The following is a 121,896-nucleotide window of genomic DNA, read 5'->3' as shown; positions in this document are numbered from 1 at the left end:
TGCAGGGAGAAATCAAAGCCAGCAACAGTTGTGTAGTTAGAGACAGCTGCAGCACTTCTGACCTCACAGCGCTGAAATGTTCATGTCAGACACACAGCAGGACTGCTGTGTAGCAGCGGTATATTCAGGACCCATGTGAAAAGGAGGTGATCCACGCAAAAAGAAGCAAGCTAGTAACCAGAGTCAAATACACTACTTATACTACCTTTTCCTAGGGTTTTATAATACTTGGAAAACAGTATGAATTGTAATAATACCACACTTAAGTTGCGGCAGCTCTAGGAACTTCAATCCAGAGAGCTAGTGTGGTTCTGCCAATGATGCAAAACAAACTGCGTAAGACTGTTCCTGTACTGAAGCATTCTTGTAATGCAAACTTTGCAGAAATGCCCAAATATGTCACTGTCATTCACACAGGGAAACAAGAACGCTTCAGTTCCCTAAACTTCCCTACACATCTGAAATGGTAACCTCTGCTTCTGGCATAAAACATGTAGCACCAAGGAGACAGGATGGATGTTGCAGTGTACATCTGATGGCAGACAGACTCACAGACACTACCAACATCAAGCTTAGGAGCTGAATGCTTGCATTTCATGTTGTCTGTTTGGATATGTCACTAAGTCAGGAAGTAACCTTAAAATATCACAGTTAAACCAACATGTTTTCCATTGTTTTACTGGAACTGAAAAAGTAGTTCTGTACCAAAATGTACACAATTTAGTAATAATACAAAATGTTAATTCTGCAAGACAGAATGTCAGTTAAATCCACCAAACTGAACACTGAACCACCATTTATTGCCAGGACCGTGTTATTTTAAATAAGGTCATTGAATGAACACAGAAACAAAGTAGTTCCAATTTTTCTTAAAATGGTAGCTATTAGCAACAATACTGCAGGAAGATAAGCATTTGTGATACTTGATATTTACATGCTATAGTAACACATGTAGCATGTAGTATGTCTTCATGCTTGCACATTTGCTTTATGAGCTCATTACAATGGTATGAATCTGCTGATGTACTACAAAACAACTAATAATGATTTATATCAAATTTGCACATTAGAAGAGCACCTCTGCTAGTCACCCCTGCAGGAATGCCATCGCATTCCAGCAAGAAACCCAGTCCAATCCACAAATCTGTCCCCAAAAAAGCAAACAAAAACCCCAAAACAAATAAAAGAACACCCCATCATCAAGCATATTAACAATTTCCTTCCTGTGATTAACTAGGCAGGGTGATACATTTAGCAATATTCCCAAAACTGAATCAAACCAGAATAAACTTGTGGTTTCTGTATTACATTAAGAACACCTGAGACTGCTTCACTGGTCCAAGTACAGTACTTTAATACAAAAACTGCTTGTTGCATTAACATAAAATTTAATTGAATTCCCTTAATTAGTACTCTTCATTGAAAAAAGGGTAAGATTTCTTCTTAAAATAAATACTCCCCGCTCAAAAAGAAAGTTTAAAAGGAATTAAAATACAAAATCCCCTAACGTGAGGAGGACAGTGTGATCTTCTGGCTTCATCTCAACTGAAATAGTGGATACTCACCTATTCCTGGGGAATAAGTGTCAAACACTTAAAAATAATAATTAGGAGCATACACACACACACACTGTACCTTGAGAGACTTCCTTTAAGAAGTGTAAACATCTGTTCATGACTCCTGTTATTTGAATGCACGCCTATCAAAAGGAGTTTGAGAAACTGCATTTGCTTCAACACCCGCCTGACTCTTAACAGTTTCTGGAGTTACCAGTTTCAAAATCTATTTCTTCTGTCTGCACAAAATAACAAAACAGTTGGATACGCTGTTTTTCCCTACTTCAGTACCAGTTATATTTAACAGTTCAGAACTTTACAGGTAACAAGTTTTCCATAATTCCAATAACCTAAACTGTGGATTTGAAACATTGAATGCTGCTTAGCTGAAGCAGCAGCAAATTCAGTACTATGTACATGGGGGTTCCTATAAAAACTACAGCAATTCAATAAAAATTCTTGTAGCCTAAAACTTAAGTTTTACATGTGAACAAAACTGGGATTTCATGGGAAGTGATCAGGCTTGCCATCACTTTAAAAAACATGCTTTTCTAACCAGAACATAAGGATGGCAACAACCAGCACATCCAAGCCAAGTGTAGACCAAACTATATTTTTTAATGTACAAAGTACATTATATCACTTTTCGGTAGTCACCAGGCGCTTACAAATCAAAATAATCTCAGCCAGTAAAAACATAAGACTGCCCCTTTAGAAAATCATGTGTAAGGTCAAGAATTCCAAACCCATGCTCAAGACATCTGACAGGACTTCCTTTATGAAGTCATCTCTAATCACTGAAGAAAGTCAAAGGCATAAGTAGTGTCACCCAAGTCCGCTGATCTCTCACTTCATCTTACACAGACATTATTATGTTAAAGGTGATTTGTATTTTAAACTTCACAGATTTTGGTTGGTTTTTTATCCCCATACATCTGGTCAGTTGCTAGAGCAACTCTTCATTTCAAAGCTTTTTTAGTATTCAAGCTGCCTTCTTAGTGCAGGTTCCTTGAAGATCTTGTAGATTTATTTTTGACCTAATAAAAACAGTAAGATAATTATATTACACAGTTAAAGTGCTCCACTGCTATTACATGTTTCTATTATTCACTTAATTATTATTGAATCTTGTGTACTTGGAAGAAGGTCAAACCAGCAAAAACAAGAATTTTTCTGTTTCTTACCTGTTGTGGATCATGTGGCTCCTGACAAGGTGCCCAGCTGCAAGAGCTGCCATCAGTGATAACTCCCCTGCCATCACTGTGGCACAAACAATTTTAGCAAGCTGACGGGCATTTTCACCAGGGTTATCCTGGCTTGCACCTTGAACACCTAACATCTGGGGAGAAAAATATGCAGTATTATGCTATGAAATCTAAGTCAACTTATGCTAAATTTAGTACTAAAGTCTTTGCAAATTATCTCATCAGCTATCTTTAAATAACTTAAATATCTTAAGCTTTAGAAACTCAATACATGAAAACAGTTTTAGATAATTCTAACATTTTAATGTCAAATCCTCCAAGTTTCAAGAAGCTCCTTCCCACAACTTTACTAAGACACAGTGTATACAACATGAAAGTGAGATTTGACTGAAATAGCTAAGTTGCTTTAAACTTTCCGATTTATACCTGCAAACAGGCTTGCTGTGGGAGCAAGTTGGTTCCTCCGCCAACAGTTCCTATTTCAATAGAAGGCATTGTGCAGCTGATGTACAGGTCTTCGTTGGTGGAACCAGTTTTCTCCATCAGAGTGATGCAGTTAGAACTGCCCACATTCTGCGCAGCATCCTTCATATCAGGAAGGAGAAGCAAAACAAAACCAAAACACTCAATTAAGCATTTGGATAAGATTTACTATGAAAGAAAACCTAAGTTAATCAGAGTAAAACAAACCTACCTGACCACAGGCAATGTAGATAGCCGTCACAATGTTTGCTGCATGTGCATTGTAGCCACCTATGCTACCAGCCATAGCAGAACCCACCAAATTCTTGTTGATATTGACTTCAACTATATCATCTGTAGTTGTTTTCAATACCTAGACAAAGTGGTACATTTTTACTACACCATTCCTTAGGCAGGAGTAGAAATGCATTATTTACGATTAGTAAGCCCTTGCCCCTTGTTTACTTCCACACGGAATTCAACTCAGTCCTTTGTCCTAGACACCTGCTTTTAGTTTTGCTCACAAGGAGTTCTTTCAAATGCAGACTGCATTGTCCAAGTAACAATGGAAAGGGCAGTTCAAAGGGTTTGGACTTGCACAGGCCTTTAAAAGCTCATACACTCTAGGAATACTGTGTCCACCTCTGTACTCAGCATTTACAAATTACAGAACTGAAAAAGGTCTAGAGAAAAGTATGTTCAGAGACACATTGGAACAGTCTTTTTACTCATTCTTCAAAAGCACAAGGAGGTAGTCCTTACACCAGATGTAGCTACAGTGTGGAATCGCTTACATAGTTTTGCAAAAAGGAACTGGACAAACTACTGGGGAAAACAAACAAAAAACTAAATCCATCAGATCTGAAACCACAAATTCAGAAAATCTTGAACAAGTTGATGGAATACTATTCTGAGTACAGTGCAGTAAATTCTTCCCTGGCTACTGTCCCTCTTGGCCAGTGCTAGCCACCAGGTAACAGGCAACAGATTTGGTCTGATGCACACAGCCAGTAATCTGAGCTCAAGTGGAACTGAATCTAAGATAGTGCTTAAGATGCAGGACAAGGTTGCCAGGGGCTAGAAATGGCACTGCTTATAAAGATTACCCTTCATCATGCAAGACACTAAGGCAGCTTTGGAATTATGTGAAGCACCTGATTATCTGTTTTCATTGTAGTAGAGACATATAAACCTTAATAAGAATGCCAGGTTTGTGTGGGAGACAACAGTGAAATGATCAAAAACATGGGGTCTAATGATAGGCAAAGCCCTCTGTATAAGGATCTGATAACTGGCAATTTTTTTCAAAAGTAAGAAGTTAAAATCCTAATGCATTCAACTTTATCATTATGTGTATGCATGTTATATATACGCACATTATGTCAGAAAGGACAATGAAAGAAAAACACTTATTGTCTCAGGAAACATGGCTTATTTACAGCATTACCTGAAAATACATGTAGGAATCATTCTCACCTGGAAAACAACTTATAGTTAATATTTATGATCCAAGGCAGGTATCAGTTTTGTAGAATGAATGCATTTTTATTAAACAAGTAAAAGAAAGCGAACACTTACTTCTCTAACAACCTTGGCTGGAATGACTGCTTCACAGACAACAGACTTCCCTCTTCCTTCTATCCAGTTTATAGCGGCAGGTTTTTTGTCTGTACAATAGTTACCACTAATAGCTATAACCTGGAGATCAGGAAACTCTTCATTCAACCTTACCAGTGCTTTTTCAGTACCCTGTTAGAAAAGAAAGAGATAAAAGGCAACAATATCATTACAGTTGCAAAACAAGCTACTCAAGGACAGTGGGGCAGCAAGATTAGATTAGGTCTAATCAAATCATCAGTTACAGTTGAAGAAATGAACATAGTTTCAGGAAGGAACCTGGACCCAGAGAAGAAAAATCCAATTATCACTATGTTTTTTCTAACTACTTTGGGAATTATATAGGGAATAACTGTTTTTCCTTGTGCATATGGACTCTCTGGATACATTCTCGGTGCATGGTCATGTGTTTACCATGCTGAAGATACAACATGAACTAAGACAAAGACTTATGGGCATGACACAAATGCATTCTGCATGTAGTGGAAAGAGCTTCTCTACACTAGAAAATCAGAAAGAAGGTCTGCTATATTTGGTACCTGTGTATGATCAGATTCATTTATTACATAGTTGAAGTTCTGACAGACTTAAATTTAATATAGAATAGGCAAAGAGTATCAATCTCAAGCAGCACAAAGCATCCCAACAATCTATGGGTCATGTCTCAAGTTCTTCCACGTTTGCATAAAAACAAAAAAACCCTAGAGGACATCTCCACTGCCATGCACCAGATACCTAAACCTTTATTTACAAGGAAGTGATAAACACGTCACTTAACAGAAACAGATTAATTACTGTGGGATACAATCTTTGCCCCAAAGCAACACAGCAACCAGCTTAATTTATGAAGAATACTTTCTCTAAATAATAATAAAAAACCCATAAAATATGAAGTTAACTTTTCATCATTCTCATCCTATTCTTGTTTATACTTGACAAGGTTTAACACTTTTAATATTTTTATAGCACTGCAAACAGCACTGTGTCTTAGCTTTCTGTCTTCACATGTCAAGTAGTCACACACTGGTAGGCTACAACTTATTTATTCTTAAAAGGCACATCTACTAAAGGGACTTCAGGGGACTGGTCCTTACTTTTGAAATCATATTCATTCCCATTGCATCCCCTGTTCCAGACTGAAAACGGATATAAAGGTTACGACCAGCCAAACTGATGAGAAGTTTTTGTAGGCGGGCAAACCTGCAAGAAAATTTAAGTATTACTTAAAGTCCTCAAGGGAAAAGATTAAATTAATTTTAAGTGGCAAAATGACAGTAAATCATTGCAGATAGCACTGATAACAACACGGTGTTCCTCCTCCCTCATAGGAGGCACAGGAAAAAGCCTTCAGCTACCATGTACACAGTCCTTTCAAGTAAATATTTTAAAATTTATCACTGCAAAAGTGTTTACTTCCTTTTTATGTTTTCTATCCCTGAACTTCATGAAATAAAATATCCTCAAGTGCTGATGTAAATTTAATTCATTCCCATTCCTTAAAACATCTGACTACCAGGTATAAACTGAGGCCTTAGGAAATTCTTACATCGGCTTTACAGCAAGGCAAAATGCATGCTGTCTTCAACTACAGTACAAGCCCCACAGGTGAAACAAGAACTGGGAAATACTGCATTTATCGACAGCACGACTTGATTCTGGCGAAAATACACATGTGAACTTGGCTGACACTTGTAATATTTGTAAGAAGCAAATCTGATAAGGAAATCTCTTTATGAGCATGTAATAATAAATCTCAGAAAAAACTGTAGGGCTTGAAACAGACTTGTTCGTAATACTGATTTACATTTTTCTGCATTTCAGTTCTAGCATTGTTTATCCTGTATTCTCTGGAATCTCACAAATTAATTCTTACCATTAGTAATATCATCTGAAAGGCTAGATTCCAAACTCTGAATTACTTTTTGCACAGTAACTACTAAAAATTCAAATAAGCTTTTATGTTTATTTTCAAATGCTTAAATAAAATCAATAACGTATTTCGTGATGCAAATGACTGTTGCCAAGATACAGTTGTTTACCATTTATCACTGGAAAATGTTTACTACTAGCCTTGGTCCATACACAGAGTGATTTTTATTTTCACAGACTCACATTACATGGGATAGCCAAAATAAAGATCTAATTTCCTGTATTGGAGTATGCCAAAAAAAAAAAAAAAAAAGCCAAAAAACCAAACCAAACAAAAAAAAAAAACAACAAAACAAACAAACAAACAAAAAAAACCAACCCAAAAAACCCAGTTAGCAGCTACAGAAGTCTTCTGTCAGGAAAAAAGTCTGGAACAGCTATTGTACTTACCTACTTGTGCTGTCAAAAGCTTCCTTCATTATTTTAAAGCCTTCAGGGCTTTCAAGCCAGACTTTCACTTCTGCAGCCTGGCAAGCACTGGGCAGTCTTACAACAGGTCCTCGAGTCATTCCATCTGCCAGAATGCGGCTACGTGCTCCTCCACCAAGCTAAAAAATTAAAGCAGAAGGGAAACGAAGATTACTGACAGTGAATTTTAGTTTTTAGGAAGCCAGACACATGCGTTATATAACCCCAAATATGCTTTATAACACATGAAGTTTTCAAGCTAGTCATGCAATACTTACACATATTGCTCTGCATCCTCTGTTAGTGCTTGCTACAAGACAACCTTCTGTTGTTGCCATTGGCACCTGAAACTCTTTGTTATCCAGAAACAGTGGTCCTGCTACGCCTACAGGAATAGGCATATATCCGATCACATTTTCACAGCAAGCTCCCATTACCTTACAAAAAGAATACAAACGGTATCACTAAGGTTTCATTACAGTGGTATGGAGCAACATGTTACATGCAATGCCTGTGGTACCTTAGCAAAAACCCACAACCCTATCCATAAAACAACCAATTCCCACCTCAAAAAATAAATAGTACAGCTATCAACAGCTAATACTGTTCAAGTCTAGTATTTCACGGATGTATTGAATTTTACTAAGTCTTAAACACTATTTAAAAGACTCTCATACTGTTAAACAAATTTTAAATAGACTTCCATTTTAACTTGAGCTCCAGGCAGTATTACTGTTAGCTGAACTCAGGCTCAGTATTAGTGGAATTCTGCATTTCTGAGATAAGGCAGCTGCACACTTCAGTCAGAAATATTTTGAGTAAGCTTCTGAGTGAGGAAAACTCACCCACCATCTCCCTTGGTTTAAAAACATGAAGAACAGTAAAAGGTACTGCCTTATGTATGCCTTTTTTATCTTCTGTATCAGTTTTCACAAAGCTCATCTTTTAATTTATGTACATAGAATCATAGAATAATAGAATAGTTTGGGTTGGAAAGGACCTTAAGATCATCTAGGTCCAACCCCTCCTGCCATGGGCAGGGACACCTCACACTAGACCATGTCACCCAAGGCTGTGTCCAACCTAGACTTGAACACCACCAGAGAGGGAACATTCACAACCTCCCTGGGCAACCCATTCCAGTGCCTCACCACCCTCACAGGAAAGAATTTCCTCCTTATATCCAGTCTAAACTTTCCTTGTTTAAGTTTTAACCCGTTACCCCTTGTCCTATCACTACAGTCCCTAATGAAGAGTCCCTTCCCTCTCCAGCATCCCTATAGGCCCCCTTCAGGTACTGGAAGGCTGCTATGAGGTCTCCACGCAGCCTTCTCTTCTCCAGGCTGAACAGCCCCAACTTCCTCAGCCTGTCTCCATACAAGAGGTGCTCCAGTCCCCTGATCATCCTCGTGGCCCTCCTCTGGACTTGTTCCAGCAGTTCCATGTCCTTTTTATGTTGAGGACACCAGAACTGCACACAATACTCCAGGTGAGGTCTCACAAGAGCAGAGTAGAGGGGCAGGATCACCTCCTTTAACCTGCTGGTCATGCTCCTTTCAATGTAGCCAAGTATGTATCTCATCTATTTGGAAAATGGGTTTAGAGTGAATTTTGCTCGTCTGCCTTTTACTTACCAAAGAATAATTATAATTCCTATATGGAAGATACTGCAAAGATGAAGGTTCAGGGAGTTTCTTAGATAACATCTGTCTGCGAATGGATACACCTCGCTCTTGAGTTTCCATAAGGGTTTCCAGTTTGTATGCAGGAATATGCTTAGCATTAACTAAACTGATGACCTCAGCATCAGTAAGGAATTTTGCTCCTTTCTGGAAACATGAAGTGGGAAAGAAAGAACAGTTTCTCGTGGTGAAAATCCTCTTAGGTATTTCCAAATGAAAACAAGTAACAAGTTTACATTGACATTATCAGAGTACAACTAAAAGAACCAATTGCCAGTATCAGATTTTGCAGTAGGCCAGGATATGATCAAGAACTTTTTACTCAGTCATCCACTTGCACATGTAAACGATGAAGCTTCAGTGACTTGGTATGTCGTGAATGATGAAGCTGCTCCCTGAACTACCCTGCCCCAACTGACTGGAGGAGAAGTGGCTTATAAAAGCGTTTTGTACTCTTGTAATACCTCACCCCAGTTATTAAAACCCCACAACCCTTATTTTTCCATACCTCTGCATTTCCAAGTATACTAACACATTCCTCAACAGAACGAGGCTCTTTTGGTAACTCGATTTCTTCCTCTTTCCCATGACGACATGAAGATGTTTCCACAGGATTGCAACTGCCAACTACAAATGTAGCCTTGGTTGATGACTCTGCTAATACAGGTTTTATGACTTCAGCTGCAAAAAAACAATTAAAATGACCTTTGGTTCACAAAATTCTCAGGTTTTGCTTCCAAATACAACACATAAACACAGATTTCAGTATTTGTTCCAAATACTCAGGAATAGGTTCAGACTTAAAAATGCTAAAAATTACCATTTCCATCTTTGGGAACTAAAGCTTCTTCTAATGTGTTAGATTTCTGATTGTTTTTCAGAAGTCCAGATTGTTGCTTCCTGCAACAATTCTCTGGGACTTTTTTCTGGACGATCACTGGAGATGTTATGGGATTCTTCAGTGAGAGTGTGGATTCAGTCTCTGCTTGCTCAAAGAAGATGTATTTGACAGCAAGAAGCAGGGCTAATCCAAGAGTGATTACTTGTTCAATATTCATACTAGCCATTCTGAAACAGACAAAAAGTACAAACAAAAAGTAAATACATGGTACATACAATCTGTAGCTTATAAACAGCATTCTGACATCCCTTTGCTTTAGAAAGCGCAAAAGTTTCATCATAATTTATACTGTTACAGAAATCCCAGTTAAAGGCATCTTCTACCAGGACATTCAAATATGCTAGATTAGGGTAGACAAATCATTCTGTGCATCATTAACAACCTCAGAATTTTAAGATGTCATTAAACAGTTACCAAGTCTTATCTAAAAAGCAATCCCAATAACAGAAAGGACTGTAAGATATTCACTAACAGCCCTTCTCCCAATGATAAATTGGAGTTTCAATCATCATCCTCTACCAAGAATGACTACTGACATGCAAGCTGAACTGCTATGAGGCCAGACAGTTCTGAACTTTCAGAAGTAAGATAGAACCACCAGTGCTGCTAATTTCAGCTGAGCTGAAGGAAAAGCAATGTGACACAGCTTCTGTGCTTTTTCCACTTGTGTGGAAAAGCTCCACATAAATAATTACCTTAGTGCAGTCACAAAATTTATTTTCCAGTGTGCTCTGAAAGGTGTCAGTACTAGTGGGAAAAGGTAGCATTTTGATGCATACAGGACAACTGGGTCCTGATCATTCCTTGATTACTTCCAGGAGATTGGAGAAACAGCATAATATTGAAATATTTCTTATGAAATGTCACCTATGGTTCCAAGAAATCCTGAATCTTCGTTTACAAGTGTAAAGCACTTGTAAAGCAAGTTTACAAAGCTTAGCAGCTGGAGAATACAGCTTAATGAAGAAAACACATCTCTTCTGTGAAGTCACCTACCGAGAAAGGTAGAACTGCCATAATGAAACATTAGGTTCAATTCTCTTCGGTGCATTCTCATCCAATTCCACTGAATTTTCTACAGTACTGTTTTGAGCAGCTGGTTCTGCTATCCAACGACTGTGGGCATGAACAAGAACCAAACCCAGTGACTGTAGTAAAAACGTAAAACAAGTATTAATTTTTCAAGAGTAACTAGGTATCTGACACACTAAGATTAAACAGTCTCTAGTTTTTGTTCATTTGGTTTTCTGGGAGGGTTTTTTGTGTTTTCCATTCCTCAAAAGTCTAAAGCTAAAGGCTGATTTTCCACACCTCTCATCCAACACCCATTTTGGCCTATCACAGTAACACTCAGCTTTGAACCTGTCCCTCCACATCCTTTCAGTTGCTCAATAAGCAAAGGAAGCTGAGGGTACTGTAGGGGTAAGAATCACAGAATCATTACTGTTGTAAATAAGCCTCTGGAGATCATCTAGTCCAACCCCTCTGCCAAGGCAGGGCCACCTATAGCAGGTTGCAGAGGAATGTATCCAGGTAGGTTTTGAACGTCTCCAGAGTGGGGGACTACACAACCCCTTCAAGCAACCTGTTTCAGTGCTCTGCAACCCTCAGTGTAATAAGGAGGGAATTAGTACACATGAAATGTGTACACAGAGATGGCATATGCAGGAAGACTTCAGGTGTACATACAGGGGGTGTTATTAAATTACCATGGTAAACTAGACTAATGGGATGCAGAATGCAAATCTACAGAAAGCAAAAGCTTGATTCATTGCACTAAGACACCTTACTGACTGTATAACCACAGGTGAAAAAGAGCCACAAACCATAATCATTTTGACTCTCTGTGTTACAGGATTTGGTTTGTTTTCTTCTTCTTCTAGAACACGAGCAAAATGGCTAAGCTGCCATATAGGACGCCCTTCACGACTCTCTCTCGAAAGCTGCAAAAATAACAAAATTTAAAATAGGTCATATTTAGTACATACTAGAAGAACCAGCAAGCAAGCTCTGACATTGTGTTTTTATTTGATCATTAACAAATTATAAACAAGGAGTTAGCCTACAATCTACTGTTTAGCCTACGTTAGACTGTAAATTGAGAAAAACCCTGCACAACCAATAGTTTACGATATAATTAATTTACTCTGCTTTACGTCAAAACTCACCACTGAGTGTGACCCATTTACAGTGGCATTAACAAGTTACCGTTATCAGCTGGGCCACCGTAACTCTTTTTATGCATTCCCTCTGTTTGCTTTGAAAAGATAAACATGCTGGTGTGTGATTCCATGGAGAAATGTAAAGCCTACAGGAAGCACAAGTTCTGAATATTAAGCTCAATCTTGTCTTGAAGCTGGTCCTACCTCTAATACCAAGGACACGCAAGCTGGAAAGAAGGTCATGAAGACAAAGTAGTTGGCAAGGACAGACATACAGCCAAAGCAGCACATAATTTCAAGTTGTCGTACACCTACATTAAAAAAAAAAAAAAAAAAAAAAGACATTTCATACATTTGTATATGCAACAAGCTTTCTGTATACTCAAAGAAGTGTTGCGGAAGTACAAAAGAAACCATTAAACTGATACTGCAAATTACAGGGTGAGCTATCTAGATTAATGAAAAATGAGCGCATTAAGCCCTAGCCATTGTGCATCAGCTTATTCTAAGCACAGTATGTATTTATGGTATAGTATTTACAGAAAACTTTTAAAGTCTAAGTACATACAAATGATTACAGTTCAAGATTTTAAAGCTTCACATTGAAAGCCTGGAACTCCTCACTTACCTAAGCAAAGAACAGTTAGATGTCATGTACCAAAAACCCTTCTGAAGGTAGCAAGAAACACTTTATACCTCACCTACTCTTCAAAAGTGTGGTATTCAGAAAAGTCAGTTAGCCATGTTGCACATGCATTATAGAACTTCCTTAGTAAAGATGAAACAGTTAACAGTATAAATAATTAAGAACACCCAAAAAAACAACTATATGCTATGCCAAAACAAGTTTTTTTTTTCCTAGATGTAAGCAGGACAACAGCTTATTAAGACACAATACCCTGAAAAGGTCCAAAACAGTCTGAAAAGCAAGTGCATTGGAAGATGCCTTTAAGGTATGCGAGACAGCTTGAGCACTAACCTTACCCTCAAGAAAAATCCCCAAGCAACAGACAAAAAACAAAATTGCAAACAAAAACCTTCTTTAGTCATAACTATGGCACTTGGATTGATTTTACAAAGAAATCAGTTATTTACACTTGCAACTCCTTCATTTATTACATTTAACTGTTCTCTTTTTAAGGAAATTCAAGTGCTACTGCACACAGAACTAATGAAGATCAGAAGACTGGAAAGGAAAAAAAATACACAACCATTTAAAAGATTAGTTATTTAGTTTTGCCTAGTGTAATTTTTAGAAATGCTCCATTTTTGCAAAAATATGAAATAGGTACACATGTGCTGGAAGTGTAACTCATTTTTAAGAATGCCCAAGAGAAAATGCCAGCAGGTCTTTTAAGATGTTAACAGGAATGACAGGAAGCCTCAGTTTCATAAGAACAACCGTAGGAATGGACTTCTCTGCAGCTATCTGTATTTCAAACTTCTCTTCAGCATATTATCCGTAAGTGCACAAAACTAGTAACATAGGCTAACCAGGAAGGCAAAGAAATAGATTAAGGCACTCCACCCTGGTGGGTAACAACTGTCATTTGAAACTCTCAATATCCCAAGGCCTTTCAAGATTTAGACTGAAAGATTGTTATCACCCTTAGATTGTACCACTCACCTGACATAGTACCAACACCAATCACAAGACACTCCACAAGTGCATCCAGTGTAAACGTAGGGCCTAAAATTGCCATTCCACGTGAAATATTTTCTCTAACTTCGTCCTAAAAAGAAAAATTTCTGTACATTAATATAAAGACAGAAATCAAATTAAGGGAGTACACATAACATAGTTAGTACCTGGTTAGTAAATTGAGTAGTAGTATGGTGATTAAGTCCTTAACAAAACATATATTGAAAATGAACTACTATGAGAGCATGTATTCTTTAATTGCTTTATTTCCCGTAAGTATGACAGTCTTTATTTACATAAAATTATTTAATTTTTATTAATTTCTCTACCTTAGGTTCACCATTATTCTAAGCTCCTAAAACACTAATAGGCACAAACTTTAATTACAGGACTTCTACACTTTAAGACATAAAATAAAAGCCACTTGTGTCATGGCATTTCAAAAGTTCTTGCAACCACTGCTGCCTATGGTTGCATACCCTAACTTTTATTATTCCATTATTTAACTCTCTAGACTTAGCTGACAAAAGAAGACACAAAAGACACCAAGCCTTTCCACTGGCGGCCAAGGTATTTCCTCCAGAAGCCAAGCATGGCAAACTCTAGGGTGTCTGCTGCAGCTGTTTCATTGGTGGAATCATAGAAGGGTTTTGGCTTAGAAGGAACCTTAAAGATCATCTAGTTTCACCCCCTCCACCGCAATGGGATTATGTACCTATTTGAACATTAAATTAAAGAGCTCCATTGCAAAATAAATAACCAACCCCAAATCCAGAAAAACCCAACCAAACAACTGGAAAAAAAAAACAACCCCCCCTAACCTGTGAGTTGGAACTGAGTGCAAATTTGGCTAATGCACTTGCTCTCGACAGATCAATCAGAAGCAGGAAGAAGGGTAAAGCTTCACTGAAAAAAGAGAGGCATATGTTAAAATTCAAGGTCCATTGTAGAGGAACAAAAATTCAAGCAAGAAATCAGGAAAAAAAATTCATTACTTACTTCAGACCTGTCAGCTCTTTATCCAAGAAGTGAATTACCACTGTACTAAAAACAAAACTTGAGAATATTGTGAAGAGGCCAGCAATACCTTAAAAAAAAAAAAAAGAGAGAGAATTGAAAGATTTTGTTTTACGTATAAGGAGGAAAACAGAAAATCCATGCCTTTAGATCAGTCCTGAAGCAAACAAATGACAATTCTCATCTCTCAGACTGCAGTAATAGCAGGTAAGATACAAACTGAAGTGGGTGCTATTTTTATGCAGACATTTAAATCTAAAATTTGTACTGTATTCAAAGTAAGACTCTAAGAAATAAAAGCCATAATCCTTCTCATTCATTATCAGCAAAACTGAAAACTGGCATATAAACAGCTCTGTATTTTTAAGTGTTTCACACAATAACTACTTCAAGAATTACATTTCCATTGTTCATATAACTACACAAAAATCCTTAAAAAAACTGTACTTTGATACATGCCAAAATTTTATTCTGCTATCAAGCAAGTAACTAAAATAACCCCCTTGTGTACGTAAGTATTTGAACTTGAATATGTGTTACCAGTTTACATTCAAACCCAATTAAAATACATACAGCAAATAGAAAATTCACATACAGTACCCAAAATATATTTTGATCCAAGCTGCCTTAGGTTCTGGAACTGGAAATATATATAAAGGATTGCTATACAGCGTGTGATTGTCAGGATGATGATGTCACTGCTCAGAACATCCTGTTTGAAATACAAAGCAATTTTGTTAGCTCGTAAAGCAGTAACTCCTTCAGTTTTAATAATAAAAAAAAAAAAAAAATCTGTTGTGAACCTGCACTAAAAAGGAAGTTTCACTGCTGGTATCACTGCTTGTCCGTCCTAAAAAATTAAAATATTGCAAACAGTGTAAACTCCTTGTTCACTAGATACTGTGCAACTGAAAGTCAGATTTCATGAAAACCACCTGTAACACATCACTGCTTGCATACAGCTTTAATATCCATAATAGGAAAAGAAGGCAATTAAATTTCTGCATAGCTACGTTCCTCCTAATACGTCACTATCTGATGTTGTTCTACTGAAAACCCCGGCTCTACTGATTGACAGTAAATACTATAACATGAATTTAAATCCTTACTTCTTCAAGTTTCGGGCACTCATAATTCCAGCCGCAGATCTTATCATTCCCAGTGAACATCTTCATGGACATCATACAGATGGTGAGAGTCACGGTCCCCACAATGACTTCCCAAGGATGGGAGGCCACAAAAAGCCCGTGCATTCGAAAGAGTCTGGACAGCATTTTCAAGAGTCTCTTTCTACCCTTAGCAAACCTGCAACAAAAGAGTATTTCATATAAGCAAGTATAGGATTCATGGAAAAAATACAGAGATCTAAAAATTTCTGAAAGTCATCCCTCAGAAGAGCCAAACCAAACCAAAACCAAACACAAATGAACACTCTCCCCCTCCCCAGTTTATTAACAGATGAGTAAGAATCTCTACCTTTGAACCTTTCATGTAAAACACATTTATATATAAACCTCTGAAATATAAGATTATCTGCTCCTGCCTTCTCAGTATCTTTTTTTTTTTTTTTTTAATACACATCTGTCTTGTTTCTTCAAGGTCTTGCTAATATGTCTCCACCACTCACAACATCTCTTTCTGTCATACAATTTGGATTCACTTTGGCTCAAACTTCTTGTTTTTACCACCTACATAAACACTTACTAAATTCTTTAACCATTTTGTACTCACTCTTCCTATCAAAAATACTAACTTCATTTTAACTATATAAAATTACCAACTAACCATTGTTGGTAATGCTCGACTTCAACAGCAGAACTGTAATTTTATCTCTCTGTGTCATCTTTATTTTCTGCTCAATACTCTGCAGTGATTCAAGTTAATCACATTGAAAATGGTTCCTTCTTCACCTCAAGCCTGAGTCCTTCTCACATACAGTATCCTTTGACACTGCTCTTTTACCCGTAACTAATTCCCAGGTTACTGCTCCATTTCATCATCCCAACAGGTAACAAACATTCCACAGAAATTCTCACACCTCTTTCACATAACTGAGAATGTGGATGGTACAACCTTCAGTTACAAAAACTGCATCCTAGTCAATTTGCTGTGTGACGTGCCTTTAGACAAGTTCATTGAGAATTTTTCCTTATGTTTTTTAACACAGGAACAAAATGCCAAAAAATTCTCTCAAATACATTAGTACTGGGACTTCTCATCACACACGATCAACAGCTTATAAAACTCTGCGATGAAAGATAATTATGTAACTATATAATGAAGTTCAAAAGATGCTTAAATAGTAGTGTGGCTAGCAGAGACAATCTGTAATTCACTATTTACATGTACAAACCTAGCACTGATATCCAACTAGATTACCATACAGGATTGAGGGCTCTACACACTGACATTTCAAAAACCTCATCATGTTGCCTTAAAAGTAACAACCCCTCCATCAGGCTTCTGGGAATGGAGTCTTCTAGTAACTTTTTTAATTTTTTTTTGCTTGGACATCAAAAATGAAGCTGTCATTCAATGGAGAAAATAAAAAGAGAGGGCAAATCTATCTGCTTAGTGTTTCCGAAGATACCAGAATCATATTGGTTTCCTACTGAAGCCAATCTCAATCATGGGAGCACTAACAGCACCAGCTTATTTTTCTCTACCGTTCACAGTGAAGGCATATCAGGACTTTTTGGCTCATGGAACCATTCACTGAGGACTGCTTTCATTGTAAATAGATTTTTTCCTGACAGAAAGCTTTTATTAAAAAACGAACACAGCATAACCACTCCTTTCAAAGTCAACATCGTAATTTTTCCCTGTGTAATATAATCTATGTATGGTTTTGTCAATTTATGTTCTTGCAAAGCTATTCCAAAGTGGCATTGTCGATTTTCTTCAGCAGAACACAAGGTATCTTTTAATTAGGAAAACTAAAATAAGACATAGCCAGAAGAATATATCTTAGTACCACAGATTTTGAAGCAATGCCAAGAATAAGAAAGGCACAGCAATGGCCTATGAAAATACAAATACTTCTTGAATAGCACACTGTTTCAGGACAAAGAGAATCAGTACTTACTACATGACTATGTAACATAGTGTCCTACCAGTCCTAAAGCTACAACTCTTAAATTCTAACAGTTGGAATTACTACCTTGTCAATTAAGAAGTTTTTAGTAGAGCTACAAAGATTTTAAAGTCTTTCTTCAGCTATTATTTTCCACATTTCTAAGTGAAATCAGTAAGTGTGAAATGGCTTTGCATAAATCAATTAGGAAAAGCTGCATTAATTTGATTATGAAAATAAGTATTCATAATACCTATCACTACACAACGGTTTATCAGTAACTGCTGCTACAAAATATGGGATGCCTCACTGCTGATCTTGGAGTTTAGTGAGTGTCAGTAACTCTCAACCTAGAAAGATTCTTTAAAGCCTTCATGTTTATTAAACCTGCTTGAAGTGCATGGGGTTTTTTGCTATGCAGTTACCATTCTAGAAAATATCCATGGAGATTTCATACATTGATCCTGCATTACTGAGTGCTGTAAAATGATCAGCTTATATTTCTAATTCTGTTTAAAATATTTCTATAGTTACATTGACTCATAGCTTGACATTAGCAAGACAATGTTAAATACCAATTAACTTTAACATTAATATAATTTTGTTAAATTTCAAATTGTGATTCAAAAAGTATGCTTCATAAATCCCTATCCACACACGGGGGGAGGGGAATGTAACTAGGTATCCTTAAGGTCCTTTCCAGTGCAAATAACACTATGATTCTATAATTTCCTATTTGCCTTTGTTTTCTACCAAAAATTTCCAGGAGACTATAATGCAAAGCAATCCATTCTGGGAATCAAAACAAAACAGAAGCAAAAAACAACTGCAACTCCTTTAAAAGGTACAAAAACGTAGCCAGAACCTAAAATGCAAACTAGACTGGTTGTATGTTTACACGAATAATTTACATAATTTATCTGCCACGTAACTGAATGAAATACCTTCGGTCTGACACACAGCTCTCACTAACCTCAGAGCAATCTGCAACACCATCCATTAGATCAGCAAAAATCTCCCACCTCTCCCTGATTCAGCAATAGCTACGGCGTTATAAAGGTAGCGAGTGGCAAAAACAGCTGAGCGAAAGCCTGCGCAGAGCTCACCTGCACAGCACATGACACCCCACAGACGCAGCGGCTTTTTTTCAGTGAGGGAAATCACCCTCCCGCACGCCCCCCACCGCCCCCCGCCAGCGCCGTGCCGGAGCACTGCTCTGCACTGTGACCGAGGCTCGGTCTGCACGGAAAACGACGGGTTTTCCCTGCAGCCGCGGAGGCTCCGCGCCAACAGCAGCGCTGCGACACCCGGTGCCACAGGAAGCCTTCCGGAGCCCACGCCGCGGGGCCGCACCCTCCGGCATCAAGGAGGCACTGCGACAGCAGCTCTGGCCTCCCTCGCCCGCCACCCGGAGCTGTGACGCCGGACGGCCACCGCTCCGGTGGGGCGCCGGTGACGCCAACGCCCTGCCCCGCGATTATCCGGACGGATGATCCCCGAGGGGCCGCCCGGAGCCGCGGCCCATCCCCAGACCACGAGGACCCCTGCCGCTGCCCCGCACCGTGCCTGACCGAAACGCTGCCCTCCTGCCACCCCTGCCGCTGCTCGCCGCTCGCTGCTCGCCGCCCCGGCGCCGCACCGCCGCACCCAGCAACACCGTCCTGGCTTCCGCCGCGCCGCGGACTGAGCCGGCTGCTCCTCCTCGAGCAAGGACACCCGGGGCGCGGCACGCCAGCCGCCGCCATCGCCCGATCGCGCAGCCAATGGCGTGCGCCCGGGCCGCCCACCCCGTGCCGCGTCACTCCCTGCGTCGCCGAGGCAACGGCCAGGCGAACGCGGCACAGCTCGAGACTCGATCAGGAGTGGGGAACACGCCATCTCGCCACGGGCTGCCCGCCAATGGGCCGCCGCGCTGCCCGCTCCGTGAGCCCTGATTGGGCGGCAGGAGGCGACTCGTTTACATATGGCGATCGACCGACGGCCTTGGCCCAACCCACCCCTCCTCCGGGGCCGCCCGCGGCAGCCCGGCGCGCGGGGCCGCGGCGCTGCCCGGCATTCAGAAGAAGACTCCATCTGTGCCCGCTGCTCCCTGGCTGCCCAAGCGGCTATAGCGGGTTTGGCTCACGAAGTACGGAAGGCCCCCCCATTACTCTCTTAGGGCACCTAGTTAGGTGTAATGCGCCCTCAGTAACAGCAATGTGTTGCTCCCCTTCGGCCCGTCCTCGTTGTGCTGCTGCGTCTGAGCTTGCAGGTTAATGTGCTCAAATACAACCCGAAATACAATCCACAATGATTTTGCTGTGGGTGATATACACCCCAGAGTCTACAAACCCACTTCTCACACAAGCTGTTTCATTTAGAAGTATTTTTGGTAGCTCCAGCATTAATGGGATCCTCAAAAAATCTCACACGCCAATGGAAAGGTTTCCTGGGAGCTCCACCCAAAGTAGCTGCTGTCAGCTCAGTCTTTCAATGAGTAAATACGCTTTTCAGTCTCATCTTCAATGTGACGCTTACAAAGCCTAACTTCCCGCAGTGTCCATTGTCCCTGCCAGCTTCTCTCTTAACACTTTTCTTGAGTACCTCACCTGTATTACCTGAAAAGAGTGAAGTATGACCAGTGAGATTTCTGGAGTCATTTGATAATATGCACAGCAACTGCTATAATGGCATGTGGATATGAATAACTCCAAGCAAAACAGAAACTTGTACACAGCTGCAATAATTACGAGCAATTGATACAAAGTTTAGATATCCTTCAGCATCTTGTTCTGTTTCCCCCAATTTTCCCATAGCAGCAGGTGATGAATATGATTTGGCAAGTACCAAAAGGCCAATTTAATCATCAAGCTCACCAGGAACAGGAGTCACTATGATAATTTGAAATTTGCATGATGAAACCAAATTTTCTACCACCAAGCTTTTATGCCTGCAGCTCCTGCAGTGGCCTGTCCACAGCTGGGCTCTGCACGGACCTTGGGCTCAGCTGCAGAAGGCAGAATCTGTCTGCTTGAGCATAAACATTGCTGTGGGTAACAGGTGACTGCCGGGTATGTGTAAGAACGCTACTGTGAATACTGTGACAGTATTGGCAAGATGTAATTTGGTTCTCTCAGGTACACCCCTACTCCTTAAAACACCAAATCACTGCATCAGCTAGGTTGGAAAAGACCTTTAAAACCTTCAAGCCCAACCACTGCCCACTCACGCTGCTCAGGACAGCAGATGAAGTTAGCTGCTTAAAATGTGGCCATGGAAGTACAAAAATTAGGAAAAGAGAGCAATTTTCGACGACACATGTATGAGAATGTTGAGCAGTTTGTGGCTTTGCTGGAAGATGTGTACATCAGGCCCCGGATCGGCGGCCCAACGCTAGCAAGGAGGTGCAAACCCCGCCAAAGGGCCGCCCCAGGCACGCCAGGGCTGGTCCTGCTGAAAGAGACTCAGATCCATCTCTCAGCAGGGAGCTCTGCTTCTGTCTCCTGGCGCCAGCCCCTCGGCTCCTATCCGCGCAGTAGGCAGCGCTGGTTGCGGCCAGGCTCTCCCCTCCAGCTCTGCCTCTCCCGACCCGCGCCCGGCTGCAACGCGGGGCTCAGGCTGCACAAGATGGAGGCCGCCTCCTGCGCTGAGGGGAGCCGCGCGGCACGCAGGGGCCGGAGACGGCAGTCACGGAGAGCAGCGGGAAGCGGAGCGGGCATGAGCGGCGGCGGCGAGGACAGCAGCAGCGACGAGACCCTCGTGGAGGCTTCCGTGCCGGAAAGCGATGTGGACGAAGAGGAGTTCCTCTGGAGGAGGAGGTAATGCGGTGCTGCTCTGAGCCGCTAGTACCTGTGGGAGCGGGACGGCAGGTGTGGCGCCGGGCTGAGGGGCAGCTCCCGCGGCGCCATGAGGAGAGGCGGACTGCTGACCGCCGGGTCCGCCGCGCCGGGCTTCACCCTGGCAAGGAACAGCTAGACGCGTGAACCCTCCCTCCTGAGCCTCGCAGGAGGCGCTTCCCAAGTGTTTCATATATTTAGTTTGGGTTTGGCTTTGTTTAGTTTTGGTTTTGGTTTGTTTTTTTTTCCTCTGTTTTTTATGCCCCTAGTCGCCGTAGTTCTCATCTCTGAAAATGGCCCAGTTCATTTTCCACAACACACCTTTGTGGGCCTCCGACTTTGTAACCTCCAGACCTCCCACATAACATTTTAGTTAGCAGACATGAAACGTATCAGAACCCAACTCAGAGCAAATAAAAAAACCACATTATTGAATATGTTTGATACTGATGGTAACTCCTCCACAACTTTAACTTGGTACCGTTTTCATGACATTATCTCTTACATCGTCTTAAGACATGGCAGAGTTGAAGTTACCAAGTGGTTGCACTTCTTTGTGCTGTCCTCGTGGCCCAGTATTGCTTGGAAATCTGTAAAGCAGTGATGTGCCTCCCTACCACAGGTTTTCTGTGCAGAGTGTCAGGTGTATCTTCACAGTCTGGGGGTTCTTTACTGTTGGTGTTAGCTTGAGAGATGCACTCAAGACAGTATATGGTTAGCAGTGTCCCCAGGGGAGGCCAAGATGGTGCCCTTGGTTGCCTCAACTCTCCTTGGAGTTTATAGGAGTGAAAAGCAGAGCATGCAACTCTTTAATGGCCTTTTATTTTATTTTGCACAGGTTGCCTTTCCTTAGTGAGGATGTGCATTTAAGAGCAGAAACAAGAATTCATAAAGGTAAGACAGGTTCTTCTTTCAGCCTGTGTTGTTTTTCCAATGAAGTGCTGCTGTGGGTGTTGCCCAAGTCCATGTTACTTCAACGTAAGCATTACATGAAGTTCATTTTTATGAACTGTATGTGCTCCCTAATTATATCAATGGATTTAGCTCTCATTCTAGAAGAACGTTCAGCACATTTTCAATATATGAAATATAGGCTTGCTCGTAATTTCTTCATTTTTCGTAGGTACTAGTAACTGAGAATATCTGGCTTGGGAAGTGCTTGAACTATGTGTAGGGATATCCTTTTTATTTGGGTATGTGTACTGTGTTTGAGCAGAATAAAATAAATGGAATCTAAACACATAAAAGGCTTATAAATGGAATCTATACATATAATAGTTGTAGTTACTGTAGTTGCACATAGTATTTTTTTAAAAAAGCTTTAATATTGTTAAGATATCCATTCTCTTTAACACAAACAAATTTGTGTAGGAATATTTAAGTGCATTATTTTAAATGTGTGCACACTCATTTAAAGTCTTAAAATTCTCCCTAGTAACTCCCTTAGAGCAGGTTGCATAAGCAATCATGTTATTGTTATGTAATAGTTTTATGGGTACCTCCTTAGCATTTTTATGTAATCCATTTGACTTGTGTCCTGTACATTTTATTGCAGCAATAGAGAGACTACCCATTCTCTAAGTGGCGCAAGGTGTTCTTAGTTGTTCCTCCGGATTTCCTTTTTTGGGTTGTCTTTTTGTCAGTTTGAAGACCTGGGCAGGCTATTGTGTTTTTTTAATCAGCCTGCTCTGAGTTAATATAAGTCTTACATACAGCCCATTGAAATCCACAGAAACTTTTCACATCACTGTGATTTCCTGATGCTGAACCTTTCACAGTTGCTCAGTAGTTGTGTCTGAGGAAAGACGCATCATCCCATTTTGAATTTGTCTGTGGTTATTCACTGGAATTAAAACCTTGCAACATTCAACATGCGTGGTTTAAGTCATGTTTATTTGACTCATTGTTCAATTTTTGGACTGGGGATTTGTCTGAGGGCTGGGTGGGGTTTTTTGGTATCTGTAAATGTAATGGATTATGATATTTTTAGCATTCTGCCTGTGGCAATTTACATTCAGTAAATTGGAATAAATATTCATTGCTCATATATTTGTGCATGCTCTTATAGTAACAATTGGGTAATGAGACACATAACAAAGATTAATTTTCTGTATATTTTGTTAATGTCAGTAGCAGCATTTTAGTTTGGAAACCTGGGGGTTTTCTTTTTTTTCTTTTTTTCATTTCCATAGAGAAGTTCTTCCTTTGCATAGTCATTAAAGTATTCCATATAGGACTACAAATATTTCTTAGTCAAGTGGATCAGGCAGCTCACCAAAATTACAGTTTTTCGTTTAAAAAAAAAAAAATTTAGGAAAGAGTTAATCTCCAATACACACTCGGGGAGGGTGCCAGAACACTGACTGAAATAAATTCCTCCTGAGCTGGTTTTATTAATTTCTGACCTCTCCTATGTTGTAGTTTTAAAATCTACTTGATCTACTTAAGTCCATTGCATATCAGAAGCTTTGATGCCTGTAACTCAATTACTGGGTTATGTAGAAATTTGTGGAGTTATGGAATGTTATGGAATGTTATATAGAAATTAAGGCAATCAAAACTTCCTTTAATTATAATCCCTTCACCACATATGGCACAGTCTACAATTCCTACAATTACTGTAATTTTCTTGTTTGTTTGTTTGTTTGTTTGTTTTCCTAGGAATTGCTTCTCCAGAAATCTGTTTTATACCGAAATTTTGTGATCACACGTATAGTCAGAAGCAACAACAGATAAATCCAGTAAGCACAGAAATTATGTGTACCCTGCTACACATACATAGCTAATAATTGTTAATGAACTCACTGGGGCTCACATTCTTTATGTGGAAAAGAACCTGGTGGTTTGCAGCTGAAATGAATGTTATGTCATGAGAGTTGTCACATGTGTAGCACATTCTCTTCAGGAATGTATCAAGGTCTCTTCCCTGATATTTCATGAGGGTGTATGTGAGGAACAAGACCATGACAAAGATAAAGAAGGTGTGGAGGACAGAGTTTTTAATATGTTCCCTTCAGAAGCTGAAGGACAACTACCTGGGTTAACCATGCGAGAATATACCCTTCAGTTACTCATTATGAGATTAGCTGTGATCCATTGATTGGACAATTGTTTCTTAAGAAAAGATAATAATCTGAAATGCAGAATACAATGCTTGCATAATGATGGGCTAATTATTCTACTCTATGGACAATTTTGCATTCCCTGTTCTGCTAATTAGCCTGTCTTTATGTTTGCCACATTTGGTATCTAGTCCATAAACTCTAGTTCAGTTGAGCAATCAGTTTTCCATCTGCATAGGACACACTTATGAAACAATTAGAAACAAACAGGTTTCTACTGTGTAACTAAGATTATTTTAAAACCTGTTAGACTGTCTTTAGTGTTGTGGATTCACCAGTCCAAAGACTGGTGTATGTATCCTTTTTCCAGTATGAGAAGAGTTTTTGGAAGAACTAACTGCTTTCTAGAGGATGGAAACTACATTGAAAAAAGGCACTCCTTCTACTGAAGTGAATGTTTTTACAGAGCATTATTGAATTACAAATAAATTTCTCTCAAGTGACAGCATGGGAAATAGTGAATAAATCAAAAAGAAGCTATTATTTGAAAGACTTTTTTCTGTAAGTCTGTTTTACTGCTTGCGTGTCCCAGGATTGTCTTGACTGAAGTTTATCATGGTTTTCTGAAGACAGAGGGAATGAGGGAAGTGCCCATCTATGCTCTCCCTTTCTCCTCTGGGAGGAGGGATGACTATCTGCTGCTTAGCCTAAGTCTTTGGCTTTATGTGTCTCACCGGAGTAGCCAGTTTGCAATCCCAGAAAGGGATTCTTCCAAGTCAAAGGATAAATCCCCTGTCCGCCAAAGGAAAAGTCATAAAAGCAAAGAAACCTAGTACTTTTCACTGAATAGTCTGGGAAACCCACAATTTTGTTTGTTTTGGTTTGTTGTTGGTTTTGTTTTTTTTTCCCCTGGGAGAACTATATAGCATGCACTGGCAGCTTGGTTGTGCTCAGCATGGGGACAATATAAAATTTAAATCTTCACTGAATGTTGTAAAGAACCATTTTAGCCTTTCATCCTTGATACTTGCATGCATAGATTGCACCAGTGTGGCTCTTCACAGAAAAGGACCTGGGGGTGCTGGCTGACAATTGCCTGAACATGAGCCAGCTTGTACCCAGGCAGCCAAGAAGACCAATGTCATCCTGGCCTGTATCAGAAATAGTGTGGCCAGCAGGGCCAGGGATGTGATTGTGGCTGCACCTGAAATCCTGTGTTCAGTTTTGGGACCCTCACTACATGAGAGACATTGAGTTGTTGGAGTGGGTCCAGAAAAGGGTAGTGAAGCTGATGAATGCTGAGCACAAGTCTGATGAGGAATGGCTTGGGGGAACTGTAGTGGTTTAGCCTGGAAAAAAGGAAGTTCGGGGGGAGCCTCACCCACTCTACAACTACCTGAAAGGAGGTTGTAGTGACGTGGGAGTCAGTCTCTTCCCCCAAGTAACAAGGAAAGGATAAGAGGAAATGGCCTCAAGTTGTGCCAGGGGAGGTAGATTGGATATTAGGAAAAATTTCTTCACTAAAGGGGTTGTCAAGCTCTGGAACAGGGTGCCCAGGGAAGTGGGTGAGTGACCATCCCTGAAGGTATTTAAAAGACATGTAGATGTGGCACTTAGGGACATGGTTCTGTGGTGGACTTGGCTGTGTTATGTTTATGGTTGAACTCAGTGATCACAGAGGTCTTTTCCGACCTAAATTATTCTGTGATTCTGTGTAAGAGATTGTAAGTAAGACTTCTCTTCCACCAGAGATGCAGTACATACACAGACAGATTTTGTAGGACTCAGGTTCTTTCCAACTGACAGATCATTGCTGTTATCTACTAACCCCCTGTTCCATGGCTTGTTCAGGCAGGCCCCATGATGCAGGTTTGTGCTTTTCATGTTTTTCAGGGTCTTTTTTTTTTCTTGCCCAGTTTGGCCAAGTGCACCTGAAGTTGTTTGGTGGCACTTAGAGCTTTTAGGCATCAGTCTTTTTTGGAGCGCATCTGGAGTCCCCTTAGATAGTTGGCTGTATTAGTAAGTGTTCAAATGAGAAAAATAGTTTGAGTTTTGCATGAATTTTCTTGCCAAAAGCAAGAGAACAGGACAAAAGGTTGTTCCAAATACTTGCAGTCCATGGCTACAAATACTGTTTGTGTAAGTTTCATGATGTGAGAAGGCCTCACGACCTATCAGCAATGCACTGATTTTGCTTAGAACCTAATTTTTTAGCAGACAAAATAGCTCCTCCTTCTTCTGAGGTACACCATTGAGCTTTAAGTGTCTGACTGAGCAATGTTAGCTAGTCAAAGAGATTTAGTAGTTCTGCTAACCTGCTGACCTTGCTTGGTCTCTGAATAATGTTCTGTGTAAATACCAGGGCTGATTTGTACAAAGGGTGTATTTAGCAAAGTCAGTAACTTTCTGCCAACTATACTATTGCAGTATTTTTGAACTAGGTCAGTCTGTAATTGTTGCACAGGCTGTTTCTACAGAATCTAGGGACCAGGTTAGGTCCGGCTAGGGACCAGGTTAGGAAGGCTAAGGCCCAGTTAGAATTAAACCTAGCCAGGGATGTTAAGGATAATAGGAAGGGATTCTACAGGTACGTAGCAAACAAAAAACAGACTAGGGACAACATAGGCCCCCTGAGGAAGCTTTCGGAAGAACTGGCTACGCAGGATTTGGAGAAGGCTGAGGTTCTGAATGACTTCTTTGCCTTGGTCTTCACTGGCAAAGGCTCTGACTGCACCACCCAGTTCTTAGAAAGTAGATGCAGGGGCTGTGAGAATGAAGACCTTGGGCCCACTGTAGGAGAGGATCTGGTTCGAGACCATCTTAAAAATCTGAACGCACACAAGTCCGTGGGACCTGATGGAATCCATCCGTGGGTCCTGAAGGAGCTGGCGAATGAAGTTGCTAAGCCACTGGCCATCGTATTTGAAAAATCATGGCAGTCAGGTGAAGTTCCCGACAACTGGAAAAAGGGAAATATAACCCCCATTTTCAAGAAGGGGAAAATGGAAGACACGGGGAATTACAGACCAGTCAGTCTCACCTTTGTGCCTGGTAAAATCTTGGAGCAGATTCTCCTGGAAGGCATGCTAAGGCACATGAAAAACAACAAGGCGCTTGGTGACAGCCAGCATGGCTTCACTAAGGGGAAATCCTGCCTGACCAATTTGGTGGCCTTCTATGATGGGGCTACAGAATTGATGGATAAGGGTAAAGCAGTTGACATCATCTACCTGGACTTGTGCAAAGCGTTTGACACTGTCCCACACCACGTCCTTCTGTCTAAATTGGAGAGACATCAATTTGATGGATGGACCACTCAGTGGATAAAGAACTGGCTGGATGGCCGCACACAAAGAGTTGTGGTCAATGGCTCGATGTCCGGCTGGAGACCAGTAACGAGTGGCGTTCCTCAGGGATCGGTGTTGGGACCGGTCTTGTTCAACATCTTTGTTGGTGACATGGACAGTGGGATTGAGTGTGCCCTCAGCAAGTTTGCAGATGACACCTAGCTGTGTGGTTCTGTTGATACGCTGGAGGGAAGGGATGCCATCCAGAGGGACCTCGATAGGCTTGTGAGGTGGGCTGATGCCAACCTTATGAAGTTCAACCACGACAAGTGCAAGGTCCTGCACTTGGGTCGGAGCAATCCCAGGCACAGCTACAGACTGGGCAAAGAAGAGATTCAGAGCAGCCCTGCAGAGAAGGACTTGGGGGTGCTGGTTGATGAGAAAATGAACATGAGCCGGCTGCAGTGTGCGCTCGCAGCCCAGAAAGCTAACCGTATCCTGGGCTGCATCAAAAGGAGCATGACCAACAGGTAGAAGGAGGTGATCCTGCCCCTCTACTCTGCTCTTGTGAGACCTCACCTGGAGTATTGTGTGCAGTTCTGGTGTCCTCAACATAAAAAGGACATGGAGCTGCTGGAACAAGTCCAGAGGAGGGCCACGAGGATGATCAGGGGACTGGAGTACCTCCCGTATAAAGACAGGCTGAGGAAGTTGGGGCTTTTCAGCCTGGAGAAGAGAAGGCTGCGTGGAGACCTAATAGCAGCCTTCCAGTACCTGCACGGGGCCTACAGGGATGCTGGGGAGGGACTCTTTGTCAGGGACTGTAGTGACAGGACAAGGGGTAATGGGTTAAAACTTAAACAGGGGAAGTTTAGATTGGATATAAGGAGGAAATTCTTTCCTGTTGGGGTGGTGAGACACTGGAATCGGTTGCCCAGGGAGGTTGTGAGTGCTCCATCCCTGGCGGTGTTCAAGGCCAGGTTGGATGAAGCCTTGTGTGGGATGGTTTAGTGAGAGGTGTCCCTGTCCATGGCAGGGTGGTTGGAACTAGATGATCTTGAGGTCCTTTCCAACCCTAACTATTCTATGATTCTATGAATCTGTTCTGTACCAGTGAGCCTTTTAGCAGTCCTTACTGGGCTAACTCCTGCTGTTGCTCTACATGTCATTGCTAAGGTAGTTGTACTTGCTATGTTGCCATTATCTTGTGCAAGCCAAAGAAGGCATCACTTTGTGTCCACACTAACATGTTCTTTCCCAGAGTTTTCCTGGTGCTGTGAATGTTCTCCACTGTATGTTTTCACTGATGTGTTTAAAATTGCAGCTGTTAAGCCGATAGTCCACTAGTAATACCCAGTCTTTGGCTCATCTGGATCAGAATTGTTCTGCAGTTCACTTGCCTGTCTTAATCGTTCCTTGGTTGCCTTAGACTTTACATAAAGGTTTCTTGTTCCAGGCTAGGGGAGATCTTGCCATTATGTACAGAGACTAAAAAGCAGATCCAAGTTCCTTTTACTAAAGAGTTCCAATTCGGTTCTTTCTGTGATATTAGCTCTCACCTTACCCACATGACCTTTCATGCCCCTCCATGTGGCAGCTCTGTCACTTACAGCTTGCTGATGGGACAAGTTGTCAGCTAAGTTCTTTAATTCTGCTTTTTCCATGGATACTGAGAGTTGTATACTGAACTCCACAGTCTCTGGACTAGCACCCTGTCTTAATGAAAAAAGGCAATTGTTACAAAAAGAAGATTAAAACTGGGAGTTGAAATAAAAATACAGGTTTTTTTGGTCTTTTGATGTATAAGCCACCTAACATTTAAAGCATTCATATCGTACTTGCATAGTTATATTTTCCTTCTGGGTGAGTGCTGGCTTTCATAGTCTTGATCTATTTTTCAGCATTTTTCTCAAACAGCACAAAGGAAATAAAAAAAAAAAGATTTAAGTGGAATGGGTTTTTATCTTATTAGTATGTGTGTAAAGACTGGATCAAAAATTTCCATTTTCCAGCTCAATTACAGAAGTATAAGCATGTAATAAAGCTGAGAAAATAAATAATGAAGTACTTTGTTTACTAACTTGCTGTTTTTTTTTCATTCAGGTATTTCAAGAGGCATACACATCTGACCAGTCTCAGTCTCTCCTGCAGTGAGTATTATAGGTCACACAGGAAGTCCAGTCAGGTGGACTATAATTAAACAATTAAATTCTAATTCCTTTTGTACGTTACTTTATTATAAATACTCTATTGTGAAGTAGTTTCCTTGTTTGCTTAGTGAAGCATCTATATTTATGTCAGTGGCAATTCTGTTGCCAGTATGGATCAACCTGTACTTGTTTTCATTGGTGATATTTCCTTCAATGATACAAGAGTGTAAGCAACAGGAATGACTGTGAAGTAATCAGGGATTAGACATTAGACAAATAAACAAAAAATTTGTAACGAATAAATTAGAACTTTCACTCTTAGAAGCTATGGAATGATTTCAGCAGCAGATAAATTTATAATAGAAATACAGGAAGAAGTAATAAAAATAGGAATGACCATTTTTTCAGTGATGTACAAACATAGTTAGCCCCTTTTAGGAAATCTGAAAGTCTTAGTTGCTATATGTGCTTGTAAAGAGAAGTATGCCTTTAAAATAATTGCAGTAGTTTCCAGATGTAAGTACAAAACTGCATAAATAAACTCTAAAGTATTGTAGAAATTGTCCTAAACTGAACAGATAACTATTATTTCTGAAGAAAAACTCTTTATTATATTATTTAATTCCAGGGGTTGGATAAAGTACCCATCACTTACTGAAAATATTTCTGAGTCTGTTTTTAAACTGAATGCTGCAGTAGAGGGACACCAGAATAATTCTGTAGGTATGTTGTGTTTTGCACAGAACTGAAAGTTGCTCTAGCTGTGGCAAAATAATTTGAGAAGCTGAAGACGAGTATCCCTGTAGGTTTGCTTAGGATCTGACTATATGTAGCCTTTACAGCAGTTGTTTAGTTTTCACACTTGTCTTGGACTACAAGTTACATACTCGTAAGTATTCTGTTGGGATTGTTTGAAGAAATAAATGTTTTTCCCAAGCCAGTGGTATATTTTCACCTTAAAACTATTTTGTTGCTTTTCTGACTAAAGTTACAAGCCACATGGTACTTAAATGCTCTATGGATATGTAAGGTAAACAGGGATGTAACAGTCGTTAAGGTTCTTACATGATTCTTACCAACATACCCGAAATCAAAGGCATCTGTAAGGAGAAGCAAAAAAGCTACTGGTGATTCCCCCAGATCTGTCACCTGCTGCTACTTCAGTTGTACTTCTGTTTGTTCTTCTATGCTCCCAGCAGTGCAAGATTGACCTATCTGTTTTGCTGTCTCCCTGTCTGAGCTAATTTTTGCAAACCCAGTAGAAAATCATTCACTTCATTTCTGATTAGGAAATTCCCAGGGAGTTACATGTATGTCAAAACATGGTGATTGAAGCACAGGAATTGGGATCATCCCTTTTCAGAGGCAGTAAATTATTGGGTTGTTTTAGTTGTATTGTCTAATTGCATTGTAATTACAGAGAGCAGGGAATAGGTCTCATCCTGGGGAATAGGTGGCAATCCCATCTGCTGATTGTCTTTGGAAACATGGGCCTCTAAGCCGCAGTGAAGATATGTGACAAAATAGCCCTAGAATATATTCTGATGGCTAACAGAGCCTAACTAGAAACCTTGTTGTTAATTTCAGTTAGGGAACCTGACTGTATTCATTTTTAAAGTTTGGAACTTCAGCCTCAGTCAGGAAATGAGGCTGTTTTATTAGAGATGATAACTTTCAGATGTGGAAAATACAACTGAAATATTTTACTCTCCTAAATTTAGATATTGAATTGAACGGATTTCAGAAAGTTTCAGAAGAAAAGGTTAGTGTATTTTTACAACTAAATGTATATAAAATACAATTTAATCAGTTTATATAGGCCATAATTTCCTGAATTAATATAGACCATATTTTACTGAAAAAATCCTGGTTCTTTCATTTTAAAAAGCAAGCACACAGCTGTAGAAACTGACACCGAATGCACTAGGTGAAAACAACTTGAGAGCTAATTTTTATTTCCTGCTTTTTGGGTAGGAACTGCAGTTATTAAGCTTGCAGGGCGCAAGGGTAGAAGCATAGCAGTAACAGGGAAGTAGGAAAGACATCACCATGGCCCAGAATCTATAAGGAAGCTAAAGTTATGAAGACTTTTAGTCACTTAAACCATATTTTCCATCAATGAATGTTATGGGAGAGATATTAGGAAAGTCTTTGAGGAGGAACAGATTATCTGTAACTCTCCTTCTTTTAGGGAGTAATGACTTGTGGCCAAAAATAGGTAGTACCAGTCTATTTGATGCACCTCTTTGGTAACACTAAAGCTGCTCATGAGTGACAGGTAAAAGTGAGGGAATAGCTTTGGATATATCTTTTCCCTCATTTTCCAACTCTGTGATGTTACTTGTATCTGCTTTGCAACCTCTGCATTGTTACCTCCTGTTGCTCCTCTGAGACACAATGCTCTCTGGGCTTTTTGATTTCTAGTCTCAGTTCACCCTGACGGGTTCATTGCTTTCAGGTCTATTTGTGCAGGACAGAGAAACTAGTTGGAGCTTACTCTGTTGCTATTTTTGCAGCAAAAAGTAACTGCTATTACCAAGTCCTACTGCAGTGTCATGGGCAGTTTTGAGAATTTCTGACCACTAGCTGCATCAGCTGCATGGGTGCTAGAGAAACAAGAGGATCTTACTGGGTACATATAATGCTTGCTGCTATCTGCAGCTTCTTAGGAAACCTCCCATTAACTTAGAGAGGATGCCAGTTCCATTATGTCTTCTTTGACGTTCCAGTGTGGAGCAATTTACAACAATATGCAGTGTAATTTTCTGCTGAAATCATAGCATTATGACTGTTCTGGCTAGTCCCATAGTTTTGTATCTAAAAATAAAAATTTAGAATTATATATAAATCTATTTTACTTTATTTTTTTTCAGGCAGGCTGATTAAGGTTGTAGGGAAAACAGTACTTGCTAAAATTCACTAAAGAGAAATTTAGGACCACTATGGCTAATTGTCCTTGTCTTGTAGCAAATACGATTGATTACCTGGTCAAGTATCCCTTGTCTTGGAACAAAGGACAAAAATGAAATCCTCTAGGCTATTCCTTTTTTGAAAATTACCAGTATACAACTATAATACCAAGTTTATTAAACATTCATTGTACAGAATTAGTTAAATAGAACAATATCAAAATGCCTTAGAGCAAATATTATCTACAGTTAACAGCCTTTGTAGAACAGGCGGATTGGGTGCATTGAGGATACCTCCAGAGAGGGCATTTTAGGAGCCTGAAGTAAAAGGGTTGGAAATGATCACTGCAGTGAATTATTCTTTTTGCATATTGGTTGATGTTGGCACTGGCAAGATCTAAGTGCTGCAGGAAGACATCTTGTGTGAACTGATGGCTATTATAGGTTTGTGTATCCTAATTTGAAGGAAGGGCAAGACAGCTGCCTTGACAACCAGGCAGTGAGTCCCTGCATGTGTTAGTTTTGTGTACTTACAGGAGAAATTAATAAACTAATAATCTCTACATAGAAGTCCTAACAGCAGAAATGAGTCTTGCTGGCTTGTCTTGATTTTGGCAATGTAGCAGCCCTGATATGTGTTGTGGTTAGTCTGTTACTAGTGGGTCCAGTACTGTTCATTAATGGTCTGGAAAAAGGAACAGAATGCACCCTCTTCAGAGGTGGTACTGAGTGACCCATACACCAGATAGTTGTGTTTCTATTCAGAGAGACTTGAACAGGGTGGAGAACTGAGCTGAGAGAAATCTCATGAAATTCCTCAAGGGAAAACGTGAAGTTCTACATCTGGGGAGGAATAACCTTGGACACGAGTATATGCTGTGGACCAATTGGCTGGAAAGCAGCTCTGCAGAAAGACTTTGGGATCCTGGGGGAAAATAAGCAGACCATGAGCCAGTGCCACACTTGTGTAGCAAAGGTGAATAATATCCTGGACTGCATAAGGAAAGTATTGCCAGCAAGTCGAGGGAGGTGATCCTCTCCTCAGAACTGGTAAGGCCACCTGCAGCAAACTATGTCCAGTTCTGGGTCTTCAGTACAAGAAAGATACAGACACCCTGGACTGCATCCAGTGCTGAACTATGAAGAGAATTAAAAGACTGGTACATCTGGTTCTCTAAGGCCTTTGACAGGGTTCCCAACAACATCCTTCTGTTTAAATTGGAGACATCTGGGTTTGATGGGTGGACTGTTTGGTGGATGAGAAATTGGGTGGGTGGTCACATCCAGAAGGTGGTGGTCAATGGCTTCATGTCCAGATGGAGATCAGTAGAGACTCAGTGCTCTGTAGTGGGACCAGTACTGTTTAATCCTCTATCAATGACATGGACAGTGGAACTGAGTGCACCCTCAGCAAGTTCGCAGATGACACCAAGCTAAGTGGTGTGGTTGGCATCTGAAGGATAGGACACCATCCAGAGGGACGTGAACAATCTTGAGAAGTGAATCCATATGAACTCCATGAGGTTTAACAGGGCCAGGTGCAAGGTCCTGCGTGATGCTTGGGGTGACCCCTGGCACCAATACAGGCTGGGGGATGAAGGGATTTAGAGCAGCCCTGCACAGGAGGGCTGGGGAGTACTGGTACTCGAAAGACCTCACCTGGAGTGCTGTGTTAAACTCTGGAGTCCTCAGCCCAGGAAGGACATGGACCTGTTGGAGTGAGTCCAGAGGAGGGCCACAGAGATGAAGAAGGATGGAACAGCTCTCCTTTGAAGGCAGGCTGAGGAAGCTGGGGTTGTTCAGCCTGCAGAAGAGAGGGCTCCAGGTACATGTTACAGGGTGTTCAAAAGGGGCTGATAAGAAAGACAGGACAGACTTTTTAGTAGGGCCTGTTGGAGGGCCCAGTTTTAAACGAAAGGCCCCAGTTCTAACTAAAGGAGAGTAGATCCATACATTCATATAATATATAGATATAATAGATATAGTGAAGTGAATAACATAATGAAGATGTTTTTTACAATGGAGGTGGTGAAACATTGGAACAGATTGCCCAGAATGCTGTCTGATGCCTCATCCCTGAAAACATTGAAGGTCGGATTGGATGGGGCTCTGAGCAACCTGCTCTAGTTGAAGACGTTCCTGATCATTGCAGAGGGTTTGGACTAGATGACCTTTGAAGGTCTCTTCTAACCCAGACCATTCTATGATCTTTTGTATCATAGGACAGGCCAAGAAAGCTAGAACTGTTCATGCTGGAGAAGGGGTGGCTGAAGGAGATCTTGCCAATATGTATGAACACCTGACAGGAAGGAATGAAGATGAGAAAGCTGGACTTCTCAGTACTACCCAGAGAGAACAATCAATGGAAACAAGAAAGAAAGAAATGCCATCTGAAAACAAACAAGCAAAAAAAAAAAAAAAAAAAACAAAAACCAAACAAAAAAAAAAACCCGAAAAAATCACTTTTTAATCATGAGGGTAGCCAAACACTGAAACAGGTTGCACAGAAACCTTGTGCATTTCCATCTTACATAGATACTCAGAACCTGACTGGATGTGGTCCTATGCAACCTGCTGCAGCTGGCACTGCTTGGGCAGTAGGGCTGGACTAGATGATCACAAGAGGTCCTTTCCAGCCTCAACAGTTCTGTGGTTCTCTGTGCATCCCTCATGTACCACTATATAGAAGTAATCTTCAGCTCAGATGATAATGTTGATCTTTCTGACACCTTAACTCTTACAGTGATTCTCTTGTATCTGTGTATTAAAAGGCTGAATTCCTCTGCTGTTTTGACTCCAAGCTAGCAGACAGAGGAGTCCACTTAACGTTTCCACTGCATCCTTATTATTTATGCTTCAGTATTAGTCAGTCAGTAACATTTGAAGGCCACAGTCTGTGACGCCACATGGCCACTGATTTCTCGATAACTTTTTAATTGTTCTCAAAACACATGGAAAAAAGTTCCTTGCATTGTTGTGAATACAGTGCCATCTGCTGGACCTGACAGGTCAGATTAAAGCTGGCTCGCTCCTGTAGTGTGCAAGTAGAGGTGGATATCTAAGGCTTGGGTAAACCTGGCTTGCTCGCTCGCCTTCGTTGCAGTGAGTTTATTAACACACAGTTTTTATATCCACAGACAAATGTGGTTTTTGGTTTTTTTTTTTTTTTTGATGAAAGATGTGCTTGACTTCTCTGTCCACGTGCTTCGTCTGGTCTGTTGTTCTGCATCAGCTGAGGCTGGTGTTGACTGTGGCCATGCTCAACTGTTAGCAGTGTATGCTGAGTAAGATGAGGAAATAAGAAATTCTGGGCCAAAGCCAGAAGGCCAGTAGGATCTGTGCCTGGATTAGGGGAATAATTAACACATGAGGATAGTGGGGGTTTTGTGAACACCAATCACATTTAAGGTGTTGGATTTTAGTTGGGATTTGGGTTTTTAGGATCTTGCATAATTATTCATTTATGCCTGTGTGATACTTCTGCATTAATATAAATGTATGTTTCACCTGCCCTTCAGCAAACTCATTGAACCCTTTTCTTAGGAGATTTGTAATGTATATACACGCTGTTTATAGCACAGTTCTTCAAGTACAGAAAGTCATGCCAGTGACTTTTTTTCCCAATTGTCTAAAGCCTGCACAAATTAGAGATGTAGTCCAAAAAGAAACTGTAATTCAATACAATAAAGTAAGAAATAATCAGTACTTAAAAAAGAACAATTAGCTGCACAGGTACAAGTTAGGAAATAGAAAACTAGGAAAGAATTTTCAACAAGAGTCAGGAATTTACAGTGGCTTACAAACTGAATGTGAGTTAGTGCTATCAGATTTCTGCCCTTTCTGTTCTACTGTGTGTGAGCTTTATCAAAATTACATTCCCAGTGGTTAAAGGATTCTTGCAGTGCCCAGTATTGCCACTTGCTGGCAGCAAGAGTCTAAAAATGTATTGAAATAGATTTCCTTAAGATCAAATATTACTAAACAACAGCACTATTATATACAAATGTTATCTAGAAAAAAATACAGTTTAGTTCTGCTGGGGCATCTGGTCTTCTGCAGAATATTTGGACCAGGGATAAGAAAAAACGTCGAAAAGGCTACTAATTGGTTTAAGAATGGATGTACCTACTGAAAGCAGCTCAGAGTATTAGAAAAACAGTAGTGGTATTACTTTTCCAAGAACAGTTATGATTTTGTGGTTCTGTATTCTGTAATTGTATTCCACAATTCTGTATTGTGGAAACTCAAACGTGCAGTGTCCAAACATATGCCTAAAGTTTTGAACTCAAGCTTGTGAAGCAGAAATGCTCCATACCTGTGTGGGATCCACATAATCACATACTCAAAACTCATACATTGTGTTTTACTAACCGTGCTTTTTATATTATTGTGAATATGTTAACTTTCATTATTTCTGGGTGACACGTAATGCCTTTTTTTTTAAGCCCTCTTAATACCCTCAGGTCATTGGCAATGACATAGTATCTTTGATTTTATGAAAGATTTAGTCTGTCTTACTCTGAATTTTCACTGCTAGGGAAGGTAAACAGTTAAGGTGCTCTACTTTTGAAACAGACCTCATTCTGACCCTTGTTGAGAAATTCTATGAATTCTTAGGAAGGCTATAAGCCTAGTAGTTTGCACAAAAATTGCAGACAAAATACATGTATTTATATGGATTACTTCTCAAGTGAATGTTAATGACATGCTTTTAAGAAAGAGCTGTTCCAGTGCTTTTTGTAAATGTTTTTTAAATGTTTAGATTTCACAGAAATTAAATGAAGATCTCTCTCCAGACGTAAGCGTTTGTCTAGATGTCCTGGAGGATATGATAATGGTTCCAAACGAACAGACATCACAACATACATTTCCATATGTTTTAGAAGATTGCCAGGGAACCTGCATGACCCCTTCTGGCATGGATAACACAGTAAAAGAACATTCCCATGATGATGATACACATCTTTCACTGACATCTGTAGGGAAGATTTTCATGGAAGCATTCAGTGAACTGAATATAGACACTAGTGATCTTGAAATTACTGATTTGTTGGGATCCCTCAGTGATTCTGAGAATCTTAAAATGATAAACCCATTGCCTGACTATTTAGGTCATTTCTGTTCCATTGATTCATTAGCAGATGAGAGCAGTGATGCGCTGCCAGTAGAGCTTGTGACAGCTCTGAATGCCATGTCAGGATCTCCTATAGTGCCAAATGAGATACAGCTTAACATAGAGGAAGAGCAGTTAAATTCAGAACCTAGTATTCTCCAATTAGGTGATGACTGTACACAAATAACAAACAGGACTGAGCCTCAACTTGCTAAAACTCAGATGGAAGAAATAAAAGCCTTAAGAGGATCTGACTTGCAGAGGACAACAAATGAGCAAGTATATACACAGTTTAATTAATACTTGAAAAAACATGTTTATCATGAAATGTTTTATAGAATAGCCAAATTACTTGGGGTTGTGAATCTTAGTAAAGAATAAACTGGCATCAGTAATTTACATGTTTAATACATTTGAATTGCTTTTTGTTTAAAAATCCAGTAGCATTTTTCGTGTTTTGATATCAATGTTACAAGAATGTCTGAGCTTGCTGGGATGGGAAATCCCAGAAAAGTTAATTCAGTGACTGATGTGGAAATCTATAATCAGCATGGGAGTTTCAAAAACTCTTGATGCCTCTGTACCTGTTCTGTGTCTCATGTTCTCTCAAAGGAAAGTTCCAAAGACCCATATCATCTCTGAACCTGGAGGGACCACAGCTGCTGAATGTGTCAATTAAAAGAATTAATCAGCAAATCCTCCATTTTCATCTATGTCCCAAAAAAAGGACTAACAAGTTCTCCCGCATCATGTGAAAGAGCTATTATGCATGTTTGCTGAGGGTGTGTGCTAAGAGCTGTCAGCATTACTCAAGTGTATAATGAGCTAATGAGTACCCAGGTTTCGGCAGCTTGAGCGATACTTTGCAGCACATCATACTCTGCTGACTAAAACAGTGAACATACTCAAATTAGCTGCCATGGGATGACATATCTTCAGGGTGGGCTTTCTCGTCCTATTAAAGATAAGTCTCTTGTATACACCAGTCATTTAGGTTCCCCTTTGCACAACTTAGGACAATGTGAATTATCATCATGTCTGAAAGTAACTCTTCCTCTTCACTAGTGGTAGGGGTAAGAAGGATGTTAGTGTTGTCTAGAAACCTGGCTTTTAGAAGGCTGAAGGTAAGTAAAGTGAATCTCATCTGTGGTGGCTATAGCTCAGGTATGGCATGTCTTTAGAAGTAACATCTTAAGTGGAAGTTACTGAACCTTAGGTGAGACATGGTTCCTGATCTTGTGCACATATCTAGGTTTGTGCAAGAGTGAGATAAAATGGGCTAGTTTAAGACATCTTAAATATCACTTTATTTTTTAGGGCAGGAGCTCTTGTCCATAGGAAGGTGAAATGAATCTGTTAAGTCATTTCATATGTCCAACCAAACATTTTTCAGATTAGTAACAGCTTTGTTCACTGCAGCCAGTCTAGATTTGTTGTCTAAGTTGTCATTCTGAGTTTCCAAATTTCCTTGGCTAGTTCTGCCAGGGGCACATACTACTTTAGGAGTGTTTCTCCTTTGGCAGCCTCTCTCTGTTGTCTCTGTAGAGTTCCAGTTATTTGGTTAAGCAACCCCTCTGGTTTTTGTGAGTATACATATAAGACAATGTTCTTGGAGCTCCTGTATATACCACCCTTGCTTTAACTGCATGCTACCAGTTCCTTGTAACGTTTACTTTTTGTTATAGCCTGTGGGTGATCAGCAAAGAGAGAAGGAAGTAACTTCAAATAACTGGGGTGCTGCCTGTAGTGAAAAGCAAACTGTTCAGGGAATTGCACATTTAGTGAATGCTCCCGCGTGTGCAGAAGCAGCCCAAACAACATCAAAGAAAGCAATGCAGTTGGGCGAGACCTCCTCAAGAGAGTGCAGAGCTCCTATTTCCAGTCACTGCCAAATGCTTGAAGAAACTCAGCAGAGAATGTCTCACAGTGGCAGTACAAGAAGAAACAAAGCTAAGGATTTTGAGTATGACAAAATCATGCATAATATTCTTAAATTAATTTTTAAAATTAATGTAACATACAGAGTACTCATTCCTCATGTGAGTGACTATAAATGATGAAAAGGTAAAAGGTACCTTTTTATTTGGAGATCTGGAAGTAAGTTCTCTTCTGACTTTCTCTTTTTTCAGTACTACCTAGGTTAGTCTGTATACTTGCATGCTATTACAGACTTCCTTTAAAAATCAAATATATTGATGTTTTTATCTCTCATATATAGATTTATATAGAGAATATAGATTTGTATGGAGAATTATATGTTTTTGTTGATTCTAAGCAAATCTCTTGTCAGTGAAATTCATGAATCTACTTCTGAAGATAAGCAGGATCTAGAAACAAACATACACCAAGAAATAACTCCAAATGAGGATAGTAAAGTTAAGCAGAGAAGAAGGAGCAAGAGAATCAAAAACAAACTGAGTAAGATATCTGTTGATTTTTTATTTGAACAACTATACTGAATCAAACATAATTCTAAACTTTCCAATATATTGGGACATGGATTTATTTTAAAAGGATGGTATAAAAAGTCATTTTAATAATTAAAATTATTGATAATTTCTCTCAGTCATTTAAACCTAAATATTAGCAACCTAACAGTTTTTTCTTAAGGAGTTTATTCTTAAACTCCTTAAGAATCATGAGATTTTTTTTTCCAGGATTCAGTTTTTATCACAGCATTTTATATGAAAAAAAATTAAAATGCTGTATTCTGAAAAGTAGAGGAGAAATGTTTTCATGCAGAGCGAAAATGTAGATCCTAATATACATTTATAAATCCTTCTAAAATCTAGTGTTCTGTGTGAGACAACATTCTGAGGGCATTGCCATACTCAAGAATTGACCTATTCAAACCGATTCTTCCTATTTTGAATGCCTGATGTTGTTACCATGTCTGTTTCAAATATAGCATTATAAGGACCTCACTCCAACAGTCACGGAACACTCTTTTGAAGTATTTTTCCTTGCAGTGTGCTTTGTCAGAGAGAAAGATTGCAATTTTTCATCCTTTGAAGATGCATGCAGAGAAATTCATTGCCTCAGAGAATAAGTGTGTAGCAGAATACAGAATTTTCTCACTCAAGTGCTCACTCCAGAAGCTTTAAGACTGGGGTCTTAGAAGGTGGTTTTTTTTAAGCCCACTCAGTCTAGATTTGTCTGTGCACCTGCAGTCATTTAAACAGCTTGCAAAGTTTGGAAGTATTTGAACTGTAACAGCTACATCTTGGATGTTACAACATATGAGTAATTCTACCTCAAATTAACAAACCTTTTCTTTTACAGGGTTTTAATTACTCCCAGTGGAAGCGCTGTTTTCATGAGATTTAAAGTTGTATGACTAACTGCTCATCTATTTCAAATTGACTTACTAATTCCCACTCAGAAAACAAGCTGTTGGGTTTTTAGCATGATTTCTACAGAAGGAGTTGCATTGGTTATAGAGGTAGCTTCATATTAGTCCAATCTAGCAAGTTTACCTCCCTTTCACATCAGATCTAGCTGTCAAGTTTGTGAGTCATCTGAGTCTGGTCATTCACTGAAGAAAAACCAACCCCATGAAAAACGTCAGTTTGGATCAGCAAGCACCACTTATTTTGCACAAAGTCAGACACCAGGAAGGCAGGGCAGAAGTGATTGGAAATAGATCCTGGCAAAGTAACAGGTTAAATTGGATTAAGTGTAACACACAACTCTGCCTTGTTCTGTATATATCTGTGGTTTAATCCCTCCTGAGCTGCTTGGCAGGTTTAGACCAGCTTTAGACCTTGGCAGGTTTTAGACCAGGGAATGCAGTATCTTTAAATGATTAAGGTCTTGCAAGGCTGGACAAGTAGAGGAGACGGGTACTGTCCATGTGGTTAACTGAGGAAAGGTCCTCAGTAAACTCATACCTGTTAGATTCTAAAAATCTACACAGAGACAAGAATTTAAGAAGGCTGGGAATTAGTCTGAGCTCACGGTATATAACGATGTGCAAACCAGCAGAGACATTAGGCTTTCTGAGTTACAGCTCAAGGAAAACTATAAGTTTGTAAGGTCATACTTAAAACGGCTGTTTCTGACACCCAGATGGAGTATTAGGGCTAGTGAGCCAGATCTACAGAAGTGGAGAGAAGCAGTGTATATAGTCTACTGTCCCAACTTTTTTCATTAGTAGATGAATTAATGGCCTAGGCTATGCATTGTTCTTTCTTTCCTCCCTTCTTTCTTCCCTATTTTTCAGGAGAGGAAGTAGCAAGGATGCTCTTCTCCACAGCATGAGGGTATGCTGGGATAGCACTGCTGGTGCAGTACAGAACAGCTCATATATGTATTGGAAATAATTTAACCCAAGCTAAAAAACTGTAATGAGTACATAATGGGAAATCATATTTGTTTGTAAAACAATAAGCTGAAAATTAAAAATAGTACCTTTCTACTTTTTCTTTTTTTTTTTTTTTTTTTTTTTTCATTTAGACCTCATATTCCCAAGTAACTGTTCCTTTTGCTCATTGCAGAAATCGCTGAACTGGTTGTTCAGTAATGGGTAAAATTAATCCGAGGGAGCTAATCTCAATCACTATCATAGTGTAAATATTCCTTGCTCACGAAGTGGAGGTTTTGAAATAGAAATGAATACAAAGAATGGCTGATAAAATTGGTATTTAAGAAAGGAAAAAATACTGAATAACTCCCTAGCTATTGAAATGAATGTCTTGTAATGAATTGTAACCTAGAATAGCATAGCAATTTTATTATCCAGTGGGAAACAATGCACTTTGAGAAAATGTCATTAAAAGGGACGCACTTCTACGAAGTGATATTTCTGTGCATTGAATTTCAGTTGTTTTGTTATGGAATTCAATATGACATCTTTTATTGAATAGTATTACTATTTAATTGATAATTTTTTTTGAGATACTTGGTTCTACTAGGTTAAGGGACAATTTTTTTTCTCCAGAAAGCTTATTTACTAACTTTAATGCAAGCTGAAAACAAGAGAGGAAAGATATTTTTCTCTTCCACAGATCTTTTGCATTATTTTTCAGGACAAGAAGCCTTTGGTAGGAATTCTGTAAATCCAGTTTGCCCCACTTCACTTTCAGTTATACATAGGAGGAATCTATATGGTGAAACCTTACTTCATAGGGCTGTTTTTCATCAAGATGTAGACCTTGTACATAACATAATAAAAGCTGGTGGAAATGTAAACATTCAGGATTATGCTGGTAAGTTGCAGTTGTGTCAAAATACTATTTCAAAACAAGTACCTACCGGTAAGAAGTGCATATTATGAGTCTGTGCAGCAGACAAGACACTAGGTTTGTGGCTAGTCAGTAGATTATTAAATTTTTATTAGTTTAACTTGGTAATGGATCATGAGAAAATATATATAGACCTATGTATAAAAGTATATTTAAAAAAAAGTTCATGGAGAAAATAAGCACTTAAAAAATTATAGAATGATGCAGTTGAGTTTACATAGCCTTGATTTGACAATCCTGTTCATTTTTATCACAAACCAGTCTCTTAGTTAAATAATCAGTGTAATGTTTTTAATTTATTTTTTTTTTGTTTCTGTTTCAGTGGCAACTTGAAATGCCAAGATTTAAATTTTCCAGTTTACTTTTTCAGGGTCTGTGATTTTGTTCCTTGGATCTTAAAGGAAGTTGTAGCTTCAGAATTTCACACTGCTTTGATTTTGTAAAGTTCTGAGTACTTGGAATTTTGCAATTTTACTTCATCTTTGGCACAAAAAAGGAAAAAAAAGCATGACAAGTAGTGGCCAGCTGTGAACATTTGGTTGAAGCATTTCACTTTATGGGGCTTCACTTGTGATATTCTGTGTCAAAGACATTGCCAGACCCTATGTATCAGCTGATTGTTTCAAATGTAAAACCGTTGTTCCTTCTTTTTCGGTTCCATGTCTCATCCTTTATGCTCTCTAAACTTCCATAACAATAGAGAAAATGGATTCACAGTTATTTGGCTTATTTGGTAGAAAACTTTTGAGTCAGAATGTTTCCATCTAGTGCAGTGGCTAGGATTTCACAACTGTTCTGTGGGAACAGTGACAGCAAAAAAGTGTTCTGCAGTTGAATGCTGTTGCATAATGTGGGCATATAACAGACCAAAATTAAGGTAGAAAATCTTTGTCTTTTGGAAAATATTGAGATGGATTGGGTAGCAGCAAATCTCAGACTTTTACAGCATAGGGCTTGGGCATTAAAGCTAAGAGTGACTGGTAATGTGTGTTAACTTGTGCTAGAGTGTAGGTAAGAAAGTATTTTTATAATGGTTTCAAAGCCACCTGCTGATGACAGACGGAGAAGCATTGCTGGTGTGGGTTAAGTTCCAGCCTCTGTGGTGAAGTGTACTAAAGTGCACTGGTTTCAGCTTTTGCCCTCACAGATACTTCCTTATTTGCCTTTGCACATTTTGCCAGGACACTGTTTCCTCATTGCTGAGACTCTGGCAGCTATTTTTTTGGTGCAAAAGGAGCACAACTGCACAAAATTTGTTTTAATTGAACTCCTTGAAAAGTTGAGAGGCTGACCTAGCCTGACTTCTTTTGTTAGTAAAGAAGGTGTAATCAGAAAGAAGTACAGAACCATAGAATCACAGAATGGTTTGGGTTGGAAAGGACCTTAAAGCTCATCTACTTCCAACCCTTCTGCCACAGGCAGGGACACCTTCCACTAGACCAGGTTGGTCAAAGTCCCATCCAGACTGGCTTTGAACACTGCCAGGGATAGGGCTGCCACAGTTTTTCTAGGCAACCCGTTTTGGTGTTTCACCACCCTCATTTCTCCCCAATGTCACGCTCCTTTTGCTGCAGCCCTGCATATGGTTGGCTTTGTGGGCTGCAAGTGCATGTTGCTGGGTCGTGTTGAGCTTCTTGTCAACCAGCACCCCCAAGTCCATCTCCTCAGGGCTGCTGTCAGTCCAGTCCATGCCCAGTCTGTAGTTGTGCTTGGGATTTTCCCAACCCGGGTGCAGGACCATTCACTTGGCCTTGTTGAACTTCATGAGGCTGGCATTGGCCCATCTCTTAAGCCTGTCAGGGTTCCTCTGGATCCCATCACTTCCCTCCAGCATATCAACTGAACCACAGAGTTTGGTGTCATAGGCAAGCTGGCTGAGGGTGCACTCAATCCCACTGTCCATGTTGCCAGCAGAGATGCTGAAAGTCACCAGCTCAGTACCAACCCCTGAGGAATACCCCTGATCTCCACTTGGACATTGAGCTGTTGACCATAACTCTTTGAGTGCGACTATCCAGCCAATTTTTTGTTTACTGGGTGCTCCATCCATCAAATCCATGCCTCTCCAGAGACAAGGATGCTGTGCAGGACAGTGTGAAATGCCTTGCACATCCAAGTAGATGATGTCAGTCTCTCTTTCCTTATCCAGTAATTCCATAGAATGCCACCAAATTTTCAGGTATGATTTGCTCTTAGTAAAACCATGTTGGCTGTCACCAGTTGCCCTCTTATTGTCCATAAACCTTAACATAGTTTCCATGAGGATCTGCTCCATGATCTTGCTGGGCACTGAGGTGAGACTGACCAGCCTGTAGTTCCCTCCGTGTTCCTTTTTAACTTTTTTAAAAATGGGGGTTATATTTCCCCTTTTCCAATCAGCGGGAACTTCACCAGATTGACACAGTTTCTCAAATATGATAGATGACTTGGCGACTACATCCACCAGTTCCCACAAGACCCAGGGAGGCATCTTGTCAGGTCTCATGGACTTGTGTACCTTCAGGAGTTGCCAGACCTGTGCCACTTTGAAATGTAATTTCATCTTGGGCTCTTTGGGAATCATTGTTCTGATCATTATATTCTGCTTCTGTGCCTTTTCTCTTCCTTGAAAGTACTCCACCAGTGATTGCGCATATCTTAGCCTCGTATTTTTCCTTATTATTGCGCTACCGTAACTTACTGAGTTCTTGGGTACATTTGAGTTTCGGTTTTGGGTTGGGTTGGGTTTTTTCCCTCTGTTTTATTTCCTAGACATCAGCACATAGGATATGGACATCATGGAGGAGATACTGTCTGTGCTCTCAGTTTGAGTTGTAATTCACAGTGCCTTAAGGGAGCTGAAAAACAGTCACAATGAAACTTGTGTTTCACCTTAGTCTGGAGCACACAAAGTATCTTCAGAGAATGATGTTGCTAAACTCTTATCAATTGTACATGTTGCAGGTTCAATTTTTCAGTTTATTATCTCAGACATAGGATACTTTTTTAATGAAGAAGAAATAAGTACTTTCTTTTAAGTGAATCTTTTTTATCCTCTGCTGAACACATATCAAGCTTTTGCTCTGGAGCATAGAGTTAGTAGAGTTTTTTAACGAAATAGACTGTAAAATGGAAGTTACGTGTTTTACAGATTATACGGTTATAAAACCGTTCATCTTGAAGCACTGTCAGCATTAGGCAATGTAGTTGAAACTTAGTTGAGTTTCAAGCGTTTGGGAACAAAGCCTAAAAGCACAAGATTTTTTAACAACTTGGTGCAACATCCTGTGGCCATAACAAATACAATTCTATACAGATATACAATATTCTAGGTTGGGTGGTGTATAAAAGATCCTCAGGAGTTTCACTTTCCAATGAAATTAAGATAATTTTGCACAGTGGGAGCAAAACAGTCTTAATAAGCCAGATTCACATACTAATTAACATATTTAGTATGTGAATTAGGCCCAGACAACCTTCTGATGATGGGAGATGATTGAAGAGTAAGTCTGCCAATCAAAATGGTCTTCTGGAGGGCATGGTGGTTTGAGAGCTGGAAGGTAGGACATAGAAAATTTTCTGTCTTTTCCCCTTTTCTCACATTACGAAAAACTGTCACATAGTGAATGTTTAAGGAGCTGATGCAAGGCTATGATAACCCAGTTCAGAGACTTACATTACGTCTTTTATCCATCCATCCACTCCATCCTTCATGGAGTAGAATTGCTTTGTGTGTCATGAAGCTCATATCTTGGTTTATTATATATAGCTGGGAATGGATATGGAATTTCAGTAAGGATTTTTCCTTGCTTTCTTTGGGCACTCATACTATTCTTGGATAGTCTTAGAAAACATTTTTGTTTCACAGTAAAGAGTCCAGGTCGTTATTTTGTCTCTTATCACTTACCCCCTTCAGCATGGCTATGTAAGTAAAAGGGTGCTATAAAAAAAAAATTCCTTTTTCTTAAAATAGAACTTACGTTTTATTGGGGGAGAAATTCCTAAGATGTGGGTGAAATAATTTTTAGTCTCTTCTTTCATAACAAAGCTGTCAAATCTAAAACTAATATTGTTACAGCAGCATGTGGTTCTTCAGTAAGTGAAAATTTTAACAAAAGATTGAGATCTACCAAACCGTGTGACTTTTTCATAAACATTTCTTCCTACAACAGTTTTTACCCTTTTCAGTATACTCTCTCAAATATTTATTAAATAGCCAACCTAAAACTGACATAAATTTTTATAAATTATTTCACACAAGTATGAAATACAGGTTTTTCTTTTTTGTAGGCTGGACTGCACTACATACAGCAAGTGTGGAAGGCTCTCACAGGATTGCAAATGAGCTTTTGAAAGCAGGAGCTGATGTTGATGCTAGAGGATATGAACAAGTAACACCATTGCAAGATGCAGCTAAGGAGGGCCATTATGAGGTATATTCCTAACTGAACATGAATTATGGTTTAGGGATATAAATTATTGTTGTTGGGTTTAAAAGGTCAAGTAATCCTTTTACACGTAGCTGGTCTTTTCAGATTATGGATAAATTCAGGAGCTCGCAAGTCCTTTCTGCCCAATTTCTGTTCAAATCATTCCATGCGTTACAAGATTTGTCCAAAAGCAGAAATCAATTGGGTTTCTAACTGTTCGGGACAATAGCTGAAGTACTGAGGAATAGATTGCTCCTGTTTAATAACATTTCACTTGTTTTGTAATCACCTTACAGAATAATTTATGACCTGAGCAGTCCTCTGAAGTTTTAATTACTTTTTCATTATTTGATAAACATGCATGTATGGCGTGCAGCCACAGCCATGCACAGGCATGTTTTGTCTATTATCGCATAGTATGGAGAGTTATGAAGGCATTACTTTGTATTTTGTATGGTCTTAAACATGAAGTCAACTGAATAGTCAATTTGAATTAAGTATGAGTTTTGTTGCCAAATGCTGTGGTTTCATAAGCCAGTGTCTGCACTGTGGATCCTCTTTCAGTCTGTCACTGGTTGCCTCTGCCTGTCTGTGGAGGTTCCTTGGGTGGCCCAGATTTATGTAGGAATTCTGCTTGTCCCTTTCACCTACTTGTCATTTCTTTCACTAGAAGTGCTCATATGCTGCCTAATACTTACCAATTTCCAAGATTTTTTAGGTTTTTTTTTTGTGTTTTTTTTTTTTGGTGTGGTGTATTAAGTTTTGTCCTTACACTGGTCTCAGCTACGTCACTTGGGGTGCACCAACATCATTCAATACAGAGCTGTGTTACAGTTATAAGAGCTGGTATATCCACAGGGAATGGTAGTATGTGGTGGCACTGTATTTCCTCAGGACCAGTATAGCTGTATCACTGCAGTGGTCTGTCAGACTTAATTTTTGTTGCTTCTGACTAGCAACAAAATAGTGATAGTGATTCAGTAATACAGCTTTTGGTAACATGGTATTTGGAGCTGTTTTTTTCAATGGTGCCTTCTGTGAGTGAAGTTATTACTGTATACTAGAAATACACCTTTTGACTGCTTTATTTGTTTCTGCACCTACAATATGGCAAAATTAATTTCTTATTTCAGAAAAATTGTAAGTGTATGAGAGACTTTCTAATAGTATAGTTAAGGGGGAGAGCGTGTAAGTGTGATGTGTAGCTAAAGATCTCAGGAATCTTCTTCTCAGGAAGAAGAATTCTCAACATTACTTGTTGAAAAAAATTTGAGATTTGAGACAACCTGTGAAGCCTAATATGGGTTTTGCTGTGGATTGAACCCTTTTTTATTTGATTTGTTTTTAGCATGTATGTATTGAGAAAACTTCAGATTAAAAACTGGAATGAATTTGTAAACATGAAAATAATCAGGTGATAAGATAATGATGCATCTAGGGGAATGCTTGGGGTCTGTTACTAGAATAGAGAGGGATTGTTTGTCCTAGGCCTTAGATTTGGTTTTAGTTGCTCATGTTGTCAAGCAGCAAGAGAGATAATCCCTTATAAGGAAGGAGTATGGGAAATACTGTCAGAAAATAAACAACCTGAAAAAATTCCTTTTCCAGATGGCAGAGTTATTACTTTTTTATGGAGCTGATCCCTTATTAAAAAATGAGATGGGAAGATGTGCATTGGAAGAAGCTTCTGACCCAGCTATGAAGAAACTGCTTAAAAGCTATGTAGCAAAATACAGAATAAATTCAGTAGCAGGTAGGATAGAGTTATTCTCACATACCACATTCTAAATGGAGAAATTCAGAACAACTGTTGCACTGTATTTCCTTAATTCCTTCTAGTAGTTCCATGGGCTTTACTGTCTCATGCCTGAGTACCAGTGGGCGCTCCTGACCCAGCACAGTTGCTGTACATTGGCAGAGTAAAACAGATAATGATGTACAGCTTTTTCTTGGTCTGGAGCTACCTTTAAATTTGAAATTAAGATATCAAGCACAATATCTGTTACCTATCTAAATGTAAAATGGTGACTTGTTGATTGTTGAGGAATGGCTTTAGAGGTAAAGATAAAATTTGTTCTAAACTGGTGTAGAGGGTGAATTTTGAAGGATCCATAAGGTAAAAAATGGATATAGGATTAGATCAAGATCTTGGGGGTTGCCAAGCCTTAACTGCTTATCCTTAACTGCTAGTCTTAGGACTGAGACAAGAGTAATATTGCTGTAGGTAATAGCTAATGATTCTATGAGGGGTTGGTAGGTGAACATTTTGGTTAAGGCGAGAGTTTGATTTTGTACAGTCTTAGGAACTAAGCTGAGAAGAAGGTTCAGAAGAGACTGCCTACGCAACCAGGCAGTGTCCCTGTGCTCTTCTGAGAATACCTGTCATTTCATCTGCTGCCTATGCGTCTCCTTTTTGCCTTCTAGTTTGACCAGCAGGTCTTGACTCATACATGCTCATCTCTTGCCATCTCTCCTTGATTTCTTGCACCTGGGAATTGCGAGCTCATGTGCACTATGGAAAGCATCCTTAAAGATCTGCCAGCTCTGTTCTGCTCCTTTGTCCCTGAAGGCAGTTTTCTAGGGTTAGTCCTACTGACTAACTCCTTGAACAGCTAGAATTTTTCTTTCCTAAAATTTAAGAGTCCTGACTTTACTCTTCTCTTGACCCTTATCCCCCAGGACTGCAAACTCTGCCAGTACATGGTCACTCTGCCTCTGCAACCCGGGCTGCCTCCAATCTTGACATTACTGATTAACTCACTTGTGTTGGTGACCATCAGATGCAGTACTGCATGCTCCCTGGTAGACCTATTACTTGACTGAGGAACTTATCCTCAGTGCACTCCAGGAATCTACTGGATTGCCTACAGCTCGCTATGCTGCTTTTCCAGCAGATACCAGGGTGCCTGAAGTCCTCCAGCAGGATGAGGGCTTGTGAGTGTTATGCCTCCTGTAGCTGGAATACAAAGGCTTTGTCAATAGGCTCCCCTTGATTGTGTGGCCTATAGTAAACAACATATACAAGGTTCCCTTTGTTTCATTGGACTTGAATTCTTACCCATAAACTTTCAACCTCCTTCTGGCTATTCTTCAGAGACAGCTTTTCACAATCTACCCATTTCTTGATGTACAGCATCTCTTCCACCCCTCATTCCTCACCTGTCCATTCTGAACAGCTTGTAGCCGTCAATAGCCACACTCCAGTCGTTGGATTTGTCCCACCAAGTTTCAATAATGGCAACTAGGTCATAGCTTTCTGGTAGCACAGTACGTTCCAACTCCACCTTTTTGTTGCTCCTGCTTTGTATAGAGGCACTTCAGCTGTGCTATTGGCTGTGTAACCTTTTTAGAGGAACACACTTTAATTCCTCTAAGGTGTTTCCCCAGTGTTTCCCTGTTGGCTTCTATTACCTCAGGAACCCCTGGTTCATCTCTGTAAGACTTCAGGTGTGCTCCATTGTATTCAGTATGTGTCAGAGCAGCAGGGGGAGGCCCATCCCTCTAACCTTGGTGTGATATCCTACAGCTTCTCATGGACAAACCTGGTATTATCCCACTCCCCTATCAAGTCTAATTTAAAGTTGGTAGTGAGCCCCACTAGCTCATGAGCAAAGACCTCCTTACCGCTTTGACAAAGGTCCATCTGACACTGGCAGGCCTGCTGCCATGCAGACCATCCCATTATCGAAAAACCTGAAACTGTGTCAGTGACACCAGTGAGAGAGCCATGTATTAATAAACTGGGTTCATCTGTTTCTTCCAGTGTCACTGCCCACAACTGGAAGGATAAAGGGGAAAACTACGTGTGCACCAGGTTCCCTTACCAACTGTCCCAGGGCCCTGGTATGCCATGTTGCAGCTTCATCACCACCCACACAGAAGAGCAGTAGTGTGTAATAGTCTGCGGGCTGGGGATTCCTTCTATACTTAAACCTGCCACAGCCCACACTGACCCATTAGCGTCCAACAGTCCTCTCTGATCAAGGCTTATCTTGTGGCACTCCTTTGTACCTTTCCCTGACCTTTTAGATTCTAATAGAACCCTTACAGCTTGATTTTTTTATTTTTTTTTTTTTGGTAGCTAAATGTGCTAAGTTACACACAGGATTGTGGACACAAGGTGGTACATATGTAAAGTAAAGAATTACAGTCTTTTCAATTCTGGTTTCTTTCCATATTTCATTTCAGGTGGAGATGCTCCAAAGAATATGTTAAATGCTGAAAGTGTGGAGGATACAAACCTGCATCAGGTACATCTTTACAAAGAATCCTGATATCAATTTGATGCTGAACTGTTAGTGGCTTGATAGCAGTCTTCCGTAAACTAAAGGAGATGACTGTTTCTCAAATGTGTTTTGAAATTAGCACATAATGTACTAGATGCTTCATACCCAGCAGGGGCTGAAACAGAGTGATATTCAGTGCTACACTAATTATTTGCCAAGCAGTTGATGATCCTCACTTGTATTTGGGAAAAGTTGCAGCCTTATGAAAATGCAAAGCAGAGACCATAAGCTGCCTCTCATGGACAGTGGTTCCTGCTGAGTTTTTGCAGGTGCTGCAGAGGTAATTTACAGTAAGCATGGTATGTCAGTGCCTCCTGGTACCTGCAGAAACCTGACTGAAACTGCAAGATGTTGCCTGTCTTGAAGTGGTAGTATAGCTGCTGCTTGTCTCTGTGTAGTAGGTTGTGTTGGATTTCAGTAAGAAAAGGTTAGGGAGCCACTGTCTTACAGAGGGATTTCACAGTTATGCCGTGAGACCTGTGTGGGAGCTAGTGCCTCACATGAAGACAAGACACTATGATCAGTCATGTGAGTCATAGTTTGTTTGCGTATAGCACAACAGTTTTTTGCATTAAAAGCTGTACTCTCGCTTTCTCATTTTCTGTTCTTTGAACAATGATACCTGGTAATATCTGAAACATATAATGCAGTGTGCACAGTCACTTAATTCTTGCTTTCTGAAGTTTTATGTAGTAATGAGAACTGTGCTTGTTATTCATAGTAATGCAGCCTACAGTGTCCTTAGAAATGTTATAAGATCATTCCTGGTGTATAGACTTAGATTACAATTTAAAACATTAGTTGATTGATGAAGAAGGTGTTGGGAACATTAAGTTGGGAAACCTATTACTATGGCTGTGTAACTGATGATTTCGGTAGTTCTGTGAGCTGTTGCAGTGTTTATGTTCTGGTTCTATCTCCAGACACAAAGTAATCAACAGGATAATTCTATGTAGTCATTGGCCTTTGGAGCAGTTTTCTTCTGAGATTGCCATGAGTTAATTCTGCAGGGGTTTGCTGTGTTATTTCGCTTTCTTTATGATTTCCATAGGTTTGCCAGCAATGTGAACCTGGTGTACGACCACAGAAGCAATGTAGTTTTAATTCTTTAAAGGCAGAGCATTAATATGAAACTGGTTCAATTTTCAGAAATAAATAGAAGTGTAAAGCCCTTCAGTAACATTTATTATTGGATTTCACACATTAATTTTTACCCTTTTATACCCATATTTCTTAGTTGCTTAATTTCCTTGTCCTGCTGTCTTATGAAGTTACATAGACAGAGGAAATCAGTTAATTTTGTAATAGCACAGTTTTAGAATATAATAAAGCAATTCATTAGAAAACAAAATTAAGTATATGGCCTATTTTGTAGATAGAATTAAATACAGATTCAACATGATGGAGGGACTCTTCATTAGGGACTGTAGTGATAGGACAAGGAGTAACGGGTTAAAACTTAAACAGGGGGAGTTTAGATTGGATATAAGGAAGAAGTTCTTTACTGTAAGGGTGGTGAGGCACTGGAATGGGTTGCCCAGGAAAGCTGTGAATGCTCCATCCCTGGCAGTGTTCAAGGCCAGGTTGGACAGAGCCTTGGGTGAGATGGTTTAGTGTGAGGTGTCCCTGCCCATGGCAGGGGGGTTGGAACTAGGTCATCTTAAGGTCCTTTCCAACCCTAACTATTCTGTGATTCTATGATAATACTAAAGCATCAAAGGAAGTTCTGCTCAAAATGAGCAAAGCAGAAAAACAAATATGGTGAAATATAAAACCAATAAAGTTCTTTAGGATTCTGAAGGTAGAAATCAAATGGGGAGAAAAAAACAAACTTTAAAAAGGATAGATCTGCTGTTGTTACAGAAGAGGCTACAACCAAGGGTTAAACTATTCACAAATAGTGTCTCATGTTAGAGGGACCTCGTGTCCAAGTACAAATCAAGGAACAGTTAAACTGCAGAAAATATATTTCCCTGATGTTGGACCTAATGAAACAGGCCACAGTGTTGACATTTCTAATCATAACTGTTGTATCCCAGTTAATTTGTAGGAAAACTGAGCTAAGTGAGACAAAATTGCAACAGGAACACAAATTCAATACTGGTAACAATGAACATCTCTTTACAGAAGAAAAGGGTAGAACTGGTGAAAGTTCAGTGACATCTGTTGTAACAGGGGAGGAGATTATCAGGTTACACTCCCCCACATCAGTGGTTTCTGGAGAATAAGTGTCTGCACAGCATTCTCAGACTGCTGATTTAGCAGAACTTGCTTCTCTGTCAAAACTTGCTTTGATTTCCTGTTCTAAAGTTACTACAGGTAGTCAGGAGTTATGGCAGTGATAAATATAGTTTCAAGCAGAGTAACAGTAGTAGTTTGAGTGACAGGAATCTAAATACCGATCTGATAATAGAATCATAGAATGGTTTGGGTTGGAAGGGACCTTAAAGATCATCTAGTTCTCACACACACACACACACCCCACCCCCTTCCCCCACCACCATCGGCTGGGTCACCTTCCAGTCCAGTGACGAGGTTGGTCAAAGCCCCATCCAACCTGTTCTTAATTTCCTTAAATACACACCCCCACCCCCCCCAATTTAGAACCAGAGCTAATGCTATATTGCTTTTGATTAAATTTCCATTCTTTCTTTTTTAAATTTCTTAATATTACCAAATAAAATATGGTTATTTAGATGACTTAGATGATTTATCTTGCCTAAGACTTGTGCATAAACTTGTGCTACTCAACCACTGTTCTGTAGCAGTTGTTTGTTTTTTTTAAACTGAGCAACTTGCAACTTCTTGTGAATGTCTTTGTGTAATTTCAGAATGGTTTATTTCTTTGCAAAACTTGACAAATCAACTTAATTCTTATGTTGATGGAAACAAAATTAATGGATCAGCTCTAAATTTAAACCTCCCTGTCTTTGTTTGAGCAGATTTCCTTACAGACAGATGAGTCAGAACCAGCATGTGCAAATTGTCTGCATTCAGACAGCGCGGACATATTGCAACAGACTATTGTAAATGAGGTTCAAAACATTTATACTGATATATCTGGAGATGGAACTAGCTGTACTGAACAGACAGTTCAAGCAAATGCTGAAACACTGTTAGTGCAAGAGTGTTTAGCAGCTACTAATGGAGGAAGTGTTTCTGGAAATCCTTGTGATTCTACTGATAGTGTACTAAGCAGTGCTGAACCGAAGGCTTCACAATCAGAGGGAGGAGGGAGGATCCTGTTTAATGCAGAAGAAAGTGTTGAAGGATGTCGCATTGAAACTGAAAATGTTAGTAGTTTGAGAATGGAGCCTATAACTTTACAACTCCGTGAAAAGCAAATTATTCAGAAGAGATCTCATGAGACCAGTTCAAAAGCAGATTTGCATTTTGGTGTTAATGTAGATAGCAGGTCTCCTTACTCATTTCAGATTGTGGAAAACATGCAGAAAGAAACCTCCCAGAAAGCAGGTACAATATTTTATTTGAAAATTATTTTTTTATGAGTTTGCTGTGAGCATTCTGTGTATTTTATTATAAAAACCTAGTTGTTGGTCCCCAGAGAATTTGTTTTGCTGTTAATAAATAGCAGACACATGGAATGTCTTGTGGTACTGTTATGCCATATTAACTAGTTAGCAATTTTTGTTTTGAATTTTCTTGATTGTTTTATATCCAAGTCCTTATTGTATTTACTAAAATGTGAGCACAATGGTCATTAGAATAACTAAGAGGAAATTCTAAAATACCTTCTTCTTTTACTATCTAAGAATCAGTAAAAGTCATATTTTCACAAAAAAATCTTTGAATTGTTTTGGATTCAGTCTCAGTACATTAACATATGATGGCTAGTGGATAAAGGATTTATTATGTTGAAGTATTTTCAAAATTGAGTGAGTTACTGCATTTTTTAATCTACTACTAGGTGGTAATTTTGACATTCATTTTAATATCAGTTACAATTTCTGAAATTACTGAGTGTTATGCCATAGTTACTTGTAAGTTCTTTTGTTAAACCAGCAGATGAAGTGTTTGCTCAAATAAGTGGGACAAAAGGCTCTGAAAAGAATGGAGACAAAGTAAACGCAAAGATCAGCATGCTTTTGGAGTTTACTGAAACAGGAATCCAACGTAAAAGAATAAGATTAGACCCTCAGGAGACAAACAAAAAAGCAGCCTCATATTCCAGTAGCAGCAAAACAGACCTTTCATCTAAGCAATCACGATTCAGTCAAGGAGCAGACCAGCAGACATCCAAGAAATCAGGTGAAAAGTTAATAGTGGAGGTTTCTTTCTGGCATACATGAAGAAAGCTTTTTGTAATACATAAGGGAAAGTTTGAAAAAATTATGTATCATGTTGAGCAAATACTCAGGGAGTTCCAAATACTTTATATATTTCAGAACTTCGGTCCTTCATTTTATAGAATGCACATATTTATTCTGTTTTATTGTTACATTCCTCAGTCTTTCAGCATTGTGGTTGAGGGGACGCAGGCTCATAATCAAGAGCTTTAAAATAACATTAAATTGATCCTTACTTAGCTATGTTATATAAACGATAGTTTAAAATAACACTAAATTGGTCCTCAGTGAATTATTTTATGTATCACAGATCAAGGCAGAAAACCTGGTTCTCTGTATATTTGGAATATGTATCAAATTACATTTTATGGACTGTATCCTCATCAGGCACAAATCAGCATAGGCGCTAACTGTACTGTTACAATTGGTTTTAGCTGTAGTATGGAAACAAATCTACTTAAGTGAGGATAAGGATCTAGCAGCCTCCAGTGGTTATATTCATTTCTGCCTGCACATGTTGTTTTCTGTTTAGCAGTTTCATGTCTAAGATGAGCATTTGTCTTGTAGCCTTACTGTCACAATAGGGCCCTGATTGCTCATTTACAACTGATTGCTCATCATAGCCCCATACTGCTTTTTTAGTAAAGCTGGCAGTGATCTTGTGTACTTCGGTTCTTTCTGGAACCAGGGAACCATAGCACTCAAGACTTGCTAGAACTAAAACCTCTAGTTTCGATGGGATCCCTCCTCTCTTAAGACATTTAAATGTGGTATATCTGGACCACTGATTCATAAATGTTTAGCCTTGTGCAATTTGGCATTATCCTGAACTTATGTTGAAATTAAAAGAACTATGTCATTAGATGACAGGAATTTCTTGTGTAGCTTTGTCTTGATATGGAATAGAGTATTCGTGTTTTCTGATTGTCTTAGATAATTCTATGGTTTCTGTCTTATAATAAGGAGTTTGGGAATCAGTTTTTCTAGGTTTGATGGATTTTAAAATGCTGCTTTCTTAGGATCTTAGCTGTCCTTGACTATCTCCCTGTATTCTTCTGTTTTCCACAGCAGTTTTCTACAACTGCTTATTTATTCATTACCATTCACTTCCCATTTTTAATTTTGCATTTACTGTTGCTTCCTAATTCCCTTCATACACCAGGTTAGTTTTTGAATCAGTGCAGCTGTTCATCTGGAATGTGTGATATGTTACGAAATACTTCCTAGCTATTATTCATATTTTTCCGCTTTTTTTTTTCATCAGACTTATTTCTAGCTCTGTTAAACTTTGTCTTTCAAATAACTACTGTATCAGTGTAAATGTATGCTTTGTATATACATACATAGGAAAAGGGTTTTTATATATATATATAGGTTTATAGAAGCATGTGTGAATGCCTGTGTATTTGTGTGTGGGTATAGCGTTGGATTTACTTTTCCCAAATGTGTGCAGCAAAAAAACTTATTTTCTTCCTTGGACAGCAGTTATGTGTTGCTGGGGTCTATTGGTCAAACTGAAGTTGTCTTTGAGTGGGAAACTGCTACCACTGGGTATATTGTATATATTTTGAAAATCAGTGGCATTCATGCTCCTGTGTCCACATAATGCTTTTAAAACCAGAGTACGTAACAGCACGCATACTTAATACATGTAACAAATATGCTTGCTCACCCATACACGCACAGAGCATGTATGAATTCATCCACACACATACTGTCAACATACTCAGTTGTTGATCTCTTTTTGTTGTTTGTTGAGTTACTTTCCTTCTCTTTGGGGGCTTTGGATCCTCACAAGTCTTGTAAGTTGAATTAAGGAGTCATCAGGCAGTCTATGCAATGTCATGTAACAGATGAGAAGAAACATTCAGGATCATGCTGATCCTTTTCTTTGTCTTTTGGTAGTCACAGTCTTCTTATCTTTTCCACATGCAGCTGTACAGAATGCTGTTTCCTTTTTCAGTCTCAGGTATTTGTGGTCTTTCAACCCATCTTTAGTTACTGCGCTCTTGAGTTTTTGGACTGGAAGCTTGTATTTTCTTTTTGAAAAGAAAGAAAGAAAAGAATAGGTGCTTCATGTTACCTAGTGCTCTCCAATATCTGACAGTGTTGGCATGAGGCTTCCCTATTTCCAGATTGTTCCTACTATTGTAGGAATGTCTTTTTATTTCACTCTGGGGGGTGGGGGGAGGGAAATCCGTAGTATATCTGGTGCCTTCCATCATCCACTGCTAATTACTGGAAGAATAAACATTCAACATAGAAATGATTCCTTTCCCTACAGCAATTCTTTTTGTAGCTCTTATATTCCTGCTTAATCTTTCTAAGGTCCATGTGCATTAATACATGTTTTTATTTTTTTCCTTTATATTTTTTGCCTCCAATTTTGATTTTAAAAAACTTTATACCATACATGTGTCTAACATTTTGGTTACCTCTGGAACTGCATTTCACAGTAATTTTTCCCCCAAAAGAGATTCATAAGAGATTTATCTAAAATTGAATTATTTCCTTCATCCCAGGAGAATGTGGTGGTTTGAGAGCTGGTGTGAGAAAGCATAGCCCTCTGTGTAGTTGAAAGCATTAATAGCTCTGGAGACTGGGACAATGGCATTCAGATTGCAGCAGAAAAAAGTGGAGTATGGAATAATGTTTTCTGATGTTTTGGGGTTTTCAGATTTTTTTCTGTCTCATGCTTATTCTTCAGTAAGTGGCTTTTGTATCTTATCTGATTGTTTCTGTGTCCTACTGGTCTTCCTGATGCTATTCTATTCTTCAGTAAAAACCTTTTCTTCCTAAATGACACATTGTCACTTTCATCTACAGTCCGTCACTTCGGCTCCCAACTATACTAGGCTCCCAACATGCCTATTCTGCTTATACAGAAGGAAGGTACAAACAGCTCACTTCTTATCTTACAGTTCAGTTTGGGGAAAGAGTTGCTCATTGGCCGAAGTTATAATGTCTTTTTGAAGAAGGATGTCCTTGAAGTTGTTGAGGTGTGGCAGCCTAAACTAATCTGATTGCTGGTTACTGTAATCTCTCCATTTAATCTTTGTACCTCGCTCTGGATTTTGTATTTGCCAAGTACCTAATCTTTCCTGCCTATGACCCACCTGACAGTGCATTCCATGGAGAACCAGTATTTTGTGATTCACATACCAATGTCCCGTTATACTTCTGCAAATGTTTCGTAGCAACCACAAAGAAAAGTTGTGCATGACAACTTAACGGGAAAACTTTGCAATTATTTCTGTTCACTTGCAGCCAATATTGCTAAAGGTCATTAGCTTAATGGTCTGTTGTGCACCTTTTTTTTATTTCCTTCATCTCTAAAAAGTCCCTAGGACATACTCCTATGAAGCAAAGGGGAAGAAAAGGAAGAACCAGAAAGCAGATGATTGCTTTGGGAGTTCATACCCAGAAGCTTTTAGACAAAACGCAATACCTTATCTTACAGAAAAGTAGGTCTCAGATTGGAGGAGTATTTCAGTAATGTGACACTTCTATGTGCTCTAGAATCTTAGTTTTCATTTAAAAAAAAGAAACACTTTAGCTCTTCTGGTTGCCAGGCTCTGTGAGCCAAGCATCCCCAGTGCACAAAGGACTTCCTGAATGCTTTCTGACAGGTTAGAATATGCTATGGTGAGCTCCCTTTCTGCCATAGTATGTCTGCCACATTGGCTGAACAATCTAGTTTAAAATCGGTATGCATATATCCGCGCTATATATCTGTCTTCACTATAGTTGCAGTATGTCTTTCATGTTTTTCCAAACAGTCTTGGATTACAAATTCAGTAGTTTACCTTAAAGGAAACCTTGGAAAATCAAATTTTCTGGAAGGCAGGAGGAGCCTGAAGAAAAGCAGCTGTCAAATCATGGAAGATGTTTGATAGTGATAGATAATGATAACTGAAAATATTTGAGAAGACAGCTTGTCTGATAAGAAGAGGAAATGCTTGGAATACAGCACTAATTGTTCATAGAAATAATTAAGAAAACATGTACAAGAGTTGCAAAATGCTAATTTGAAACCTTACACTTTTCCTTTTTTTGTACAAATTACAGATTTTCAGGAAATTGGAAAAAGAGCACCATGAACTTTTAAAAAAATCTGATAGCACAGTATTGCAACAGCAGGAACAGGAATCTTAAAAAAGCTGACATGCATGGTATAGCTTTGGAAGATTCACACACACTGTCATTTTGGTAGCAGTTCACGGAGGGGCTTGTCTTTACTCTATATGCAGAATCAGAACTTTTAAAACCTGTTTTTTTTCTTTGTATCTCTTCCCATTTGATATGTCTGTTACCAGGAGCCTCAGCTTTAGGATGTGTCTGATGATCACATGTTAAAATATAATGTGCTTATTGTTTGATTTGTGAACCAACAGGAAAAGAATTAAATCAAGGTTATTTACAGTTACATGTCCAGTGCTGCACATGTGTTACTAAAAGGCACTTCAGCTGTGTCACTAGGCATTAACAAAGATTTGTAATCAGTTTACAGGACATTTGCACTCACAAGTGTAAAAATACCTTATATAGAAACCTGTCTCTTCCTTGATACAGAATTAGGAATGGAAAAGAGGCAATGGTCAAATCTTCACTTTCATATAGTTTCTTAAATACCTTCATGAAAGCATTTTACATGTTTAGCAGCCATGTCTGGTAACTTTAAAACAGCCCATGGAGAAATGTATCATACTCCCTCCCTGTATACAATATAAAAGTTCATCCTTGTTACCTTTTTGGTTGATCCCTAATTCACTGGATCCTTGTTAAGTCACCTAGAACTGAACTGTAAATTCTTTTGCATAGTGTGTGTTTGTTATCTGAAGAAGTTGACAAGGTACTGTTAAGCAGTGTCTTCTAACCTTTTGTTATAGTGAATTAATGTTACTGAATAACTAAGGCAACTGTACTGCACACATTTACATTCATTCAGATGAGTTATGAAGCTTAATTGTTTGTTTATAATGAAACATTTTTGTTGTTCCTAATGAACACCCAATATGTGTTTAGAATCCTCCCTATCTACCAGAAAAGAAGCTATAATTTTACCTTATGAATTATAGGAGCTGGGAGAAAGTTAACAAATAAGAGAACTGCAAAAGGGGAAACTCAGCTGCATGTTGCTGCTAGGAGAGGAAATTTGTCTTTGGTGAAAACTCTAATATCATCTGGAATTTGTGTCAATGAACAGGACTCTGCAGGTTTGAAAATTTTGATGGGCTTGTTTTATGATACAATTCTATATAATTTATAGTATATATGGTTTTACATAATTTGTGTAATTTTAATATAATTACGGACTCTTGATTTCCAATATAATCGTGAGGAGGAAAGGAAGTCATTCAGCAAGTGCAAGCACAATAAGTGAATACCTGGATTTTGTGTCTTAATATGCCGGTAATGCAGCCTTTTTCTCAGCAGGGGCATTAATTGTGTCTTCCTTCTCTGCTGAAGACCATATTTTCAGGGATGTATATGGAAAGTGAACTTGAAAGTTTAGTGGGGGAATTAATGCTGACATACCTGAATATATACATGTGTGAAGCACATTCACACAAGTCTTACTTCCTTAGGAAACAAAGACAAAAGTCAGACTACAAGATAATTTCTTCTTTTTTCTACCTGCATGTATAATGCCTTTCTGGTTTTATAGTCTCAGAATGGATGGTATTCTATTCTGGATGCCTGGCTGACTTGATGTTATAAAATTGTGGTGGCATTAGAAATCAGACTATTAATACTATGCTTCTGAATTTTTGGAGTCTTCTACTCTGTTGGGCTTTTTTCATTATTTTTAGCAGTGTAGTAGAAAAGTAAACAGCATTTTTCTGCTTAATATTGGATGCGTTTTTCTCTAAAGTAAACAGAATTACAGATTTACCTTGGCATTTGAAGATGGTTGTATAATATTTGTCTTAAAAAGAATAGTCTGTTGCTTACAGTACAGCAAATGCAGCAAAATGTGTAATCATTAATTAGTGATCTGTGTGGATTTTTCCAAATCAGATGCATGCTGTATGTGTCATCTTGTTTTTATTAGGTTGGACAGCAATTCATGAAGCTTCCAATAGGGGATTTATTGAAGTGATCTTAGAGTTACTGAAAGCCGGTGCTAATGTTAACAGCAGAAATCTGGATGGTATTTTGCCAATACATTGTGCTGTTTCTGGCAATTATTTGGAGGTACATTTACATTAGATTTCCTGTGACTGATTTGCAGCAGAGGGTCAGCAAAGCAAAATCTTTGTTTAAATAAGGAAAGTAAAAGTTACTAATACAATTTTAGTGTAGATTCGCATTTAGGAAATAAACTAATATTATTTAAAATTATAAAAACTAGAGAAAGAAATCTTCTTCAGTAGTGACAGTTCAAATTGTACAGTGAGTTGACTTTTTCAGTCCAGCAGACAAATCAGAAAAATTCAGAAGCTCCCCATGGTTGTTTCCCCCATATTGGGCTTTTAAAAAGTAACAATCAAATAGAGCATTATCAATTTGATCATCTAGTCCAGCTCTTCTGCCATAGGCAGGGACATCGTTCATTAGACCAAGTTGTCCATAGTCCCATCCAGTCTGACACTGAACACTTCCAGCGATGGAGCGTCCTCAACTTTCTGGGCAGCCTGTTCCAGTCTCTCACCACCCTCACTGTTAAAGATTAATTTTTTGTAAAGAAAAAAACTCTAGGCCTGCTGGTTAAAACTCAACAGTCATTTTTCACTGTCTGGTCCCTTCCAACCCAAACCATTCCATGCTTCTATAGAGCAGACTAGCCTATTTCAGTTGGAAGGAACCTAAAACAATCATCTAGCCCAACTGCTCACCAATTCAGGGCTGACCAAAAGTTAAAGCATATTATTAAGGGCATTGTCAAAATGCCTCTTCAACACTTACAGACTTGGGGTATTGAGCATCTCTGGGAAGGCTGTTCTAGGGTTTGACCACCCTCTCAGTAAAGAAATGCTTCCTCATGTCTGTCTACCCTAAACCTCCCCTGGTGCAGCTTTGAACCATTTCCACACATCATATTACTCCCTCTCCACTTGTCTTCCTTAGGAAGCTGGAGATAACAGTGAAACAGCCTCCTTTTCTCTAAACAAGCTCAGAGTCCTTAGCATGGATATGTCACAGGAAATGCCTTTCAGGCCTTTCACCAGGGTTGTTACCCTGCTCTGGAAGTATTCAAGGACTTCCATATCCTTTTTAGATTGTGAGGCCCAGAACTGCGTGCAAATAAATAAAATGGTTTGGCACAGTGTGCTCCAGGGAACTGAGGGTAAACTGGTGATGCCAGATTGGCTCAAACATACCACTGCTATACCTGTAGGAAGAGCTGATATTTCATCACATTTATCTTTTCTGTGAGCAAAGACAATGAAAGGGATTTTTCACAGTCCTTGTGCCAGAATATCAGTATGGTTCTTGCACACATGTAAGCTATTATTCAGTACTGTGGAGAGAAACTGGTGGATACTTTTTGATACTTAACAGCACTCTGAATATGAGAAAAAAAGAATAAATAATAAATTTCATATATGAAAATTCTTTAATTGTTTATAAATTCTTTAATATATTCTTATAAATTTCATATATATGAAAATTCTTTACCATCAAAGCTGAGTTTGTCAACACTTCTGTGTGATCTGAATTTTAGGGGGTAGATGATTCCGCTGATGCCACTAATTTCATTTCCACATTTTACAATAAAGAAGACTTGCAAGAGACTTGGAATTAGGAAAAAAATAGTGCATGTAACCAAAAAACAAACCCACTATTAAATACTTAAAGGAAAAAAATCAACTTCTTTTCTGCCCTTCAGTCTTAACACAATTGACTAGTTCCTTTTATTTTAGATACATGAAGTTTCTTAATTGCTCTCTATAACAATACCTTAAACACGATAGGTTTAATGACAAGTTGTGAATTATTTGTGTGTTTTAATGGAAAATTAGAAGTGTTAAGGTACAAGTCAGTGTTGATAATAACCAGTTGAACTTCTTTGTTTAATTGCGATTGCAACTGTAACAGGTTTTAAAGTATCTTATTTGTACCTTTATTAGTTATGATTTAAGATAGATACAACACATATAGTTGTATTATAAGTTTACAACAAGAATTACCACAATACACATCATAATAATCTGTAACAGGCCGTCAGGGTTCTCCTACAGCATGGAGCAAATCCCTGTGAGAGAAGTAATTCAGGGAAAAGTGCTTTGGATGAAGCTCATGATGATGAAATGAGTGAACTGCTGAGGTCTTACTGTGCTATGGACTCTCTACCTCCTGTTGACACTATTGAAGTTACAGGTATGTTGGGTTTATAACGTAAACCATAGGATTATCCTGAGTCTTAAGGAAAATCAGTACATTAGAATGCTGCTGATTCACGGAGCTGCATTGTGCCCAGCACTGATACTTTGAATTCAATTAGCTACTGAATTTTATTCATTTATTTTCAGAAAATAGGATACATGAGTTTATTTTGTTTTGTTCTTTTATTTCCTGAGAGAATGACATACAAGAACATACTTACCTCTTCAGATTTTTGTTATTAGCCATATTTCTCTTCACAGGGGCATTGTGTTTTAGAATGGAGTAGCTTTAAAGACTTATTTCCTTGTGCTACCTAAATTCGATTTCATTTGCATCTACAAGATATTTTTAATGATGTGATCTGCCATTGCGTCTTTGTAACCTATATTAGCTAATCTAACCTATTATGCTCATGCATATCCATTTTAAATTCTATTTATTTTTTCTTAATTATGTAGGGATGAGAGATCCTTCTAGATCAAGAAGATCAAAATATCCTTGTAACAGCAACTGTGAAAATTATAATGCAGATTTGGAGCCACAATGTGAGAAATACAGTGTGGTAAGTATAGATAATAGAATTTTGTTAAGCTGCTTTATAGTGTATTATTGCAGTGTTATTTACTGACTGAATAACATAAAAATATAATTTAAATAATTAACCCTTTAGAATGTATGTAGAAAACATCATCATGCAGAGTCTTACAGTATATAAACTGTGGTTTACAGTGTGCAAGTGTGTATGTTATCACTTTTCTCTGGTCATGATTCCTTTGCACTTCTATTTGTTGTGCAAACAGTGGTAATACTTATATATATTTCTTACTGCCTATATGAACAGAAAAAAGGTCAGGAATCCTGAGGCTTTTCATCACATTTCCAAAATGGCTCTTTGAAAGAGTAATGATTTTTCTTCATGATAATTAAGGTATTTAGAAATTGTTTAATCTTAATTCAAAACAGACAGGAAGATTTTTGCATAAGTTGTATGTTAAGACAGCTCTTGCTGGTATCTTCAGTCTGTCTACACTGTCTGGTGATGCTGTCATGGTGAGATTCACTGTCTAATCCCTCTAGTGTACTCAGGGGTGGGACCCTGAACATGGACTAGTTTGAATGCCTAGGCAAAACCAGGATGTGACAGCCCCTTGCAGAGCATACCTTTGGTGATACATATGTCTATGTTACCAGTGCTCCCATTACTGCCATCCCCTGCCTGGTGTTACTTGAGTCCATCAGTACTTAACCTGCAGGCCATTCGTCATGACATGTTTTATATGGTGCATTTGGCTCTATTTCTTAACATCATTTCTGTGTTTATCAACAGGAGCCTGTTGCTGCCATACAAGATGCAGAAAAGAGGCAAAAAGAACTGTTGCTGCTTGAATTGAGAACTTCCAAAGATGCAGGTAGACATAAATTTCAGTTGTTTCACTTTTTTCTTTTTTTTTTTAGGGGGTGAGGACACAAATAATTATCATTGGTAATGTAATTATTTTAAAAATACTATTGGTTGTAGTATAGTTGATGTATATTTGATATATTAGATAAATTAGATGTATAATAGATAAGAATGCACACTTCTAGCAACATTATTCAGTAACAAATATGTGAGCCCCTCCATGGTCAAGACCCCTCCATGGTCAATACATGCCTGTATGTAAAGTAACAGATGCATCATGGTTTAGTGTGAGGTGTCCCTGCCCATGGCAAGGGGTTGGAACTAGATGATCTTGAGGTCCTTTCCAACCCAAACCATTCTATGATCCTATGATTGTCTTAGGCTATCAAATCTCAGTTCAAATTAATCTCAAGAGTTTACTGTGTGACAGTGACTTCCTCTGTGATCTCGATGCTGGTGATGCGTAGCAGTTCAAGTCTGTTGTGTCTGTTCCATGAGTTCAAGTGGCAAAGCTTGCTGCAGGAATGCCTTTGACCGAAGCTGCCCTTGCTATCCCGGCAGGGCTGTTTATGCATGCCCAGCAGCTCATGCCCATGGAACAGTTTTGCTTACTGACAGAAAGGAAGGGGGTTTTAAATTTATTTTCCTGAATATAGGGTGGAGCTTTCAAATTGTGCTTAAAATAGTTAATTTTAAAGATAAATACAGACTTGCACAGATTTATGGCTTCCATCTCAAATTCGTGGTTATGAACTGTTAATTAAAATTGATGTGTTTTCTTGAAAAATGTGTTTTCTTTGAGAAACAGATAGATGATACAATAGATAAGTGTATAGGCAGAGATCAGTGCAATTTCATAAATAAGCAAAACAGAACTATCAAACTTCTTCTGTTTAGGGGAGTAAGAGAAATGAGCATGACTGTTACCACTACTGACAAAGGCACCTCTTAAACTAAATTACAGTTATTACTTGTGAAGAGGTACAAGACTGAACAAGAACATGGAAGTACATTGACAAACTTGGAATGTACAATAAAATACTGAAGGTTTTTGCATGCAGTAAAACCTATTGTAAATAGTAGATTAAAATTCCCTATGTAAGCTGCCTTAATAAGAGTGATATTTTTATACTTTTGTATTTTACTAAGTAAATAAATACTTGTACATACTATGAAACAAGTCTGGGGAAACATTTTATAAATGACATTTTTTAATCCTGTAATTTCCCATTTTTCATGATTATGGAAAGCTTGTTTTTTCTGGTTTAGAATTTCAGGAATTAGATTAAATGTCTAGCATGTTATCCCAGTGGCATTCACTGGTCATGACTTCTGAACTCTCTCTCCCATATGTTACATGGCTAAGATTCAGGGCATATGAAGAAGAATCTATAATTAGTTCTGTCATTTTAGAAAAATATAGCTACATTAATAATGTTATTAATGTAATTATTTTCCACCTCTTATTGTCATAATTTCTATTGTATCAAATTGTTGGACAGATACATATATCCAAAAGCTGTCTCAGGTGCAGGATACTTTGAATGAAATGCTTGCAAAACAGAAAGCAGAAAGGGATACCCTTGCTAAAAAATACAGGTAAGTAAAATAAAAGGACTGATTTTAAAGGAAGCCATTCTTAATAGCAGTAGTGATAGAAGTTGTTAGAAGGTGAGCATACAGTAGCGTGCAAGTAAAACTATGTGGTTCTCATTCACATTTTGTGGAAGTATGATCTGTATTGGCTTCACTTATCCCCAGTAAGAGTTTACATCAAGGAAGAGCTCATCTATACTAATCAGTGGCTGTGCATACAATGAAAACTGAAATTAGGTAGTGAACCTAAAAAGGTGTGGAAAAATTCTTAAGCAGAAATGAGAAAATGGAGGTGCTGAGCAATTAGATTACATTTGCAACATCATGGAGGAAAGCCGTAGCACTACTTGTAGCATCCCTGCCTCCAGTTTTGTTTCTTTAGCACCCTTACATTGGGAGTGATCAACCAAGAGCCCCCAAGAGCTGTGTAAAGCAATGGCTTAAAGTGTGCTTGCAGATGTTCCTTTTCTGTAAGGGCACCTCAAATGTGAGCTGGGAGTGCTCACCTCAGTGTGAGCATGGTCTGTGAATTGTCAGGTTCCTGCTGCCAGCTCTCACAAAGGCTCTTTATACTTCCTTCTAAGAGGGACTGCCTAAATGGTGGTCATGTGGTGAGTGCTCAGCTAGCAATGTAGCATTGTATTCAGTGGATGCTTCAAAGCCGTCTGTTGAGCATGTCTGCATGTTGTTTGTGCAAGCAGTATTCATTTGGTCATGTAAAAGCAACAGTTCACAGCTTTCAGGTAGTTACATGGCAAAACATATAGGCTGGTTGAGCAAAGAGTCTGAAATGTTTCAGTCACAGACCATTTTGCCAACAATAAAATGTAAGGTACATAGATTACACAGATCATAAAAAAAAAAAAAAAAGAGGATTTTATGTGAAGAGAAGTTAGGGTTCCACATCATCCTTGTGAACAAACCAGTAACTAAAATAAGAAACAAGAACAGTAAAACTAATATCTACACAAACTTACCTGCCTTCTAATATTGAAAGTGAAACCATTCCAGAGCAAAATGATAAATATTTCTTGGTATTGCAGGTACCTTGCAGCTAATGCAACAGCTATTTAACAGTAATGAGGTACATGCCAAATTACATTAAATTTCCTTTTCATTATATCTTGAACATTTTCTTAACTAATTAGCATATAAGCTTTTGTCACACAATATATAAATGTACAGAAAATCAGGAGGCATCATAACATTTTCCATCTTTCTGTTGTTCAGTTAGTTAGCCTGCTAACACTTTTCCATTTCTGTCCATTCATTTGAAGATATTGTTTTGTCTCTCACCTAAGAAAAATGGGGAAAAAAAGCATCCTATTTGTCAGTGGCTGTTAAGTTACTTTGCCTTTGTCATTTTAGTCCACTATCTTTGCCTCTTCAGCAGCAGGTTCTTCTGTATCTGTATAGCAGTAAAGCAACAATAATTTCCTGAAGAAACACTGCTAGAAAACTGTGTGGAGCCTAACTGGCCTGTGTAGGAGTCCGTAGTTGTCAAGGCTTATGCATATCAGTGATCAACTATATGCTGGTATGTTGATCATATCATGGATTCTAAACATGTGATAGTAAGCAATATCAGAACATAGACACCAATACTGTCACACTATGGTTTGGGTGTCCTTGTTCAGCACCGATTAGTCTTGCTGTACCTCTCTCTCACTAGGATGGTGTTACTTGCGCGTCACTTCTGCTGTGAGTGGAGTTAAAAGCAAACCATGCTGCTGTCCCTTTTCCCAGTCCATGTGGTACTCCCCTGTCTTCCCAGCATGGTGCCAGAGTGGTGGTGCAATCACTTATCTCAGGGGAAGTTAGGAGGAAAGAGTATTATGCTGCTCTGGTGGCTGTTATGCCAAAGGAAGTGAGGAAAATAAAGAATTCCCTTCTAGCAGGAAAGGGGGGGGAAGTCTTCCAGTGAAGGAGTCTCACAGGGAGATGAGCTCAGTTAGAGAGCAGAATCATGGGGTATTATTACAGTTGTGGCTTCATAAAATGTTTTGTTGTGTACAGCATAAAAACTTTGTGATAATATCATCCTTCAATAGCTCATCCTGAGCTCATTTTAAAAGGCTCGAAATGAGAGCTGCAAAGGCATTGAATTCAATGAACTGTTGTGATTTGTGGTGATAAAAGAGCAGCTGGTGTGAGCAGTTTTGATTCTGTGAATGAAGGGTGGCATAGAAGCACAAGGCTATCACAGAAGTTTTGATGCTTTGCATCCTACTTCTAGGCAGGATTCTGCAGTTTGTTGGGCATAAGCCTGGGATTGGAAGTGTAAACTTCATGCATGATATTGTTCAAATTTCAGGTTTTGGCAGAATCCTCTGAAACATATTCCTGTTCTTAATCGGTTACATCTATTAAGCTGTTTCTGTTTTCAATTTTCTACAGGGCTTCAGCAGAATCTTTTAAAAAAGGACCACTGAGGAAACAATTAGTTAACCTTGCTTCTAGGCAAAAGAGTCTGTTGACTGTTGCCCAAAACCAGGAAAAATTAGTCCAGAAAATACAGAATTACAGAAAAACAAAGCAAGTGTTCAGTGCACCATGTTCAGAGAAGCAGATCTCAAACTCAATTATTTCCCATGGAGATGATGAAAGACGAAGTTTAACTGCTGATGAAATCGTGTGTCCTTATGTAGTTACATTTAGCATGGGGCTTGGTGCCAGCATGCCTAATGGAAACAGAGTAGAAGCACATCTCCCTTTAGAAAATAGATTTCCAGCTCAGGACTGCAGCCAACATCCACACATCTGCTTGAATGAGACAGGAGAAAATAAAGAAGCAATTAGAAGCAAAGAGGCTTTTGATCATGCTTTGGCATCTGAAAGCAGAGTAAGAGAATATCCCTTTGACAGCAAGTCGAAATTGACAAATGCTGTAGAAGTGGTGACATTGCCTTCAGAACCTACTGTTTCCACTGCTAAATCAAAGTACTCACAGCAAGCAGACATTGATTGTGTAGCAATTGCAGAACAAGGAAACAAGTCTTTAAATCCCACTTCAGTGACAAATGTGTTAAATATTATAGAACCCCAAAGCACTGTCGTCAATAACAATGTCTGTCAGCCAGGCAGTAACTGCCAGCAGGTTCTTGCAGTTGAGGGTCTACAGAGATACATGAATGGGAAAGAAGCTTTCCAGCAGCAGCAGCAACAGCGAATAATTTTGTCAAAATCTACAAAGAACTTCCCTAATACTTTGCAGCAAATGATCTGGAGTGCTGAGAACTCATTTAATGCCAACTTGGTACTTCCAAATCATACCTCAAACACAGATTATCCAGTAAATCTCAGTGAGAAAGCTTCCCAGAGCTATAGTAATCAAGAATGTGAACAAATCCAAGTGAAGTGTGGACGAAGAAATAAAAAAAAGTTTCAATTGATAGATCTACTTGAACTGGGAAAGATTAAGCCAGGAGAAAATGTTTTAGAATTCAAACTGCAGGTAATTACTGAGATATAATAATGTTAATGTTAGCATATAATGAAAAAAGCCCGCAATAACAAACAATGCAAAACACTGAAATGGGGAAAGAGCAGTTCTCATGTTTTAGTCTGCATCTTCAGCACTTAGTATTGAAAATTTTTACTCCTTGATTACAGATAACTTTTTATGAGTTTGGAAGGGAAATGCTATGAATGGCATCTTCTGTTAGCCTATAATTCTAACACCCAGAATATTGCATATGTAGAGTTTATTTCTTAACTTTGCATTACTAGCTTCTTAATAATTCCTGTTGCTAAAACCAGAGTGGAATCATTGGTTGGTCTACATTATGTAATTGGAAGTAGCAGGAACATTAAGGTTTTTATGACTTAATGTGATTCTGGGAAGCAACTGTCAAGTCCCTCAAATAAAGAAATGTTACATCAAGGATTTCATAGCGCTGTGTTAGACACGAATATATGCAAAATTGTTTCCTTACGTGCCAGCTGGTTCCATAGTTTACAGTCTGGTATGAAACATATGTAAAAAAAAACCCACAACCAAAAAAAACACCTCTTTTTTTGCTACAAAAGCACATCCCTGTGCCTGCAAATACAGAGCAGATTTGTGAGGCAGCTGCCAAGGGACTGGCTTAGTATTGAGCAAATGATGGAATTATTTACTGAATTCCCAGATGTGAGCTTGTTAATTTCTAGGGCAATATATTGATTAAAACATGAAGGGTTCTTTTCAGCTGAAGCACCAGGTGTAGTTAAGGTAGAAAAGACTCTGTTTTCTGCACCTATAATCTGCTCAGGAATGCTTTTCCGCTGAGAGTGGCCATTTCTTGTGGTCTTGTGTTTTGTAATACAAGGCAGCTGAGTAAGTCACAAGCCTCTACATTGGGCTGTGTCATAGGTATGTACGAATGCTTCTGTTCTTTAAAGGACATGTAATATTCCTCTGAACCTCAAGATGATTTAGTGAAAGGATGAAGAATTCAGTATGTTTACTGTCATTTATCAAGGCTGTTATCTGTGATACTGACACGATGCATGTGGATCTTAAAGAATTGCAATCATATATTGAAATATTGATGGTTTGGAGTATGGAGAAGTCAGCGATTTTTACAAGAATGAAAATGACAGTCATTTATGTCTGGGAAACCAGTGCTACAAGATGGGAGTTTAGAAGCCAGTGTCTGTTGTGTTGCAAAGAGGAGATGATCAGTAAAGTTTCCTTCTTTATCATTGTAGAGATGTACCAAATAACAACATAGAGCTGGTACATAGTCCTTACTTAAGGTTAGCTTTGGGCAGGCATAATGCAGTTTCTGAATGTTTCACCTAAGCTGTGAAACAGTGAACTGGATTGAGTGTTCATCAAAATAGTGTTTCGAGTGTTCATCAAATATCTTAATTTAGATTCTTATAGACACCCCAAGCCAGTGGGTGTGGTAGGAGGCCAGTTCAGTGTTTATTGGTGGATCATTACCTCTTACTCTGATTGTTTAACCTTACGCATATTAAGCAACCTTACTAAGTTGTAGCTTAGTTTATCAACAACTAATTTTTTGCATTATTTAGCTGTGTTAGCCTAACTGAGACCAGTTAGGTTAACGTTATATAATATAATATGATATAATTATATTATCATAATATACTGAACTATAAATAGTATAAGCCATGCTTCTGGTGGTGCATGTATGTTTGCAGAGTTGGGCTGTGTTAGCACTATCAAAGAGGCAAAAACAATAAATACGTATTATACTTTATTTTGCATAAGATAAGGCCGTCAGGGTCCTCCTAAAACATGCAATTGTTGTCCCTTCGATACGTGGATAGACTCCACAACTCATTAAAGTTGTAAAGTAGGTATGCTTTATTCAGCACTGAGGCGCATGGGGGATCACTCCTCCAAAGGCATGCACACCTCAGTGTTGTTATCCTTCATATATATCCTCTAAACATATTCATGAGGTTATGCAACGTGCCTGTACATATTCATGACCTATCTCCGCTTCATATTATAATGAGGTAAAAGTTCCTTGCTTGCATAGTGTCTCCTGGTGGTCGTGGGCAAGGGTCTTAAGAGGAAGTAAACGAGTCTTCCCTGAACTTTTCATATCTAGTCGTTGCACGTGTTCCGTGGTGACTTAGTCACTCCAACTGCAGAGCTGATTTCAGCCAGTTTAGGGGTCCAGAGAACAGGAGTTCCTGCCTCTTATCAATAGCCTTGGTCCTCCCACCCTGTTCCGGCAAGCATGATAAGTGTTGAGCAGGCATTTGTTGAGTAAGAACATTTTGTTAAGCAATCGGCTTAACCCTAACTGCTCTGTACATCAGTTAACCCTTCCCATCCCCTTGACATAAGTGAAGTTTATATGCAAATATATTTCATTTTTGAATCATTGCTGGAATTTCATCGTGACATGTGGATGTCACATGCATTATTCCACATGTGCAAGGAAGACTGCATTTGTGTAACAGTTTCTGGTTGCACAGAATTGCCTCTTGTGAGTTCCTAGGTTCACTGTTGTTAATTTATTCACAGCCATATTATGCCTAAGAGGAACTAAGATGCAAATACAGTTCTGATAAACACAAGTAGGGAGATTTTTCCTCCAACAGTGGTATTAGTGTGGCTAAAACATCTTATTCTGGTGGAATAGATCATGTTATTTTAAATTTACAGTTTTTGATAGTGGGGTTTTTTTTCTTTATTTTTCAGAGAGAAACAGAATTAGCTATTTTCAGCTATATTGTTCTTCAGTATTTTTTTCATGTTTTAAGGATATTAATTCAGATTTGTTAATTTATAAATTGAAAACTACTTCCTGACTTTTATTTTTTAGGAACTTAGTCATAAAGCCACACTTTTAAACAATGGCAAGATCAGAACCCGTAAGGGACAAATAATGCAGAATCCAGTTCATTGGGTTAAAGACCTACTAGGAAATGATATTTATGTGACATGGAAGTATGCATGGAATAAGGTAGGCCTGAATTTACTCCAAAAATAACAATACATCACTAATCTGGATCTCTCAAAAGAGTATACAAGCCTGAATTTTAAAACGTCTTCTTACTCTTAAGGAATAAGCAGCAAAGGAAAAGCTACATAGCTGTAGCTGTACAGGGATGAGCTAGCACAAGCGCTGAGAGAATGCGGAATGCCCACTCTGTAAGCTCTCAGTGCTTCGAAAGAGTAGTTTTAAAGATGATTAAGAGGCTGACAGAAAAAGCTAAAAGATATTTAGAATGGAAAGGACCAAGTTTAGTGAAATGTCAGTGTGTCAGGGACCAATTTGGTGGCCTTCTATGATGGGGCTACAGAACTGATGGACAAGGGTAAAGCAGTTGATGTCATCTACCTGGACTTGTGCAAAGCATTTGACACTGTCCCACACAACATCCTTGTCTCTAAATTGGAGAGACATCAATTTGATGGATGGACCACTCGGTGGATAAGGAACCGGCTGGATGGCCGCACACAAAGAGTTGTGGTCAATGGCTCGATGTCTGGCTGGAGACCAATAAAGAGTGGTGTCCCTCAGAGATCGGTGTTGGGACCAGTCTGGCTTAACATCTTCATCGCTGACATGGACAGTGAGATTGAGTGCACCCTCAGGAAGTTTGCCAATGACACCAAGCTGTGTGGTTCGGTTGATACGCTGGAGGGAAGGAATGCCATCCAGAGGGACCCTGACACGCTTGTAAGGTGGGCTGATGCCAACCTTATGAAGTTCAACCATGCCAAGTGCAAGGTCCTGCACTTGGGTTGGAGCAGGCACAGCTACAGGTTGGGCAGAGAAGAGATTCAGAGCAGCCCTGCAGAGAAGGACTTGGGGGTGTTGGTCGATGAGAAAATGAACATGAGCCGGCTGCAGCGTGCACTTGCAGCCCAGAAAGCCAACTGTATCCTGGGCTGCATCAAAAGGAGCATGACCAGCAGGTCGAAGGAGGTGATCCTGCCCCTGCTCTCGTGAGACCTCACTTGCAGTATTGTGTGCAGTTCTGGTGTCCTCAACATAAAAAGGACATGGAACTGCTGGAACAAGTCCAGAGGAGGGCCACAAGGATGATCAGGGGACTGGAGCACCTCCCGTATGAAGACAGGCTGAGGAAGTTGGGGCTGTTCAGCCTGGAGAAGAGAAGGCTGCGTGGAGAGCTCATAGCAGCCTTCCAGTATCTGAAGGGGGCCTATAGGGATGCTGGGGAGGGACTCTTCACGAGGGACTGTAGTGACAAGACAAGGGGTAATGGGTTAAAACTTAAACAGGGGAAGTTTAGATTGGATATAAGGAAGAAATTCTTTCCTGTTAGGGTGGTGAGACACTGGACTGGGTTGCCCATGGAGGTTGTGGATGCTCCATCCCTGGCAGTGTTCAAGACCAGGTTGGACGAAGCTTTCAGTGACATGGTTTAGTGCTAGGTGTCCTTGCCCATGGCAGGGTGGTTGGAACTAGATGATCTCAAGGTCCTTTCCAACCCTATTCTATTCTATTCTATTCTATTCGTTGAAAAATACTGGTGGCGTTTAAGAGGGCTTTGCAGATTTATTGTATTACGCTTTTATTCATTTAGAATTCAACTTAGCAGAATTTCTGCTTGACCTTGTCAGACTCAGATTAAACTGTTAAGTGCATAAACTCAGTTTTATGAGAAAAGTGAAATTTTTACACCTATCAGAAAAAAGCACTAGTTAAAATTACCAGGCATCCATTTAGGTGTATTTTTACAGGTTACATACCTTGGGACACAGTTGTCAAAATTTCTTGATGAAGGAGTGTCAGTTTCCGAAGACCCAGAATTACCATCGCAAGAAAGAATGTCTTTGGGTATGTACCACTTAAAATCTACTCTTCACCATGAGTGAAGCATCCGAAAGTGATTTCTAAAGAGCTTAAATTCAAAAGTTCCTCTGTTGCCTCCTGATTTATTTTTTTCCTGAACTATGTGCTTATCACAGATCTTGGGCTTGAAATATAGATAGTGCCAGAACTTACACATGGTATCTAAAGAAGTATGTTTATTTTCTTCCATAAATTGCTTGTGTGAAGAAAGTAAATACTAATGACTCAGTTGCTATGTAAAAAATATTTAGATAGCAATTTACATTATAAATATTTTATGTATACTGAAGTTTTAATAAGCTAATACTTTTTTTGTTATGTTGAAAACTCATATACGCTAGTATAAGTTTTAATTATATGTACATCTTAAAATCATATTAAATATTCTTTGTGGGTGGAGATCCTGGTATGCCCAAGCAACAGGAATAACTAGGGGGATTATTCTCCAAAACCAAACAGACGTAAGAAGCAGAGTGCATTGATATGACAATCAGACTTTAGGACTTCAGCCTGATTTCAATATGTCATGTGTTTCCAGGGAAACTCGAGTCCCTTTGACTGCTTGTTGCATTTGGAATCTGAAAAGCTTTTGTGGTTGGTTCCTTTAATTGTTGGGACACTGCACCTCAGTCACGTGAACTGGAATACCAGGCTTGATCTGTTATTAACATATTAGAAAAAAATTAAAATAAATTTAAATAAATTAAAATATTAAAAAAATAATAATTTAAAATAACTAATTTGGTATTCAGACTACCATATTCTACTGGAATTTGCTTCAGGCTAAGAGCATCCAGGTGATGAGTTTACCTTGTCCTGCTTCATAACCTAAGTTTATACCAGTTGTAAGTGACTTAAAATGGATTTAGTCTTTTAACTGCGTAATAGGTTTTTGAGTATTTCACTAGTTCTTGAAAATTATTCCTGTAATGGAAAATTTATGATAAATATTGTAACTTCTAAAACAGAGAAATCCATTTAGTCAAAAAATACTCCTGACAGACAAAAATCAGCCTGAAGATAAGTAAGTTGGTGGGGGTTTGTTTCCTGTTTTTCACAAACAGTCCAATGTAATCTGGAAAAGGTATTTAAAGAAGTTTGGGGTTTTTGGCACATGTAATTTAAGATCACAGTAATGCCTAACCATTAGCCGTAGGTGAGAAAATGAGGGAGAAAAAGCCAAAGTTTCTCTTTTCTCAGTTTCAGTGCTGTTCCAGGTACTGTGTGGACAGATAGATATAGGAAATCAAACAGTGCCTTAAGTCATTCCAGAAGAGGATTAACCTGCACTGTTGTATTGTGAGAACAGCTGCAGGAATCAGGTAGCTCCCAAATGGCTTCCAGGCCCTGTTCAGGAGTTAGATTGTTCCAGGGGCAGTTCCCAACAGGCACTTCGCCTATAGCCAGCCTGCTTGAAAGCGCAGGAAGGTTTGCTGGTGTGGGTGTGAGCTATTCTGTTCCACTTGCTTGGGGACATTCTGAGGCACTGTTTATAATATGCTTAAAACGCGTGTGTATTTTATTCGTCCTGCTTTTGTAGAAAATCATTTTTTTTTTTTTACTGTGTTGTTGAATTGAAATTTTTCTATGCATCCCAGAACATCATTTAAAAAGAAAATGGGGCCTCATAATTTGAGCATTTTTGGAGGAGAATGCTATTATTTTAAATACCCCTATTATTTTAAATACCCCTTTCACACACTCTTTCCAGGTTCCCATATCTTAGCTTAGTGTTCATTGAGCTACTGTATGAAGAGGGAAGAAAATTATACATGCAGTGGCTGTGTCCAGTGATCTTTTTCAAAAAAGAAGCAGCTACCACTGAACTTTGTATAGAGCCCAGTTTAGGAAGCATGTTTTAAGAATCTTGACCAAATCAAGGTCCCTAGGCAAAGACAGGTTAAGGAATTGCTCTTCTGTAGCTGCTAGAATAAGAAGTGTCCTAGCTTTACACTTGGTTGAGAGTGCTTCAAGGTTAGTGTAGCAGCAGATTTTTAGATACTTGAGGAATGTTAACACAAAAAACTTGAAGAGCACATTAAGTAAAGTAGTCCCAGACCAATGTAGGTATGTAACAGAAGCTTTAAAGATTGCAGTTTTGGAACTAGTCACCTAATTCCTAACTAAATTTCACTTTATGCCCCATGTTTGAGCCTGCACCTTTAGTCTCTTCTAGGATTGCACTAGCAGAAAGCAAGAATTACTGAATTCAAGCCTGAGTGAGAACTAAACATCATGAAAGTAAACAGTACTTTAGACTATCTGTATATAGGAAAGAAAAAGAAACAGTGATTATGTGGCTTGGAATTTATTCCTCTGTGCTTTCTGGTACATGTAATGATGACATAATGTTTGCTAAAAAGGACCAAGAATAACATGCCATGTTAATAGGTGGATGTCAGCTGAAAAACAGATGTAAGTTGCAGAGCAGATATTGGCATTAGACATTTCACATTGAAATTCCAGCAAAGTCACTTAAAATAAAAGCACATCCAGTTGTTACGAAAAATGTAATCTGTACATTCATTTTGTACACTGCTATTTCAGGAAGATGGTCTTTGGGAAGCAGCATAACTAGTGCAATTCTTGTGCTCTGGCAATCTCTTGTTGCCTTTAATAATTATTAGCCACCTGTAAAGATTAGAACAACTCTTGCTCACCTTTAGTTCATGGAAGACCCCAAAGTTATGTGGAATAAAGTGTGTTTTCAAGGGAATCCAGATGATTTCTTAATGGCTGAACCACGGGGCCTGTTTGAGAAGGTTTATGATAATGTTTTTTCAGGTATCAAATAAAGTAAGTAGCTGAACTCAATAAGGTTGCATGAAAGCAAGTAAGAATAGTTTTGCTGTGATCATATGTGTTATATGTTTCTGTTTTCCTTGAGACAAGCAGCGAAACATATATTTAGTAGGCTATTTTTCAAGTTCATTTTTTGTGGTATCTAATGTAATTTTATCAATGATGACATATATTTTAAAAAAAGTGAAGCAGTCATCTTATAGCAGCTATGGCTGGGCTGGTAAAGGAGCAAAGGAAAGTCTGCCTTTACATGTGTTAGGTGGCATAAAGCTAAGTGAAAACTTCAGTATTTACCTTTAAGAAAAATAAAACCCCGAACTGCTCTCCATATTAAACCATGAAACCATCAGCATTAACCAGTACTGTTTGTTCTTAGAACAAAGTTGTCTTGATCTTCTTATGCTCTCAGGAAAGAATTTTATCATGAGGGATCCCAGCAACCACAACCAGCACCATCAGGGTCCTGGTACTGTCCCTATTGCTCAGCCTCTTGGGACTTTTGACTTAAGCAATATGCAGTGAAAACCCCCATCTTTACCACAAACAGAAGTTGCGCAAACATGCCCTGAAAGAGAAGGAGCTGTTACCAGGGAATTTTAAGAGTAAGACTGTTTTTATCTGCCTAAAAAGCCTAATGATGAGTGCAAGGGCTATATGAGAGATACAGAAGGAAGAAGAAAGTAGGTGGCATGGAATTGATTTGTGTGAGGGAGAGAAAGAGAGCTGGGGAGAAATTACAACTCTGCTCATGGGTCATCTGAATGACATTTTTCAGAGCTTAATATATTCAACTCTCCTGTGTCCAAACGAGAAACATTTTGTTGTTTTAATGTAGTTAACAAAATGACTCCATATTATTTTAAATACTTGGTTAAATATCACCACAAAATAATAGCATAGACAAATGCCTTCTGGATTTAGATGGAGAAATATGATACAAAAGCATTGCTGAATAATCTCATGTAATCTAATTTAAAGGGAAGAGTGAAACCATTCCTGAAGATGCTCTGATCTTTATGGAGTTGACTGAGCTTGTAACTTTGTGGTTTCAGTGTTACATTTTTATGTTGATTGCACGTTAAACCCTATCTGTAATATTTGTATGATGTGAACAGTACTTCCTGCACTATGACCCAGGATTTTTGCCTATCCTACCTTTAATTACATCGCAGAGGGATGACCTGATTGACCACTGTGCAAAATCAGAGGAGCCAGCTCAAACCCCCACTGTGGCCGGTGCTGGGTAACGCTCTACACTGAAGTGGGTAACAAGTGCTGAGTTGAATCTGCTGTGGGAGACAGTAAGAATGGTGTCAGCCATTGCAAACTGAAAGTGTAGCCACACTCTAAAGCAACTCCTTGTGCTTCTATATGTCTATCCCTGCAGCTACAGTACAAAGGATTAAGTAAACTCTGAGTCTGTGAATCCTGTGAAAAAAATGCTTTGTTATGCCACTTTTTGTTGTTTTTTTGTGGTTGTTTGTTTTGTTTGTTGTTTTTTTTTTTTTTTTTATAGAAGCAAGTACTTAGTGTCTTAAATACCAGGGCAGAATATTTGGAGGGAGGTGGTATTTGAAGTTACAAAAATAGATCATGTAGTAGATGATGTTCAAATCTATGTATCAACCCAGATTGAAATGAATTGGAAAAATTAAAACTCATAGGAATTATGTTTTTCTGCTGAAGAGATGAACAGCCACATTCATGTTTTCTTAAATAGTTACTAGATATAGTTCTGCTTACCAAGATAATGGTTTTGTAGCACATATGGCCCTTGCAATCCTAAGCCTGTATAACAAATCCATTTGTAGCAAAGGTAACCACTGACAGTGGGGATTATGCAAAATTAGAGATGCATAATAAGACAAAAATTAGTAAATTGGAAATACACAGAAATGTTCTTCCATATATACATTTTGGTTTATACTACTACAATTAACCCTGTTAATTGAAGGAAGAAAGTGCTAAACATGCTGTATAACCTTTAAAAACCACCAGCCCAGTTTCTACATCTCTGTCTTACAGATCCTAAACCTTTCTCATTCAGTACTGAGGAGAAGCTTTTCAGGTTTCATGGTCTGACCAAAAATATTTTTGAAAGCAAACTATGAAAAGCAAACTCCTACTTAAGAAGGGAATTCCTTTTAAAGTGAGTGCCGCAGGGTGATTATTTCATTGAGTGTCCTTAATGAAGTGAAGAAAGTGAAATCTTCTAAATGAAGCTTTGGAAATGCCATGAGAAGCCCCATAGCCCATAAATGGATTTGCTGTATTTGTTTGCCTTCTACAATTGTTTCCAAAGAACCAGTCAGATACACAATGGCATTGCCGCTTTACTTCACACTAATAAATTCTGACTATAAAACTCAGATATATAAATTGGCTTTTAACTACTTTACTTTCTGGACTTCACTAGTCCTGAAAATGTTAGAAGAGTAATTAAATTTCAGCTTTCTTGCCAGTCAGTCTTAACTTCTCATCTTGCACACCAATACAAAGTTGTGATGCTGAAACTGCTGACTTGGCATAAGAATATTTAAATCCAAATTAATCGCTTCAGTAGAATGAAACCAAGCTATTAAGTATTTCAATACCTCCTAGATAGGTGTAAAATTGGGCCACTAGTAAGTAAGCATCGCATGTATGTATTTGCAAGAAGCTGCCATTAGACTTTGAATTGTAAACTCCTCAGAAGAGGGATCTCATGTGCGTCTTTGAACTGGATGAAGATATTACTTTGGTAGTAGTCCAAGCAACAAACCTAACCCATTGTAGTATATTTTTCTTGCAATATGTATAGAACTCCATGTAATTGTAATGCAAAGAAATACTACCTGTTGTTGAAAACTCGTAATATATTTTGTGTTGCATAGTACCTTCTGTTCAGAGCCCCAGATTCTGCTCAGGCTCAGACATTATGTAAGAAACTACTTTCACTGGAAAACTTTACTATTCTTACTTTCATGTTGGAAAAGATGATTAATGTAGTTCAGGGATTGAAAAGCAAGATTCAAACTAAAAACACCAAGGTTAATTTTATTTTATTTTATTTTTCTCTAACAAAATGTCATGCCTTAAAAGAGCTCAATCCTGTATATCTCTTTTTTTTTTGTTTGAGAATTACTGAAGTAGTGGCTCATCATCACCATCAATAATGGTGGTAATAATATGGAAGAGGAGAATTACTTGGACATGTTAAAACAAAAAACCCAAAACATGATACAAACCGCACAAACCCCCAACAAACCAAACCAAGCAAAAAACAAACCAACAAGAACAAAGAGCACAAAACCAAAACACTTGCATCTAATAATGTTTTCCCTGTTACCTTTAGCAGTATACTCATCAGCTACACAATGCCGCTATTTATGTGACTGTAGAAGACAGAGATGACCTGTGTTTTCCTTGTATTTTCACTTTGGAAGCAAAGTGAGATTGTAGGCAAAGACTTCAATCCATAATCTTTCTCCTTCTCTGAGGTATCTCGAATTGCAGCAGCTGTTATACTGTTTTCCCATCCTCATGTCTTGCAGACAAAATATCTGCAAGTATCTTCCAGTACTTCAAAATTGCAGGCATTACCTTTAAGTACTTGCATATTTTAAAAAGCAATGCATAGTTTGTCAGTAGAATTTACAAAGATGTATTTTCCAGTAACTCTGAATGCCATAACTGAAGTATAGGCTTCCTCCCTCTGCACACTTTTCCTTTCCAAAATCTTTCATGTGCTCTTATTTGACTATCAGCAAGGTATGAGGTAGAATGATGCATGACTGACTCAGAGTTCAGCTATGTGGCCAGTAACAGCCAAACAAAATTCACTTTTTAGGAGGCAAAAAAAGTTTAAAAAAGAGCAGCTCTCGAGGACTACATCCCATGGAAGCCTGTTCTAAGAATTTCATTTCAGTTTCTTATCTATCAGTCAGGTTTTTGTGAAACTGGGGAACTACTTGAAAAGTGATAGTGTGACTGCACTGAACCGTAGACTAATGTAGGTTAGGTGGGGCCTCTGGAGTTCTTTAGTCCAACCTCTGTTTGGAAGTAGACTAACTTGCAAGTTCGGTAAGGTTGCTTAAGTGCCTTGTCCAGTCAAGTTCTGAATATCTTCAAGGGTGGACATTCGGTAACATGTCCATACAAGGTATACGTGTGCTTAAGCATGATCATGGTGTTTTTTTTCCCCACATATCTAGTTGGAATTTTACTTGTTAAAACTTGCAACCATTGCTTCTTTTTGTTGCACGCAGAAACCATGTTTCCTTAAGAAGCCTGGCTAAAAGTAAACGAACTCCTAGTCAAGAGCTTTAAGCACTGGCTTTCTGGCCTTTTTACTTTGTGGAGCAAGTTGTAAAAGAAACATTTTGATAACTGACCCATCTTCCTACCTCATCAGCTGCACTGTAACATTTTTCATCTGCTTTGATGTTCCCATGGAGCCAAGAGAAGACTAAGACAAACAGAACCGTTGTAGATAATCTTCCTAGAATACATCTATCTTTTCTTACCTGACTTACGAAAGCAATAAAAGAAAGGCAGTGTGATGAACAGCAAGCTTCAGAGGCAGTGGCTTCAGCTACTGCTTCAGTTGAAACAGAGAAGAGAGACTTTTTTGACACCACACACTGCTAATGTCATGTCAAATGAAAGCATTTAAGAGGCTACCTGATGATCTTCCTTGGTGAGCATTCAGATTATGTTACACATCTTTGGGGGACATTTTTCAGGAGTGACTTACAGCAAAATTGAGACGAAGCTTCTAAACAAAACAATACTGTCTTTAATTCAACACATGATAACAGTCTAGGAGAAAGCTCTAGAAGTTCTGAGGCTGTACATAAAACCCACTGAATGAGTCACAACTCCTGTAGATTTTATCAGTGCATGAAAAACATGAGCTATTGTTTTTTCTATCAAATCGCTGTTCTGACGTGAGCTGAAACTGAATTTATACTTTTGTCTTTAGTTTCTTCAAGTCTGCATCTTGGTGTGCTATAAACTGCAAAAAATTTAAACTATTCTGGTTTTAATTACTCCAGGTTGGCCCTGAAATTGCTTTTTATCCACTATCTTGGCACATTAAAATCATATTTTATAAAATGGTTAGAAATAATTTCAGAGATCCAGGTATTTTGCTTCCAAAGATTATACAAGTGAATCATTATGTAATCAAGTATACAATAATAACTCAAAAAGTTGTATGTATGGTGTGAATGTGCACCCTGCTAGTCATACCAAGAAATAATCTCCTGTGAATAATTTTAAAGCAGTCTTAGTGCCTTTTAGTAATGGATACTAGTGTATGCATTTGTTGTTGTTGAATTCCAACTCTGTATTTGATATTTAAATAGAGTGACTGACTTCATGGAGAAACTCAAAGGCCTTTTAAAAAGCTGTATAAAAATATTTGTGTGAGAAAAATGGAATAAGCTAGTATTTTTTTTTAAGTACTTATTATATTTTATTTCTGTATAAATTCAGTGTTGAATGTAGATTCTTTTGTGGGAGGATGTATACATTTCCTGATTGGTATTTTGCATATACGTCAATCATACCTCTCTCACCTTCTAAGGAAAAAATCATGTTGCAGCTATACTAAAGAAGGTAGGAGTCACTGAGATTTAAATTGTTCTCTTGTTTCCTGATAGAATATTGCAACATTGATGGATTTCTGTAAGAGACTGGAAGTTTTGAGTTCCCCACATTGCTAAATAAAAAAATGTATCTTAATACACCAATTCAAGGACCCTGAAGAATAATAATTCAGAATGTATTCTATTATATAACATATTTGTTACTGCCTAACAGGCATATACCAAATGTATCTAGGAGAAAACAATTACTGTATAAAATTATGATGTAGCCATACGTTTTAATGGGGAATAATATATTGTATTTATATCACTTATGTAGGCAACACTTGCAAGAAAGCTGTAAAGCAGTATTGTTAGTTTTTCAGACATTTAGAATCAAAGATTTCCTAACTCTGTCTCTCACAAAAGTGTAAGATCTTCAGATCTGTGTTGTGGGAACAATAGTTTCTGCTACATGAAACATAAAATAATCAGAGATGTCAGCATAAACCTTGAAACTGATGCTTTAGAATAAAATTCATAAATTCTTGATCTTTAATCATACCCACAAGTCCTTTTTCCATGCAGATACAGAGTTTAACAAGAAAGGCCATTGTTATAAAATACTTTCAAAGAATGAGTCTATATACCTGATCTCTTTTTCTGCTTTATGACATTGGTTTTGCCAGTCTCACTGAAGGACAGCAGAATGAACTTCTGAGGAATACTATTCTTCCTCCACTATATATGCGTTACTTTTTCAAATCTAGCATGTTATCTAGAAGCAGCAGAATAGTGAGTAGTAGAAGTTTGAATTAAGTTCCACATTATTGCTATGCAAACTCTAGTTGCAGGCAAATGATCAACTAAGCCTACAGATCTTTCATGGTGACTCGTGTCTGATATGTGAAGGAATGAACTGTATGCTAAGGTACTATCAGAAGGTGCTCTAAGTCCTTCTGGCACTGTTACAGCTGTACTATGAAGTATCTGGTCATTATAGTCCATTAGGTAGCTTCCAAACTCAAATGATTTATTTATTTAACAAGATGTTATAAATAACCTTTGATTTTTTTTCAGGGGGTCATTACTACCAGTGCAAAAAAATGCACCATGCATAATTTAGGATCACTTGATAAATTAATTCTCAGGGGGAAAAAGTGCTTTCAAAATTGGATAGAGGTAGACACAGATGATCACAAAGCAATTAGCCAAAATCCCTGCTGGCTTGTATTTTTTAGGGGATGGACACCTTAACTTCAGGTGTTTGACTGACATGATATGTGTGAGTATTAGAAAAATAGCACTCCATACTGATTGGTTTTGTAAAGGCGGAGACCTTGGCCCCCAGCATATTCCTCCAACAGGAGGAAAAAGAATAAAGATCTGTGTCACGTGAAGTGAATCAAGAACTGTGGAGAGACCCAGAGAAAAATAAAGGCATTTTGGAGGGAGGAGGGGAGCAGGGAGAAACAAAAAACTAAAACAAGACGGGAAAGCATAGTACTTTGTGAGAACCTAGTCTTACAGTGACAGTCTGTCCACAGGCATCTCTTTTTACAAGATACCAGGTCCTGATCAGTCGACAGAAAAGTTATTTTCAAAATTACCACCAGCATGGGCAGAACTCATGTGCTTCAATTCAGCAGCAGGTTTTTAACGAATAAGAGGATCCAAAAATACTCATGCGAGACGCTGGCTGTAATTTACAAGACCTTACTTGGTTTGAATAGACAAGGACTATTGAGAGTCTGGATTGTGACCAATCTTCTTTGTTTCTAAGTTCTTGAGAGGAGTGTGGATAGTTTCCAAGAAACTTGAAAACTCTTAAGGTAGCTTTTTGTTCTAAATACTCCCTTGTATTTTACTCTAGATCAAATGCTGTTGCCTTTAAGTGTGTCATTCTCTTTGCTTACTCATCTGTAGCCCACATCTAGACTAGCTGCACTGAACCAGATCCATTTGAGTCAGAAGAATAAAATCTCCTCTGACTTTGCTGATACTACTCTGACTTTGCTGATACAAACTGATACTGCAAATCAGTTCGTCTTTCCCTCAGATATGATAACACTCTTGTTTCACAGAAATATTGAAACTGGATTAACTCATACCTGTAAATTGACTCAAATATGTTGCTTAAACTGCAAAAGCATTTAAATTAATTTTATACAAGTAAAATAATTACAAAATGCTTAACCATATCTCTGTGTAATTCCAGCACTTTCTTGCTTGGAAAAATAAGGAGGAAAGCTATTTTAAAAAAGTGATCTTTAAAGGGCTATTTTAATGATCATAAAATGGTGACTCTGCACAGAAGTGTGAGTCTTTGGTGACTAACCTTTATGCAACTGGAGACTTTGGTCTGACATTTATAAGGTTGCACCACTAACAGGAATTCTTTGTAAATACAATTTTCAGATTCTTAGCAGCCACAGAGACAAGGTCTTGTAAAGCTGTAACAAAATGGAAACACAATTTAGGATAGTTTCAAAAATATAATGCTAAAATAGATGCCAACAGAGACAGAAAAGCCTTGACAAGCAGCATGGAACAAGTACTAAGAGGTGACATGTTTTTCCCAGATTTATGGGAAAAAAGCTCATTCAGTTATTGATACTGATGGATACCTGATCTTGTAGTTCATGAAGATGGCAGAAAACTGAGAGCACCTAACGAGACAGCAAGGATAGGAAAGCAGAGAAAGACCCTGCCTGTGTGCACCTCACCTTAACTAAGTTTACTTCTGTACTCAAAGCACTACAATGAGGCCTTTCTCCACTGCTTACAGTCTGGCATCTGAACACTGTTGTATTTGAAAAAAACACCCAAACAACAAACCAAAACCAACACAACAATCAGAAGCTGTCCTTACTTTCATGAGAGCCTTTCCTCTCTTGATAACATCTGCTACATCTACGTTCTACCCTCACTGGCAGTTTCCGTGTTAGGCTGGTTATGGCACCTTAGGAGCTCTGATATTTTGTGCAACGGTACCAAGGGGAGAATGTGTGGATGAATGATGAAAAAAAAAGCAAGTGACTGAAAGCTACAGTCCGGTGCCTTTTGGAGTTGGTGCTGTTACGTCTAGTAAATGTGAATTTTTTCATTTGAGAAAATGAAGAAAAATTTCAGATGAGAAAAGGAGAAAATGTCTAGTAAAATTTCTTCCTGCTGGATCTTCACAGTGATAATATTGTTACTGATTTTAACAGTGAAAAGTAAAAGTTCAGCTTTTTGTGCACTGACACAAGGGCCTTAAGTTTGTGCATTGCAATAGTTGTTTCGGTCCAGCAGATATTTAAATATTGCAGATAACCATTGTTCAGTCATGCAATTTCTTGCTTACAGGTGTACGCCTTCCTTTATATATAGTCTTTTAGGGACTGTAGAAGTGCATTCTCTGTTAGAATGATTCCTTAATTTTGGGGAAGTAGACTAAACTTACCCCTCGTGGATATAATACGTGAAATTCAAGCAATGCTGAATAACAACTGCATTTTCCTGATACATAACTGAAAATGACCAAGACGATTGAATTCTCATCCTGAGCACCATGTAGTATGGCCATTATCTCACTTAAGTCTGGGTGCAAGTGAGAGATACTGATAAGATGTCCGGGGTCTTAAAACTACAAGATTCCTAGGGCACATTACAGATTCCGTTACAGATGGCTAATGCTTAAGTGGTTCTAATAAGATATGAACACCTTTCTAGATAATAGTGCCAGTGATTGATTGCTTTCCATTACTTTATATACAGTTTGTAATCATTTGCATTCATTTTCAATAGGCTCTTCTGTCCAGTTCAACTCAGTGGAAAGACTGGCACATTTTCTTCAATTCCATGACATAGTAATGGTACCCAAAGAGGAATTTCTACCATGCACTGCAATGGAAAAGTACTGGAATTTCTACAAAGGATGTAAAGATTTTGGATTCTGAAGACTTCTTCAGTGCTAACAGTTTTTTTCTTCACTGTCAGTTGAAAGTAAACATTTGAGGTTTTAAAACTAAGTGCTTTGTTGTTGTCATGTTTATAAATTTGACCAGCACTTGGAATTACCTGAGCGATTGTTTGGGTAAATGAGGAACAAGGGAATACTTTGTAGCAGGTGAGGATAACTGTCAGTGTTGAATTTTGTCCTGTAAGATTAAGAAATGGGGAAGTAGACAAGGACTGTTACTTAGTGGTGCTCATTGTGAATTATATTACAACTTGATATCTCTGTATGAAACTCCACTGATTTCAGGGGCTGTCCATGCTTGACGGGGCTGCACAGAACAAGATGGGTATAAGTACTGATAGTCACTTCCTACACCTGAACTTGGAACCCCTCTGCTTGCGCATGTGCTGTCAGAAATGTCTACACGTGTTTGTGTAATAGCATAAGCTGCTAGGTTAGGTGAAAAATCAAGATGGACAGCTTTGAAAATCACCAGCAGCTTTGTTTTATGTGGTGTGGATGCATACAAATGTTTGAGAAAGGGGTGAGTGCTGAGAGAGGTTAAAAGAGGAGTCCTAGCCGTTAGAAGTGCTCAGGGAAATTCCATTCACGTTCCAGCCAAATCTTTCTGATAGAAAATGTGCTGGCATATGGCAGGAAATACAGTCAGCCTGTTTGCGAAACACAGTTCTTTCCATCTAACAATATCTTAGCTACTCACCAGATCTCTGGAGGATTTCTAGTTGCTTTAATTTTACAGTATGTGACTCTGCCTCAGTAGTGTATTTATAAAACATCTGATAGTCCTGAGAGTGATCTGCATTCAAATGGCATTCTTGCTCTTTCATTCTCTGAATTATAAGAAGAGATTAAATAATAGCACCTGCATATACTAACTAAAGTGTATGGGATGAGAAGTATCTCCTGTCACCACATAAAACTGAGCTCAGTAGCTGGAGTGTGAAGAGCTGTTCAGGCGAGATTTGATTAGTGCCTTAAACAGAAGGTGTTCTAGGTAAGGGAGAGGGGTCTGATGTGCAGAGAGCTGGTACTGTGCCCTGGAATGCATAAGCAAACGTAGCTTGGTGGGCTGCAAGGATAAAGAAATGCAGGTTGCCTAGAAGTCAGAAAAGAAGTTAAAGGCTACTGAGTGGCAGTTATTTCATAAAGGTCACTTTGCACACAGAGAAAATTGAGCAGTGCAACAGCTGCAGCAGCAGAACAAAACTAAAGGCATACTGGTTTGAAGGAAATGTTAATTCAAAATCCACTTTCACTGAAAAGTGAAAGACTTTTGACTGTTAATTACTGAATTACTCTTTTGTTTGATGTGTTTTCTTTGTTACAAGATGTCTAATAAAATTAATGTATAAAAACTGGGAGGATTTGACAATAATGCTTGTAGTCCATTATATTAACATGATCACATGACCTAAGGCAATCCTAAAATACAGGGACAGTAAATCTGATTTAAGCTGGGCAAAGAGGTAAAAGTGCAAAGTGTTACAAGAAAACCACTGTTTCTTGCTGATGCTATATGTAAAAATAAGCTACCAGTTTGGGGCGCTTTTTGTCCCAGTATTGTATATAAGCATGTTGAGTATGGTGTTAGCTTGACAACATATGTTTTAATATAACAAATATAGAATTCTGCTTGCCAAGTCTTCTGATGGCTGACCTTTCTCTATTCTCCCTGCTGGAATCTTAATGTAAAGATCCATTAAGAGGTGGCAGAAAGTCTTGAGTAGGGTGATTTGTTTTCTCTGCTTAAATTTCTTCTAAGTGTATTTGTGCATAAAAATATAAGCTATTACTGCATGTCAAGGACAGGTAGCTGTTGGTATTCCTAACTACAGCAGAGTGATAAAGCTTCTGTTCACCACCAACAACTGCAGCCCCTCCTGCTCCTTTGATTGTTCAGGTCTTTCATTTAGTAAAACCCTTCTTCACTCCTAGGCCATCAGTTAACACATACTTTCTGTAGTGGAGGTTAAAGTAGAAAGGACATAAAATGCAAAGAATACAAAACTCCTGGCATTCTGGCTACTATTTATGTTCAGATGGGGAGTAAGAGGAGAAAGAGGTGATGCAGTGAACAAAAGCCACAAATTCAGATTCATATTTGCATGGATTTATTTATTGCTGAGATGGGGTTAAAAAAATCAGTGGGAAGATTAACACCAGTGAGGAAGAATGTGAGGTAGAAAACAAAATAATGAGAGTGGGAAGGATGATAATCAGCCGGGAGGCAGACAGTGCAACACATGATTCATAGGTTTTAAGGCCAGAAAGGTCTAATATGATAAGCTGACCTCCTGAATAACACAGGCCAGAGGTTATGAGGAGGTATAAGCAAGGGAGACGTGGGAAAAAGAAATAAAGGCAAAAATACAGCTAAATTCACTCTAGGCAGAGGATCAGCACAAAGCATTGCACTCCTTGCGGGCAAACTGAACTTACTTGCAGTAAGAGCAGTTAAGGTAAGAGAAACATGGGAGTGAAGGCCAGCTTTGGAAAGGGATTTGACGTACTGCGAGGCACAAATACTCCTTGGGGTTTTGATGGGGAAATGCAGCTGTGGGGTGGGAAGGGGCACACTGATGTGATACTAGAATCATGTCGCCTTAAGAATTTGGATAACTTATTGGAGCAGTTGCAGTTGGCAAGTGTTTTGTCATTATGGCACATAGGCAAAGACTGGTTTTTCAAACCTTGATGTTAACTGGAGAAAACACCATGTCTAAATTATCAAGAGAATGAATAACCGCATACGTGAGATTCAGGCTTTTCTTCTGGCCACCAGTAGTCAAGTAACCAGTTGACCTGGAATTTCATAGAATCATAGAATAGTTAGGGTTAGAAAGGACCTCAAGATGATCTAGTTCCAACCACCCTGCCATGGGCAAGGGCACCTAGCACTAAACCATGTCACCGAAAGCTTCGTCCAACCTGGTCTTGAACGCTGCCAGGGATGGAGCATCCACAACCTCCATGGGCAACCCAGTCCAGTGCCTCACCACCCTAACAGGAAAGCATTTCTTCCTTATATCCAATCTAAATCTCCCCTGTTTAAGTTTTAACCCATTACCCCTTGTCCTGTCACTACAGTCCCTCACGAAGAATCCCTCCCCAGCATCCCTATAGGCCCCCTTCAGGTACTGGAAGGCTGCTATGAGCTCTCCATGCAGTCTTCTCTTCTCCAGGCTGAACAGCCCCAACTTCCTCAGCCTGTCTTTGTACAGGAGGTGCTCCAGTCCCCTGATGATCCTCGTGGCCCTCCTCTGGACTTGTTCCAACAGTTCCATGTCCTTTTTATGTTGAGGACACCAGAACTGCACACAATACTCCAGGTGAGGTCTCACAAGAGCAGAGCAGAGGGGCAGGATCACCTCCTTCGACCTGCTGGTCACGCTCCTTTTGATGCAGCCCAGGATATGGTTGGCTTTCTGGGCTGCGAGTGCATACTGCAGCCGGCTCATGTTCATTTTCTCATTGACCAGCACCCCCAAGTCGTTCTCTGCAGGGCTGCTCTGAATCTCTTCTTTGCCCAGTCTGTAGCTGTGCCTGGGATTGCTCCAACCCAGGTGCAGGACCTTGTACTTGGCATGGTTGAACTTCATAAGGCTGGCATCAGCCCACCTCACAAGCGTGTCAAGGTCCCTCTGGATGGCATCCCTTCCCTCCAGCGTATCAACCGCACCACACAGCTTGGTGTCATCGGCAAACTTGCTGAGGGCGCACTCAATCCCACTGTACATGTCACCAACAAAGATGTTGAACAAGACCTGTCCCAACACCGGTCCTTGAGGGACACCACTCGTTACCGGTCTCCAGCTGGACATTGAGCCATTGACCACAACTGTTTGCATGTGGCCATCCAGCCAGTTCTTTGACTTTGAATTACTACATTTCCAGGATATCAAGAAAAGAATGTGACTTGGGAAGGGAGGATAACCTTTCAAAGGTGGAATAGGATTCAAAAACTGTCAAGTTTTCTAATAAGTTTTTTGGTGTTGGGAGGTGATGGTGTTGCTGAGGCTTTGACTTTGTCTCTCGGAGAAAGTTCTACCACTTACACCAGCATTATACAGCAGATTAACCTGCAGGTGAGTTGTCCAGCAGCAGTGTCCTGATTTCACGTGTGCTCCTGTGGAAGGAGCCGAGGCATACGTTTACACACAACTCGGTTACAGTGGCCTAAGCGATTAGCAGCTTTCAGCCGGAGCTGTCACAGCAGTGCCCAGCTGCGAGGTCTGCGCTGCGGGCGCAGACAGATGCTCTCTGCTCCGGCGGCGTCTTCTAAATTGCCGACCGAACCGGTGCAGCAGGCGAGAGGTGCCCCGGAGAGCAGAGCCCAGCCGCTCAACCTGACCTCAAAACGCAAGCCTTTGCCTGCAAGTCGCAGGGGACCGGCAGTATTCCAGTGCGAGGGCAGGTCATTCTCTGTTGGCAGAGGTCCAAGGCGGTTGCCACCGCCGCTCCCCGAGCCCACCCGCCGCCCGCCCCGGCCCTTGGCACGTCCGTGCGTTCCGCGGGCAGCCGAGCAGAGGCCGCCGCCGCCCCGAGGGAAGGGAGAGGAGCTCGGCAGGAGCCCGGGCCGCGGGAGGGCCCTTCCCCGGAGGCAGATGCCCATCCATTAGGGCCGCGCCCGCACCCAGGCCGGCGGCACCGGGGCGCGTCCGAGCCCCGTCCCTTCCCCCGGCCGAGGGGGCTCGCTCCCTGCCACAGTGACGGCAAAGCCGCAGCTCGGACCTGCGCTCCCGCCTCCTTCGCCTCGCTTCCGCGGGGCGGCGGCGGGGCAGCTCCGCGCCGCCTGCGCAGCAGGGCCAGCGGCGAGACTTCTCCGAGCCCAGGTGCCGGCTCCGCTCCCGGGCACCTCGCCGCGGCTCCCCATCCTCCTCCTCCTGCCGGCCAGGTTGCGCGGCTGGCGGCGGCTCCTCCTTTTTTCCCCGCGTCACGGGGTGCGGTATCGCACACATGTCTGCACACCCCGCACACACCGAGCACCCACACTGTACACACACATCGTACGCACACGCGTCTCCGGTCAGACGAGAGCGCCCGGGACGGCAGCTCCGAGCAGCCGCCTCCTCGCTCCGTTCCGCCCCGTTCCGCCCCGCTCCGGTGAGTGAGGTGCCGGCGGGGACGTTCCGGGACAGCGGCGGTGGGAGCGCGGCCGCAACTTTCCGCTCGTAGCGGCGAGCCGGGGCCGCAGCAGCTCCCGCCTCCTCCCGGCGGCTCTGCCATAGGCGCAAACTTGGAGGCTCGGCCGCCGCGGCGGAGTTCGGAGGGGAGGAGATGAGAAGGAGGAGAAAGAGGAGGAGGAAGGGGCGGTGGGTGCGCGGGGCGGCGCGGCCCGGGGCCGGGCCGGGCGCGCATCTGGGGGCGGCCGGCGGAGAAGGAAGGTGGGTGCCGGCGGGAGCTGCGGTAAGAATGCGCCGTGCGCTTTCGAAGTTAATGAAGGGGGGATTTTACGTGTCGGGAGCAGAAAGAGGCGGCCGTGGGTCGGGTACGAGGCTGCCGGCGTTGGAAGTGAGGGCGCACAACCTGCCCGCAGCCCGGCTCGCAAAAGGTGTGCCCCGCTGCTGCAACCGCAAGAACTTTTCCTGGGGAGCGACAGTTAACCAACTTACCGTGTGGTTTGGTAACAGGAACCCGGGTGGTTGTGGCGCTAGCTGAACTCTGTCGTGTTTTGGTCGGTGTTTTTTGTCTCTGAGTAAATTGCTAAAACCGTGCCCGTTCGTCTGGAGTCGTGTTTTAGTGTGCCGAGTGTACTTACTGCTTTCTTCAGCATGGAAAGAAAGAGGCTTTTTCCCTTCTGAGGAAACAAAAAGTCACAGAACAGCAAAGATCTGTCAGAAATTTGTTATTATTTTTTTCCTCGAGGACAGGCAGTGGCAGCTTCTCTCTCATTGCGGAGTGAACAGGCTCATAGTGTTAGAGTGAGGCTTATGGAAGGAGACCTTAAGGTGAGCGTCCCTTGAGGTTAACTTACTCAACTATGTCCCACCTGAGGATCTGCTCCACTAACACCCTCTGAGTTATTCCAAAGATCTAGTTCACAAACCAGCTCGTTTCATTTTGAGTTAGGCAAATTTCCCTAATAACAACCTTTCAAAATAAATACATTTCCTTAATGATAGTATTTTTGGGTTTGATAGCCTGAGAGAGAAACAGCTGAAGGGTAGATATGGTAGAGAGACTTGTGATTGGAGCGGACATGGTGAACAGAAAGAGCTTCTTGCACTCTTTCAGACAAGAACTACAACAGTCAAACGACACTGAAAGGCAAAAAAAATGAAACAAGTGAAAGTGGGGTTTTGTGCACCATACTCGGAGCAGCTGTAGAGCGTTTTGGCCTGCCCCTGCTCTACTGGTTGCCATAAAACTCGTGGGTTCAAAAGCAACCAGGCGGAAGAAATCGAAATTTCAAGAGAAGTAGAAAGTTGTAACCCCCTGCTTTGGATGCTGCTGCGCTGTGAGAAGGAACATGTGGAGAAGATGCTGGAGGATACTTGTTATGTTTTTCCTCCTCTTTCCAACCACCTGCTTTCAGGTACTTGGAGACAGCATGCTGGACTGCATGGTCCCCATGGATTTGATGTGACTGTTCTTCCATGCAGATAGCTTTTCTGAGGTGGTTGTAGAAAGGGAAGTGAAATTGTGCTGCATTTGTGCACCTGGGTGTTTTGGTCCTATACATCTGATACTGATGGGTTTTGTTCCAGTTCCTGTGTATCCTCTGTATGCTACCCAGCTGTAAAAGCATTTGAAGATCACTAAGAGCCCTGTCTAATGCTTTTTGACATGAGTCCTATAAATGAGCAATTCTTAAGGTCTACAACTTTTTGGAAAGCAGCAATGGTGTGATAGGGGATACATTCAGGTTTGAATTGCTTGTATTGACACAACCCTTGTGCTGGGTTTATAGTGGGAATGCACGAAAAGGGACTAGGCACTAAAACCCAGTTTGTGTACTGGGCTGTATACATTTTGTGGACAACAGCGTATACTGAGCATGCTACTTTCTGGCCTAATATGCACATTATTCTAGTCAGTCAATAGGCTGTCTGTGATGATCATAAAATGCCCTGGTGGCTGAGAGCAGATCTCTGGAATTCTTCAGGAGTAGTTCAGGTAAGCTGGGAAGAATTAACCAAAGTTAAAATTAAAGTGCACAGAGTCAAAGCTTTGTGCTGTCATTACGTAAAAGAAAACAGTGAGCGCTGATGCATAGGATTCAGGGAATCCCAGAACATGTTGAAACGTTGGTCGAGAACAAACAGTAAATTTAGACATTCTTTCTCACGTTGATCTTGTCAGCCTGGCAGCTCTTAGCCTGGCCAGACGCGGATGGCAGCCTCAGCAGGCATCCACAATGTACAGTATGATTTCAAGAGGCTTTGTGTCCACCAGCGGGGCAGAGCAGAGCATTTTCAGAGATCAGCAGAAAGATTTCAGGAGAGGGCGATGTGGGGATTTTGTAAGCACATTAGCTGTTGGTCAGAGCAAGGAGTGGAGCACCAGAGAGGTGCTGATGTATCTGCTTGGCCATTAGTCTTAGTCTTGGTGGTTACTGTGTACCTACGTGACAAAGTGACTTCATGTAGGAAGTGGGTAGGCACCATGAGCTGTCCTGATGCATGCTGACGAAGTGAGTTTCATCTCACCAGCAGATGATGCTTAAGAGAACTCTAGCAGGAGCTTATGGCATTTGTGTAGCTGTTACAGCTACAGGAAGGCATCTGGAGTCATACGGTGACTCCAGCTTTTGAGTTCTCCGAGGAAATATGTGAAGGAACTAAGAGATGCAGCAGATGAGTCACAAAAAGCTCATTTCTGCAACATAATTTTATCAATTAACATTTTCTACCACCGTACCCCTCCCACCACCCTGAAAAGGGGTGAAATGAGCCCAGCTACTCCCATGCCACGTTGCATCATGTGCATACAGGGAATGCCAAATGTTAAGGAGGGAATTCAGAAACTGTTTCCACTGTATGAAAATGCTGTGCTGGGAGCACTGAGCTAAGGCAGGACTGGAGGATCCCATGGATCTGCAGCACTCAGACCTGTCTTTGGAGCCTATGAAATTCAGCTTGCTCTTGCCACAATGGAGAAGAGACCACAGATAACAAGCTCCATAGTACAGCGACGTGTGGTTTATAAATCTGTATGAGCTGAAAGGATGATGATGAAGAGGAGGTTGGTGTGCACAGCACTTTGGTCAAAATGCAGGTAGAAAGGAGGAGAATGCTACATATGTCAAATAGTACATTGTTTAGTTCCCCAAATTTCCTTGTAACCATCACACACAGAAGGATTAGGCAAAATAGCACCAAAATGTATTTCTTGCCATATAAGAGACATTGTATGCCACATGAGATAGTTACGTATAGGTAAACTTGCAATGCAGAGCATCATGAGTTTCACTGAGTTTCAGAAAGCATCACCAGGGCCATGGGAGCCACACCAGCAGTCCAAATTTTGGGCCTTGGCTCTGTGGCAGAGCTATTTTACCTGTGAAGGGAACGAGCCCTCCCAGACCTGAAGCCTCAGTACCTGAAGTACTGTGTGAGTTCTGAGCTTGGTGAGGCTTTTGAGAGAGACTCCTTGTATCTGGGCACTTTCCTGTCTCTCCCCAGGTCCTCTTTACACTGCTGTAGAAGGAAATTAGGTTGCTTTGATGTAATCTGTTCTTTTTATGGTGTTTTCTTCTCCCCATCTTGGCACTTTGAAATGCTATGCAGGTAGACAAAAGTATAGGCTTATTACACAGACAATGGCTTCCGCAGCTTATCACACAAATCTTCTGTGCTTGCTGTTTTTCAGCTAACATTTTCCACTTTTCTTTTGTAATCTGTGCAAGCAGTAATGTTGCCCCTGCCACTTCTGTTCATCTGACTCCGTATGAGCTTGAACCACCCGTAAAGGTGAAGGCTGCGGGCACCCCAGCGGGATGGAGCAGTCACCAGGACTTTGTTTGGCCATCAGGCTGGTTGTGCCTGCATTGATCTTCTTGGACAGAGCACCCTGAAGAGCTCTGCAAGGAGAAGAGACCACAGCAAAGCCCAGGAGGTATGTTTGTAGCTCCACTTGAAATGGTCTTGCCGATCATCATTTTACAAGCTGACTTTGGCAGTGAAGACTTGGACTGGAAGGGGATGATTTACAGTGGAGGCTTGCAGACAGGAGTCTGAAGGCAGCATGGTGGAGAGGTGAAGGAAATGGGGGAATATTCTGAGCTGTTAATGGGAGCTTTTCTGCAGCGCGGTGCAGTCTTTCCTGCCTCCCTGTCTAACAGGAAACTTCCACCCTTTTTTACAGTGCTGCTCCTTGCCAATGTACACAACTGCTGGCCCTTTAGGGCTGATATTTACATTTTGCGGTAGTTTGGGGGTAAAGGTTAACCCTCTCTCCACCGTGGTATTTGTATTGTTTTAAACGCTCATATGAGTTGGAATGAAGCTGTTAAACTCTAGATTGCCCCATATTAGAAGAGAGTAAACTCTGTTTACCGGTTGGTTTTGGTTGATTGTGTTTACTGGAGGGCTTTAATTATTATTTTTTTTACTAATTTACTACATATTTTTATTTACATTATTTTTATCTTGACTTCTGCCTTTATGGTACATTATGTCCTTACCAAACATTGATGCTCCCATCTCCTAAAGTCAGAGAATTTAAAAATTCAACCTATAAGGAATCGACTTGAGAATTTCCATGGCCGACTATCCCTGGACTTTCCACTAACTTCCTGCTTTAGCAGGGCTACAGATCCTCTGACTGGCAGGACAAACCAGTTTGGGATGTACCAAGGGATTTGCTGAGAGATTTTTCTTTCCAGGCCTCCACCAGAACAGCTTCCATCAAAAGTGGTTGTAAAGCACATAGGTTTAGTCGGGGATGCAGAGGAACCAGGTTCACTTCTCTCATGTGCTGCTGTCTTCTTGCGTGACCCTTCAGAAGTCACCTGCCTCTTTTCCTGTCCAGAGATCAGAGAGATAGACTTCCTTTACCTCGACATATCTGTCTGTGGGACATGGATATGCAGGAATTAATGTTAGATGATTTACTGCAGTTATGGGGATCACTGATTTACTGAAGGCAACTAGAGAAAAGCATCCAGCCTTCTCTAAAGAAGATAGAGAGAGTTGGGACCTAGTGGCAGGCAAACAAAGCAAGCAGCAGAGCAGGTTCTGTTAGGAAACACAGATCTATGTATCCCAGGCAATGAGGTGTCATGTTAAGCACTGGGACAAAGTCATATGTGATAACCATAATTGCCAAATCTTTGCAGAGCCTGTGTTTCCCATGAATGCGGTGAGAAGCTGCCTTTCCTCTTGCAGAAGCACAAAATAGGCTGTGGTAAACTGTAGATTTTTGTTGTTTTTCCTTAGGACACTCTGTTAAGTCTTTGGAGTCTTAAAATTGGCAGGCTTATAATTTAATTAGGCTTGGGTCTAGAAGTAATGATGTATTTTTCCACATGTCTTAATTAGAGGTCCATAAGGCAGCATGTAAGTAATTGTAGTTACTTAGCTCTTTAGTTGCCCATCATTTAGAGGAAATCTAAGTATTACATTTGGCAGGCCAAAACAAGAGAGTGAGCTGTGTGGAATGAGGCTGGTAGTGGGTGCCGCTCTGTTGCAGGGGCATGGGCTGAGGCTCTGGTGTAGGGAAAGTGGGTGGAAAACCAGACAAACTCGATAGGATCAACTGATCTAGCTTTAATGCCAATAAAAATTACTCCTACAGAAGCTGCATGATCCCTATCAGTAGGTAATTCTGCAATGGAACTAACCAGCTACCGGCAGTAAACACTAGCACATGAATAAATTAACTTTCCCAGCTAGCAGCGTTGAATAAACAAGTAGAGTTAAAAGTTTAATTCGGACAGACAAAAAACCTCTATCACTTCATTACTTTCCTCCTTCCTCAGCTTCCCAGGAACACTGTCCCCTCTACCTTCCCTAGAGATCCACGAACTGACTTGATTTGTGTAGAGCAGAAAGAAAACCAGAAGGAATTAACTGTGTTTGTCTGCAGAGTTGGTCATGCAACAAACTCGACCAAGTTTGCATTGCTGTGTGAGCGGGTGTGTATTAGGCAAACAGATATACTTTATCAGGTAGAACTTTTCCCGGAGTGTTTTTGCCTGGAGGAGAGGGAATTGTTCCCATAGCTCCTGCTATCATATGGTAATAGTGTTGGTTGCAAATACACCATGACCTGGTTTCCAAGGAAAGGCGTAGACACTGTTTTTAACTCTGATGCCTCTGAGGGATGAGGGAGTAGCAAGTGAGAGAAAGCACCTGTTTTGCTGCTCTGTTTGATTTTTTTGGTTGCTGTTAATGCTGCCAACATGAAAGCACTTACATACATTGATCCCTCTCTCCATTCTTCTCTTTCATTATTCCCCAGCCTCAGTTCTGCTGCTTCTATTCTCAGGACCCATTCCCTTTTTATTTTTTTTAACTTAAGTGATAAGCAAGGAGCCTGGTTTGTGCTGTGTACCAGCAGAAGGGTTTCTCCACAGCGGAGAGAACAACATAGTAGGGCAGAAGCACTCCTGCTCCTCTGCATCTGCTCTCTCTGTTTTCTCTCCTTTCACAGACTTGCATTCAGACCTGTCCTTCTCATTGAGCTCTTGCTCTGTGGCAAGCACGAAAGCGGGTTGCTCCACGACAGCATTCATATTGAGTACTATGTATTTCCAATCCACTGGGAGCACTGCCTACTCACAGCCTGAATTTTCCAAGAATCCGTATTCAGACAGCAGCCAGTGTGTCTTGTCACTTCCCACTTCAGGTTACCCACTCTCAGACTGGCTGTGTGGTGTGAAAAGCAGGTGTGACCACAGAGAATGAGATGATTCCCAACAGCTGGCCATCTGTGCAGGACACCAAAATCATTTACGGCAACTGTAGAGAGTAACAGTCCTCTTTGATGGGTAATGCTAAAGTAGGAAAGTAGTATAAATTCAATAGGGCTACACGTAAGGGAGATCACAGCTTTTGTTTTTCTGTAGCTCAATGTAGTTAGTGGTTGAGCTTGAGCTTTTGCTATCTACTCAACAGGTCCTTCAGGGAAGGCTGGCAGTGGGCAGACGAGAGGGGCCAGTGGACATTGCCTGGGACATACCTTGTGTTCCTCAGGGAAGTTGTGACATTCGCTGTTGCTGTTGCAGCCAGGGTACAAGCTTACTCAGGTAGCCCTGCCTGCATGTCCTGCTGCTGAACCTGTTGCTTTCAGTGCTGCCTGGAGTCCCTTTCCCTCTTTATGGGTCAGATCAGCCTGCTCTGAGCAGAGATCCCTCCTGCCTCCCTGGATAAAACCCAACCTTCAAAGCGGGATTTTCATACTTATGCCTGTAGGAAGGCTTCTGATGCATCTTGGCTCCACCAGGCTCTGGTCTTCCTGTGATGGATCAGGTTGGTTCATGACAGCTCCACCCTTCAGGCAGCATTTGGGGAGCCTATAGGCCCTGTAGATATACCTGGCAGCTTCTGCCTTTAATCACTGAAGTGCTTGTGTTTAGTGAAGAACAAGCTGCATCAGAAAAGACACAAAGGAAAGGGAATAAAGTACTGGGAGTTGCAAAATTCTTTGTAGTCTCAAAGTGGTTGACAAGCTGTTAATAAGTCAGTGTGATCTGAAAACAGACAAACTGGGAACGCCTCCGCAGTGCATAGGAAAGGTTGAAAGAAGACCATAGATTTTGATGAGGCCAATGGCACATTTACCCTTTTTTGGACCAGTTACAGCAAACTCTTACTTGGGTACTCTTTAGTTACAGATGGTCTCTATTAAAAGTATCTTGTCTGAGCCTTCACTCTTTTTTGTGGTTGAGTTTACCCTATGGGAGCTTTTGCTAAGTGGCGAGAAGGAAAAAAGAGTAGATGTTAAAATGTAAATACCCATAGGTCTTTGACTTTAGAGTTACAGAAAAATTGCCAGCTATTACTTTAAAAGACAGCTCTTTGGAAATGGCTTTATTCCCAACAAGGCTGTTTCCAATAGCCATAGATTAGTCATTTGAGAAATAAGAACAGAGGCTTCTGGAGGGGTTGCGGCTGATTCTTCAGTGCCTTGGGCTCCACTATCTTTTTTGCCCCAAGGCAGTCAGCTTTCACGATAGGTGATTTGTACTCCTGATAACAGCAATGCAAGATTTTGTTGACTATGCGGACTGCAGGTAAGACTTGCTGTGCAGAGCAAGAGGAGTGTGAGAGTTGGTAATTTGGTTTGCTGAGGATGAAGGTAGCTGCATATTCCTGACATTGGCATCACTATGTTGCACAGACTGGGAGCTGCTGTTAGTCCAGATACATGGGGTTTATGCGAACAGCAGAAATAAATGTGTGAGGAGCAGCAGTAAAGCCTTGGGCTCTGTCAGGAGCCAGGGCTCTCCATATGTAACCCATTAGGGTCTTAGTAAAGTGGAAACATGCCTTCAGAGCAGCAGCATGAGCCCAAAGCCTGCCAATTTCTCTGCACTGCTGAAGGAAACCTGTCTGTTTCTCTGGGTTGCTCAAATCCTTCCTTAACCCTTTATAAAGGGGTGTCCTCAAAGAGAGCTGAAGCTGCTGTAACCCTGGTGGATATGAGCCACTGGAGGTCAGCCAGAGCAAGAGTTTGTTTCTCTGGGTGGGATTAGGCTTGTGCTGACCAGAGCAGCTTCCAGGCTAGTTTTTCTCCACTGCTCCTGAGCACCTCCCTGGGGTCAGGTGCAATGCTGCTACCCACAGAAAGCTTCACATCAGCAAGGCTGCACCATTGCAAGCAGAGCTGGCAGAGCTCACAATGCTGGGCTTTTGTCCTGGCTCCTGTTTGTTGGGGCAGTGACTTCCTGGGGGATGCTTCATCCAGCCCATGTTGCACCCTGTGCTCTGGGACAAACTGATGGCTCTTTGCAGTTCCATATGTCCTTCCACCAGCTGTGGAGAGGCCTCAGGTATTTAGTTTGACAAACTAAGAGAAATGCAGTTTTCTCTAGTGGAAATCTTCACAGTCTAGCTGTGACTTAGACTTTGATGTGACAAATTGATAATGGGTCTGTTAATCAGATTGCTGCAGATGCAGGTGTTTATTCTTGGCCAACATGGAGAGGGTAAAATCCGGGGGTTTTTGTTTGGCAAAAGTATGGTGCAGAGAGAGGAGAGGAGGATATCCCTGAGAGCCAGGGTTTATGCAGGGGCTGTATAACTCAGGGAGGATCTGGACAGAAGACCTATGCACAGTGAAGGTCTAGGGCTCCTGCCTTCCTTGGCTGTGCAAACTCACCCTGATTCCTGTTTGCAGGAGTTAGGGTGGCTCCCAGAGGGTTGGGATGGGGAAAGGCAGGCATGGGAGAAAGTCCCAGGCTCTCATGGTTAATCTGCCCCATTCCCCTCCCAACAGCAGAGTCACACAGCCCAGGCTGCGCTGGGGTCCATGTGGGAAGGAGAAGGGGAGGAGTGGGGTGCTGTGGGGGTTGCTTCCTTCCAATAGAGAGGTGCCTAGCTGGATACATGTGTGACATGCTGCAGTCTACCCGCAACAAATCCAGACTAGCAATGCTTCAAAGATATGCTTGGGGAAGTCCACAGGGTAAGTGCCTGGTGGTGTGTAGAAACTATTTCAGTCAGTGGAGCTAGAATTAGATATTTCTTTTTTTTCCTCACCCTCCCAAAAGAAGCCCTAGAACCAGGCTTTAATTAATGAGCCTTAATGAGCCTTTTCTTTGGTTTCACCTTGCAAGATTTAACATTTCAAGGAATTACAGCCTTTCAGAAGGAATTCAACATTTCTGTGTTGCTGTAATCTGTGTTGTAGAAGACAAGAGAAATATCTGCTGGTTCAGTTTGCTTCTCTGGTCATTGTAGGTACACTTTACATTTAACTCTGTGACAATATGAGCTCAGGTGAATTATCCAAGCAGGTTGCCTATGGATAGTGTACAGGTGCAAACACTGCTTTTCATGCCTGTGATGTGCCCACTGTAGGGGTTTGTATACTTCTGGGTACTCTGCAGCTTCACTGGCTGTTGATTTACCATTACAGATTGCCAACAGGAGCAGCAGCTTTTCTCAGGAAGGTAAAGTTCTGCACATCTGGCTGATAGCAGCTAGAAGTGACCATTGAGGCAGCAGTCTTCACAGGTATTCCCCGTGATCAGACCATACTTCACTTGCCCAGACTTTTGCTGTGTTACTCATAATACATAAACAAATGTCCATAGTCAAATATGTGTTATTTCCTCTGTTCTTATTTCCATATTCGCTCACTCTTCCCCAGTTGCTTCAAGTCAATAGAAACCAATGGCTAATTTTAGTGTATATTCTTATGTGCATTTTCTAACACATTTTTTCCTTCAGCTTCCTTCTTCAGCTTGGCCTTCTTTCCTAGTGCTTCCTTTAGCTGGCCATAGGTTGGTTCATAACTTTCAACACTGAGTACACAGGGGAGAAAGCTTATTCTCTGGTTCTGTGGGTTTTATAGGGTTTTATGAGTGTTGTGTCAGCCATGGGAGAGCTGCAGAATTCTTCTGCAGCCTCCTTATAGACAAGACATGCACACTGGGTTGAAGCACAGAGCAAGGAGTGGAGCTCCGCTGCCCACTTGAAGAGTGCCGTGTATTTTCTGGTCCTCCTGCAAGTACAGCATCACTGCCTTGGGCAGACACAGACAGCAGAGCCTGGCTGGAGACTGCCTTGGAGGTGAGGTCTGGGAGCCTCAATTTGAGAGTGACACAGGTCAGCCTCTGCCCTGTCCTCCTGGGAGGGTTTATCCTGCTGGCTAATGCAGCACAGAGTTCAGTGGAAGGATGACTTGATCTGCGGCTCAGCTTTTTAGAAGTGTGTGAAATTCTCCCACCACCTTGTTCCATCTTTTTTGTCATTGCTTAGCTTGCTGAGTTGCCAAAAGCAAACTATTCTAAGTGTTTGAAGGTGTAAAACCGCCCCAAACAGCTTCTTGCAGGGAGAAAACTACAAAAAACTGGCAGTGAAATACATCAGTGGAAACCTCAACTGTTTTCTGGGTGGGATACAAGTGTTGCTGTCATGGATCTAACTAGCAATCCCTCTTCTGGTCCAGCAGTAGATAAAAGCAGATTCAGAGAACAGAGCAATGGTCATAAGAAACATTTTTATTGGTAAAAGTTTCCTTTTACCAATAGTTAAGGTTTCCAAAAGTTCAGAAGTCTTGGCAGCTGGTAATTTCCCAGTGTTGTGGTTCCAGGGAATTCTGCTTTCTGTCCATATTTGTGTATAGGCGAAAGTAACTCTGGAAACTCTCAATAACCAGCTGATTGCCTAATTTCTTTTTTAATCATGCTGAGCTCAAGGGCTTTAAGGTACCTTATTACAAACTATAATTGTGTCGTGTAATAACGTGTTTTGTTACACAACACGAATGTGTTTCCCTTCTATTTGTTTCATGTCTTCTTAATTAGAACATCCCTTGCTTTACAGAAGCAAAGGATAAATAAAAACACCCATTTACTTTCTCTGAATCATTTAGTACTTTGTATGCCAGCCGGTAAGCACCCTGACCTGGTTAAATGCTGTTTATGTGTCTGTATAGCCCAGCTGTGCAGTATGTGTTGGTTGCAAGATGAGATCAATTTCCATTAATTTTCTCGGGAGTCTTCTTGCATGTAAAAGAGAAAATGCGAACAATTTACAAAACAAGGCACAATGGCAATGCCAAGCTCCCTTCCTAGTATAAAGTCTTTGTGAGAAAATATGGAACCTTAGTTCTGTGTATACTATGGTAGTACTGGAGAAAAACATACTCAGGAGCAAGATAACCAGAGGTGGCATCTGGTCAGTGCTACCCAGGTGGGTGTTTCAGGTGGTTCTAGGTGCCTGTTCTTGTCTGCCACATGTCATTCATTCCCTCCTCCACAGAAGACTGCAAGTACAGTACACTGCTATGTCTAGGAGGGGCTTTGAGTGCTGCATGTGGTAAGAAATAGGAATTCGGTGCTTGAATCAAAACCTGGTGAGATTTGTGGTGGCTCTTCTGTCCCAAGGAATTTCATTCCCTGGTCTCACATTGTACCTCACGAAACCTCAGTCTTTTGCAGGAACTAACTTTATACTGTTTAAAGGCAAATGACCTGTGCCTAAAGAGCAAGGCTGTTGCCCCTGTATTGATGTACCAAGCCTGACTGTGGATTGCATTGGCAGTTACAAAAAGAAAGTATGAATTTAATACAGATGAAGCAGGAGGGACAGCAGGATATAGGTAGTGGTGAACTGCACTTCTGGACAGATGTTCCTTAAGATGTGCTTAGGAGTGGCTGGGATCACACGTGGCCTGATTCTGTGTGGACCACTGTGGTGATGGTGATATAATGTGCATTGTAAAAAAACAAACCAAAACCAAACCACAACAAAGCAAACAGATGGAGTGGGGGATGTAGTTGCTGGCTCCTGATGCTCTCATCTGACCAGATGCTGGCCCGGATCAGTGGGAAGTCCTCCCTAAACATGGGATTTGGTGGAGGAGCTGACGTTTCTCACCGATGCTCCTTAATTCCTTCCTCCACAGGGAATTTGAGCCATGTTCAAATTTTCTGGATTTCTTGACCTCCTTTTATGGCATAATAGTGTCTTTTGGTTGGTGGTGCCAACAACCTTAGGAATGTTCAGGTAACTCGGTGTGGATCCTTTGCTCATCACCTGCAAAGAGGGAGTCCTCAGTGCTGTGCAGGTGATTTCTTGCACATCCTGGTCCAAGCCCAGACCACACTGGGCTCCAGCAGTTTGGATTACTAGTTTCAGGCAGGGAGGTGTGGTGCGATAGCATTTCTGTTGTTTTGCCTAGCAACAGAATGTTTGGCAGTGGGTGGAAGCTGTCCAGGGCTGCCATAGATAGAGGGGTTTAGAGCAGTGGAGGATGCGCTTTCCCTCTGCAGTCCCTTTTGTTTGTCCTGGCTCTCTTTTTACCTTTTGGAAGAAGGCAGAGGGAAAAGGAAGATTTGGTCCCTGAATGAGGTGAGCCCTGTTCAGCCAGGAGTGGTAAGGGTTGTCCTTGATAACTAGGGAGACCACCAGGCAAAGGCACAGAGCGGGCTTCACAGGGAAGTCTCACCACACACACAGGTCTTCTTGCTCCAAAGAAAAAACAGGGGCAGGTTAGCTGTGTTTCTCTCTGCAGGGCTTCCAGCATATGGCTGGAAACCTGGATTTGGTTAGAGGCAGCTGAGAGTGACTTTCTCCAGGAACATAGGTACAGGAAGGATATAGGTAAAGGGGACACCTGGATTAGACATTGAGCTGGGATTAGTCTGGAAAAGAAGTAAAACACCTGCTGGCCAAGGGAGAAGGTGGGATTTCTTGGCTTTGTGGGGAGATAGTTCTGTTTTTCCTCTTTGTTTGTACCTGGAGGTTGCTTGTAAAACCTGCAGAGACCTGCTGAGCTGTCTTCTGCAACATAGGTAGGTGTTGGCTTACCCTGCTTCGTTTCCTGGTCTACACCTGGTGCTCCCAGGTGAGACAGGGATGCAGCATTTCCTTATCCTTTCTGTTGCCTCCAGAAGAGAAATACCAAAGAGAAAGATGCACAGGGAAGGGGAAAGTCAAGGAGAACACAATGATGAAGCAGCTGTAACTTAACAGGCGGCATTTTAACTGAAGCTACAGCTTGCAAGACCTGACATTGGTGGAAATGCTGAAGATGCCTGAGTTAGTCTTCCAGCAAGTGTTGCATGCGCATCTCTATACTTTTACAATGGGATCTGCAGACATCTGAGCAACTTCTGGTGACCCCACCATTTTATTCACTGTGAAGCATTCCGGAACAACTTCTCAAGAGAAAATATTGTGAGCTGTTCAATTTAGAGGCAGAGTTAGTTTAAGCTAAGCAGAGCTAAGTTTAGTGCTGCATATGAGTGTGGGCTCTGGTCTAATTTTAATTCGAGGATAGCTACGATGCTGCTTGCACTCAACTGGTAAAGCTATATGGAAGGATGATCACTGTGTTTATTTTTTATTGTGGTAACACCTCAGCTGCTAAGTTGCTATACAGAAATGTTACCAAATACCCTGCTGCATAAAAGAGGGCTGTGTGCGTTTTTGCAGTTGAATCTGAGAATCTGTCACACGGGAGAGAACAGGATAGCTGTGCTATTTCTCATTACTACCCTTCCTGCCCTCAAAAGGTTACATTATATAGTCATTCCAGAGCATGGAAGTCTTCATCCATCTCCCTGTTCAGGGCAGATCAGCAATGTTTTCCAGAACAAATCTGGACTGAGGGAGGATGTTGGGCTTGTCAGACCCTTTTGGGAGAGGACGGGAAGGAAACTGGTTTCCCCTTGGACATCTTCATGGGCCAGCTCCAGTGCTGGAGACAATGAGGATGTTCTGACTGAATTCTAAAGCTTTCTGTTTAAAATATCTACCCTTAAGCATGCATTCTTTGCAGACTCACGAGAGATCCACTTGCGGCTCCCATTGAATCCCCTGGAGTTACTCGGGAAAGTAAACAATCCTTCCTACTCACTTGGAGGACAGTCATGTTTCTGCCAATGCAGGGGTTGCTGTACTTCAGTTCGTGACTCATAAGAAATTAAAAAAAGGTTTGGAAAATAAACAGTGGGAGTCTTGTTCCAACGCTGTTGTTTAGCTGGAAACCATCTGAAATCCAAGTTGGTTTATTGCCTTCAGTCAGCTAATTCAGGCGAATGAAATCTTTGACTATTGCTATGGTAAAGTCCGACTCTCAATTAACATGGTGATTAAGAAGAAACTGTGTATTTCCAGTGGCCTGTGCTGCTAAGATGTTGTTTATCCGGTTGGCAGACCAGTGTGCACATGGCTTTGTTAGAACCTGGAACTACCTCCAATGCTTTGCTTCTGATTTAAAATACCATCATGTCTGTGTTTACTTGCAGGATGAAGAGACACAAGTGTCCCTGCAAATGTCCCTCACGAAGGAAGATCCTGATCCTGTGTGTTACAGGGTGGCTGATAGCACTGCTGAAACTCCTCCATGTTGAAAGACACTTTCTTCCCTCTAAGGGCATTTATTTAGTTGAGCCTTTCTTAAGCACTTCTTCTTATGTTAGAAACAGGTATTCCTACCTAAGAAATGAGTTCCAGTATGAAATTAATTGCTCGTCTATATTTGAGCAAGATCCCCATGAAATTGGCAAGAGTTTAGAGATAAGAAGAAAGGAGATAATAGATTTAACTGATGAAGATGTTGTCGCAATGACAAGTGCTTGCCATGTGTATCGTTCGCTTAGGAAATACGACCTAAAACCTGTTTCTCCAGAGGAGGAGAGTTTTCCAATTGCCTACTCTTTGGTTGTTCACAAAGATGCAGTAATGGTAGAAAGACTCATACATTCATTGTACAGTCATCAAAATATTTACTGCATCCATTATGACCAAAAAGCAGCAAAAAGTTTCAAATCTGCTGTGAACAATCTAGCTAAATGTTTCCCCAATATTTTCATTGCATCGAAATTGGAGACAGTAGACTATGCACATATTTCACGGCTGCAAGCTGATTTCAACTGTTTGTCTGATTTGATGGAGTCTCCAGTTCCCTGGAAGTATGTTATTAATTTGTGTGGCCAAGATTTCCCTTTGAGGTCAAATTTTGAATTGGTGGTTGAACTGAAGAAACTTCGTGGAGGAAACATGCTGGAAACTATAAAGCCGAGCAGTAGCAAAAAAGAACGATTTACTTATCACTATGAACTTATGAAAGTGCCTTATGAATATGTGCAGATTCCTGTAAAAACCAACATTTCCAAGGATCTGCCACCTCATAATATCGAGGTATTTGTAGGCAGTGCCTATTTTGTTTTAAGCAGAGAGTTTATTCAATATACTCTTAAAAGCACTCTTGCAAAGGATTTTTTTGAGTGGTCAAGGGATACATATTCTCCAGATGAACATTTCTGGGCCACTCTTGTACGTGTTCCTGGGGTCCCTGGGGAAGTTCCAAGGTCAGCCCAGGACATAACAGACCTACAAAGCAAAACTCGTCTGGTGAAATGGAATTATCTCGAAGATCATTTGTATCCTCCATGCACTGGTACCCACCTTCGCAGTGTCTGCATCTATGGGGCTGCAGAATTAAGATGGCTTCTGAAATATGGACACTGGTTTGCCAACAAATTTGACTCCAAAGTGGACCCTGTTCTGGTAAAATGCTTGGCAGAAAAGCTGGCAGAACAACAGAAAGAGTGGGTATATTTGTCATCTGATAAATACTTTCTGCACATAAATTCTATGAATGCCTCGCTATAAGCAGCACTGTCTTCCCTGCTGTCAGTACTGTGTGCTGTTACGGCGCAGCATGTGAAGTTCCTCTGCCTTGACCTTCTGCAGGATATGGGCAAGCAACGTCTGTTCTGCATGAAGTTCAGGGCCCTGGAGAGAAAGGCGCTTGGCCATTTATTTATAAAAAGTCATGTCTCTCTGATTAAATGTGTGGTAGATTGTCACAGTAATTCTGTAATTGTTCTTCAGGGTGATTCTGAGAGGGTGAGGTTTGCTTTTGGAGGCTCTGGTGCTGTCTGTCCCAGCGGAATATTTCAGAGACGTGTTTTGCATCGAGTGTGTTTGTGTTTTCCTAGAAAGCTCCAACACACCTGCATGCCTGGTTCGTTTTAATTCACTTTTATTTTTCCTAAAGGTATGAAACAAAGACCTCTTTATCTGCTACCTCAGGAAAACTGGAAGTGCCCACCTCATGGACAAAACCAAGAGGTCAGCATGACACCAAATGAGCCATGTGCCCTCATCTGAAGTCCCAAACTTCCCGTGTGTGGGAGATAATAAAGATCTTTGCAATGTGAATATGACTGAACAATATAAGGGAAAAATCCTTAGATACCACACTGTCCATAGTGTTGTTCTCTCACTGCATCTGTGCATTGCTTTTCCTTCTGAGAAGCATGTGCTCGGCTGCTATGCCTTGCCTATGAAACTGGTGGTGGTTGAAACAGAATTATGTGCTGTTATTCTTCAAAGGCTTTTACAAGCGTGCCCTAGGGGCAGTCCCTGCACCCCCATAGAGTAGATAACCATGCCCACAGGAGGTCAGTCTTCATTTCTGTCTTTGCCCATAGAAATATCCTCCTGTGAAATCCCAGTCATAGAATCATAGAGTAGTTAGGGTTGGAAAGGACCTTAAGATCAACAAGTTCCAAGCCCCCTGCCATGGGCAAGGACACCTCACACTAAACCATGGCATCCAAGGCTCTGCCCAACCTGGCCTTGAACACCACCAGGGATGGGGCAGCCACAGTTTCTCTGGGCAACCCATTCCAGTGCCTCACCACCCTCACAGGAAAGAATTTCCTCCTTATATCCAATCTAAACTTCCCCTGTTTAAGATTTAACCCATTACCCCTTGTCCTGTCACTACAGTCCCTGACAAAGAGCCCCTCCCCAGCATCCCTATAGGCCCCCTTCAGGTACTGGAAGGCTGCTGTGAGGTCTCCTTCTCTTCTCCAGGCTGAACAGCCCCAACTTCCTCAGCCTATCTTCATACAGGAGGTGCTCCAGTCCCCTGATCATCCTCGTGGCCCTCCTCTGGACTTGTTCCAGCAGTTCCATGTCCTTTTTATGTTGAGGACACCAGAACTGCACACAATACTCCAGGTGAGGTCTCACAAGAGCAGAGTAGAGGGGCAGGATCACCTCCTTCGACCTGCTGGTCACGCTCCTTTTGATGCAGCCCAGGATACGGTTGGCTTTCTGGGCTGCAGGTGCACACTGCAGCCGGCTCATGTTCATTTTCTCATCGACCAGCACCCCCAAGTCCTTCTCCGCAGGCCTGCTCTGAATCTCTTCTCTGCCCAACCTGTAGCTGTGCCTGGGATTGCTCTGACCCAGGTGTAGGACCTTGCACTTGGCATGGTTGAACCTCATAAGGTTGGCATCTGCCCACCTCACAAGCGTATCAAGGTCCCTCTGGATGGCATCCCTTCCCTCCAGCGTATCAACCGAACCACACAGCTTGGTGTCATCGGCAAACTTGCTGAGGGCGCACTCAGTCCCCCTGTCCATGTCACCAACAAAGATGTTGAACAAGACCAGCCCCAACACCGATCCCTGAGGGACACCACTCGTTACCGGTCTCCAGCCGGACACTGAGCCATTGACCACAACTCTTTGTGTGCAGCCATCCAGCCAGTTCTTTATCCACCGAGTGGTCCACCTATCAAATTGTTGTCTCTTCAATTTACAGACAAGGATGTTGTGTGGGACAGTGTCAAACGCTTTGCACAAGTCCAGGTAGATGACATCAACTGCTTTACCCTTGTCCATCAGTTCTGTAGCCCCATCATAGAAGGCCACCAGATTGGTCAGGCTGGATTTCCCCTTAGTGAAGCCATGCTGGCTGTCACCAAGCACCTTGCTGTTTTTCATGTGCCTTAGCATGCCTTCCAGGAGAATGTGCTCCAAGATTTTGCCAGGCACAGAGGTGAGACTGACTGGTCTGTAATTCCCCGGGTCTTCCATTTTCCCCTTCTTGAAAATGGGGGTTATATTTCCCTTTTCCCTGTCATCGGGACCTTCACCTGACTGCCATGATTTTTCAGATATGATGACCAGTGGCTTAGCAACTTCATTCGCCAGCTCTTTTAGGACCCGTGGATGGATTTCATCAGGTCCCACGGACTTGTGCACATTCACGTTCTTAAGATGGTCTCGAATCAGATCCTCTCCTACAGTGGGCCCAAGGTCTTCATTCTCACAGTCCCTGCATCTGCCTTCCAAGACTTGGGTGGCGCTGTCAGAGCCTTTGCCAGTGAAGAGTGAGGCAAAGAAATCACGAAGAACTTCTTCAAATCCAGGGTGGTCCTCTTGAGATAGTATGTCTACACAGAGTGGATAACAAGTGATATTTCTCATTGTTGCTGTGTTAAAATGCAAAGCATGCAAAGTTAAACAGTAAGCATAAGAATATCCATATTGCAGAAATGAAGACCCTTTCTAGCAGTGTCTTGCTGTGCAAGTCTCATGGCCACCTCCACAAACCTAGGCTGACAAGTTGCTGGGCAAGCTGTGGTTCAGCTGTAGAGTAACCGTTCTCCAACAGCCTATGGCTCTGACTATGGCTTCCTATGGCTCTGACTCCTGACTTCCCATGCTTAAGCCTCTGACTTCCCATGCTCCTGATAATGGAGCAACCCAGGAGACTCCTTGCAGCTGGACTCCCCATGCTACAGTGTGAGGAAAATGTATGTTAGTGCAGGGGTCCCTGTAGAAACCCTTGCCGCTCAGAAATGCCCCTTGGCAATTTGGAAGTTTCTGTGGGATGTTGCTCTGCCACATATTTGGTTTCAGTGTTCCCAATGGTCCCTGGGTTACAGCTTGCTCTGTGCCACTGTCCACTTTGTACCCATCTGGGTTTTATTAAGGGGCCTCTTTCCATTAATAACTCTGGGATACCTGGTCTTATTGGTTGATAAATTGCTGCAGTAACAACCATTTCTCATACCCATGTGAAATCTTTGTTTCTTGTTTGCGTTGGAAGAATCAAGAAACTTTTTGGTCTCAGGCTTGGTTTTCATTCATAAATTTAGTCATGGTCAAGTCATCTGTGGCTTAAGATTGGGTCTGAGAGTCAGGAGTTGTGAGCATTTTTCCTCATTCACCTCAGACAAGTCATCCAAGTTTCCTGTTTCAGCTCTTCCAGCTGTAAAATAGGAACAGCAATGTTCTGTTACATTGCTAAGCGCTTGTAAACCTATGGGTGGTGTGGGTTGGTTGCACTGTATTAATTGCTTATCAAACTATTTATGGAGCCTGTGGAAACACAGGTCAAGTGTTTCTTTGATGTATTGTTTCTGGAATAAATGGGGATAATTTTTAAAGTACATGTTGCTTACTTCAGTGACTTGCCGTGTCTTCCCAGAGCTGTCCTGACTTGATGTGATTTGTAGACACTGTAGAAAATGAAATGTTGACAGTATTGACAGATTCATACATCAGTACTTGTGTATACCATAGAGAATCCCCATATGGTAAAAGATTAATAGAAGGTGGTGGTAGGATTCCAAAGGGCTAAGCCACAGCCTTCTGTACACATAAATTAATATTTAATAATGTATTTATAATTTTTATTCAGTTAATCTGGCTTAATGTATCTATATTGTCCTGCTTTCAGCTGGGATAGAGTTAATTTTCTTCCTATTAGCTGCTGCAGTGCTGTGTTTTAGCTTTAGTCTGAGAACAACGCTGGTAACACACAGATGTTTTAGTTGTTGCTAAGTAATGCTTAGCCTGATCGAGGACTTTTCAATGTCTCACACTCTGCCAGTGAGGAGAGGCACAAGAAGCCAGGAGAAAGCAAAGACCTGACCCAAACTAGCCAAATGGGTATTCCGTACCACAGCACGTCATGCCCAGTATAGAAACTGCGGGGAGTCACCTGGAAGGGATTGATCGCTGCTTGGGTATGACATATGTAGGCACACTCCCATTTGTGTTTTGAGAGGTTTGCTCTGCCATAAACATAAAAACTACCCATCAGCACATTAGACTTGACTGGAATAAATAATTTTAATCAATATGCAACTTTGTGCTACTTTAACTGAATTGGGTTAAATGATACTTGTAATTTAATTAGTTTGAAATAAGGCAGCTCATGCTTCCAAAGCAGTGAAGAAGTGAATGTGGAGTTGGCACCGTATGGGACAGCATCACCTATTACAATGGTATGTTTGGTAGCTGGGGAAGTACTAATTGTGTAGGCACAGTTGCAACTTTATGAAGTGCTTATTTTCTAATAATAGGATTTCTGGGTTTTGAAGGTAATGTTAAGGACTATTCAAGCCTGTCGAAAGGCAATTAATGAAAATCACAGATCACTGAGGCTGGAAGATCATCTAACTGAACCTCTCACTTGCAACAGGGCTGACACTAAACTTTGGCTGGGTTTCTTGGGCTTTGTCCCAGGGAGTCTTGCAGATCTCTAAGGAGGATTATGCAGCGTTCTGCAGCAACGTTTTCCAAAGAGTCCAGGAAAAGAAGCAGCCAAAACATAAGTTCCTTAACTTTTGTGTGATTTTATCTTTTTTTGTCTTTGTGTCCAGCAATGCAGTTGCCATACCAATGTCTGCATCATAGTGAAGCGATTAGACTACAGGGGTGGGTAACAATTTCATTTTATAGCTTGGACTTCTTCACCTTTGATCTTTACACAGGTAGGTCTTTCTTTGCTGAAAATGGACCTGAGGCATGATCCACAAACCCCTTTCTCTCTGTGAGAAAAGTGATCGAACACAATTTATAGCAAAGCAAACGCAAAATTGTATTTAGGCTGGAACTTAGACTATAGACAGTTATCTGCCATTCTGCTTTTACCGGGACTTTTTTTCTTTTCCTTAGTAAAGTTCAGACATGCCTTTCCTCCCCTCCTCTTCCCATTCCTCACCTCTGAAAAAGATTCCTCTTGTAAGCTATTTCACAAATTTGAAATGCACATACATTTGCACATATTAGATGGTTTCCACTGGCTTTGTTTAGCTGAAGAAGCCCCATGCTGGCTTTCTTCCATCCATCCTGCCCCGTGCTGGCTGTGTGGAGCATTTGGACTATCCATTAACCTTATTTTCCTGCTCAGGAAGGATGTGTGGGCAGGGTGCTAGTGGTGTTCCTGGTTGTCAGCTCTTGTGCAAAGGTCCAGCCCACCCTTCTGTTGATGGATGAAAACAGCAGAAACATTGAATGCATTCTAACACAGCAACATCAAGTAAGGAAAAAAAGGACATAATCAGCTTTTATGAAAGAGATGCAGAGACAACATACGTAGAACTTGTCTAGCTAATGACTTTATTAGGCTAGACGTGTAGTCAGGAGGATAGTATATACAAACATAAATGCCCCGATACTATTTTCTTTGACATTGGAATAGAAGGATGTGACAGGAAAGACTAGAAATTAGACACCTAATCTGTAATTGTAATTAAAACAGACTTGGCCTGTTGAGCATTTCTAGGGCTGCTGTGTCATTACTGTGGCATTTGAAGCAGAATGTATAAACATGAGAACTCCACATTTTCTGTCCAAATACTGGTTTGTATGTGGCACACTAGCGTGTGTTTACAGTGTTACCTTGAATTTTAGTTCAGGTATAATAGTCTGTTCCTATTTGGTGTTTTTGCAGAACTTGCATCATTCTTGGTGGTGATAATTTCCACTCACATACAAATGATACTTCAGAACAATGTGATCTGTTAGTAAGATGTGGTAAATCTGTACTGAAAGCACTCCAGTGCTTCTGGTAAATATCAAGCTGATAGCTGAATATTCTATCCTGCATTTTAATTATTATCTTTTTCCCCCGGAACTACTGGGCTCTTTGGTTTTCCTGTGGTGACAGTATAATAGTCTTTATAGTTCCAGTCCTTCTTAAAAAAGGGAAAAAGCAAAACCCATGGAACTTTGGATGAGGCATTTTCTCAACTGAGAGAGCGTATTGGGTTTGTGTGCAACATTTTGGTACAGGGGCCCTACAGGGGTGGCTTCTGTGAGAAGCTGCTAGAAGCTTCCCCCATGTCTGCCAGAGCCAGTATCAGCTGGCTACAGGGTGCATCCATTGCTGGCCAAGGCCAAGAGTGTGAGCAGTCCTCCCCCTGAGGAGAAAGGAGCAGCAGAAGCAGCATGCGATGAACTGACTGCAACCTCCATTCCCTGTCCCCCTGCTCTGCTTGTAGGGAGGACATAGAGAAAAGTGGGAATGAACTTAAGCCCAGGAAGAAGAGAAGGGTACGGGGAGGATATTTGGGTTTTGGTTTTTTTGTTTGTTTGGGGGGGGTTTGTGTTTGTTTGTGTTTTTTTAAAGATTTTATTGTATTTCTCATAATCCTACTCTGATTTGATTGGTAATAAATTTACTTTCCCAACTCAAGTCTATTTTGCCTGCAGCAGTAACCAGTGAGTGATCTCTCACTGTCCTTAAATCAGCCCATGAGCCTTTCAACGTATTTTCTCACCCTGTCCAGCTGAGGAGGTGGAGTGACAGAGCAACTTTGGTGGGCACCTGGTGTCCAGCCAGGGTCAACTCACCACAGCCAGGAAGGAGCCAAATGGTATATTATACAGGGAGACAGGGACAATACATTTTCTTGCTACAGAGCTGCCATGTACATGTCTTAGAAGAGATTTGCTCAAGTGGAAATGCTTGCACATAGTATGGCTGCTGCTGCCATTTCTGATTGAGGCAAGCTAGGCTTGAGTTAGTACATTTTGAGAAGAAGATCATTAAGGAAAAGAAGTGCCCAGAGCCTGTATCAGTTTCTCTTCTTCTAAAAAATAGGTGCTCTGAAAGATCTTGAAAATTTACTGCAGCTTGACTAGGGTGTTACAGAAAGGCTCAGGAGGCTGTGCTGACTGCCTCAGAGAGGAAGGAAGGAGTCTCTGGGCTTTTTTGCTCAAGGCAGGTGAATGTTTTTAAATGGTGCTTTCTTTGTTATTTGTAGAAATTAATTTAAAGATGTGCTGATTTGAAACACTAGTGACTGACTTCCACCTTGCTTCTCAAGTGTTTGCTGTAACACATGAGTTTATTTAAAAGACTCTTCCCTGGGCTACAATTAGAGACTTCATTGTGATTTAATTAAAGGCAGCAGCATTTCTATTGCTGAGCCTCTTTTCTCTGCCTGAGTTTGTTCTCTGAGATTGAAAAATTGGCAAGTCTAAGCTTTACCTGGGGTGATGAGAAGATTAGAGGGTATACAGAGATGCTGCAGGTGGCATTAGCACCATAGCATAACAACTGGAAAACAAGAATCACTGCATCTTACACTGTAGAGCATCAATTCACCATTCATTCATAGACATAATAGGAATTGGAAATCATGCAGCTGGAAATAACTACATGCAAATATTTTAGAACTAAACAGCTACGGGCCATAGAAAGTAGGATGAAAATACAGGTGGTATGTTCATTTTTATCTGATTCCTGAAAACTTAGCTGTAGATGAATTGAAAGACCTCTCAGCATAAACGTAGAACTCCTCATTGTTAGATGTTCAAAGCAGCAGAATTGAAGGCAACATACCATTTTCTCCAAGAAATGTTATGCTTGCTTTTGTTTCCTGCAATTGCTTCTTACCATCTGATACAGCACTCCCAAGTCCTTTATGGCCTTAAGATACCCACATCAACTAAATTTTATCACTTATCTGTCATTTACACTAAGCTGCTTTGGAATCCAGAAGTTGTTTCCTGTCCTGTAGCAGGTCCAAGGGTTCTTAATACAATCACCATGTATCGTGGCTAAATTTCCATTTAATTTGCTTTAGCAGAACATGTGCATGTGCTCAGCCACCCTGCACCTGAACTGGTACAACCGTTAGGAGCTTCCATCACTAGGAGATTACCCATATCTTACTCCACTTGTATTTCAAGAAAAAATCATCAAAGGTATTCTTTGTTCCTGTGCCAAACTTCTTCCTCTTCACTTGAATCCTGCTTGGTACAGGCTCTATATAAAAAAGCCGTCATAGAAAGATACATCCAAAGGAGTAAAATTATGTACATCACCAAAAGAGGGGAAAAAAAGTCCCCCACCAAGTTGGTTTGGGAAAGTAATTTCAAGTAATTGGAAAAGCAGATGATGCAGGGAATGAGCAGGGGTAAAATACATACAGCTGTTATTACAGCCAGTTGGAAAGGCACTTCTCTGACTTTTGTGTTGTTAATAATGTTCTTAGAAATGCACTCTTATTTCCAAACCTTTGCTCAACTGGGGTGTGAATGCCTGGAATTTGTAAAGCTTCATCTCTCTTCTTTGCCCTGTTGTTGTACCCTGTGAAACCACGAGCAGGTTTAAATGGTTTATTTCTTTGCCAGGCCTTGGATTCCAGACTTTCCCTAAGGTAAGAAAATCATCTGGCCATCAGCACACAAGTAATTGGACAACGCAGCCGCTGAGGACAGAGCTGCCTCCAGGAACCGAGCTGGAGTTCGCCTGCTCAGCTGGCAGATCGAATACTCTCTCTGTTTTATTTCATTAGAGCACATCAGCATTACAGTTTTCAAGACCAGCCAACTAATTGTATTATCTGTGTTGTTTTCATTGGCTGAAGAATCTTGGACTTCTTTCTTATGGTTTCTTACATGAAGATTTATTTTAAAACTCTGTACCTATATTTTGGCAACAGACACAGACAGCATGTCTTCTTGTCCTCATCTGAAACCAAGACAAACGAATCAGGTTCTGAAGGCTGTAAGGAGCTGAACACCTGAATAACTGAGTTGTCCTAAAATTCAGTATCTTACCTAGAAGTTTCTGTTTCAGTCTACGTGAAGTGAGATGCTTTCATTTCAGTTGCTGGACAGATGTACACACCACAGAGCTGTTGCTGGCACTATTGCCACCTTCCCCAGTGCTTCAGAGGCTGCGCTTTCCCTGCAGCCCCGGTGAGGCATTGTTCACTGCACTCACTAAGTGAGGGTGCAGAAGAGGCAGCCTCTGTCCCACATCTCTAGGAAAACCTTTGTGCAGTGATCCTACCTGACAGTGTTTAAAGGCTGTTGGAGCAGATAAACAGGACAGGTGATGCGGTTCAATACGGCAGCCTTGCGAAAGAGTCGAGACAAGGGCTGGAGTCAAGACAAGATACCGCACCCCAACAAGAAAAAAAGATCAAAGTCAGGCGTGCAGAGATGTTCACTTCAGATGACCAGATGCAGAAAGTGGGGGCTTGGGCTGCGTTGAGGAAATGCACTTCACAAGCTAGGTTAACTTGCAACAGAAACTTGCTTGCTTAGCCCTAGAGTGTTTGGCCACCATTTCTTCAAAACAGAGTTTCCTCTGCTGTCATTATTCTACTATTTTTGTTTAGTTGGCTTTTTTTAACAGATTTTCTTCAAATCTATTTTAAATTTCATAACAATTGAACTTCTGAGTTCTGCATAGTGTCCAAGTCTAGCTGAGGGATAGTGACATGAACTTGGTTTGACAAGGGTTTCAGCCACCTTAGAGGCATTCCACGGTTTCCAGGTTAGCTGATGATAGCGTGAAATTTGGGAGTTGCTCACAGAGAGTTTAAAATTAAACTGAAATGTTTCCTATTAGACAAGTAGCACTTTGCATAGTGTCTGAAAGGGATTGCTCTGAATAGTCATCGTTCTGGTGGCTGTTGCTTTGATGTCCAGCAGAGGCATGGTGAGGTAATGACCCTTTGTGCTCCAGGAAGCATAGTGGCTGCTGGGCAATAAAGGGGGAGGATCTGCACCCTCTTTCTGGTGCTGTTAATTGAGCTGAATGTCCAAGGTTGGGTTAGCTGTCAGGACTGGTGAGAAGATCATGTTTGTGCACCCAGTCAAAGCATAGGGATGACAGAATCACCTGGCCAGACAGTTCAGTTAAGATTTGGCTGGTTTTGCACTGTCAGAAAAGAATGCAGACCTGGAGTGCTATGAGCCAAAGGACAGGGCACTCAGCAGCTTCTCTTGTTTCCAAGGATGGGATAGGAGTGTGTTTGAAGACAGGAATGGCCACACCTGGAGTTATGGTATAGCTGCTGAATCCACTTCTGGGTTATTACACTGCTTCACAACAAACTGGACCTGAAGTCTTTTCAGGGGTGGATTCGTTCTCTTTTCCTCTGCTGCTGGGTAAATGCTCCTGCAAAATCCTTCTATTTCTGTTTTCAACTGAGTCTACTGTTGTGACCAGCTGTTCGATTATATTCTGCATTTGTGTGATATGTACAGAAAAGCAAACATGTGTCTCCTTGCTGAGATGTCCTGGAAGGCATCACCAGGCTATCGTTCATTGCTGCAGTTGACCCCACTGATGTGAATGAGCCACATGCTGAATGTTTAATGGAAGCTGAGTTATGGATGAGTGACTTGACCAGATAAAAGTAAAATAACACCCAGAGGAAAGGGAAAGCAGCCAAAAAGATGTTATGTCAATGATTCAGATAAATGGAGATACCTGCCTTATTTTCAGCCCCAAGCAAAAAAGCAACTTGATCTCGAGCCATAAATGTAGAAAATGAACAAATCTGCTGCTACAGTATTGCTTAATCTATCAGAGGGAAATATAATGGAGGTCTAGTGGCTGGAACATAATGCCAGATACTAGCAATGAAGTTCAATTTTAATTCCTTTTCAGCAAAGGAATTTGCTTTTCGAACAGATTGGCAAGGAGTATGTTTGATCCTGTGATATTTGAAGGTACTGGTGGTTTGGCTGTAACTTCGAGGCTTGTGGGAATTACCCTAATTTTTCATGGCCACTCCTACGCAGAAGGAACAATGCATTTGATCAAGGCTGCAAGTAAAATCATAGAGTCAACTTAGGAAAAAATACGGCTATATTCATGTGGGAGTGGAAGTTGCTCGTATTGATCATCGCAAACATAAAAGGCCCTTGCATTACCTAGCACCAGCGATCCAGACTGACTCTGGGACTCAAAGTATCAGGGCTCAGGTGTCAGCCACAGCTAGTGGTGCTCCTGGCTCTGGTACATGAGAAGAGTCTGCATCTGCCACTTGGGTTGCTTGTCCTGCAGCAATAGCATGCTATATGTCAGCTCTCATCCTGCAGCTGTCTGTACTAATACACATAGTGAGAGTCTTGGTTTACAAGCTAGGGACAGTTAACAGCCAGTGATACAAACCTAGTCTGGTCTAAAAGCCAAACTGAAGTTTTTAGCGGTCTTATGCTACTGAAAAGCAGCATCTGCAACTGAAGTTAATGAAGAAGAGCTGGTACTGCACAGTCACACCTCGAATGCTCCTTGGTATAAGGTAACTACTTTTTCTCCCAGCACAATCCCACTTCAAAGTATTTCTCCTCACTGTTCATTACCTCCATAGGAATCCTGTTCCTGACACCAGGTTGCTTTAAAAATTATAGATGGGGCTTGCTGAAAGGCTTTCTCAGAAGCCTAATTCTTGACAGTTGCCAAGCAAATTTTCCAGTTCCAGAAACTGTTTTTCCATTTCCTGAAACAGAGTTTTAAACTCCAGTTTGCCAGGCTCGGTGGGAGAAAGATTAAAGTTTAATTAAATATTAGGAGGCAAGAGAAATGGTTAAACCGTGAATGAGCAACAGAAGTAAGATGTAATTTTTGCTAGTAATTCTGACTGTTGTCTCAGGATCATGTGCCCGTGCTCTTGGTGTCAAGGGGCTGATCCCTACTTTCTGTGGCTCCAGTGACTTAGTTTAGTTTTTGCTTCTTTTCCAGTGTCCTGAATGGCCTCTGTGGGAAATCAGTTTTACACTTCTGCTGGCAAATATCTTAAATATTTAATGGCTCTGAAAGGGGTTTTTATGTGTTAGAGCAACAGGAGTGTTACTAAATGGACTGTGGTTTTGCAGCTGCATTGGACTGGTCAACTGGTTTGACCCCATGGGCAAACCGTATTACCCTCATTTATGAAATATTTGTTTCACATTTAAATTGGCTAAAAAAATTATCTGGATGTAGATACTGCTCTGGGAGCAGGGCTGCTTTCTGAAGACAACGGTGCCTTCTGGGACCAGTGGCCGAGCCAGAGGTCCTGCTGCTCCAGGGGGTTTGTGGGAGGGAGGGAGGGATGCAGAGAGGGGATGTTCCCCAGGGCACAGCCATGCCGGGCCCTAGCAGAGGGAACAGGGAGGTCTGCAGGCCAGCTGGGGGAGGTTGGGAGATATAAAGGGTGCATGGGAACACTGAGGCTGTGAAGAGGTTAGCGAAGGTAGAGAATGTATAAAAGTAGTGGGGAGCTCCTTGCAGAGCATATATAAAATCTGAATG

General features: G+C 40.6%; 3 protein-coding genes across 11 annotated transcripts; 2 read left to right on the top strand and 1 right to left on the bottom strand.

The window, feature by feature from the left end:
• Nucleotides 1-662: 662 nt before the first annotated feature.
• Nucleotides 663-19,446, bottom strand: HMGCR (3-hydroxy-3-methylglutaryl-CoA reductase). Of its 5 annotated transcripts, none has more exons than XM_065664082.1 (20): nt 19,216-19,446; nt 15,691-15,886; nt 15,182-15,293; nt 14,564-14,651; nt 14,386-14,470; nt 13,550-13,655; nt 12,127-12,233; nt 11,587-11,703; nt 10,757-10,908; nt 9,680-9,927; nt 9,368-9,540; nt 8,812-9,006; nt 7,456-7,614; nt 7,160-7,317; nt 5,935-6,040; nt 4,802-4,972; nt 3,456-3,596; nt 3,188-3,346; nt 2,741-2,895; nt 663-2,593 (listed from the first exon to the last, which is right to left on the bottom strand). In XM_065664082.1, the coding sequence occupies exons 2-20, from the start codon at nt 15,853-15,855 to the stop codon at nt 2,539-2,541; spliced, it is 2,652 nt and encodes an 883-aa protein (XP_065520154.1). In that variant the 5' UTR covers nt 15,856-15,886; nt 19,216-19,446; the 3' UTR covers nt 663-2,538. The 5 variants fall into 5 exon arrangements, with proteins under 5 accessions (XP_065520154.1, XP_065520151.1, XP_065520152.1 ...); XM_065664079.1 differs by having other exon boundaries at nt 19,221-19,441; XM_065664080.1 differs by having other exon boundaries at nt 19,302-19,441.
• A 1,596-nt stretch (nt 19,447-21,042) lies between these two features.
• On the top strand, nt 21,043-89,741 carry ANKRD31 (ankyrin repeat domain 31). The gene is made up of 24 exons (XM_065664084.1): nt 21,043-21,451; nt 22,308-22,363; nt 24,131-24,210; nt 29,922-29,968; nt 30,597-30,691; nt 31,690-31,730; nt 37,640-38,269; nt 39,676-39,827; nt 40,281-40,408; nt 47,503-47,645; nt 49,251-49,395; nt 51,831-51,892; nt 54,871-55,402; nt 55,955-56,197; nt 61,314-61,451; nt 62,291-62,433; nt 64,401-64,560; nt 65,025-65,128; nt 65,894-65,975; nt 67,471-67,567; nt 69,962-71,018; nt 73,855-73,995; nt 75,744-75,840; nt 88,017-89,741. Exons 1-24 carry the CDS (start codon nt 21,261-21,263, stop codon nt 88,166-88,168), a joined length of 4,716 nt encoding a protein of 1,571 aa, XP_065520156.1. The 5' UTR covers nt 21,043-21,260; the 3' UTR covers nt 88,169-89,741.
• A 3,776-nt stretch (nt 89,742-93,517) lies between these two features.
• Nucleotides 93,518-109,979, top strand: GCNT4 (glucosaminyl (N-acetyl) transferase 4). Of its 5 annotated transcripts, none has more exons than XM_065662839.1 (4): nt 93,518-93,575; nt 97,043-97,248; nt 108,059-109,363; nt 109,816-109,979. In XM_065662839.1, the coding sequence occupies exons 3-4, from the start codon at nt 108,060-108,062 to the stop codon at nt 109,907-109,909; spliced, it is 1,398 nt and encodes a 465-aa protein (XP_065518911.1). In that variant the 5' UTR covers nt 93,518-93,575; nt 97,043-97,248; nt 108,059; the 3' UTR covers nt 109,910-109,979. The 5 variants fall into 5 exon arrangements, with proteins under 5 accessions (XP_065518911.1, XP_065518910.1, XP_065518913.1 ...); XM_065662838.1 differs by having other exon boundaries at nt 93,521-93,597; XM_065662841.1 differs by lacking the exons at nt 93,518-93,575; nt 97,043-97,248 and adding an exon at nt 100,581-100,604.
• Nucleotides 109,980-121,896: the final 11,917 nt, after the last annotated feature.

This window comes from Lathamus discolor, chromosome Z, assembly GCF_037157495.1.
Source record: "Lathamus discolor isolate bLatDis1 chromosome Z, bLatDis1.hap1, whole genome shotgun sequence".
Classification (NCBI taxonomy): Eukaryota; Metazoa; Chordata; class Aves; order Psittaciformes; family Psittacidae; genus Lathamus; species Lathamus discolor.
Note: the sequence above shows the minus strand (reverse complement) of the source record. Positions and strands in the feature narration are given on the sequence as shown.

Coding starts and splice junctions, on each gene's coding strand:
- HMGCR (XM_065664079.1), bottom strand. CDS start 19,399: ATGGCGGCGGCTGGCGTGCCGCGCCCCGGGTGTCCTTGCTCGAGGAGG. Junction 15,887..19,220: donor GAGGGCAGCGTTTCGGTCAG/GCACGGTGCGGG, acceptor CTTTTGTTGCAG/GTTTGCTAAGGGTAGAAAGA. Junction 12,234..13,549: donor TGGTGTTGGTACTATGTCAG/GTGAGTGGTACA, acceptor TTTTTAATGTAG/GTGTACGACAACTTGAAATT.
- ANKRD31 (XM_065664084.1), top strand. CDS start 21,261: ATGGAGGCCGCCTCCTGCGCTGAGGGGAGCCGCGCGGCACGCAGGGGC. Junction 30,692..31,689: donor ACACCAGAATAATTCTGTAG/GTATGTTGTGTT, acceptor TCCTAAATTTAG/ATATTGAATTGAACGGATTT. Junction 71,019..73,854: donor TTTTAGAATTCAAACTGCAG/GTAATTACTGAG, acceptor TTTATTTTTTAG/GAACTTAGTCATAAAGCCAC.
- GCNT4 (XM_065662836.1), top strand. CDS start 101,337: ATGCAAGATTTTGTTGACTATGCGGACTGCAG. Junction 101,369..108,058: donor GTTGACTATGCGGACTGCAG/GTAAGACTTGCT, acceptor GTTTACTTGCAG/GATGAAGAGACACAAGTGTC. Junction 109,364..109,815: donor CTGGCAGAACAACAGAAAGA/GTGGGTATATTT, acceptor TTTTTCCTAAAG/GTATGAAACAAAGACCTCTT.